Below are 144179 nucleotides of genomic sequence, written 5' to 3'. Positions count from 1 at the left end.
CACTGGACTGTTCACAAACATCAAGGGGGTTAAATCAATTAACACAGCACAAATGTACTTACCCCTCGGCTTCGGTTATTGCAATACCCGAATCAAAGACCCAAAGAACCTAAGAACCAAAGAACCAAAGAACCTTGTGGGAGCGACCCACCAATACTTAACTAAGATGTCTTCTTACACCAACAGAGGCCCGTCTATCGTCTCGCCTTACCATACATCACCAAAAAGAGGGCCATGGCAGGGCGGCAGTCAGGGCAGCAGTCGTCAGTAGCCGTCAGGAAGGAGTAACCATGCTGCAAAAGACCTTCGGACCACTTTTGACATACAGGGTCGCTTGACGTGGTTCGCGATTCCTCCAGAATTTTCTTGCGGGGTTCCTCACGACCTTCAGGCAGAACCACTACCTCTGAAACCGCCCCACGTTGGGCGCCAGTTGAAGAACCAGAACCTTATGGGTCTGGCGGTGCAGGGTACGCCTTAATCTCTTGGGTTCTCCTGCTTCAGCTAACAGAGACACGGGTACACTCTGTCGGCGTAAAAGATCAGATTTTATTAGCTGCAGCTAGTACAGTTGTCCTAGAAGTAAACACGGTATGTTCTCAGGAGACTGCCACTTCACTCCGTGGCGCACAATCTTATATAGTATATAGATAGCATATAGATTAACCAAAAACACACCCAATACATACATGAAGAACCAATAACAAGGGGTTAAAAACAAAACGTAGCCAATAGAAAGAGTTAAAAAATAAAGTATCGAGTAACCCGAAGAAGCTTCTCCTTCAACTATGTTTGTCACCCCTCCTTACGGGTTAATTTATTAACGTGTCTGTAACTGACTTGCAGGTGGTAAGATACATTTGTGTGTTTTGGAGGACAGTTGTGAAACGGGAGAATACGAGCAGAGAACAGCGAAGGCCAGTAGATAAGATAAAGTCAGAAGAGAATAGTGTGAACCAACAGATAGTTGAGACAGGGATTAGGAAAACCAGACAGGGATTAGTGTACTCGGCCAGTCCCTAACACCAGCTTTGTAAACAGAGGCAGAAGGCTATTTTGACACGATACTGCAGGAAAAGGTAGAAAAGACTTCGTTCGTCATGCTGCCTGAGTGAGGGCAACAAAAAATGGCGGCGGATTACAAAATGGCGGGTTAATACGATCGAGATCGAAAATCGAATTTCCTCACTTCCCTCCGCAGATCGTACCACCTGGCTTGGCATTCATTCCTGGTCCTTTTGATGGGTGCAACAGCATTCACCCTATCGATGATCCTCTGCCACAGGCGTGATTTTTCGGCTATGCTGGTCTGTCTGACCAATGTTCCAAAGAGCTGTGGCTCGACTCTGATGACTTCGTTGACAAGGATGTCCAGCTCCTCCCTTGTGAACTTTGGATTCTTGTGTGTGGGCATGGTGTGGGGTGAGGGTGTGGATGGTTGTGGGTGTGTGGGTGTGAATGTGAAGGTGTGTGTGGGAATGTGAAGAGGGGGTATGTGTGAAGGAGTTTGTGTGAAGGTGTATATGTTAAGGTGTATGGGTGCAGTTGTTGGGGTGTGCTCTGTAGCTGCAGTGAGTCTGTTGCAAAGGCTCATGGTTTGTGTGTGTGGGCCTTTTTATTGGTCCATTTGTGGGTGTGCCTGAGTTTGAAATTTTGGTGGGTGTGTTATAAGAGGTGGTTGTGAGTTTGGGCCTCTGTTTGCCTGTTTGGATGTGCCAGGACAGTCATTTTGATGTTTTTTCTACTGTAGTCGTGTTTTGTGGTTTTGTGCGAGTCGAATTGACCCTGCTTGTGCTGTTTTACAGTGTCCTGGTTCAGTACGAGTCGTTTTCGCATATGTAAGGTGCGTACATACGCGATGTTGTTGTACCGTGCTCGCATACGCAATGTTGTTGTAAGGTCCGTACATACGCGATGCTGGGGGACTGGGCTGGGGTACGGTGCGTCCAAGTACGGGGCTGGGGTACGGTGCTGGGGTATGGTGCGTACGAGTACGGGGCTTGGGTACGGTGCGTACGAGTACGGGGCTTGGGTACGGTGCGTCCAAGTACGGGGCTGGGGTATGGTGCTGGGGTACGGTGCGTACGAGTACGGGGCTGGGGTACGGTGCGTCCAAGTACGGGGCTGGGGTACGGTGCTGGGGTACGGTCGTACAAGTACGGGGCTGGGGTACGGTGCTGGGGTATGGTGCGTACGAGTACGGGGCTTGGGTACGGTGCATACGAGTACGGGGCTGTGGTACGGTGCGTCCAAGTACGGGGCTGGGGTACGGTGCTGGGGTACGGTGCATCCAAGTATGGGGCTGGGGTATGGTGCTGGGGTACGGTGCGTCCAAGTATGGGGCTGGGGTACGGTGCTGGGATACGGTGGGTCCAAGTACGGGGCTGGGATACGGTGCTGACATGGGGTGGTACGGTGCTGACATACGGGAGGTACGGTGCTGACATACGGGGCTGGGGTACGGTGCGTCCAAGTACGGGGCTGGGGTACGGTGCTGGGGTATGGTGCGTACGAGTACGGAGCTTGGGTACGGTGCGTACGAGTACGGGGCTGTGGTACGGTGCGTCCAAGTACGGGGCTGGGGTACGGTGCTGGGGTACGGTGCATCCAAGTATGGGGCTGGGGTATGGTGCTGGGGTACGGTGCGTCCAAGTATGGGGCTGGGGTACGGTGCTGGGGTACGGTGCGTCCAAGTACGGGGCTGGGATACGGTGCGGACATGGGGGGGGTACGGTGCTGACATACGGGAGGTACGGTGCTGACATAAGGGGGTACGTGCGGACATACGCGGGGCGGTGGGGGGGCTGTACGACTCGTATCCCGGGCATTGTTTCCTCCACACAACCATGGCCATCATCAGGAACTCACGAAGGATAGATTACATATTTTTCATTCTTCATTCTAATAAGCAAATTAAACCTAAAAAGACTTGTGATGCCTTCTCTGCAAAGCAGTAAAATGCGCACTAGGAAAAACAAATACACATATGATTATCGTTGTTATTTTATAATACTCCACTGTAGATGCTCTGTAGAATGCTTTGGCTTACATTTTCTTTACATTAAGTACTCAATTTTCAAACAGTTAGTGAAAAAGAAACCCAAGGTTTTCGGCTGTTATTTTCTGCATTAATCGTGTGTATTTGCGGCCTACACTAATTTTCCCCGGCACCTGCTTGCGCAGTTTTCATCTTTACCCCTTTTTAGGTCGAGGGACCGTCAGGTCTGCCGAAGGCAGCACCGGAAGTCCGGAGATCTTATGTTTCTTAGAGTGGCTATTTAGCCCGCCTCTCTTTTTGGCTCTCCTCCATTGGCTGGCTTCCTAAACGGAGGCCAGCCATTGGAGGAGAGAGCCGTCCCTCCAAATAGGCTCCGTCTTTTTCAGATTCGGGGGCTTGTTCCGTGCTGTTCTTTCCACTTTTTAGCCACGCCCTTTTTAGAACAGCAGGAACACGCCCTCGAAGCCGGAAAAGTTTTGAAGCTTCCATCCGCCATCTTTTAGCTATCGTCTGGCCGTGAGGATCTTCTTGCTGTTGTGAGTGTAAATTAAAAGGAGTAGTGCTTTTTATCGGGGCAGAATGTGGTGGGTTCTAAGTAAGGCATTCTATTTATGCGTGCACCAAGAAAGGGTCAGCCGCAAGTTGTTACAGCTCTTATGCAGAGTGCCGGAGCTAGCAGTGCAGCATTCACTGACTATCTTTCGGCAGCGTGCGCCTCTTCGGTCTCCCCCTGCCCCCAAGGTGCTGCATTACCCTCCTAACTTCTTCTCTTTTGTCTTTTGCCACCTATCTAACGCTCATTGCAAGGCACCGAAGACATGTGCGCCGACATGACAACCCTCCCTATTCCGGCGGAAGGCTACCGCTTTCACGGCTAGACTCCACCAAGCCAGGCTTCCATGAGGAGGGGAGGAAGCCGCCTGTGCCCCCCCCCCCTTCCTCCCTTCGAGCTGCGAAGATTTCTTCTGGAATCCTGGCCCAGTATATTATGGTGACATGTGTCTGCACATGAATAACTGGGGATGCTATTAACTATTGACCCATACTGCACAGAAATTGTGGGTTTCGTCATTATTTTCTTTAAAGGAAACTTCACCGTTGTGAATGCTGCAGAAAACAATAGCCTTTAAATGGGTCAACTTGTGTAAATCAAGCGGGAGCATAACTCACCCGCCCGTACCATTAGGCCTGTAAAGTTGCCTCTCTGTCGCCCCGCCCACCGCCTTATTATGCGGTAACGATATTATGAAAACGTCCTAACACTCCTGCCGTTTCGCTGTACCCTACGTGCGCAACAACAGCCTTAGTAAAATAAAGGCGCATCCCACCGTCTTTTGCCGCCATTCTGGCACACTGGCGTATAATTCTACCATAGGCGCAGCCCCCACCATCTTTTATGCGGTAACGGTAGTATGAAAAGGCACCGACATTCTCGCCGCTCTCCCCAGCCCTACGTGCGCAACCCTGCCTAGGTAAATTAAAGGCGCATTCTGCTGCCTTTGCCGCCATTCTCGCCACTAGCCTATCATTCAACTACCGCAATACCTTCCCTATGAACTCGGCTGCCCCTGCTTCCCGCCAAATTCGCAGTCACAATAGTTTGAGAGAAACTATAGCTCCTACCCCTACAATTACCTCGTCAATCCCAATAAATGTAAAGATTAAAATGTTCCTCCACCGTCACAATTATAAAACCATGATCAGGCTGATTTTGTGCAAACCGCAAGAAAATTTAACATAGCAGGGTCATATCTGCAGTCACTCCCGCCACCCAACTGGGTCCAGCCTCTGCCAGCCCATGCATTCCAGTCTTTACCGCCCGGACCACGGCCATTATCCCGGCCACAAAACCCTTCGAAAAAACCCCACCGAACCTGTCCCCAGCACGCGATGCACAACCTCCACTGTACCCGCCGCTACATGTGGACTGCTGATGACAACCTCCTAACTTCCCCCCTGCTGCACCATCCATGAACAACTCCCGTGCCTCTCTCTAACCTTGCCGTCCCACTCCGGCTTTAATGCGCCTCCTTGCGCTCCCCTTCTCCTCCCGCTCCAAAGTCGGCGGCTCTTAGCCCCCCATTTCCCCCCAGAGCCCATTACTCCTGATACCAACTAAATGACGCCAACCCCTAACTTTGGGCTCCGCGCCCCTGCGGTGCCCGGCCTTGCCACCCGCCAACCAATGTGAGGTAACGCCCACTGGAGCCCGGGCATTACCCATACTGCCCACCCCTCCCTCCCCCAAATTCCTCCTCCTGGACGCCCTCCGTCTGCCCCCAGAACCCACAAACCAAGAGCGCCATGCCTGCCCCCTTTCCACCTTCTTTCGTAAGTGAAGGCGCCCAATCCCCCGAGAGCCCTGCAGGGATCGAGAGCCATGTCCACCCCCCGCCCTCTTTCATCGGCGAAGGCACTCCGGTCCCCCGTCCCCCGAGTCTCCTGCCGGGACCCTTGAGAGGCCTCAGCAGGGCAAAGCTACACCGCTGTTCTGCCGCATAATTGGGCAGAGCCCAACCACCGCCTCAATCGTCCTGAATGCGCCCTGGCACTGTCAGCCTCTGTAACCGCTTTCCTCTCCCATATTAGTGCAGAAACTCCTCTAAATATCTTGTAACATCCTTAATACCCTCCATAATTCATCTTCATAAATCCCCGGTCGAGCGTGGGGTATTAACTTGGGGAGGGGCCTGCATAGTTTGCTCACACACTCCCTGTCCACCCGCACGCCCATCCACGCATATTGTCCCCCCCATAGGACGGTGACCAGCAGTTCTGCATCCCTGTGCCAACAACCCCCCCAGGGTCGGAGACACAGCCCACTCCACGCAGCCCCGCCTCCCCCGCCTCTATCTCTCCTTGCGCATCCTCCCCCCTGCCTCGCCTCTGGTGTCCCAGCTCCAACGCAACAAACAGCCGCTGGGGCACAAAAACACCCCCCACCCCGCCTCCGTCACTCTCTCTCCCTAACTCTCTCTCTCTCTCTCACTACCTCACTATCTCTCACTATACTACACACTCTCTCTCACTAACTCTCTACCTCACTCTCTAACTCACTACTCAACTCTCTCTTTCTCACAGCAACTCAATATCACTACCACAGTAACTATCTCTCACTCTAACACACTACTTAAAAACTTCACTCTTTCTCTATCTCACTACCTCACTCTCTATCACTACATCACTATCTATTTCTATCTCACTCTCACTACCTCACTATATCACAACACACTCTCTCAAAACTTCACTACATCACTCTCTCACTACCTCACAACTTCACTCTCTCTTTCTAACTCACTAATTCACTCTCTCTATCTCACTACCTCACTCTCTCTCTCAAATACACTAAGTCACTTACACTCACTCTTTCACTACCTCACTCTATCTCACTACTTCACTACATCACTCTCTGTTTCTATCTTAATACCTCACAACATCCCTCACTACCTCACTCTCTCTTTCACTACCTCAATCTTTCTCTATCTCACTACCTCACAACATCACTCACTGTTTCTATCTCACTACGTCAGAAAATACCTCTCACTCACTAACTCACTCTTTCACTACCTCACTCTCTATCTACCTCACTCTCTCTCACTACATAACTCTCTATACATCACTACTCCCCTCTATCTATATCACTACCTCACTATCTCACTACTTCTCTCTCTAAAAAGATCACTACCTCACTCTCTCACTACCTCACACTCTATATCACAACTTCACTCTCTCTCTAACTCACTACATCACTCACTCTCTATTTCTCTACCTCACTCTTTCTATCTCACTAACTCACTTTCACTGTCTCTTCACTACCTCTCTATCTCACTGCATCACAACACCACTCTGCTTACATCTCACTACCTCACAACATCCCTCTCCCTCACTACATCACTGTTTCACTACCTCACTCTCTCTCACTACATAACTCTCTCTACCTCACTACTCCACTCTATCTCACTACCTCACTATCTCACAGCTTCTCTCTCTCAAAACATCACTACCTCACTCTCTAGCTCACAACCTCACAACTTCACTCTCTCTCACTCACTACCTCAATCACTCTCTATCTCACTAACTCACTCTTTCTATCTCACTAACTCACTTTCACTCTCTCTTTCACTACCTCTCTCTCTATCTCACTACATCACAACATCACTCTATGCTTATATATCACTACCTCACAACATCCCTCTCCCTCACTACATCACTGTTTCACTACCTCACTCTCTCTCACTACATAACTCTCTCTACCTCACTACTCCACTCTATCTCACTACCTCACTATCTCACAGCTTCTCTCTCTCAAAACATCACTACCTCACTCTCTAGCTCACAACCTCACAACTTCACTCTCTCTCACTCACTACCTCAATCACTCTCTATCTCACTACCTCACTCTTTCTATCTCACTAACTCACTTTCACTCTCTCTTTCACTACCTCTCTCTCTATCTCACTACATCACAACATCACTCTATGCTTATATATCACTACCTCACAACATCCCTCTCCCTCACTACCTCACTCTTTCACTACCTCACTCTCTCTATCTCACTACCTCACTCTCTAGCTACCTCACTCTCTATCTCATTACCTCACTCTCTATCTACCTCACTCTCTCTCACTACCTCACTCTCTATTTCAATACCTCACTCTTCCTCTCTATCTCACTACCTCACTCTCTCTCTGCTAATGCAATAGGTATTACATATGCAAAAAAGCTAATGCCAATAGAAATGACAATGCCATTTATTTAGGGATACAAAAATGATAAAAAAAATAATGAGCAATACCAATAGCTCTACCTATAATATTGCCGAGACCATTGCATTGTAAATGCTTGTTAGTTTTGCGCTGTTAATTTTCACACTATTTTGTTAATAATTCACACAATGGGAGTTAAATCTGAGCAGGTATTATTTCACGAAAACCCTGCTCCAACAGAACCCTCAACAAAACGATCCAGATCGCGTTGGCGGAGAGTCGCAATTTGGAACAGGCAGTATATCAGTTCTTAAGAGAATATGGGCTCACGCCGCACTGCACCACTGGCATATCCCTGAGCAAGCTGTGTTTTGGCAGGTCTGTGACTGATGCCATCCTGCATCACCCTATGTGGGAGGAAACACCCAACAATCCTAACCAATCAGACTCCCGGAGGGCCCAAACCAATGAAGACGCTTCCGGGAAACGACACGCTGGAGAACACCTTGTCCTAGTGGGTGACCGAGTACTAGTACAAGACCACCATCGTGGAGGGAAGGTCCAACTGCCATTCGAATTAGACCCATGGGTAGCTGTTGAGGTCAAGGGCACAAAAGTAACAGCCCAAAGTGGCCATGAGAGAGAGTGACACAGAATATCTCTCAATTTAAAAACATCCTAAAGGACATCGCCGACGAATTCCAAGTGGCTAGCATGCCAGAAAGTGCTGCTGCAACGAACCCTCAAGGTACCAGCAGTGAATGTGACCTAACGCCGGATCCAGATACCCTCTCAGCGCCTCCAAAGACTCTGAGTCCGGGCCAACAGCTACCAGCTGTTAGAGTTCAGGAGCCAAGAAAGTAGAACAACGGAGAGCGCCCTCTCCAACACACCCAGTTAGGGGCAGCCAAAGATGTTGTGAACTCTGGTCACACCCGAAGCCATCCCAGAAGTATAAAGACTTTGGGGTCCATTAGGATGTAGGGCAGTGGGACCACCGTTGCGCTGGCGGTGCGGAAAAATGCTTTTTTCCACCCAGTAGCAGCTGACATCACGGCCGCTATATTAGTATGGTCAAACATAGGCCAATTTCCGACCGCCGCGGTGCGACGCGCACCGCCATCAAAGTGTGCCTGCCACCGCGGCAGTGGGAGCCAATGGAGACCCTCCACCATGCGGAATGACGTCCGCCCCGCTCCACAAATTAGGATGACTCAAGCAAGCAGACGCACCGCAGCGGAGACACCGCCCAACCAGAGACGGCGGAAACTCGACACCAGAGTCCCGGTCCACACCACCCGGACACGACCACAATGGACCCAGCCCTACACGTCTTTCCGGTGCTGCACCTGCAACATCACCAGGAACTCATGGACCGCCGCGGACGCCGCCGCAGGTACGCAATAACAAACACACAACATGCAACCCACGGCCTGACACAGGGTCCAAATCCACATCAGCAACCCTAGGGGGGACAGGGACACATCCACAAGGGCACCCACACATCACCCACCTGCCACAAAGTCAGCCCGCTGCATCTTGGACACACAGTTACCGCCACCATGCAGCAATGTACCGGTCACGTCACCGCAGCGGCGAACACAAGCAAATACATGCGCACAATGCAGAAGGCAGTGCCAGGCATGGGCAGGGCACAAAGACTACAGGGACACACCCACTCCCACCACACACTAGCACACCCCATGAAGGCACATGCCATGCCCCCCCCCCTGTGCACCCCATGCACAACAACAATCCAGGGCAATACATACCCTGCACCACACAACAAACAATCATGGAGACACACAATGCAGGAGTGGCTGCACAGGAACACACAACACGCAGTACAGTAGCACAGGGCCAGGGAAACACACACTACACCATACTCAGGGAAAAAGCAATGAGGACAAGCAACAAATGAACACACACAAGGAATCAACATCCAAATGGACACACAGCCTGCACAGTCACACATACATATCACAGACTGCCACACACATACACACCCCACATGCCAACAGCAATGGAGCACAACAAATAGGGAAACCAAAGTGGGCTGCACACAAATGGAAGGCCATGGAGACACACAACAAGCATGTGTACATTACATCAACACAAAGAACAGAGCACAACACCCTCACACCATCAAAGCACACATGGCTTGCACAGTCAGTGAAATCAAACCACAGATAGCTCAGTGCAACCACACAGGGAGACAGAAAGGCAAACCATGTATAGGCACAAGGATGAAAGGATTAAAGGAAGGCCCTGAAGTCAAACTGGGAACACATCCATACAACTACTTCACAAGGGTACACCAGCAGCACTACACACAGGGACCATCTACACACCTCAGGACTGACAAACATCAGTAAGAATCTACACACATACCCCCCTCACACCAGCAGCACACTACACCAGTGCCAAACACACTGAAGGCTGGCAATACTTGACAGGCAATACACACACAAACAACCACACACCCTGGGCTCAGCCACAAACATCACACATACACACAGGGATGCCACCACAAATGTGGAAACAAATACAACAGACAAACACGTAACCCAACTGAAACACACACAGAGCCACAACAACAACAACAGACATGCCCTGTGCAGCTAAACTGGGGAAAGGCAATGGGACCACAGACACAACAGGAGTGCACAACCTCTTCACTCAGGAACAATGCACAGACAACATACCACAACACACACAAGAAGTGCACCATCACAGAACAACACAGCCACAGCTAACAAACAACAGATGCACTGGCAGAACAATCACATAGCAAACATAGCACAACATCAGGGGATGCACACCAGGCTATCACAAGGCAACATACACACACAGCACTGCATGCACAACAAGCTGTGTGTGCACACCAAGCATACCAGACACACAGACATCAGTGACAGAACAGCAACCCACACAACACCATACAGCACAGCACAAACACAACAGCACACCCAGGAAGTGAAGCAATAACACAAACAACACACATACATCCAACACAACGCCCAATAGATGCACACGTCTGGGACACAAAGGTGGAAACAACTTGACCACAGGACTGGGCAGCACACACAGTTGAACTGCATAGCAGCAACCATGACTGACAAACAACACCAGAACATCACACATGACCCACTGGGGAAATGCACTGAGTGACACATTGGCCCTGGACAAAGAACTGCACCACAAAGCATAGTGGCACAAATGAAGTCATGGGGAGGCACACACACATACAAACCAAGGGGACAGCTCACACCAAAGGGAAGTGTACTTCATGTCAGTAGGGGACATGGCAGGAGTGTACCATACACAAAGAGAGGGAGTGCAGACCCACAATGGGTAGGCATCTGAAGCACAGATAGGGGATGGCATGACAACACACACAACATGCCACACTGGAGGCAAGAAGGCACCATGGGACAGCAAGGCATGAGAAAACACAACCACAATGGCAGTGTGGAGCAGCAGGTCTGCACAGACCACACAAACAGCCACCAGACACATGAATGTGCAACAAAACACAACACTGAATTGCCAGTAACACCCTCTACATACTCACAAGTGACAACAACAACAATTAGGAGTCAGACAGAACTGCAAGGACACACCAACACACTGCACACTGCACAACATATAACTCACACATGGGCATACAACCACATCCACAGGGAGGAACAATCAAAACAACAGGCACACAACACCTGGGTGACACATGTGTGCAATTCACATTGCATGCACACATCAACACTCCCCACACACTCACCCCCTTCTCACTGCACACTACCTGGCCATCCAAGAGCACACATGGAAAGGAAGCCATGGGACTAGGGTGACTGGCCATCACAAAATGACCACACACATACACCACTGGGCACACACATAGGAAGAACACACACATGATGACCCTGGACAGCCTGTGTGCAGAAACCCACCCTGGCTGACAGTACCCCCCCAACCTGACATGTGTACAATAGAGCCAACATGAACTAATCAAGTAAATGACAACTGCAAACCATTTGAAATGTAAACCATTGCCACCACAAGCATCTGGGCCAAGAAGAACTGAAGACCCTGTCACCCCTGAAAAAAAGAGAGCAAGTGAGCCCAAACATTGACCATGTTGAAGTGCCACACAGACCATGTGGCACAGTAAACCATTTACACAAAGCAAACAAACTTTATTCAGTAAGGCCACTGACAACATAGATAACTTGAGCAACTGTCTTTATTCACAAATTGCAGATAGGTACCATGAGAAGAGAATAGTAAGGCACAAAATGCAGAGCATGTCCATGAGACCCTGCACAGGCAAGGGCAAAACAGCACTGAACAGCAAGGCCAGTGGCCAGGGCAGAGTGCAGAGCATGTCCATGAGAAGCTGCACAGGCAAGGGCACAACAGCAGTGAACAACAAGGCCAGTGGCCAGGGCAGAGTGCAGAGCATGTCCATGAGAAGCTGCACAGGGAAGGATCCAACACAGCAGTGAACAACAAGGCCAGTGGCCAGGGCAGAGTGCAGAGCATGTCCATGAGAAGCTGCACATGCAAGGGCAAAACAGCAGTGAACAACAAGGCCAGTGGCCAGGGCAGAGTGCAGAGCATGTCCATGAGAAGCTGCACAGGCAAGGGCACAACAGCAGTGAACAACAAGGCCAGTGGCCAGGGCAGAGTGCAGAGCATGTCCATGAGAAGCCGCACAGGCAAGGGCAAAACAGCAGTGAACCACAAGGCCAGTGGCCAGGGCAGAGTGCAGAGCATGTCCATGAGAAGCTGCACAGGGAAGGGTCCAACACAGCAGTGAACAACAAGGCCAGTGGCCAGGGCAGAGTGCAGAGCATGTCCATGAGAAGCTGCACAGGCAAGGGAACAATAGCAGTGAACAACAAGGCCAGTGGCCAGGGCAGAGTGCAGAGCATGTCCATGAGACGCTGCACAGGCAAGGGCACAACAGCAGTGAACAACAAGGCCAGTGGCCAGGGCAGAGTGCAGAGCATGTCCATGAGAAGCTGCACAGGGAAGGTTCTAACACAGCAGTGAACAACATGGCCAGTGGCCAGGGCAGAGTGTAGAGCATGTCCATGAGAAGCTGCACAGGCAAGGGCAAAACAGCAGTGAACAAGAAGGCCAGTGGCCAGGGCAGAGTGCAGAGCATGCCAATGAGAAGCCGCACAGGCAAGGGCAAAACAGCAGTGAACCACAAGGCCAGTGGCCAGGGCAGAGTGCAGAGCATGTCCATGAGAAGCTGCACAGTCAAGGGCAAAACAGCAGTGAACAACAACGCCAGTTGCCAGGGCAGAGTGCAGAGCGTGCCCATGAGAAGCTGCACAGGCAAGGGCAAAACAGCAGTGAACAACAAGGCCAGTGGCCAGGGCAGAATGCAGTGCATGTCCATGAGAAGCTGCACAGGCAAGGGTCCAACACAGCAGTGAATGGCAAGGCCAGTGGGCATGACAAACTGCAGAATGAGTCCATGAGAAGCTGCACAGGGAATGTGTGTGACTGTACCTTTCCATGCTCAGCATCACAGTCAGGGGGCAACAATGTGCAGTACAGGCCCACCTGTGTGAGACACAGGTGTGTGAGGGTGACTAATACTCTGACTTGGCTGTCAGGCGGACTGGGAGCTGGCTGTGTCTCGGGGACTGTCGGGGCACTTAAAGGGGGATAGAGCGGAACAGCTAAGGTAGAGCTATCAGTGGCTTGGCAAGCTGGAGGACTGTTTGGACCAGGTGGTGTAGTGGCACGTGGAGGTGGAGTCATGCAGATGGGAGTCACGGTGTGGCTGGGAGATTGTGGAGGAGTGCCCTTCCACTTCTTGGGGATCCTAAATGGCTTGCCTGACTTGGGATCAATGGGAATTGGTGTGGGCACTACAGACACACACACCACCACAGCTGCAGCAGGTGCAGGCGCTGGCAGCCCCTCTGGTGATGTGCTGGAACCAGCAGAACGGTTTGCTTCGCCTCTGCCCCCCTTCCCCTGTTTACTAGGTGTTACCCTACAGTGCCCTCCGGCCCCTGCTTCACTGGGTTTGGAATGGGAGTCGAGGTGGTTGGTGATACGGCCTTTGAGCCCTTCCTAGGTGTACCCTTGGCATGCACCATCTCCTTGGTGGGCACAGACATTGTACGATTATCTTTGCACAAAGCTTTAGGGACAGGAGAGTCCTTGGATGGGGATGCCACTGAGGCATGTGTGCCTGAGGTCTGCTGCTTTGCTAATTGTCAAGTGGTGTCACCTGACGGGCTTTTCTCCCTGCGCTCTGGGGTGCCTTTGGTCTTCTGTGGGGATGGTGTTTGCTCACGGGACTGCTTGGGTTGCTGCTGCTGTGTGCTCCGTGTACTGTATCGTGACTTTGATGTATGTGGACCGTGGTCACTATCGTCAGACGTGGCCACTGCCCGGGGGGACGACAAAGGGACTGGAGCTGGACTGTGAGAATGTGCCTGTTGCAGGGCAGACGTCACTGTTGATGAAAAAGCCTGGACTGTCCGGTGCAGGCCACCCACGTCAGAATGTATGCCCTCCATGAAAGCAACCACCTGGGCCAATTTCTTGTCGTGGTCAATGAAGGCATTGAGGAGAGCTGTCTGGCCTACACACAGCTGGCGCAAAAGGTCCACAGACAGCAGGGCGGACAGGGGCAGGGGCAGCGGTGCCAGGGGTGAAGGACACTCTTCCCCTCTTACTGAGGCGGACACGGGCAGCACCAGAGGAAGTGGCTGGGAGGGTGGGCAATGGCCGCTATGTGGTGGAAGTCGATGCAGAGTCCCCGTTCCCTGTGCCCTCCAACATGGATGCATCCCCGCTGGCATCGGATTATGTGGTGCTTTACGTCTCAGGCTGGGACTCCTCCAGCAGACTCCTGTCCCCCTCTGATGCGCTGGTGACATCTGTGTCACTGGGCTCCTGGGCAGCTGTGGTGCTAGTTTCACCCCCACTGGTGTCCGTCTCCTGTCCCTCCGTAACCACAGGTGATGCTGCATGGGAGAGCGAGATGTAGGGTCAGGTCAGTGGCAAAAACAGAACAAACATATGCAAACAATGCATGACAAAAGTAGAGCAAATCTACATGTTGCACACCACCCTGTGCAATCACATTGTGCCAACTCACTACATAGACTCAAACAGAGCATGGAATCTGGAAACTCAGGCATGAGTGAGCCATGTGATGACCACACAGCACAACACCTTGCTTGTGGCTCTGTTCAAACAGACACACAACTAGTTCTGAGCACATCTAGGGACATGATGGGGGCACAGTACTTGTTGCCAATGACAGAACAGGAGTGGACAACACAGACCCAGACTACAACATGACAGTCCACAATGGACATTAGCCCATGCCACCCACCATGTCGTACCTTGGGGACAATAGAATTCTGCACATTGCTGTAAGATGTCTAGCCCTCCCCAATATGGGTGCATGCAATGGACACATTGATGTACGCACAGTCAGATTGGGCACACTGCCATTCCCTCCCATGGGATTCCCAAGACTACAACAATGCAGAAGAAATGTGAAGAGCACAACTCAGAATGTAATGTGAAGGCACAGCATCCAATCAACTTTGCAAGTACAGGTAGGGCAAATGCATGCCACAGGCACCCAGGCCAGCAGCCACTTACATGCCACAGCATCACACTACCAACATCACAGAGGCCAGCGCTGGCACTGGCTCTGTACACATGCAGCCACTCCCATCCAAAGTCAGACTCCCCAAATGCTCACCCCTGGCTTGCCGCTGATGCTCCTTCAAACGTGCATCCATCTCAGGCTGTGTCACCGCCAAGATGCGCCCCATTAGTGGTGTCATGCTGTGCCGTGCCAGACGCCCAGTGTGAGGAAGCAGCCCCAGGGTCATCTCCGCCACATTCTTTGCCAGCCGGCTGATGTCGTCCCATCTCTTGTGGCAGTGGGTGCGCCGTCGGTTTGAGACCCCCAGGGCTCGCACCTTCGCTGCTATGGCCCTCCACACGGCCTTATGCTGGTGTACCTTGAGCTGCAGGCATGGGAGACAAGAGGGAGAAATGATCAGGGATACAGTGCCATGTACCGACATCTATCAGTATGGCAGCAAGATACAAAATCATCACATATCCAACGATAGGTCAATCAGAGACTATAGTACAGCCCACATGGGACCCCTGCATGGGAAAAGCTGATGTTAAAGCATGCAGGTGTGAGGGGGAACACATCCCTGCACATCTCACACACATGCAGGATGCCATCACTGAAACACCCATATAGCCTGCCCACATCTCCAGTCTATTGTTTGCTTGAGCAACACATACAATCACATGTCACCCTGTGTTTGTGGGTGGACTCACTGTATCCAAGACTGCGCAGCCATCAATGTCCCTGTCTTGTGAATATTTGAATGTGTCATGGTGGTAACATGGATGGACATGCGATCACAAATCCAATATGTCAATCACAAGGGCAGTTGTGTGCAAACCACAGTGCTGAGATGGACCATAGCTGGAGTGAAATGTGACAAGACTGATGTCATACTCTGTAAGTTGAGTGAGTTGTCCTTGTCTTTGTAGGCGGGGACAGTGCATGACACTACCCCACACTCACAGGCACATACTGAATCAGTCCACTACATGTGTGGCCCCACTGCCCTACCACACCACTGTTGAAGACTTACCACAACATTTGGGGCACCATATAGCCTTGGGTACTGTGTGAGCACCTCGTCTACCAGCTCCTCGCTCGTGAAGGGACTGGCACGGATCTTCTCTATCCTTGCCATCACTGTGAACGTGAGACAACAGCAGGGGATTTTGGTGGCGGGGGTTCCCAGGCAGCAGTCCCTGGAGGCAGCAGCAGGTGAGGGGTCTCAGGCAGCAGGCTCTGTGAGCAGTGGCAATGTGAGGCTCACTCCCACATATATAGCCCCCTGGGGTCGTTTCAAAGGTGCCAAGCTGCAGCAATTGGTGGTCCAGGTCTGCCTCTTTCAAATGCATCCAATGACCGCCTCCGGGGTGGCGGAGCACGCCTACCGCGATCTTCAAAATTGCATTATATCACCAAAATCATGACTCCCATTGGCTGTAAGGGCATGCTCCATGGCGGTGATACAACGCTGGGGCACGGGATGCGCTACCGCGATGGTGCATCTTTCACATGCATCCAATGACCGCCTCCGCGGTGGCGGAGCACGCCTACCGCGATCTTCAAAATTGCATTATGTCACCACAATCATGGCTCCCATTGGCTGTAAGGGCATGCTCCATAGGGGTGATTCACCGCTGGGGCCCGGGGTGCGCTACCGCGATGGTGCATCTTCCAAATGCATCCAATGTCTGCCTCCGCGGTGGCGGAGCACGCCTACGGCGATCTTCAAAATTGCATCATGCCACCGCTATCGAGCTCCGCATTGGCTCTAGGGCGAGCTCCATGGCGGTGTAACACCACAGGGGCCCGGAGTGCGCTACTGCGATTTTAGTGGCGGAGCATGCCAACCGCCATTTCCACATGTCTCCATGCCTATGACTACCGCACTTGTGTGGATGGGGGTGCTGGTCACACACCGCCGGTGCCAGGCGGTAGCTACCACGATATGGGTGCCATGCATTGACACGAGGCACCGCCATTCTAGCGGCGGAGCATGCCAACCGCCATTTCCGCATGTCTCCATGCCTATGACTACCGCACTTGTGTGAATGGGGGTGCTGGTGACACACCGCCGGCACCAGGCGGTAGCTTCCGCGATATGGGTGTCATACAATGGCGATGGCCATCTGTCAAATATCAACAGTGCACAGTGCCAACATGTTCAATGGCACATCATTGTGCACACAATGCCAATGTTCAATTTACTCCACTGATGGCTACACATGCCATGTTTGTGTGTGTGTAACGTAGATTTGTCTGTACCCACTCACATGTCACTTAAGGATTTGATGTTGGTGTAGGCAGGACAGTGTAGTCCTGGACTGTACAATGTGTACACATATCAATGAGTTGAGGTCCAGTGACAATCACAGCAATGCTCGTCTCGATGAATGTTGATCTATTTAGCATTGCCTCTCATGTCTGCTCATGAACACATTCATCATTCCAGCGCCGACTGTGGTCATTGTGTGGTGGATTTGTGCCAGGTTGTAATGACGCATTAAGGTATGACCGGTACAGCAGCTAGGTATGAGACAGTGGTTTTGATTAGTTACCCATATGCTGGATGCTAGACTCCCAGGCTTGCACATGTGTACTGTGGCCATATCCCTATGTGCATTCACATAGCCAAAGGTGGTGTTTGAGGTACTTGTCTTGTGTAAGTTGACACGTGTGCCCTTTGTGTAGCTGAAGGTGTCCCTCCATGTAAGCTGGTCTGTTAGTCACTATAGATGTCAGTCATTGTTGTTGTGTCATCCAGAACGTGATATGCTGTGTACATCTCATGATGTATTGCATTGATATGTGTCCACTATCATCTCCAATAGGAGGAGGCCAAATTTGACTCGTCACTTGACGGTGCTGTAGGACATGGAGGATGTTGCGATCATACGCAAATGCCGCCTCGACAGAGCCACCCTGAAAACCATTTGTGATCTGTTGGAGCCCCACCTGCAGCCACGCAGGACATATCCAACAGCTTTCACCCCTACTTATAAGGTGATGGCAGCCCTGCATTTTTTTGCCACTGGATCGTTCCAGGAGACTGTGGCCAGCGCTGGTGGGATGTCACAACCGATGTTCAGCATGGTGCTGCGTGATGTACTGTCCGCTATGATGCTATACAAGGACAGATACATCCATTTCCCCAGGGGTGCTGAATTGCCAGCTGTGAAGGGTAACTTCTATCCCCTTGGACACATCCCCAATGTTGTTGGGGCCATTGATTGCACCCATGTCGCTCTTGTGCCACCACAGGCAAGTGAGCACATTTACCGCAATAGCAAGCATTACCACTCCATCAATGTGCAGGTGGTGTGCCTGGCAGATATGACCATCTCGCAGGTGTGTGCCAAATTCCCAGGCTTGGCCCACGACTCCTACATCCTGTGGAACAGCATAGTGCTCCAGCTGATAGCTAATCTTCTTCCAGAACATTCATGGATTGTGGGTGAGTATGCCTAGTCGTGTGGCCTACTGTGTGTGGCCTGCTCCCCTGAGACTCTGCGACGTTGCAATGTCTATTTGTGTTTGTCATACCTAGGTGACTCTGCATATCCCAACCGCCCATGGTTGCTGAGCCCACTGCGGAATCCAAGGTCCCCGGCTGAAGTCTGCTACAATGAGGCCCATGGGAGGACACGTTGTGTGGTGGAGAGTACTTTAGGCCTGCTCAAGTCACGTTTCCGAGGCCTGGACAAGACCGGAGGTGCACTGGCATTCTCGCCCGGGAAGGTGTGTCAGATTGTTGTGGCATGCTGCATGCTCCACAACCTAGCCATTCGAAGGAGATTCCCCTGCTCCTGGATGATGGTGATGACCCAAGGCCCCAGCCTGTAAACCAAGCCGTGTCCAGTGATGAGGACAGTGGAGAGGAGGAAGGTGTTGACCTGCGTGAACAGCTCATCACTCGCTATTTCACTTGGCGGTGGGTGTCAATGTGCAACATACCCACTGTCTGATGATATTGCTGTTGTCGTGAAGGGGCATGTGAGAATTCTAGCATCAGCCTGTTGTAGACTCAGTGGTGGTTGGAAATGTTTCTAGGACAGGTCATTTGGGATCATCACCGGGACGTGTATGTTGACTCTTGGTGGCCATTGTGACATGTGCATGTTGGGTTATCCTGGTGTTAGGGCTTGTGTGATGTCTGTGATGCCACACCCAGACCAGTGACAGTTGTTCTGTTGTGTTTCCCTAGGTGCCTTCGACTTCTCCTTGCCTACATACCCATGGTCCTGGTACATTGTGATCATTTTGAAGACTGTACACCCTGCAATAAAGACGGAGCAGACACAACAACATGTGTGTGAGGATATTTTATTTACTATGGTGAGATGCGACGGGGTGTACATTTCCATTGGGGGGAGCAGTGAGTTGACAGTCATGGTAGATGAGATGGTCGAGTAGTCATCACATTGCTGTGGTGACCCAGTCCAACAGACCGATGCCATTCACAAGGCAGTGTGGGGAAGGACAGTCCAAAGACTCAATGCAGTGGTGGAGAGGGTTGCCATCATGGCTGGCTCTGAGACTGGCGTCTGGCAGGTGCTTGGCCTCCAGATACTCCCAGGGTCCTCTTGGGATGGCCCCTTCGTCGTTTGGCAGGGGGGGCCCTGCTGCAGGGCCAGTGGGGTCTGAGGACTCACCCCTCTCTGTGGGCGCAGGGGAGGATGGTGAACTGTCATTGTGCAGCCCACCAGAGGGAGGCGGAGGTGTTGTCTGGGGCGCATGCCTGTCCCTCAGTACCGCCACTTGCTGGCGCAAGAGGTCCACGATTTGTCCCATGCGGCTGTCGATGGACCTCATCAGCAGGATGAGCTTGTGCAACAGATCGTTCGACCGGCCCGTTCGTCCCTGGGCCTGTTCGTATGCACCCAGGACTCTGGTGATGTGTTCCAGGGAGTGGGTCCCAGGCTCCTGGTGTCCCTGGGTGACCCTGTCCCTCCCACCTGCCCTGCTGCCACGGACCTGTTGCCTCACCACTGTGGGCACCCGCATCCTCTCCCTGCCCTCCTCCATGGGTGGTGTGTGCTGGGCATCCTCTGGGACAGGGAGGGTGTTGCAGGCAGCACTGATGGTGGTGGTGGCGGTGGCCGCACAGGCCGTGACAGCAGGTGTCTGCTGTGGAGTTGTTGTTGCCGCAGATGTGGTGGGGGGGACGCTGGGGTCCTGGGACCTGTTGCTCCCTGGCACACCAGATGGGCCGGCCTCGAGCTCATCGTCCACGGAATCCTGGGAGTCAACATCCGAGAGCCCTTGTACCGGGGGTGGAGACTGGCTCTGCAGGTTGCTGGTGTTGTCCCCGGCAGTGAGTTCTTGGTCACCTGTGGGTCAGATGTGAAATGGTCATTACAGTGCACCCGGCAAGCTTTTTGTTAGCTGTGTGTCATTCACTTTTTGTACACTGCACAATTGACATATCATCACATTGTTGACTGTGTGCAGTACTGTGCTTCCTGACATGATGCAGTGGTACAAGCATTACTTGTCCATGGTGCGAGGTGTCGAGGCATACCATGCGAACCGTGCACAATTGAGGTTTACAGGGACTTGTTGCCATCTAGGGCCTGGCACAACATGTGCTTAATTGTGGACTCATAGTTCATTTGTCTGACCTAGCAGACGTCACATCTGGCCATGGACTGGCCATTGTCATCTCCTGCATCCCTTTGTCCTGTCATCTGCATATCTTGATTTGTGCCACCACACATGCTTTCATATTTTTAGAATGGTCCTTGTTGCACTTGCCCCATGGTGATGCACATGTAACTAGTTGCTGTGCATGAATGTGCCCAGGCTTTCTTCTACTTGTGCATTGGTGTGTCAAACTTTGGTGGTTGTGACAGTTTCCTTAGCTTACCTGTGTGCACACTGTGCTTGACAATGGGGTAGGTATGCATATTTGTGCAATGAGAGGGCTGGTGTTGTCATATAACCATTTAATTTGTGAAAAATGGGTGGGTGCATGTACTGGCTACCTACCTGTAAGTTTGTTTGGTGTACTGCAATGGCTTCCAACTGCTCCTGGGTGGGGTGGGGGAGGGTTCCAACCTGCTGAGGTATGGGACAGGGGGCATGGTGGGAGTAGAGGTGCAGCCCCCCCAGACACCCTCATTGCGAAGATGGCTACCTACCTATGAGTTTATTTGGTGTACTACAATGGCTTCCAGCTGCTCCTGGGTGGGGTGGGAGAGGGCTCCATCCTGCTGAGGTGTGGGACAGAGGGAATGTTGGGAGTTGTAGTGCAGCCCTCCCAGACGCAAACACCCTCCCAAGGAAGATGGCTACCTACCTGTAAGTTTGATGCGGGTTGTGTAATCGCTGACACATGCTTCTGGGTGGGGTGGTGGGAGGGCTCCATCCTGCTCATGTGTAGGACAGGGGGCATGGTGGGAGTAGTGGTGCAGGCCCCCGCCCCAGACATCCTCATTGTGAAGATGGCTACCTACCTGTGAGTTTGTTTGGTGTACTGCAATGGCTTCCAACTGCTCCTGGGTGGGGTGGGGGAGGGCTCCATCCAGCTGAGGTGTGGGACAGAGGGAATGTTGGGAGTAGTAGTGCAGCCCTCCCAGACACAAACACCCTCCCAGGGAAGATGGCTACCTACCTGTAAGTTTGATGCGTGTTGTGTAATGGCTGACACATGCTTCTGGGTGGGGTGATGGGAGGGCTCCATCCTGCTCAGGTGTGGGCCAGGGGGTCTGGTGGTTGTTGTAGTGCTGTCTGCCTGTACACATGCCCCCATGGTTATGTTTTTAGCTATGTTTGGGTGAATGGGAGTGGGTGAATGTTGGATCTGTGAGCCATGTTTTTGTGAGTGTGTGGTGCAGATGGATGGTATGTGTCCTAGGTGGTGTAGCTTTGTAGTTGTGCAAGGCAGTACTTTGCAGAGTGGCAGTAGTCATTTGTTTGTACTTACCAGCCTTCACTCCCCCGGCTACTCCTGTGAGACTCTCTGGATGCAGTATGGCAAGCACCTTCTCCTCCCATTGTGTGAATGGTTTTGGTGGAATGGGAGGGCCACCGCCAGTCCTCTGAGCAAGCTCACGGTTCTTGCTCCTCCTCTCCTTGACCACCCTCTTCAGATCATGCCAACGCTTCATGAGCTCCTTTTTTGATCTTTTGGTGGTCCCTACTGCATTGACCCTTTGGACTATCCTAGCCCACATTTGTGTCCTTGTGGCTAATGGTGTCTGTTGGATCAGGGTACCAAAAAGCTGTGGTTCCACTCTGACTATCTCATCTACCATGACCTTCAACTCACTCTCAGTGAATTTGGGCATTTTCTGTGTGGCCATGGTGTGTGGTGTGCAAAGTGATTGTGGGTGCAGGAGTGTGGTGGTTGTGCTGTGTATGGTGTGTGTTGTGCAGGGGGTTAGTTGTGCTGGTGTGGAGGTGATGGTGGTGCTGTGTGTGGTGTGGCTGGTGATATTGTGTCCTTTGCCTCTCCTGTCAGCTGGGGTATGTGTCCCTTCTCGCCTGAAATTTTGCAAGGGATTGTGGTCAGGGAAGGGGCTGGTTTTATACTCAGCTATGTGGGTGTGTCCAATTGGGGTGTTGCTGACAGGTGTGTTGTCCTGGGATTTGTTTTTTTTCGTTTTGCCATTTGGTTGTGTCATTGGGGTGTGTTTTGTGTATTTGGGAGGCATGTCTAGTTTTCTGTGTGCACTTTTTGGCCTTCTTGTGGGGTTTTGGCTTCGTTCGCCATATTTTTTACGGTTCGTCCACCGCGGTGGCTGTGCTTCAGCTCTTCCACTGGCTCTCCCATTCATCCCATTGTGCGACCGCGGTGGTCGGAGACGGCGGTACGTACCACGGGACCGTCGGGGATATACTAATTTTCGGGGCAGTGTCTCTGCTATACTTGCGGCGGGTTTTTTTTTTCTGCCGCGATTCCAACCGCTGCGGACGGATTTTGGCCATATCCGCCCGCTACGGGCAGTTATTCTTGACCTCGTTCCGCCGGGGTCGCATTTTTTCGGCAGTTAATGCTAATTTGGCCGCCGGTTTTCCCACGGGCAGGCGGGTTGGTTGTGTTCCGCTTCCATGGCGGTCGGGGTGTTTTTACGCCCGCCATCCTAATGGACCTCTTTGTGTCCGGCTGATCCGAGGTGATCGATGAGCCTGCTGCAGTAAACAGGTACCGGAGTATCCTGAGATCAAGTAAGAGTATGCTATAACTATAATGTCAGAACTGGGACTGCCATGCGAACTCTAAGTTTGTTAAGTTGTCAGTTTTCCCTGTTAGGTTTTGTTTTGACATTTCCTGGTAAAGGAGGAATGTAGTGTTGCCAAAGTGTGTAAAAATCCATTGTGTCCAATCACACAGGGGGAGGCAACTGCGACCCCCATGTGCGTGACATAAATGGAGGGGACTGGCGTACGTCAGACAAAAAGGGAACGTGAATAAAAAAGTCTGGGGCTCTGGGCATGGCTCAGTTATCTGGCCACTACCAGACCAATGGCCAGGAGTGATTTATAGTGCACACAGGGGAAGGCCTAATCCCCAACACCACACAGGTCATCCTTAAATCATTTGGAATAAGGACACCTTCTGAAGTCATCAGATACTTGTAACAGGCTAATCGATCACAATGGACACATCTGGTATGCTGAATTCTTCTTTATTCGTACAGCTTCAAAGTACAATGTCTAACTTAGTTTTCTTACTTAACTGAACTGTCTACATCAAAATCCACCTTTTCCTTCTACTTTAGAACATTTCTACCCTGCCATTCTCTATTATGTCACAGTATCTACATCACATTACTACATTTCTCCCCCTCCCCCCTTTTTTTGAGAAAAATAAATAAATGAATTACTAAATAAATATGTATTTACCAATGTTCGATTAATCGATCCGGTTTTCTTCAGATTCTTTATGATTTTCTAGTTGTATTTCCATCTCTTTGTTCATTGGATTGAACCTTTTCTTGTTCCCTGCTTTGTTTGAATTTTTTGAAGAATGCTTTGTTCCTTGTTATCACTCTGTCGTGATCTTTTGCTTTTAACACAGTTCCTTGCACCCTGGATATTCTCATAGGTATAGGATGAAATCTGCTTTGTGACTTTTTACTTGCTGTTGACCTACTAATACCAAATCACCTTTTTGATATTGTTGATTTTGAAAATGTCTTTTATTTTCTGCATAGTATTTCATCTTAACTTTAGCTTCTTTATCTCTTTCACTATCCTCTCGTGATCCTTCGGTGGATCTGCTGGTAATTGTGTAAACGAGTTTGTCTTGCCTGTCCAAACATTAACTCTGACAGACATTTTCCTGTTGATCCATGAGGAGTATTTCTATAGTCTCGTAAAACGTGACATAAAGCTTGATTTATTGATATTTGCGAAAGCTTTGACCTTTGCCCTGCCTTTTTTATAGTGGCCATTAGTCTTTCAACCATTCCATTTGCTCGAGGCCACATTGGAGTTATTCTTCTATGATTTATTCCTAAATAGTCCATAAATCTTTTAAACTCATTACCACTAAATGGTGGTCCATTGTCTGTTTTCAAAATATTAGGTATTCCCCATGTCGAAAAAATGTCATCAAGAACAGGAAGTATTACTGACGTAGATGTTGAAATTACTACTTTCACAATTGGAAATCTAGAATATTCATCTATTATTGCTAAAAGATAGTGTCCTGAATCTAATGGTCCATACAAATCTGCTTCTATATTGGACCACACAGCATTTGTAAATCAGACATATGTAACTCCACGTCTGGTATGCTGAATTCTTCTTTATTCGTACAGCTTCAAAGTACGACGTCTAACTTAGTTTCCTTACTTAACTAAACTGTCTATATCTAAATCCACCTTTTCCTTCTACTTTAGAACCTTTCTACCCTGCCATTCTCTATTAGGTCACAGTATCTACATCACCTTATTGCAATACTCATTATCAAGTCATCCTTATAAGAAGAATTACACCTTCTGAAGTCATCAGATACTCATTTTCAAATTATCCTCAAATCATCAGGCAAAGTTTTTAAGCTTTACTGATGATTTCAAGAGCTTGATAATGTCTGAGGATGTGAAAATGACTTCTAATGTAATTGGATGATCATCGAATGACTAGGATGGCTTCTAAAGTAATTGCTTGACCCGGGTTTGTACTGAGATCTGTGATCGCTTGTCTAAAGGTTGTTGCTTGATACGCCCACCTTTCCTCTCTATACTACTCGGTAGTCTCCTGCTCGGTCCACAGAACTGTAACGCAATTGACGAAATATTAATTGTGTAAAAGTAAGCCATTAAATGTTTAACATAACTGCCACTTTAACAGGAATGGTATCCTTTATATCTGAAAGACATCAATACGTCAAAATACCTAAATTACATATACTTAGAAAACGAAACCCTCTAAAAGTGCTGAAAAGTCTGTTAAACTATAGGGTTTTAATGATGTAGTTTACCCCACAGTAAAGTTAACTCTACTAGACTTATTAAAAATGTAATTTTTCTTCCACTGAGTATAACATTAAAAATGTGGTTCCTCGATGAGATTGTGGTGTGGTCTTCAAAACACAAAGAAGTTCGTATGAGACAAATATAAACCATTTCAATTTCAAAATGGCGGAAGCATGTACTCTGGTATATGCTCAGTTAGATGGGGCTGCCTGTTGAGTCTAGTAGCACTGTACAAGAAGACGCTCCAGCTCCGGAACTTGCCGCACGGCTACGTCACAGGAGGGTCATGCGCGTTCTTTCGCTCCTGCTAGACTGGTGAAGAGACCCCGTATAGAGCTGCCAACGCCCGGCGAAGAAGCGAGCTGTGCAAGTGAGAGGTGAGCGGGGGAACTGCCATTGTGAAGCAGGGGTAAAACGAAAACACACGGGGGTAACGCTGGTACGGCATCGGCGACCTTCGTGTGGATCACGGCTAAAACGAGTCTCTGTGATATGTATTGATTGCGTCCACCGTGGCACGGCGGGAGTGTGAATTTTAGTATGGGGAATTTAGGAATTAAAATAGGCGGGGTCGAGGTTTGTGAGGGGCACAGGGTTTACCCTCACCCAGGTAGTCTAGTAAAAGCAAGCTTTCGGAATAAAAATACCCTTCCGGCCGAGCAGTTTCCGCACCGGCAATACCATCGGCGGAAGGATATTTACGATAAACTGAGCAGCATAACAACCTTGTACGGATGTTACCCCCTTCCACCACCAATCGATCGCACCTAGAGAACCCTTCGCATACCCATCTTTTGTGGCTATTTTCTTAATTACATTTCTCCCCTCCCCCAAACCCCGCCCTTTGGGGACAGATGTAAACAGCAAGCTGTTGAGAACATTTGGCCTAAGTAGAATGAGGCTTGTGCGTATGATCACCCCTGCTGTGTGTTTATCACCTACTCCGACGCACCTTTAGAGATCAGAGGGGCTCCGGTCTGTTTACACCAGAAATTGAATGATGGGCCTGTCTCTGCCGAGGAAAGGTCCATAGCCACTTCCGGGCAGGATATTCTCTCATAACTAATCATGGTGTGTATGAGTTGGTAACCGTTCCCATTCTTCCCCGTTACCACCATGCACCCCCGTTTAATATCCTAATATATTGCTGCGTCCATTTCCTGCTTTAAAAAAAAAAAAAAAAGAATTCTCATGTAGGACTAACCCGGAAATAGTTTCATTTCGGGCTGTGGCTCCTGTCCGGAAACGGTCGGAGGGTTGGAGACTACCACATAAAACCACCTAACTGATTTGAATGGCACTCTTAATCACCGCGTTTACTTTGGAATGGGCAAGCTGAGTTCACTGGGACCCTAGTGTTAACGTAATCGAGTCATGTCGCTGATCACTATAGGCAGGTGGAGAAGCTGCCCTCGCTTTCCAAAATGGTGATCCGTTACCTGAGCGATAAGCCTTTTTGAGAGCCCTACATCCATAATACGTGAACCAATAGGATTTTACAATAATTACCTAGACGCTTAAACTATGTAATTGTCGCATTTGGCTGCATCAGATAGCGGATGTAATAGTATTATCCTCGGTGCATAATTTGCAAGAAAGTGTTAGTTAGGTATGTGAATTCATGCATGTGTAGATGGGGTTAGTACGTGAACTTGAGGAAACTGTCTCATATCCGTATTACAGCTTGGGTCAGAATCCAACAAAAAAGTCTGGCCTTCTGGGGCGGATGCTGTAGTTTCAACCCTAAATAAAGTTGCAGTGCTTTTCCCAATTAGGATCATACATTAATCTCCCAGTTTTCCGTTTTACTGGTTTTACATACCCATTCACGCAGTAAACAACGTGTTTACTGTCTTTATTTTTTAAAGCAGAATAGCGTTTCCTAAAGTTATTTTAAATAAAAAGTGCACACATCTAATAGTTTTAACTATTGTATGTTGTCGTGTGGACCACAAACTATCATTACTTGTTTTGTTATGAAGATTTTTTTTTAAATCGTTTTTAATAACATAATCTAATATCTTCTATTTTATGTAATTGTATTTGTTGACCTCAGTTGATGTCTGAATCAAAGAAAATTATTTTGATTTGATTAAAGCAGAATAGTACAAAAAATTAAGGTTCTTTGAATGCCTCCACATGCTGTCATTCATGAATTTCAGACCAACAGCTGGGCAGATTGACAGCCTGGGGAATTAAATATGGGCCGACAATTTTTTATATAATTCCATCTTTCTACATATATGTGTAGCATATTGCTAATATTTCCATGTGGGTGTTTTGCAGTAGGTGTAGGTTATTTACTTACCATTGCAATCTGCAGGCACTCATACACAGATACAAGAACAGTCTATGAGAGGACCAGATGAGATTTTTGCGACATGATTATGAGACTTTTTAAAGAAATTTAAGGCAACACAGGGCATAATGCAATAAGGATCTAGAAGAGAAAGGGTTAGTCAAGACTTGTAAACACTACTAGATGACTACCAAAAGGCTGAGCTTGGCATTACATGTAAAAGGCTTTTGTCTCACAACATTTATGTGCTCTTTACATCAGAAAATTTCATGTTGGTATATAAATCCTATTGTACGCAGGTGTTATGTTGAGTAGGGTTGCTGAGGTAAGTGGAGCGACAAAAGTAAATTACACATTCATTGTCCGCAGTGCTGTTACTCTGCTTTTTTTAAACTCAATTTACCAGCTGTATTATATGGCCTGCCCCCTTCAAATGGCCGCAAGATGATTTTCTTAATAGTCCAGAAAGATTTGGGCATTGCACGTTACTCTCCTCACTTAGTTTTTATAATTCAGTCAGTTCAGAAATTTGCATTTGTGCTAGCGGGGTCTGGTGATTGAGAAATGAGGGACTGTGCACAGGAGTCTTTATTGAAGATGATTTTGGAAGGTCTTTCATTAATCGCTGTCCAGTTTAATATTGTTGTACCCGTTTAATTTTTTTTGGATAAAATACATTCTTTTGAATTTTAATACATGATTGTAGGGAAAGAGGATTGTGTTAATATTTTAATACTAATAGTAATTATATAGAAGATGAAGGTCAATAATTTGTCTTCATATTTCAAGAACTTCTATTGGACATTTTATAAGAGTATTTTGTAATAATACATATCTGTCCCACTAGGAGTTTAATGAATTTGCTTTTGTCTTTTTACTTTATATCGTAAAGGACTTTAAAAATATTTATCCAAAATTGTCTCCCTCCCCTAAATATGCAGCGTAATGCTAACACCGGTAGCTTTTTCATATCCTTTGCTTCCGTGTGTTTTTTTTTTTTTTGTCTGGCTGAAATGGCCAAAGAAGCCAGTTAGTAGGGTGCGGAACTATTTGAGTGTGTATGTGCCCTCGACATTGACCAACTATGGGAGAGCCCTGCTCTTTTGTGGCATTAATGCTTGCTAAAGCTGGTTCTTTTTGGTAGTTGACCTTTTCTCAGACTCATACACTGTAGTTCTGTGTAACTGAAGAGATGTATACTTCATAATCGCTCTCTCCCAAATAAGTTGGTTTATTGCTATAGCACACACACTGCTTAGTTGATTGTTTTTACTTGGAGTTGTGTGTTTGTATAAAGAGTGCTTAACATAAGATGTGTATAATGTTGAATTGGACCACCCACCAAGATGCACGTACTAGTCTGGGTGCTAACAGTAAATCTCTCACCTGTCCATCGTGTTGAAGCTAAATATTTTGTTCAATGACTATGAAAATGTTCCATTGACAATGCCTACATTTTGGTTTTTCATTTTTTAGGTATTTGTGTTAGCATATTGGTCTCTTCATCATCTTACAATTCTCCAGCTGTTAACCCCTCTGTTTTGGTGGAACATCTTTTTCTTTCCAGTGTCACACTTTGCAGCCGCTATCCCAGTGTTGACCACAGTTTTTCTGCCTAGAATCTGCTTAAGGGCCTTCATTAATTAATCCTTGGAGTCATGCTTAAGTTCTAACATCAAAAGCCACCCCACTACCCCAGGGACCCTCTATAACAGTTTCCCCAGAATTTCATATCATCCTTCGATTACCTGAAGGTTTCCGATACTAACTTCAGTTATACACTTCTGGCACCTGAGATTCTGGCTTCACTTTATTTTCCAATGTCTTTGTGTTTTAGTGTATACGATGTAAGCATTTAAACTGAATCAGGTGGATTCACAAAGAAAATGTTGCTATATTTGCCTCAGGCCAATCGGAATCACCTTATCCACCCATGGCAGTTTCCTATTGTTTCTGGGCTTTGTGTGTGAAGAGGTTTGGTGCATGCACTGTCATGATCCTATATATCCTGGGTATTGCCTTGTTTTACAGTTGACAATGGTTCATGCGACTGCTGCGCTACATTCTTGATGAGGCTCAATTTCCTTCCTGTAGTGCTTCAAGCCAGACTGTTCTGGTAAATTGGTTTCTGTGGACTTTAAATTTCTTGTAGATGTCTGCAGGTCGCTTCTTATACCTGTGATGTCTCATGTTTTTTAAAATTAAGATTACATCCCATCTCTCAAACTGCAAGTGTGCTGCCTCTTTCTGTACACTCTTCTTTCACAGACGTTTATTCTTAATACCCTGTGATTCAATCCCGATGCTTTTTGTGTAGCCCTCCAAGTTAGAAAATCACCTAATAGCTGGCGAACATTCCCCTTGTGTCCATACCCCTATATAACAACTGTAGCAGAGACAGTCCTTGTCGCCACCCTTTCTAGCCTTGATCAGGGATCCAAATATGACTTGTGTAACCAACCATTTCTTACCATCTGTTGTGAGTCTCTATACAGAGACCAAACATCTGTCGTCCACAATCCTCGCCACATTGACTGGTGCATAATCGTGCACTTAAGCATGCTTGGTGGTTTTGTACCACATCGCAGCTGTTTCTTTTGGGTATTTTGTAGGTTAAGTTCTGGAGGCATAGAAAAAATTGTCGGTGAACGTATTCTTTTTAATGTAGTCGTAATTTATCGATTCGGGAGGCTTTCCAATGTTTTGTATCTTTCTCAAGTGTGTCTCAGTCAATTAAAATTTCCCACATTGCGACCACTTCTCTTTGCCACTTACATCCCATGCTACTTAAACTTGGACCATTCCTGGTTTCGCGATGTCTGTTAGCTGACTGCTTCCTCCTCTCTGGAATTGATAGCTAAGCAACTTGCACCATTTTACCTCAGGTAGAAGAATCTGACACAGCGGTCAAGTATGTTGTTGATGCTACGTCTTGCCCCAAATCGGGCTTAAAGTGCATTTTATTTTTATATGGAGTTATATCTTCCTCCCCCAACGGCTGCCAATATCTTGTGACTAAGGGTTGACATCTTATCCATTCAGTTGTGGTTCTGCCATCAGATAAAATAAATTGGACAACAAGAACTAGTTCTGTTAGGTACTCTGCTTTAGGAATTAGCCTCCGCTTTACCTCATTCACCCTGTCATGCTATTTGACCCTGTGTGAATGTCCAAATATACTGCATGGGTTTTGGTCCTGTATTAATCCCAAAATCCAGAACGCATATACTCACTCCAGGGTGTCTAATTCCTTCTCTGGCCCCATATCATAAGCACCAGTAGGCCTTTAATTTAACCTGACATAATTGCTGAAATGTTGAGTAGACTTTTAAGATTGTCTTGTGGACCTATTCAGCTTGATGCTCACTATGATCTGAATGAACTTGTCTCCCTAGTGTCATCATAAATATATTAGCTAGTAATCTGGCAGGAGCCATTCCAACCTCACTGATTAGAGAAATTGGCAAACAGGTGGTAGATTGGCCTGTGAGCGTTGCTGCCATATCTCTGATGTTGCGGTCTCTTAGGCCTGTGGTGGGACTGCCCTTGCCGCCTTACTCTTTCAACAGGTTGGTTATATATTTCATGGTCTCTTTGTTCTTGTTAAATTCTTGTGTTCTTACCCGGCCAGCAATGTTTTGGATCCTTCATAGTTCTGTCCTGGATACCTTTCTCGCGCTCCTTATGACATGCTGTCTTTTGGTGTGGTGATCTTCCAGTGTTGTGATAGCAGTTTTTAGGTCTCACCTACGCAGCACGCAGGGGCTGCATAGGAGTCCTTTAGCCGTCGTACAGCTCTGTTTGGAAGCACATACTCCTGCGTGCCAAAAGAACGAGTATGTGCTTCCAAAAAGAGCAGACTGCTCTCCCAAGCGCGCGCGTGTCTCTCTCCTCGCCCACACGTTTTTACTCGCGCTTCTTGTTGCTTACTTTTCATTTCAGTTCGGTTTCCCTTTCTTGCGCGCGCCTCTCCTCGCCCACACGTTTTTTCTCACGCTTCTTGTTGCTTACTTTTCATTTCAGTTCGGTTTCTCTTTTTTTGCTATTGTTTCTCCTTGCCATTCTTTTCCACTTTCTGCATTTCCTGCTTTTTTTTCTCTAGCCAGTTTCCTTTTGTCTTGCTTTTTTTTCTCTAGCCAGTTTCCTTTTGTTCTGCATTATGTAGCTCCTTTTTTCTCTCAATAGGTATTGTTTGTGTGTTTTCTTCCATTCAAGGTCCCTTCTCTAGCGCTGTCCATTTCCTGCAGTTGCTTTTAATTTCTTACTTTCCCTTTGCTCTTTGTCTGCCTTAATTTGCCATTGTCGTCCTTCCACCTTTCTTCGAAGCGTCCTTTCTATGTCCACGTCAAAGAATAATTTTCCTCACCTTCTCATTACTACCCTTTTCTGTTTGCCTCTTGCCACACGACCGCTGCAATGCAAGGAAGACAGACTGACCCATTTAATGGCAGGTCCAACGAGGCCAGACAGCATGCACGAGCCACAGAGTAACATGGCAAATGTGCCCCATACCAATGAGAGAGCTGGGATCGACCACATACTGGAATTGGAGACCAAAGGGCTTCTATTTCACAATTAGTACTTTGGTGGACCCTGAGAGGATGTAACTAGCCCACCCTCTCCCAAGTGATACTTGATGCGTGGATCGTTCATGTATTGAAGTCGATGCTAATACATTTGTTTCTATTTAAGGTCGTTCAGTAATGTGAAAAGGTGATGTGAAAAAGGGTGCTTAAAGTACTCTGCAAGTTTAATATATTGTAAGAGTGTGAAAATCATCAAAACTCGCATTCCTTCTGTTTTGGGCATTTGTTGAGTAGCTTAACAAAAGTGCCCCCCCATGTTACATTATATTAATGTATGTAATATTTGTCAGAGCTGATTTTGGTTCCAATCTGGCCCTGCCTGTCCCCCTTAAATTCTGAGTCCCCTCTTTCTGCTATCCCCTGGATTCTAGTGGAGAAAATAATCAGTTTTTAGCGCCTCTGCATTGGCCAATAGCAAATCTGGGGAAAAGACCCACTCATCAGCAGTCCTGCTTTTCTAGTGGCAAGCTCCTGAGCTTTTGAAATCTGCCTTTTACTCTTCGGAACGTTTAACCCGTTCACCAAGGTTATCATTTGTTCTGCTGCTTTATGGCCATGCTCTGGAACACAATGCCCTCCTTTCTGTGTAACCAATCTAACCAGTCCATTTTCCATACTATCGTCAATAGTTTTTGAGATATTAAGCTTACAAAAAGGTGTTGTTGGGCCATTACCTCTACGTCCCTCGTCCTTGACCCAGTCATTACTAATGGGGTATTCCACCTGACCGGAAACAAAACGGGAAACGCTTTTAGACTCCACCCACCCTCCTGCCAGGGGCTATAAGTACATAGCCAATAGAAAGCACTTCCTGTTTTGTTTCCTGTCGGTGGACCTGACTGGGGATGCTGGGGTAGGTGCTGGGCACTTACCTGCTACTTGCTTGTCCTGTTCTCTCCTTTGCTGGGCTCTGGGGGTGCTTCTGGACCGACGTGGGAGCTGCTGGCGTCTGGACGCCTGGATTCCGACCGTGCCTGGTTTCCTGTGCTGCTGGGCTGAGCAGGTCTCTTTGGTCCGTGTCGTGGCTGCGGGTCTCTTTGGTGCTGGTGAGTCTTCCTCCCCGGGGGTGTGTTCCCTCCAGCGGATGCTTGTCTCACTGCTTCCAGCTGCCTGTCTCCTGCCATCCCGGGGGGTGATACGGACAAAGACCTTGGGCAGCGTTGGTGGTAAAATGGATGGCAGCGCGAAACCATGACAGAAATGACAAAGTTATGGGAGTCATTACTACGCACCCAGCATCGGGAACGTGCATTTAAAAAAGGAGCACTGTTTTCTGCCTGCTGCTGCTCACTGGTTTGGTACGGCTTCCTGGGGTCCCGTTTCCGGCTCTGCTATGTGCTGTCCTCCCCGAGCGGCCCTCTGTGGCGATGAGCTCCTGGGTTGTGCTCCGGCCTTTGATTCTAGTGCGCGCCATGTACCCTGCCCTGGCTGCTGCCTGCTTTGTGCACGTTTTCCTCTGCCGCTGTTGGTCCCCGTGGCATGGCGCTGGGGCTCCTACCGGTTCACTCTCGCTCGGGGTGGGGCCTCGGCTCTTCCTGCGGATTGTAGCCTACGGCGGCCGAGATTTGCGGTGGTTTGTGCCTCTGGCTGGCCACGCCCCCTTGTCAGTGCCGGCATTGGTTTCAGCTGTTCCAGCATACCGGTTTCTTTTGGTGTATGCTGTTTCTGGTTTCTGGGCTTAAATTAGAGGGGGATTCGTGCTTCTTTCAGTTTTTCAGGTCTTCTGACTTGCTGTGCTGTTTTTTTCTTGTGGTTAGGCTGGATATGGGGAAACATCAGTGTAAGCGCCGCCATGTGTCTCCTGTCTCTTCCTCCTCTTTCCATGCGGACAGTGGGCATTCTGCGCCTCCTGGGAAGCAGTCGCGGTTGGATGACGGCCGGTTGAAGCGCCTGATTTTAGAGACTTTGTCTGACTTGCGGTCCTCCAGGAAGTCGGCTGGTGGTCGTCCCTGTGGGGGTCTTGACCTCTATTCGGACATCTCTAGCTCGGACTCCTCTGATGGTTCCTCCTTGTGTGCGGCTCTAGCTCGGACTCCTCTGATGGTTCCTCCTTGAGTGCGGTGGACTTGAAAGGCAAATATAATTCAAAGGACTTGTTGCCAGACATCCTCTCTCATGTCAGGGTGAACATGGGTTTTCCTGAGGAGGTGGTGACCAGTACTTTGCAGGATTCTGTCTTGCCTCAGTTTCGGAAGCCTGCTTCCACGTCTCTGCCTATCCATCCCTTTGTAATGGACGCCCTGTTGAAGGAGTGGAAGGACCCGATCATATCATGTTGCCTCGCTTTATGTCCAAGCTCTATCCTTTGCAGGACATGGAGAATACGATTACTGAATCTGTGCATGTTGATTCTATTGTGGCCAGTTTGGTGGGTCGTCCTTCTATGGCTGACAATATCCTTCGTGATGGGGTGGATAAGAAGATTGACTCTGCTCTGAAGAAGTCGTATGCTGGGTCCCACCTTGCTCTCCGTTTTGGTATCTATGGGGCATTTGTCGCTCAGTCCTTGTTGGCCTACTTTAAGACCTTGTTTTCCACAATGTAGGAGGGTGGCAGGTGTCCGGACCTGCTGGATTCCTTGCAGCGTCAGGCGGAGTTCCTTTCGGATATTGCATTTGACTCTGTGCGTGCTTCTGCCTTGTCCGGTGGTTCCTCTGTTGCTGCTTGTCGAAGTTTGTTGCTGAAGGGCTGGAATACGGATGCTGCACAGAAGTCCATTGCCTTGCGGTTACCTTTCACTGAGCCCCGTCTATTTGGGGACGCTCTTGAGGAGAAGCTTCACAAGGTATTCAAGGAGCGTAAGCATTCTTTGTCCTTCCGACATCATCCTCATCGTAAGGAGTCATCTTTCTCTAATGCCAGGTCTTTCCGCCAGCCATCGCGGTTTCAGAAATTCTCCTTTCGTGGCCAGAGAGGGGCTGGTAAGGGTTTCCGCCACCGTTTCCAGAAGAAGCCCCCTCAGGATGCTGGACAGGGTCCTCAGCGTTCCTGACTATGCCGCTCCCCTGGGACTTCCCGCTGGTGTTCCGCCCGTGGTTGGTGGGAGGCTGCGGTTGTTCCTGCCTTCTTGGCATCTGACAACTTCCGACCAGTGGGTTCTGGATGTCATATCTCGGGGGGTATCAGATAGTTTCTTTCCTCTCCTCCGCCTTGGTACGGCTCGTCGTTAGTCTGTTGGACGGCGTTCACTCCCTGTTCCTGAAGAAGGCTATTGTTCCAGTTCCCCGGGTGGAATGGGGTCTGGGGTATTATTCGATCGTCTTTCTGGGTCTGAAGATCACAGGGGGGTTTCGGATTGTGGTCAACCTCCGGCCTTTGAACAGGTTTGTCCGGAAGATCCCATTCAAGATGGAGACCCTGCAGCGTGTGATCCCTTTGATTCAGGACGGTTGGGTGATGTCTCACGCTGGATCTCGAAGACGCTTATATTCATGTGCCAGTGGCTCTGGAGGATCAGCGGTTTCTGCGGTTTTGCTTGGCCGGTCGGCATTGGCAGTTCTGTGTCCTTCCGTTTGGTCTCCGGTTCGCTCCCAGGGTGTTCACCAAGGTGGTGGCTCCCCTGGTGGCGCATCTTCACCTCCTGGGAGTGTTTGTATATCCATACCTGGACGATTGGCTTCTCCAGGCACCTTCACCCGTGATGATGTCTCAGCACCTGTCTTTGACCATTGTTGCGCTCGAGCGTCCTGGTTTTCTCCTGAACCTTCCGAAGTGCCACCTTCTTCCTGCCACCTGGAGTTACTTCATTGGGGCGGACTTCGACTCTGTTTTGGCCAGGGTGTTTCTTCCTGTTTCCAGGATTCTGCTCCTTCAGTCCCTGTTGAGGGTGTTGTTGTCTCGGGCTTCGGCTCCCCTGCTTCAGTGGCTTGAGGATATGAAAAAACAAAACAAAGAACTGGGGGTCTAGTCAAATCCTGCTGAATGAGCGGGAATGCAAAAATAGAGGGCTAATAAGTCCCACAGAACAGAGAAGAGAGTAAAAGAACAGAAACAAGAGGAAGAAAAAGAAAGACAACCAGATGCAATCTAGAAGGACCTTAGAGCGGAATTATTGGATACCCATCAATTGTCTGTGTGATCAATCTTATCATCTGGTTATCCAATCCAAAATGAGATGCTTCTCTTGATCATAGAGAACATCTAAATGGGAGTGATTTCACTCGTGGATGGTCCAAGGTTGTCAGAGGATTGGAATGGGAAAACCAACCATAATAGGATGATAGGACAATTGAAAGGAGTGCAGTGCTAACAAAAGACAGTGAAGTGGTGTATTAAAATAGAATTGCGAGAAAACACTACCAATTTAATACGTGTCTCACATTCTAAATAAAACAACAGTGCAGAAAAGCAGTGTTAAACAAATAACTGCTGTGTAAAAAGGTCCAGTGGCTTGAGGTGCAGGATCATATGGCTGCTACTGTTTTTCACGGTTCCGTGGGCCAGGTTCCATCTTCGCCCGTTACTGTGGCATCTTCACCGTTGGGTTCCTTTCCTGGTTCTGGACTTCACAGTGTTGGTGCCGGTGTCTCTGGAGATTGTCCGCTCTCCAGTGATGGCTGGATTCTTCTAATCTCTCCAAGGGAATGTGGATGCACCCTCCTCCTCCGGTGGTGTTGACAACGGATGCCAGTGCGTCGGGTTGGGGGGCCACCCTGGGTCAATGGTCTGTCCAGGCTCGTTGGCTGCGGATGGAGTCCTGACGGTCCTCCAACTGGAAGGAACGGTCTGCTGTGGCCCGTGCTCTTCGTTACTTCCAGGATCGTCTGCTGGAGTGCAATGTCCTGGTGCGGACCGACAAAACGGTCACTGTGGCTTATATCAGTCACCAGGGCAGCACTCGCAGTCCTTCCTTGAATCTGGTGGCCTGTGCGATTGTAGGTTGGACGGAGCATCATCTTCTGGCCATCTCTGCTCAGCATATCCGGGGTGTGGTCTATGTGGTGGCGGATGCCTTGAGTCGTAGGTTTTCATCCTCTCTGACCCTGTGCCTCTCCCCCAGGATTTTCCGGTTGCTCTGTTGGAGGTTCGGGTCTCCCCGGCTGGACTTGTTTGCCTCCAGGACCAATGCTCTGCTTCCCCTCTTTTGTTCCCGGACTCTGGAGTTGGGGGCTTGGGGGGTGGAGGCGTTGTCTCTCCCGTGGCCCCCTTGGTTGCTATACGCCTTCCCTCCTTTTCCTCTGATTCCGGTCTTCTTGCTGAAGGTTCAGCGGGTGGGGGCCCAGGTGGTGTCTGTCTTACCTCATTGGCCTCGGAGGTCCTGGTTCCCGTCGTTGCTGGGTCTGGCGATGGGTTCTCCTTGGATTCTGCCTCGCTACCCGTCTCCCCTGAGGTCGGCCTCTCCCTCCCTCCTTGTTCCTCTCTCCCTGGCGGTCTGGAGGTTGAACGGCTGTCTCTTGGTGTCCGAGGTTTGCCTGACCACCTCATCACGGTGATGCAGGCCTCGCGAAGGAAGTCCACTTTGTCTTCCTACTCTAAGCATTGGGCTTCCTTCTCCTCCTGGTGCTCTTAGCGGGTTTTGTCTCCTGCCCTATCGCTTCTATCCTTCAGTTTTTTCTGGATGGGTTTCAGAGGAACTATGCCTTGTCTACTCTGAAGGGTCAGTGGGCTGCTGTTCGAGCTTTCCGGGATCCGGCTTCACTACTGTCTTCGGATGGGTTATTGGTTTCTCGGTTGTTCCGGAGTTTCTCTCTCTCTCTTCTCCTTCTCCTGTTCCTCCTTGGGATCTTTCTTTGGTCCTGGGTGCTCTGCAGTCTTCTCCTTTTGAACCATTGGATTCTGTTGACCTTAAGTTCCTTTCCTTTATGGTGGCTTTTCTGGTTGCTGTTACTTCTGCTCGGAGGCTGGGTGAGCTGACTGCCTTGCGATGCTCTTCTCCCTTTTTGCGTTTCTTGGATGGCGCTGTGGTCCTTTCCTTGGATCCTGGGTTTGTTCCCAAGAGTCGTTCTCGTTTTCATTCTTCTCAGGAGTTAATTCTTCCTTTCCTTCTCCTTCCTTGACTGCTGAGCTGTTGCTTCACTCTCTCGATGTGAAGCGCGCTTTGTCTATTCATGTTGACCGCTCTGCGTTATTTAGTTCTTCCGACTCTCTCTTTGTGACCTTTTGGTCTGGCTGGTCGTGGTAAGGCTGCTTCTCGTCTTACTCTGGGTCGCTGGATTAAGGCTGTTATTTCTCTTGTTTGCCTTGCCATTCTGTGCTTCAGGCCCGTTCCACAAGGGGTGTCTCTGCCTCCTAGGCTACTTTTCATGGTGTTTCCCACGATGAGATCTGTCGGGCTGGGACTTGGGCTTCTGATTCTACTTTTGTTAAGCATTTCTGTTTGAATTGTGCTCTGTCTGACAGGACCAATTTTGGTTGTGGTGTGTTGCGTGCTGTGGGGTGTATTTCCCCCCCCCCCCCCCCCCCCCTGATCTGTTGGGTTTATTAAAGCTTTTTCACTTGCTGCACTCCACTTTTGTGTTAGGTCCTTGTTCTGTGTATGGTGTTCAAAAGGCCTTCTGGTTTGGTGCTTTGGTATGCCTTATTAGTAATGACTGGGTCGAGGACGAGGGACGTGGAGGTAATGCTATGATTACTTACCGGTAATCCCATTACTCTTAGTCCTACTCGTCCTCGACCCATTCATGCTTACCACCCACCCTCCCTGTTCAGGCCTTTGTTGCTTGGTATGTCAGGAAGTGCTTTCTATTGGCTATGTACTGGCAGGAGGGTGGGGGAAGTCTAAAAGCGTTTCCTGTCAGGTGGAATACCTCATTAGTAATGACTGGGTCGAGGACGAGTAGGAATAAGAGTAATGGGGATTACCGGTAAGTAATCGTAGCAACATCGAAGAGTTAAAAATGTACACATTTTGAAAGCTCCAAAAACATTTTATAGGTTGAGCCTGCAGGCAGTGCACGTTTAGTGCCGCTGTGGTGACGATCTCTTGTGTTTTTTGGTTTTTTTCACTCTACTAAAAAGGGGCTTTTTTTAGCCCACCCATTACTTACTATTTGTTGCCATCATAATCACTCTTTGCTGCCTTCCAACGCGACAGCACTTGTGACACGCCATTTACTGCTCTTTGTGTGAAGTATGGACCAAATACAGATTTAATAAACTCTATTAGTATCCTTCTGTTTCTCGTGTTGTGATTGAGGTACTATTTCTTCTTATTTGTTAGGACACGTTTATTAGTGTGAACCCGACCACTGCCTCCCTGTGAGCATCTCAATCACCCCCTGCTACTCTTTCCTTCCTTCCTTACCACTTACACCAAACCCCTTTTCTATTATTGTTATCCACGCTCTTGTTTATTTTTGCATTTTTATATAAGTGGTACGCAGCCCGAGTTCAGACTGTTAAAACAAAAATGTTCAGTTGTGGTTTCTCGGATATTGTGCAAATCTTGTCATGGTGGAGGGCAGTTTTCAGTGGAGGCTCTTGAATAGGGTAGATCTGCTAATGACCGACACCGATTACTGATCTATTTTCTCAGATTTCATGCAGAACTTGACTTAACATGTCAAGTGTGCCATATTTAATGCAGATTCGTCAAACATTGATGCAGGTTTGGCAGTGCCACTGTAATGATTAGACAGGGCCAAATTATGCGGCAGAGGAGGGGAAACTGTCGCACAACTTGTGATATTACTTTATTATTTCTTCTTTAGTTTTTACGCTTGTTTGCACTGTCATGGCATTGGTTGCACCACATTAGTATCAATCAGAGATTTGTTAAGCGCAACTTCCCGCCCGTGAGTGTCTCAAGGCGCCGGAAGGGGTGGGGGGTGCGCGCAGCTCCTTGGTGCTTACGGTCTTCCGTCGAGAGGCCAAGTAGGTCCTGATGTCTTCCAGGGCCCACCAGAGTTTGTCCAGTTGCCGGACGCTCGTGGTGATTCAGCAAACAGCCAGGTCTTGAGGTCCTTCAGGAACTTGGAGAGAGATGGTATCTGGTGGAGGTGGTGATGGGGGTGTTCCATGCCTTAGCTACGAGGAGGGAAAAGGAGCGACCTCCTGTTCTGGTCTACTTGATGCACGGCACCGTCGTGAGGGAAAGCTGGGCTGAGCGGAGGGGTCTTTAGGGTGTTCCTTTAACATCCAAATATTGTGATAAGAAACAAGTGAACATTCAATCTTTGCAAAGGGCCTTCCGCTGCGCTGCAAAACGCTATTGAGTTTTTTAATAACTTTTGAACTGTTTGAGCTGTGAATTATTTTTGGTTAAAATCTGATTATGCTGCAGATTTTAAGTTGTGGCAACTCTACAATTATACAAAAAACACAGCCGTGCAATCGCATAATTTCAATGGCCCTGGTTATTTGCTATTTAAAACACATTGAATCCCACCCTTTCTAACTTTAACTTTGTCATAGGTCAAACCCTCTACCTGAAAACCATTCTAGTTGTGGAGTTAAGGGCTGTGTCTATACCCAAATTATGCTGTACACAGCCAGACACAGAGTGTAACTGCTTTGGGTGGGATAGGGCTAGGTGGACAAAGGCCATACACAGCTAGTTTGAGTGTTGAGAAACCTTTGTTAAAGAACCTAGATCATTAAGTCCTGCAAATACCAAAATAATGAACAATTGAAATTTCCTTTAACAGTTGACAGTGTTCTGGTTTATATTTTCACACTAGAAACCAATGAGTTTTGCCTCTTATGGGTTGTAACATAAACATAACTTGCTGCCTGCCCATTGCCCTGCACATGACATCTCAAATAATATCAGCGGTGACATCACAGACCAATCCACTCACCACTGGCTACGTAAAAGATTTCCCCAGACTTTGTTGCAAGAAGTCACCTACATATCTATGCAGATATGCGCAGCACTCCACCTCGAGTCCCCACTCTCCCTCCAAATCAGCAAAGTCTGTCCTTTACCAGAACATTGCTCTTTCCAATAGAAATTCCAAAATAGAGCTTTAGCTCAACTGGCAATCTGCACTTTATGGATGTCACCAGGCAAAGGAGCAAACATGTTGGGCCATGTTTATAAAGAAAACCTAGGACATTAGCACAGTGTCATGTCTCTGGATTGGGCCAAAAAACACCTTAGACTATTATATGGAAATCTATAAAGATACCGACCCGTTTTGCAAATAAGGAGAGGAGTCCAGGGGAATTAGAGTTAAAAAGGGGCTGCCAACCTTTGGGTCATTCCTATCTATATGGTAAAGGGAGACGTGACCAGTATCGAAGAGATGCAATAGAGGGTCACTCATAGGAATTACCTTTTTTTGGGAACCATCCAATTTGTACCATATTGTGTCACATTATACCAATTGAGCGCCCCAGACCAAATACCCGAGATATCCAACATAAAAGAATACTCTCAGTTTTCCAAAGTTATCTAAGTAGCTAAGTTTAAATTGAACGCTCCAATCACGGAAAAAGGAAAAGGACGAGGATTAAATCCCTCCTGATAGACAAGGTCACAGAACCTGTTTGTTTTCCTAACTTATTTTATAACGAGCTTAAGTCTACATGGGTACGTGTCTTCATCTTTTCTCCCAGTTTATTTTGGCGCAGCTGTGTGTACTCTTATTTGTGGCTTCGATTAGTCTAATCGTCACAGAAGGAAAGTCTGATATTTTCATTTAAATGGTTTTCAGTGAAAATATACGTCAATGAATTAACATGGATCCAATTGGAATAATGATGTCTTTTTTGAGCATTACTTAGTCTCGTCAACCCATAATAGTATTATCAAGTGTTCATAGACCTTTTTGTGCATTTTGCTTAAAAGGCCCTGTGTATCTTGCTGTTTATTAGCTAATTTGTCCTGGGAAAATCTTAGAATTTTAGTTTCTCCGCTGAGTTAAGAACACTCCTGCCATGCTAGCCAATATAGGCCAGTTGGTGTTGATAAAGTTTTATAGTTTTATCATTTGAATAGATAAATGCACCCTGAAACCCTTCTTCTAACTTACACCTTCCCATGGAGGATTTTCCTTTATTTTCCCTTTCCTCTTAAGGTATAGACTTTTAAATGTGACACGCAAGTTCTTGCAGCCTTCAAGTTGGTTATTGTGAGAGAATCTCTGTTCTGCTAAACGATTGTGAAACCTTTATTGCCCGCATTCTGCAGTTTTATCTACAGCACCTGGTTATCTACTCGTGTGTTAGACAGTTGATCAGCCAGAACTGATGAAAGATTGCTTGCATAAAAAGAAAAGTACACTGTTTGGGCCCTCTTGTAATTTGGATGATTTTTTCCTTTATTCCATTTATTAATGTCTTCATCGCATGAGTGGAGTCCGAGAAAATTCAACATAATCACAATAAAAAGAAATCAATTCTTTCTTGAGCAGGCGTTGAAAAAGCCTCTGGTCTTTCTTTATGAATGTTGAACTGTTTTCTTCCAACAGTGCTTGTTTGCTTTTGGCGCATGCAGTAACTCCAAAATAGCAAGAGTACATGAAGCATCCCGATGCATTGACAGCTATCTTGGAATGGACTCAGATATAGAAGGGTCAATAGGAGGTGGCCACCACTGTATGCCTCATGACACTGACACTTTTTTAAAGCATTTTTAATGTGAGGGCTGAGACATGGCAGGGAAAGGGGTGGGGGGAGTAGGGGCAGGCCTAAAGTAATGATATATCGGCACGCTAGTGATGGGTTCGTAGGAGGGGAGCGAGAAGCAAAGTGAGAAATGTTGGCACTTGCAGAAACAATGTGCTCTCTTGATGAGCTAGTTTGAGTCATCGCACTTGTGTTTCTTGAGTGCATGGACATATACCGTGTGCAAGTAACAAGTGGAAAACCTTTTCAGAGCAGAAGAAAACAAACAATTTTAGGTAAAGGCTGTACAAAAACATTTTTTTAATGTATGCTAGACATCGCTTAACAAATTAACTCGGACAGCAATCTTAGCTGCTAGATAATCAAGATGTACTCCGCCCCCCCCCCCCCCCAACAATACCATCTATCCAGAATACAAATAGTTCTGAATACTCGGGTAGCTCTCTGCTTAGCTATAGGTGCTGTACATCAATATCTCCTTCTCGCTATCCTCCATAGTCTACCCTTTGAGAGCTAATTGTTTTGTCTTTCTGCTAGGCCTGCCTGCAGTATCTTGTAGGAAGTTCCTACTGAATTCTTATGCTTTCTCATTTCTACATCCACGGCCCTGTAATCATTCTGCATTTCCACCCGTCAGTACTTGTTTGATTGCCCCTTTCCTTAGAAGGGTGCTGTACTTTGTTCCTGGTCACTTAACCTTCCAAATAATACCAGAAACCCATTTATTGTTGGATTTTACATTCAAGTGCCTCTTGTATCATCTAAACCTAGTGCCAAGTACTGCATATTTTCCATGCACTGCGTTCATGTCCTGTACTTTATTGTACCGTGTGAATTTGATCTTCGTAAGGAAAATTTCACACTAGACCCAGCTAATTACTACTACGCTTTTCTTTGCGGGCAGTATGGTAAATTCTTAAATCTACAGCGACCTTTTGAATTCTAGCCTGCAGATTACGGTAGCAGCAGCTGCAAACATTCAGTAGAAGAAGCCAGATGGGAAAACACAAGCGGGGAGAGCTGACTTGCTAGCATCGTCTACTGCAGGAAACGTATTCTGTCCCTTATAAAAACAAAAATAAATCGGTCAGGAATCTTACCTGTGTAATCTTTGCCCATGAAAGGCATGTGCTTCTTTGTGGATTAATGTGGCTGAGTGTCTCGCTTTTCAAACCCATCTGCCTCATGTTGTGAGACCAGTTAATTTGCATTCTGTGATGGGGTTTGTTTCTCTAAAACCTCTCCTGTGTGCTACCTCTTTCCTGGCTTCTGCTTAAGTCAACTTTTCTGTGATGTACTTGAGATGCATATTTTTTCCAAAGTAGGACAAAAGGTTCTGTCTCGTCCAAACAAAATGTGTTAGACAGAAGATCATCGCAAGCAAAAACCTATATACGCCTTTAAATTCATTTCTATACTTTCGCCTCAGGGGGGCATGCAGAGCTGATTTGCCCACATTCCCACATGTACCTCCCTCACTGAAAACGCTGGTTAGGCCTATTGATTCTAAATTGCCCATTCAATTGATATCCCTTTTATTAAGCTCCATACATGAAGAGGCCCCGGTTACCTTCCCACCGACAGGCTCAAATGGTTTGAAGAACTAGACAAGAGATCATTAAAGAAGTTTGGTACTTTTGCTGCACTCAAACTAGCATGCTTTCCCCTCGGTAGAGTAGCAGACACCGTATTATCCACTTTAAGTTCCTACACAGAGTGTATTATTCCCACAATAGCTTGTGGTAGTGCGAGCATAGAATGTTTGAATTTTAACTGCCAGATGTTGGTTTCCGAAAGGCTGGCTTTCTTCATCTGGCCTAGTCCTGTGGTGGGGTTAAGCTGTACTGGAGAAGATTTATGAAAACTCTTTCCAAGATACTAGACCTTATGGTGCCGCTGGACCCCAAAATAGTTTCGATGGGATGGGTGAATGATATTCCTAATTCTGTCAGAAAATTCACAGCATTGGCACTTCCGTTAGCCAAACGACAAGTGGTCTCACTAGGGTATGGTCAGAGCGCCTTGCTGCAAGCAGTGGACGCAGGCCCTCATCTACTGTAATGAGCACCTCAAGTTATATGCTGAAAGTTGCTTCCTATCTCTTGCCCCAGGGATATCTGAGTCCCCTGAATACATACCTGCTACATTTGATATCTAAAAGGACACTGCATAGTGCAATAGCCTATTATATGCACATAGTTGAGGTGTGGCGCCGCGGCCAGGGCGACTGACTCCGGAATCTGGGGATCACGGTTCGATCCCAGGTGGCAGAATAGCCCAGCACCATGTGAGACTGGGCAATAGGTTGCTTATTCTTCCCAACGGCCCCCAGCGCCTAGAGACCCTTACAGGTGATTGCTCGCGCTTTACAAATGTGGATGATTATTATTATGATAGTTGGGCCAAAGACTCGGACGTCAGTGCCATTATCTACAAATGATACGTAAAGGCTAGGAGAAAAATTTATTGTTGAAGTACTCTGTTGTCTGTCTGTCCTCGCTTAGCGATATAATATGGTTCCAATGTTGTACATGAAGAGTAAACTAAGGTTGGGAAGCTGCTGTCAACAAATCCTGTGAAGTGTATGCTTTTTATCGCAAATACAGCGTTCCGTTCCAGGTCTATGTTGTAACTGTTAGTGTTAGTAGAAAAGTTATGGGTCAATTATGGGTTATGCGTGTTTTAACATACATATTACGCCAAATGCCTTCTGTTTCTGGTGGGCATCATCATGGCTTTTTCAAATTGAACTAGTCTTCCATAGTAGTAATGTTTCTGTAAAACATAGCTGTGCCCTTAAGAAGGAAGCACAGTGGGTTTGCCTGGATGACTCCTAATCAACACTGTTTGGATAGTACTGAAGCTTCCATGCTTGAGTCCCCCCTCCATGCTCTCGTATGGAGTCCACTATTTTAGCAACCTTTCCACAGGGAAAAATTGCATCTCTTTCACAAGCCAGGATTCTAATCCTGAGGAAATTAAGTGCTGGGATATCCATCAGTGAAAACATTCAGTATATACATGTATTGGTATTTCAGTAGCATAACCCTAGGTATAGAGCAGTGGAGCACTGAACCTGGGTGGAAGCCCCCAGGAACGATTTACTGAGGCAGATTTGTTGATGGTGGTCCTTTCTCATATAGAATTATTGTTCTCGGGCTAGGGGAGTCGCCAGAGGGTTGGAGTAGTTATGATGACAATGATGTTCTAGATCCTGGAAGTCGAGCTGGAGGCAGCCTTTTTGGGTCTCGGCTAGCGAAGGCTGCGCTTGCACAGTCTCGCTCGCGAGATTTAATGTTTTTCAGAAGTGGGGCTTGAACCCGCCCCTCTTCTCCATTGGCTGGCCTCTTAAATGCTGGTCAGCCATTGTAGAAGAGCTTTTTCGCTCCAAACGAGCTCCGTCTTTTTTGGATTCGGGGGCGTGTTTTTTCACTTCTTTCTCATTTTTTACTCCCTGCCCCTTTTACGTGTGGTGGGTGTGTATTTCTTTAATTTTTTTTTTTTTTTCGGAACGGAGCGGGACGTGGGTTCGCCTCTTCCTTGCTCCAAGGCTGATCTCGGCGTTTCCTGGCGCTCGAGGACGCGCGGCAGATACGTAACCGGACTCTATCTTTTCCTTCTTACTTGGAGAAGAAAAATACAGTGTCCGCATCTGGTCTTCCGCTGCCCCCCCCCACTTTTTCCCTTCCTGCTCACCCCTCTCCAGCAGTGTTTTGTACAGCGCCTTCGACGCAGACAGGGCCGGCTTTTAGTGCCTGTGGCGCCCTGTGCGACAATGCTTCAGCTGCCCCCCTCCCTCTCTTTCTGTCTAGCAGTTCTTCTCTTACCGAAAACCTTGACTTCAAGATGGGGTTCTCACTCTCTTTCCTCTACTTTCTTTTATTTGCTCCCCTGTGAAATGGATCCAAAAAAGAAAATCATTTTTGCTGGAAATGTCGTATTGGGTGGCGTAAGGCTGGGTGGCGCCCTACGAAGCCTGCTAACGTGATCCGCGGTTCGCTGGTAAGGGGCATTGTTTCATCGGTAAACATAGGTAGGTTTTACGCATGCGCAGAGCGCCAGCGATTGTGGCTCCAGGTTCTTCCGAATACGTCCTTCTCTACGCCCAGCACGGGCGGAGATACTGTCATGACGTAGGGTCATGCCGCGTGGCTCGCGCCAGTCCAAGTTCACCTCCTGCTCCAGTCCAATCCACAGTAGAGTCCCGGGTCTCTGAGGCGCGGAGGCTGCTCATTGTCAGGAAACAGCTGGGGCAGCAGTGGATACCGCACCAGCAGGCAGGTGAGTGCGGGGCTTCTGTCAGGAAGGAGCCTGATGGGTGCCGGTGTGTCCAGGGTGCACTTGTGTCCTTTGTGGGCTCCCCACGGAGGGTCCCGCAGAGGTAGCCTGAAACACCAGATACCTCTCGGCTCCCCCCCAGCCTAGTGAACTACTTTACCTGGGCTGAGGGCCCCTGCCTTGATCACCTGGGGGAGGCACCGGCTCAAGAAGGCTGGGATTTGTTTGGACTGACCCCGTGAATAGACTGATCCCAGGGGGGCTAGCAAAGACAACAGGCCGGCTGCTTATCCACGACCCTGCCCTTTCAGTGACTCCAGAGAGGGACTTCACCCAGCTGGCCTTTCTTATCAAGTGACTCTCAGAGATGGGCCATGAACTACACCTGCCTGGCCCTCCCAAGTAAGTGACTCTCACAGAGGGACTTCACTCTGCTGGGCCTCCTTATCAAGTGACTCCCAGAGACGTACTTCACCGAGCTGGGCCTCCCAAGAAAGTGACGCGCACAGAGGGGCTTCACCTACCTGGGCTTTTGTTTTCTTGGCTTTGTTTTCCCTGGGCTTGCAACTAGTGCACCAATCTTGGAGGTACTGCAAAGTGTGGATTGGAAAACAAAATGTGTACTGCGGCTCTGCGTCCAGGGATGTGGTCTTTTTACCATACTAACGTTTTGTAAGGATATCAGCAATGGATATTGAAATGGGACCATTCAAGGCCACTTTCAGGCAAAAGCACTCACTGATTTCTGAATAGTCAGTGTAAAAGTGTTACGGTAACAATGTTGTTCCTGCTTGAATTTCACATGATTCACGGGCGGCAGAGAAGTAACAGGACTCTGCCTTTCCTTCTTACTTACAGAAGAAAAATACAGTGTCCGCTTCTGCTCTGCCGCTTCAGCTGCCCCCCCTCCCCTCTTTCGTTCTTCCCTCTTTCTGTCTAGCAGTTCTTCTCTTACTGAAAACCTTGACTTCAAGATGGGGTTCTCACTCTTTCCTCTACCTTTTTATTTGCTCCCCTGTGAAATGGATCCAAAAAAGAAAATTATTTTTGCTGGAAATGTCGTATTTTAATTCTAAGGTGCAGCATCTGGAATAAAAGGTTAAAAATATGAAATATAACTCTGTAAAAAGACAGTGGTAGCAAACTGGCCAGATTGATTTTATTCACACCCAAACACATTAGCGCCACTTTTACAGAGTTTGCCAGTGAAGCGCTATTTTTTTTTCCTTGTCTTTGTTTTCCCGGGGCTTGCAACTAGTGCACCAATCCTGGAGGTACTGCAAAGTGTGGATTGGAAAACAAAATGTGTACTGCGGCTATGCGTCCAGGGATGTGGTCTTTTTACCATACTGCTAACGTTTTGTAAGGATATCAGCAATGGACATTGAAAAGGGACCATTCAACGCCCCTTTCAGGCAAAAACACTCACTATTTCTGAATAGTGAGTGTAAAAGCGTTAAGGTAACAATGTTGTTCCTGCTTGCATTTCACATGGTTTGCTAAATTCTGCATTCCCCTATGAGTGTTTGCTTTTTCCAGGATGATGTTACTTTTTTCTGTAGGCCGCATATTGCTCTTGTCTATTGCGTCATTTAAAGTGAGCCTCATCCAGGTGTTCTAGCCGGCAGCAATTGGGTTGTAGTTGAAGGCAGTGTGAGTTTTTCTCAGTGGGACAGTATGGTGTTCAGGTGGGGGAGATGATGTGGCACTATGGCCAGAGCTGCTGAATTTGGAACTGGGGAAGCAGGTTCAGCCTTAATAACCAGTCCACCAGACGACTCTCCTTAGAGAGCACAATCCCATGCTAGACCTTAGAAGGCTGCGCAAGACCTTAGAAGCGCTGGTGTCTTAGCACCAGCAGGTGGACCCTAGCACTGGGACGTCTGGGTTAACCTTCAAGGTTTGTCCACCACAATCCATACTAAAGTTCACCTCCAGTCTTGCTAGCAGGCCTATGAAGCAGCACAGCCAAGAACAACAGTGACTCTGTCACTGAGGTCACAGGACCCTTGAGCAGGGCCAGCTCTAGGGCAGTGCAACCGGTGTTACCGGGGGCTGACTTTGGGTGGAGACATTATGTTTGCAAGTAAATTAATGTTTTAAAAGTGCTTGCTGCCTCCTTCCTGGCCTCCAGCAATTTTCGGCAACAATAAAAATGTCATGATGACTCTGGTGTTTAATGTTCTTCCTAGAGAGAGATCGGAGTTTTGTCTAGTGGAAGTTTTGACTCCTGGAAAGGTAGCACATGGGGTTAATGTGCCTGCAGCAAAGAACATGTACCATGCAGATCACAAAGTGCACGTAATGTAAATAGGTCAGTGGGCTACTGTGTGTGTGTAGGTGGCTCTGTGGGTGGCTCTATTTGTGTGTGGGTTGCTCTGTGGGTGGCTCGCTCTGTGGGTGGCTCTGTGTGTGGGCGGCTTTGTGTGTGTGTGGCTCTGTGGGTGCAAATGCAATAGGTCTCGCATTTGAGAGTGATTAAGCTATTGACATTGTAAATAACAATGCCGTTTCTTTATATGTTTTTAACCCCTTCGATGCTGCGCAGATTCCGCCGCTGTGCTGGCGGAATCTTGCGCGGGCGGGGTCATGACGGAATGGTTCCGTCATGAGCACAGCTCAACCGTGGGTCATGACGGAACCATTCCGTCATGAGCACCGAAGGGGTTAAAAACAAAAACATAAACAAAAATAATGTCATGAGCAATGCCAATAGCTCAAACTTTAACAATGCCGAGACCATTGCATAATGCTTGTTTGTTTTACGTTTCAAGATTCACAACATTATATTCGGAAGTGAGAAGTGGGTGCTGTTTTTGGTGGCCTTGTATTTAAAGCATCTAATTTTAAAGCCAACTGCAACTTTAGAAAGGGGATGGAAGGGCAATTTAGTTCCTTCAAGATTGGAGGGAATCTGTTGCCCGTTTTATTACCTTGATTACATTATTTGGGATTGCTTCCCACCATGTTGTACATTGCTAAGCTCAAAAGCGGAGTTCTGAATGAAGCCTTTCCCATTCCTTCAAAATGGAAGTTTGAGGAATGCATACCTCGCCTGGATAACATTTGTGTTTCTCTTCTGCCTTCGCATTGAAAAGGGTAAGAGTCAAGTACATTTAAATTCTCTAGAAATTAATTACTACTGCCTCGTAACTAATGTCCAAGCGTTTACTGTTATTGCAGTATTTTTGGGACTAGGCAAAGTACGAGTTTTTTTAAGTGCAGGTCATCCAGAAAAGTTCTTTTAACTCGGCAGAGATAGCACACAGACGCCAAGCAGAGAGTGCTTTGAGGGTATCTGGCATGCACCCTGAAATCCAACAGTGAGTAGAGGAACTTCCTGAAGTTAACATTAGACACTCGGCGAGAACCTGAGATTCGCTCTTATCACATGCTAGGTAGGGGTGGGCGGAATTTGCGAAAGTGACTTTTGCAAATTATCGTGAAAATTTTAAAAATCTCCGCAAACAAGCGGAAATATCTCGAAGATGCGGAAGTTTTTTTCCTGCCTGTTCGGGGTATTTTCTGCGTGGTCGCGGCTCGCCAACTTACCCATGCGGTTGCTCGCGGGCTCGGCCATCTTGTTTTCACTCTTCTCGCGGTGCATGATCGCGCGACCAATGACATTACTGCGGGCGCGAACTGTCGCGAGACAGCGCAAATGGCTACCAGCAATCCAACATCTCGTGGAGAACGCGACCGGATCGGGAAAACTTGTCGGCGAACGCGGGGATTCAGGTAAGGCGATCGTGCGAGAATGTATTATTTTACAGCGCGAGCAAGAAACAAATTATCGCCTAGCTGCGGAATGTGGAAATTTTGACATTTTCGCGCTCTCCGCGGAACGCAAAAATGTCAAATTATCGCAATTTCCGCGAGCAGAACGGAAATTTAGCCCAGGCCTAATGCTAGGTCTTTGTCTACCCACCAAGGGGGAGAAATACCTTTTACTACTGACATGAATAGTGAAAGGTTTACTTCTAGATATGAGCACTGAAAGGCTCTGTGAAATGGTGTAGTATTCAGTTTCAGTCCACCCAAAACTTTACCTTCCAAAGTCTAACTTAATTTGTGCAGTATTACCTAGTGTTGCAATGCATAGATGTACTTTGTTTTTAAATACTGCATTAGGACAACCTTTTCCACAATTGTCATGACAATTTGATGCATTCTTTTTCTGGAGAGGTCGAATGCCGCACATCTGTGTTCACAAGTTACCAACACTTCAAACATCATTCACCCAGTATTCACATTGCAACATTAACCCTTTTGCTGCCTTTATGACTTCAGAATGCCCTAAAATATGTAGAAATAATTCAAATCATTGAGAGTGGAAGAGTTATCCAGGGGGTAGTTAAGGCATCTCTAGGGACAGCAGTTACCTCCACATGGTAAATAGGTGCGTATCCTTGATTTGAGTGCCTGACTTCATGTAAAATGAGTTGTTTTCATTTTTGCTTGGCCCTGCTATCTCACGTTTTTTTGCATGTGTGCAGAGGCCTCTGTCTGTGCATGGTAGGGTGACTTCCAAAACCTTACTCTGCTACTTGGAGGGGTGCACCATTTGTGTCCTCATGAACAACATGACTCTAAGGCCTTTATTTCTGGGGTTGTCTGATAAACAGTAGTGGTACAGTACCACGTTTTTATGAGTCATTAGTATACCCAAAGGAGAGTGGTCTACTTAACTCTCTAATGTGAGGTTCTGCTTTTATACGAACCCCAGACCCTTGCACTGACTTCGTCTGTGTTGAGGATGTGTCATACATTTGTGATATTAAGACACTGTATGATGAGAGTCGGAGTACTGAGACCAGTAAAATGCATTATGGATTGCCTCTGGATTAGCATGGCACAATATTGAGAGGATACAGCCCTCTGACGTGAGGGAGGATGGACAGTGGGCAATGAGGTCCTTGTTAGCATAGGTCTGCAGCTTGATTCTTCCAGAGCACTACCAGTGTTAGATGACACGGGTGAGTGATGGAAGGCCACATGTTCGATTGAGGAAGTGTCTTAAGCAGGGCTTCCGTTGTATTTGCCTCGGAGTACTGCTTCACAGACTGATGGTAACTGGGTGCAGAGATTTCTTGTTTTGGATATTCCTGCTTGAAATCCGCATCATTGCCACCTGCTGTGAGGGCTATTACTTTGCATACATTCAGTGTTGACTGTGAAATAGCCTGAAAACACATTTGAAAGAAACAGAATGTATTAAGCATTCTCCTTGTCCAAAAAAATGTGCACCTACTCTTGCAAACCCCTTGTGGTTCAGATCGCCCCATAGTTTAAAATTCATGGTTCTACATCTTTTCACCAAATTGTATTATGGACTCAGTCCATAATGGGTCAGTCTGTTTTTTAGTGTGCACCTGTTTTTTAGTGTGCACCTAGTTGCAAACGTGTAATGCGCCAGTGGGAACAAATGAATCTGGTACAACAGTACAATTGCCCAGGTCCAATCAACACGTGGCCAGTATTTTTAGCTTGCCTCTACTCCCATACTCCTTTTTATTTATTTATTTATTTTTTATTAAAGGGCCGTTCTGTAGTAAACTTCATTAGCCACAGTATTCAAGGATCTATTCAGAGCTAAACCTATGGATCTCATGAGAAACCTACAGTGTGTCTGTATGTAGTATTGGCGGTTGGGGTGGTTACTTTAGATGGGCTTCCATCATTGACTGATTAAAGATCGAGGAAGCTCTTCACATTAAGAGTTACAGGGATTTTAAACCTTGCAGGAGGTTAAGATGCCTTAGTGCTGATGAACCTTTGGTTCTAACATAGAAATTGAAGGGGATCGGTCCAACAGGAGAATCCCAAGGTGCAATGCTGTTAGTGAAGAAGGGATACTTACAGGGATGGTGATGTGGAGAGCCACTGTTGTCTTGTGAGAGTACCTATTAACATGTTTTGTATTGCTAGGCATTATTAAAATAGCATTGGTGGGATCAGTAGGTTTTAAAGGATGTCGAGTACATGTGCCAGATCATGACTACAGATGTTCGGGGAAGATAAACACTCAACGAGCACTTTTATCTGTCTGTGCTGGGAAGACTGGTACTTTTTCAGAGGTCTTTGAGAGTGATGGTAGGACCGGTATTGCTCAGTAGTTGAATAAATGGTTGGATTTTAAGATCATGACTTTTTTGAGAAGTGTGTGCCCTGATGTGATGACATTGATTCAGTCTTGAGCTGAAGTTATGGGATCATAATGAAATCCGATAGCATTGTCAGGAACGGAGTTCCAGGTTCCATAGGACTTTGATTTGGACTGGAACGATGATGGAATGGTGGATGTATGAGCTTATGTTTTTTCAGTATGGCTGAGTTTGTTGTGGTTTGGTTGTGGGTGTAAAGTATGCTGAATGTCCAGCCCTGCCTTGTATTCTCTGCATATTTTCAAAGCAAAGACTAAACAATATATGTGGTTTTGGGTGGTGGTTCAGGGTGCAAGTGGGTCTTAAGAAGGTTAGTCTGAAATTCTTTGTGGGTTCTTGAGGAAGGTTTTAATTTTGTATGTGAAGCAGTGCGTGCGGTGTATATTGCTTTCTTTCCTATTCTTTAACTGTGTGTGTTTGGAATGTTCCTGGACCCCACAGTAACACCACTAAGAGCGTGGTGGCAGTATTGTTCAGAAAAACTGTTCTTGAGTTACTTAGACGGGATAGCTTATAAAAAGAGTAAATATGGTAGACTCTGGTTGAATTAAACAAATAAGGATACAACCAAATCTGTTTGACTTGAAATTTGTTTATCCAGAAAAGGCTCTTTTGGCTTCAAGGTGTTCCATTATAGAATACATCGGGACTACACCGCCACAAATCTCCTTGAGTAACTTCTGCATTATTTTTCACACTTTAATTAATTGGAGGTACTGTGCCTTTGTATTAATTCTGACATACTTAACAGTGGATTGCAGGAAATGCAGCCATACCATATCACAAGGTAGAGGTTCAGGGTTTCTTCGGGGAGAGACTGTACGGGCATTTCGAGGTTACATTAGAGCAAATTGTCATATTAACTGGGGAAATGCATACATCGCTACAAAATAATGGTACTGAATTGTAGGTGGCTTATCTCTAGGCGTAACAGACTCCTGTATTCCCAATCGCCCGCATTCAACGACCCAAGATCAAAATAAGCATCATCACACAACCACCGCCGCAGCTTTTCCCCCGTTGTCTATCATTTTTCCTACCCAGCCTTTTTTTTTCTTTCATCCTCATCCCATCCTGTTCACACCCAACAAGCTCCTGTTGCTCCCTATCTTCTTTTTCTCACACCCCAATATTGTCACCTACCCCACCCACTCATCGGTTACCGAGATGCAATATGTTTTCTATTCGTTTTCCCCCTCAACTTTATGGTGAGTCGCTTGTTTAAGGGTAAACTTGATGCATGCGTTGTCAAAGAAGCAGATTACGCTGTGTTATATTGGAAGTAGTCTATGTGGGAATAAGATGCAAAGAACCTGACGGTATTAAGAGGGGTCTAGTTTTGTGATTTGATTATCTAGAATAAGATCGTTAACCAGATTAAAATTGCCTTGCAACTTTGACCATTGTTTGGGGACGATTGATGGTTATGTATCACCAATATTCCAGTATTTGGGGAAATTTGTAATTTCTTGTACTAGTACCATAAAGACTGGTGTCCATTAGCCAATATAATTACTTCATTAAATGAATGTTTGCTTTTTTGCCTTTTACAAATATTGGATTTGTTTCTTAAATGTGATTTGTTATATCTGAAACTGCTGACAAAAACATACTTTTTTTGGATCTATTTTCTGTGTATTCGTGAAGTACTTTTACATCTCCATCAAGTCCACCACAAGTGTCCTTTTATTCCTTTTCAGTGGGTGATTGAGCCCTTTGACATAGAAGGACCGCATCTGGATGCTACGCATGTTGGACTGGGGTAATTTGATTGTGTTTGACATGGTGTGATACATACGTGTTGTTTTCTGTGTTATGTATTTCAAGTATATTTGAACCTGGAGTTGTGTTTTTTGCAATTATACAGAAGACGGTAGTCTCTGGAAGTAGAGAAAAGTGGAAGAAAGGAAAAGAAGGTGCAGGCAGGGAGAGAGTGGAAAAAAATAATCTGAGATGAAAAGAATGACATTATTAGTAACATAAAACTACAGTGGTACATACACCAGTGTAGCCCTCCCCATATCATGAGGGCTATCCCACCACTCGGAGCAGGGGCAAACGCACTGTAGCATCTTCGCTTTGTGCCTGGATGTCCACTTTCCCACTGGGTCACCAACTATATGTACCACCCCATCTTCAGCCAGGAGCTCTCCCAACTAGTACTGTGCATGGGGGGGGTCCCCGAAATCAAGATCTGGGGTGACAAGCCGTGAATCATCCCTCAGTGGCTCCACAGTTAGCGGATTTTCCAGCCAGTTGTTCCACTGCCGCTGCCACCACCTGTACCACCTCCACGATTTTTAGATATTGGGTGACCTGGGTTGCGCCCAGTGTATGGCCAAACGCTGCTTGGCCAGTATCAATCCTAGGAGGCCAAATCTATAGCCTCATTTGGGGGTCAGGAGCACAGCCAGCAGATAATACTCGATCAAAAGGTCTAACTATGCGTGCAAATCCCTGCTCCCAGTACCTCTGCGGTCTACTGCATTCCCTGTCATTTGTAAGTACGCCACCAGAGCCGTCCCGCATCTGGGACAAGCACTCGACGTGACACACTAATTCTATGTAGCCATTGCGGTATTAGGTAGGCACAATGTAGATAACAAAACTGCATAAGATGCACTTAACTGGGCACTTATGACCTGAGTGCAGCCCGTGTCCTTTAGCTCTCCGTAAGCGGTGTAGGTACGTTATATTAAGTTAAAATAGTTTTCTAAAGCACTCTAATACACGGAGGTGTCTTTGCACTGGCTTTAACAGCATGACGAAGGAACGTTGGGCCAAGGAAACTACAGAGTGTTGAATAACCAGGTATTCGCAGGTTTTTCTCAATACTAGTAAGTTGGGTGCCTCCTTGATGTGCAGTGTATTCCAAGCTTTTGTGGCTCTCTGCCACCCTGAGCTACTCGCTTGATCCTAGGGACCACTGCTAATTTGACAGCAGCCGAGTGAGGGGTCCTGCCTGGGGTGTACCATTTGTGACTTGTAGGAAGTCTGGGCTGAGGCCATGGAGAGCTGTGTAAAGAGTGCTTTGAAAGTTGTTCTCTGTCTTATGGGACGCAAAGGCAGTTTTTTTTGTAGTTTTGGAGACAGTGATGTTTTGGAATCTTTATAAGAAGTCTAGCTGCAGCCTTTTGTAGGTTTTGCAGTATGTATTGTTGAGTCGTGAGAAGTAAGCCATTGCAGCAGTCTAACTTTGCCATTACCAGTGATGGGAGTTTTCTGAAGGTGCACTGGAATGTAAGGTAGTATCTTTTTTAGGTCGAGCCTGAGTCAGCACACATGCACTCCTTAGCGAGACTGCTGTAGTGGAGCATGGAAGAGAAGCCCCTCCCACTGTGTCCTTCCTAAATACTCGCGTCTGATTCGTAGAGAGGCTTGTTAGTCTCACCTTGCTACCTCCTTGTCTGTATATGTAACCTCTCAAGGTGACTGGCCGCTTGACTTCGGTTGTTACACGGTGCGTGTTAAGTGTAAGCACTATTTTCTTTGAGTTCCTCTTGCTGCAGGGACAACGTTCTGTACTTTCGTTCTGCATGCAATGCCTGCATTTTCTTTTGAAGCAGCCGCCACAATAGCTGCTGCTTCTTTGAAATGCAATAGGTCTCGAATTTAAATGCGAGATCTATTGCATTGCAAATAATTGTATTATACACCAGGCGAAAAATAAACACCCGCTGTATCCGCGCAGTGATTTGTCAGTGGGCAGATCCTGTCCAGATAAGCACTGCAGACAGATTTATAGCCTGCAGGAGCCGCATGTGATGTGCACCGCAGAGGTTCTCCGCTATCCTCTGATCCGAGACGAAGCTCCGGGTGCATATAAGAGATCATCACAAAAATATCAGTGCAATCACCCTGTGCACAAGCCGGCGAATTGACATGGGTGTGGACGAGCCGTGCTTCTTTGGCTCCTCGCGCCTCACTCGCCGGGGCTGGGGGTCCCTTGCTCGCGTCGTGGACAGCATATGCCTTAAAGTAACGTTTTTTTGTGTGAGCTTGTGCTTTTCCAGGTCACGGTGAAGTGTGATTCCCTGAATAGGTGGATTTGAACCGCTGACGACAGTTATGCGATCGCAGGTTTAATAAAGTCAAACACAAGTGAAATAAGGATATTCCAGCCTTTGGCCGCCTCTGTGCTGCTTAAAGTTCGTTCGAGCCCGTTGAACTGGTTAGTATGTGTCTCTGGGTGTAGTGCATTCCACACTTAAACTGCGTTTAGGCGCTTAGGTTGTAAACTAAATATTTTCTGTATTAACCTAAATAATTGCATTTAATACGACATCTGGTCTGCTCTTCACGCATCATCAAGATTACAGCTTTAGTTAAAAATATCTTACCACCGATGTCTGAATTTTTCTAACCCCCCCCCCCCCTTAGCCTTTCATTCGGGACGCGTCATAGAGCAATTACACAGACCTGACTCTAGTTAATTTCCGCTTTTGATGCTGCAAGTAATTTTGCCACAAATTAACCTCAGATGAGCGATACAGCATCCATGAGCGTCTCCTTGCATCATTGTGGAAGAATATGAGTTTAGCTTGTTTCACTAAAGGTGATTTATTCTGCAAAATAAGGCAGCATTTACGAATGCTCCTCCTTTTATCGGCTCTTAAAAGAAGCATGTGGAGGTATTGGTCGATCTTAGAGTCTTATTTCCAGAGATGCCCGTATGCGAACACTTGTTTACCTGTGTGCTCTGTTCTTCACATGGGTCCCCATTTATCCCACCACTGCCTGTATTTTATTCTCGCCCCTCTCCGCTGGTAAAAAGACCGAATGTGACGTAATCTGAAAGCGGGGCCTTATGACACATAGGCAACGTTGACATATAATATATAGTGTAAGGGGTGTGAACCAAAAGTAGAATGACGCGGTAGAAAGAGGTTTTCCTACAGATTTTCGGCATTTCTTACATCCTGACGTCAGGGTGGTGCTAGATCAGTCTTTGACACTTTCCCGAGTGGGGATGCACCAAGCAGAACCTCGAGAGACCAGTGATCCACAACGCACACCCTGGCTAGAAGCATGAAAAGGCTGTCCTTGTCCAGCCCGTGCTTCTGTGCTGTTTAACAGCAGGCGGACTCTGGTATCAGACCATACCAGGAACATCAGTTCTTTATTAACGTGCACCGTGGTATTAGATGGGAGGGCTGGGGTCTGTATGCTTCCTTCATGGGTTTCAACAATACAAACATGTACGGAGGGCTAGGAGGATAGTAATGTAAGGGGCTATAAGGTGTAGTAGCATGCAGGGTGGCAGTGGCCGTTGTGGGGGGTGACGTCAGCAGAATAGATTGTTGGCATGGAGTAGCTTGGGCATTCGTGATGGCAAGGGAGTGACTTCAGCTGAGTTTCTATTGGTATGGGTTTGCGTCATGAGGAATATTGATAGGGGAGTGGTGTCCACATGACAGGCTGTTGGCGTAGTGCTTGTGGCTGGGTTGCTGGGTGGAGGGGCGGTAGGAGTGTGATTTGAACAGGAGAGACTGTTGACAAAGGATTTATTGTGGGGTTGGTAAGTGGTGATGGTGGTAGTTGAGTGAATTCAGCAGGAGAGACGGTCGGCCTAATGTTTTGTGGGAGATGCAATGGTGAGGTGGACAATAGTAGCAGAAGTGGGTGATAAGGTGGCATGACGGTTGCAGTTAGTGCTTGACAAGACAGGGTGTTTGTTATCAAGAGTTTGGATTTGGAAGGGGTTTATTGACGCAGGTGCTTTAAACTGGAGGCCTTTCATGAGCTATATGGCTGAAAGAGTTGCATCAGCCTAAAAGCAGCGCTATAATGTGCCTATTAGTGCCAGTTTCCCATTTACAGAACAGTAGATGCGGAAGCACCCAGGATAATTTCCTGCATGTCGAAATACTTTTAAGGTCCCAAAGACAAGACCTATTGCATTGCAAATGCTTGTTATTGTCCTGAGAATAAAAAAGGTAGACGAGGTCACTGCGTTCACGTGATCTGTCTAGCCTTGTTTGTCATCAATAAGATCTCCTGGGTTACGGGTCTTCCCAACAGTTGTCGGTAGGGAGTCCATTTCCTGCAGCCAGCCGGCCGGGGTCCAAAAGGAGGTTTGACCTCCAAACAATATAACTTAAGTCTTTGGTGAATTAAGCTTTTGGCAGTTCCTGTCCATTTAAGTATTGACTGCCTGCATGCAGTCACAAAATCTGAACCATGTTACATTGTCGTTATTGGCTAGGGAGACAACGGTTTGGTTGTCATCTGCGTATTAGGTCAGGGAAAAGCCGAAGGTTCCTATTAAGTCAGCCAGTGGGGTGACAAACACATTAACATTGACGGACTGAGCGAGGACCCCTGAGGGACCCCGCAAGAAAGAAAACAAGCATTTGCAATGCAATAGGTCTCGCATTTACGCAAGTTTGAGCTATTGACATTGCAAATGACAATGCCTTTTATTTTTTTAACATAAATAAAAGGCATTGTCATTTACAATGCCAATAGCTTAAACTCGTGTAAATGCAAGACCTATTGCATTGCAAATGCTTGTTATACCATGTCTGGCAGCATAGGCAACAAACAGGACTGTTTCACAAGCGTAACCTTAGAAATATTCACTTTCAAACGTAAGGTCTATTTTGGTTTGTACTATTGCTTCATTTTTAGTTTAAAATGTTGACGTGTTAGCGCTTGAATGCTATTAACAAAAGCATTTAGTGGCATTGTAGGATTCATAAAAACTCTGCTGTATGTTCAAGTAACCTCTTGAGCACATACACGAGCGACAGCTTGCAATCAGTCTCTGTGGGGAGTTTTAAAGACTTCTCCATCAAACCGCTAAGGGTGTCTAGCTGCAAGGAAAGAGCAACACTTTGGTCACTTACGCTTGACATTATAGCACTTCCTGCAAAGAGCCACAGAAAAGGCAACACTACCAACCAGGTACTTCCTCAGTGATGTAGCATGCTACCTGAGGCCACCTATTCAGGAAAACGCTTCAGCGCCCGCCCGTACTGGGGCGTGAGGCGCTATATAAATGCTGCAATAAAATACGATACCATCAGCTCAATTCCAAGTGGAGATAAACACCACCCAGGCGGTGTATGTCATTCAATCCAGGCCCTCAACGCCGCTTTTAAATCCCACGTAACATTTCATTTCTTTTAGAGCCTGTACAGCAGAGTGAACCGATGCTCTAGGACTCAGAGCACAGCTTATCCTGACCCAAAGAGAAATGATACCGGTCAGGGTTACAGTAAGTCATTCGGCCGGGCTGCGGAGAGGAAACCTGCCTGAGCGAACACCAATCCGCGCCGCGTCCGGTCCATGATGAGCCAGGCTGCCAGATGTACAGAAAGGTCCAGCGGTCACCGGGTCCATAATTACAGCCAGATTGATTCGAGTCAACATGGCGTAGAATGCCAAAACCAAATCCGTGCCCTTAGGCTACAGAATTCATACAAAGAGTTAGGTGTATATATCCCATTTTCAGTCTTAAAACACGTAAAATCATGTTTTCAACCCAGAGAACAGCAATTATACAAGAAGGCGGCGAATGGGCCACCAATGACGGGCTCATTGTTGCCTCAACGCTATCTCTGTGTGATGCCCGAGGACATATATTATAATAAATACATTCTACTTTTTAAGGTAACAAAGAGGGTATTTACCAGTGAGGTGGCAGGCGAGTACTTTCTGTTTGCTTGCCTTTTGATGCCAATTTTGAGCAAAGACAGGAACTGCTGAAGCACGGAGTCGTCTTTAAATAGCTTGGCGTGTAATTTGGGTTCAGCCGACAGAGGTCTTGCCAAGGAAAGCTGGTGTCCCGAGGTCTCATGTCCTCTGTGACATTTGAGTAAACAAGAAGGGCTGGGCGAGAAGGGAGGGGGGAATGCCAGCAACAGAGGAGCCCGCGAAAGTGATCGTGATTACGATCGCTACGGAGGAAAGACACATGGCGCTGCGCGCGTGCACGTTCACGTGCACTGTAGCTTTAGGCCACGGCAGCACTTTGAAAAAGCCCAGATATAAAATGTCTCTTCGAGCTTTTGGCTCGCGAGACCTAAAAAGGATGTGAAGCCGATTCGCCCAGTCAGATGGTTACCGATCCAGGAGGAAGGATCTCAGCAGATCCCAGGCTGGGCCAGTAACCCCAATTTTTGCTAGTCTATCCAGCAGCAGTCCGTGATTGACAGTGTCAACGGCTGCCTAGAGGTCAAGCAGGATGAGAACTGCCCCTCCACACTGATCTAGCACCAGCCTGATCACCTCAGGAGCCTTGATCAATGCCGTCTGTTCTGTGGCCCCTGCGGAAACCAAATTGAGTGAAGTTCAAGAGATTGTTGGGTTGAATGTGATCCACGAGTTTCACCAGCAGGTTAGCTGGAAGAGTTAGGCAAAAGAGAGGGCAGTAGCTGTTTGAATCCCTTCGATCCAAAATGGCTTTCTTAAGAAGCCGGAGCACGGAAGCTTGCTTCCAAAATAGTTGGAAATGTTCTGGACTTGAACATAAGATGAAAAACATCTGTACGCATTGAGGCAATGGTCCAGGTCGCTAGATTAGCCACCCTCTGAGGGCAGGGATCCTTTAGAGAACCTGAGGTTGTGGATCTAAGTAATTTGGTAACTTCCTTTAAGAGCCATGGCGAAAACACTAAAGCTTTTCTGCTCTACAAGCGAGGTGGTAGAGGGCCTGTCTATGTAAATGAGAGGGACTGAAGAAGCGAACCCATTATACACCGCTTCCACTTTTGACGAAAAAAGTTGGCCAGGGTGTCACAAATCTTGGCTAGTTGCAGTGAATGTTTTAGTAGTGTTTATGGTCAGTTTGACCCTTTAAAACAATTTTTTAGTAGATTTTTTGGCTTTATCTTTCTGGTGAAATAAGCCTTTTTCTTTGCAATAAGAGACTTGTTTTGGCTTATGTCACATTTACTTCCTCTCTGTAAGCATGACTCCATCTCTTCTCCTGCAACTTTGTTTAAGAGCCCCTTACTCATCTGTTAACCAAGGGACCGAACTGTTTGGACCATTTTAACTGGAGCTAGAAAGCCGGCGACCGTGTCCAACTATAGAGTATATTGAAAGACCGCTGTGTCTAAGTCATCCCAGAGTGTAGGTATTGAGTCAGTAAGGGTTGTAGATAGAAGATCTGGATGGGAATTGTGCCAGGCCAGAGAGGAAGATCGAATTGGTCAGGCTTTGGTAGGGTTAATGGGCGGATTGGCTTATGTGTCAAAAAGGACAGCTTTGTGGTCTGTCCATACTAAAGGTAGAGTTCTAAAATTGCTTAGTGAAGAGTTGTTGGTGAAGATGTCATTTAGTGTGTGTCCTGCTTGGTGTGTTTAACTGGCAACAATTTGAGGGAGGCCCAAACCTGAAAGTCTGAAGAAGATGTACTGTGTCTGTGTCAAGATGTGCATCTCAATGAAAATCTAAATCGCCTAAGACTGTGTAGTTGCTGGACATAATTAGTCCCTCAAGGAGTCTGCTAATCTCCAGGGAGAACACTTGTCTGAGACGAGGTGGCCTGTATATGAGACTGCCTTTAAAGACTTCACAAAGCGGTTAGGGAACGGGGTTGCAACAAACTGCTAAATCCGCTCTGTGTACTATCGCTATACCACCCTCACTTGGGGTGGGGGAACGACACCAAAACTAGCATTTTCTAGACCTGCTCTGGCACCTCCAAGGACTTCACAGTACGGCATCATACAGCCTGCATTCTCGTGCTGGACTCCTTCCACGTACCAGGCACTGGCTGACCACACCCTCAGTCAGCCTCTAGACACCCAGCAGGAAGAGGAACCAGAGTTCAGGTTGCTCCATCCGGAGAGCATCATCAGGGCGAAAGGCACCACAGACTTATCCCCCAGTAATCTCTCCCCGTAGCAGGGTCAACACAGCACAAGGCCCTCCACATCTATAACTTGCTCACAAAAGGCATTGTCCCCCAGTAGTCCTCATGGGCACCTGCCACAGTCAATGGCTGGGGGTGCAGGAGGGGACAGCTCCACCAGATGGACCACCACTGCCAGAGCAGTCTAGGGGACTTAGTCCCCTGTTAGTCACTCAGCCAAATAATCCAGGGGGAGGCGCAAGCGGGAGAAGCCTTGTCTGGCCCAGCTCCACCAAGTTCTCCCTCGTATCACAAGATGGGGGCACAGGTTCCGGTCCACCTCCCTTCACTGTAGTCCAGCCGCTAGGTTGCTCGCAAGCGTCACCCACACCCCTGGAGCAATTTCATGCTCTGTAGTGGGGCCAGCGACCTTAGCATTTGTAGGCCAGTGGCTCCCCTGGGGCTTAGACCACACCTGCAGCTTCTCTTTGGGCCACCATGCCCGGTGTCACCGCCGCACCTCTCTCTCTCCTCGCTTCCCTGCAATGCACACCGTCTGCAGATGAGCATCGATCCCCTCAGTGCTCCAGTCAGTCACCTCGCCCCCTACACACAGGATCCCAGCTTTGGGGCACTCCAGCTCAGCCCGGACTGGTCAGGTGTGGTCTCGGTTCCGGGCCTACACTGGCCAGCCATGAGGCACAGCTTAATCTGCATGGTTCCTCATGGGTGTGGAGTGTGCCCCCCGTTATGTTGTCCGCCGGGGTCCCCACAGCGCTGTCGGCAATTCAGACGGCCCCAGGAGCATCTACTTAACAGGATGTTGCAGGGTTTAGAAAGGGCCAGGACGAGAGCTGCAATAGCTATTTCCTGACTTCCATCTTGCTAGGACACCCCCCCCAAAACTAATATTAACTTTGAACTGTTTTAGCAATATACCCAACACCTTCTTGGCCTTAATTTGGTTCCTCACCCTGTAATGGAGATGTCTAGTGTGCCAAAATAGAATGATAGACATGTGTGCTCAGTTTTGAGATACCTGTAGTTTGCGATCAAATTGTTAAATTGCATGCAAAATATCACAATTGTAGTTTCAAAGAGATTTAGTAGATACAAATCATTTTTTGTAAGTTTCAGTAGGCTTATCCATGGGTTTATCAAGAAGTTCTAAAGATATTTAACTTTGTCTTTAGTATACCTAATGTTCAGACAGCAGGGCAGGAAGTTTTTACTAGTGGTCTGGTAAACACCTTGATAGAACAGGATTGGTAGGTTGCATGAGTTATGAGATGCATTAAGACTTGTAGTTGCTCCCCATTGCATGTTGCTGCTCTGTGTGGTTCTTGCGTAAGGGTGTTGAATGGTTTCAGTACGATGAAAACTGGTACATATCTTAAGATAGTATTTGGTTGTATGTTTGTGGAGCATTCTCTAATGAAAAATGAACATCTGGTGTACATGGGTACATTGCGCTACTCCAACTTAAAGTATTATTTGTTCCAGATGGATGCCGTAATAGTATTGCGCTTGATGCAGATGTCTAGTTTGCTGGCCTTATATGTGAAACGGTGAGGTGGATTTGTCTACTGGACTTTGAAGATTTGTTTCTAGAAAACTAGATAATGGATTGAAAATTCTAAGTATATTCTAAGTAGGTCTTGTCAGATGTTCATGTCTGATTGGATGCAGTAAGATAGAAAACTGTTCAGGTGCATCCAAGGTTTGCGTTTTCCGATGGTGGGTGATTTGCTCGCTTACTAACTATTCGTCTTCACTACTTTTAGTTCTACTTGTCCCAGGTATTACTTCATGAGGTGAATCTCACTATCAGGAACAAGGCAGGAATGCCACACTAAAATCCTACCCATCTTATGCTGTGCACAAGCCTCTTCTTGTCCTATCAAAGGCCTGTAAATATGGGAGGTCGGTGGGGTGTAATGACTGGGACCAGTAGGGCTAAGAATTATGAAGAGGACATGTACCTTACAGGCCCTTACCTCTAGGTCACTTGTCCCATTGTTATGTAATGAGGTATAACAAGGCAGACGTTTGATCTCAAAGAAGTCAAATACCAAATAATGCCACTCCCGCAGTATTTAATGCTTAAAGGTAAGTGGAAAAAAATAACTAAATGAACGCCAAAGAAGGCATTTTCATATTGAGAAACAACACGTACGCTTTTACAGAAGGCAAAATACAAGAACCAAAGTTCTCATCCATGTGAGCAATACCCAAGACCTAATAATGAATGTGTGGTTGGTGGACTAAGATCTAGCTCGCCATAGCACATTCAGAGCAATACCTAAAAACTTGGACGAAGGTGCTATTTCTCTTGTTGCTCGTCCTTGCACTTTCTCTGGGGCTGGCTCTTGTTCTGCATAGACCAACAAGATAGTCTCTTTGATTCAACTGCCCAAGGCTATTTTTCAAACTTTCTTAAACGTTCCCTGCATTACCATAGGTGACGAGCACTGTCTAGTTTACTGAATGAGCTGGATATAGCAAGATAAATGGACAGTGTCTGTTTACCATCCAGACAATGCAACCTTTCATTTTCTGTAGAAGGAGGAAAGTAGATTAGTTTCTGGAAAACATAAGAAGTTCAGTTCGTTTTGAAAAGAAATTACGCCAGAGACTTCAAAATCACACCAGTCTAAAAATATATTAGATGGCTCACCTAATCTATGAGCAGAAATAATTGCAAAGTTAAAAGAACCCAACCTATTAGTTTTTTTTAACAAAGAATCTACTGAATGTAGTGGTTAAAAGGGTATGCTGTGAAGTCTAAAGAACAAGTGGAAGATCCTACCGGGGTTCTTTTGCGTGAGAAATGGCTTAGGAAATAGAAAAGCTCTAAAATAGATGTGCTACCAAGGAATCGTTGTTGAAGGGTAGCCTTAAATTACAAACCACTGAGCTTTGAATGCAGAAAGTATTAGATTGTTTTGCCCTTTCATAGTAACAGCAACCCAGATGAAAGAGGGTAGTCAGCTGAAGGCACAGTGAGACAATCGCCACTTAAGGAAGATCAGTCTCTAGAAAAGGATTTTAAGGTATGCTGTCTCCTTGAACCCTGAATTGCTTCAGCAAGGTAGAACGGCATGCCCTTCGTTAGAATAGTAATCTTTCAACTTTCGAGCTGCCAGACACAACCTGAGATGAAGGATAGATTGTTTCAAAGGAGAAAGAACTAGAGTAAGAATCCAAGGTGAGCAGACAGCTAGAGACTTCAGAAGGTGTTTGCGCGTCAGTAAGGAACCACAACAATTGCATATACCCCCTCCTTCTGAACCATTGCTGAAATGAATGACGACCGACCGAATGCACATGGTTTCCATTGTCATTTGATCAGAAGTGCATTCACTCCCCTTGCACTATTCTCTGAAAAGTGTGAGCAAAATCTGGGAAACAGCGAGTTGCTTTTGGCAGCAGAGACACAGATTAGACTACCAAAGCTCTTGTACACTTTCAGGAAGATCATATTGGAAAGCGACATCTCTTTTAATGTACATAACATTCTCCTCAGCCTATCCGCTTTAACATTGTCCAGGCCCTTGGTGTGAACATTTAATATTGAGAGCAGATGACTTTCCAAACATTTCCCCAGAGCCTCCGCCACTCCGTTCAGGTATCTTGAGTGACTGATACCCTGATAGTTTATGTAGGTAACAGACAGTCACTGTGTTGCCTGATCTCACCAACACATCGCTTTAATCAAGATTCTGTTAACCCCTTCAGCGCGGAGCGGATTTCCGCGCCACGCTGAAGGTTCCGTGCGCGGGCGGGGCCATGACGGAACGGTTCCGTCATGCGCAACCGACGTGCATGACGGAACCGTTCCGTCATGCGCGTCGAAGGGGTTAAAAGTGACACACAGCTCTGAAGACCTCTGTTGGTTCCCTCCAATTCAAAGCCTTCTTTGATTCTGAATTGGCTCCTTTGTCTTGAACTGAAAGCAAATTTGATGTTGCGCTCCATCCTGTGGAACGGCATCTGAATATTTTCTTATTTTATTGGGGAGAGTATGAAGACGCCACCACAAATAAAGTTTGAGTCTTGATATCTTCTGTTAACTGGCAGCATTGACTGAGATTTCTGGAACCAGTTCTCTTAAATATGGCTAAAGATGTGTTAAAAGAAATTCAGCCGTGACCATGGACTACCATGAGTCATTAAGCTTGCTGCCACTTCTGTATTGGAGCTTCTTGGCAAGATAGCAAATCTATTAGATGATTACAAAGATGAGCTGCTGTTCCTCCAGAAGAAATATCATGTCCTGGTTCGTCCTGGAACTTGCCGCAGTAAAGATCATGTTCTTTGATGGGATTAATTGACATTTTGGAACATTACGCTTGCTCCCACTTCGGTGTTGGAGCTTCTTGGAGAGGTAGCAGATTTATTAAATGATTACAAAGACGCGCTGCTGTCTCTCCCCTCCAAAGAAATATCATGTCCTGGACCTTGCCGCAGTAAACGTCATGTTCTTTGATGGGATTAATTGACATTTTGGAGCGTTGTGGAGAAACCCGTGCTTTCTCAGATCTGACCTTTTGACCTCCAGCAACTGAAGATGTATGAACCAAACAATCTCCAAGGTATGGAAACAATTAATTCTCTGTAGATAGACAACCATAGGGCATGCCACCTTTGTATTTCTGTCTGCTTTGAGACATTCACAATAGAGTACACACCTTGACCTTTTCCTCATTTGGTCTTTTCCTCATTTGGTAAAGGAAATATTGCAGCTTTGGCACACAAGGTTTCCTAACTTAAAGCTTTCCTGTTTAACTGATTTCTTTGGGTAAGGCATAGGTATGAACCCAGGATCCTGTGGTGTAGAAATTACCTATATCCTGTGCCTTAGGCTGACAGTGAAAGTCTAATCCTCCCATTCTGGTAGGAATTGTTGGATCCTTCCACCCATCCATAGAGTCCAGAACAAGGATCCTTTGTCTCAGCATCTGTCTTTAGCTTTTTCTGATTCTTTCCACAAAAGTGTCTGTTTTGAAATTTTTGAATTTATTTTCTGAATTTTGGTACCACATTCAAGGGTGTCTGAAAAAAGAATCTTGAATTCTATTAGAACTGGTTGACTTAGGTTGATGTTTCTTGAAAGAAAAGGTATGTTTCTATTCCTTAAACGTTTTGTGAAATTTCTCTTCCAGCTCAGAATCAAAGAGATGAACTCCTTAAAGAGATACTGAGGGTGTCTTTTTTTTTCTGCGTTCATAGTGGAATCTTTATAGTAAGTTCCTCTGAGCAGCTACAGCAGCTCCATAAGACAAAGCTGAGGTTCAGACCCCATCAAAAGGAAAGTTGGAGAGGAATTCCTCTTGATGTTTAATCCCCCCCCAAACACATCTGTAAGTTGTAACTCTCTTGAACTGCCTAAAAAGGGACTTTAAAATCAGAACTCATTGATTGAGCATTATACGCCCCATAGATTCCTGCTCAAAGGGCAGAGAACCAGAATGATTTCTTTTACACTATATCCACCTTTTCTTGTGAATCCATAAGGATGAAATCCTTAGTCATGGAAGACATGCCAGCGAGACTAGCCACCACAGAGTCAACCTGAATCGCATCGGGCAATTGGTTTTGATTTTCCCCCAAAAGATAAAAACTCTGCTATACTACTGGGAACACTTGCTCTCTGGATCTCTCATAATGATGTCCATTGCAAACTGTTGGATGGGCAAACCCCAGTTGGGAACTTTCTTAGTGTATTAATAAGGCTTCTCTGAAGTGCTTGGAGTATCTACAGGAGGAAACCCCATATTCTCAAAGAGTATGTGCAACTCATTAATCCTCAGTCAGTGCTTAGTCCTCAAACATGCATACACAGAGTGCCCAAAAATGCAGTTGCGTGAAAACTGTGCATGCACTGAGTTAGCATTTATCAGACATGCGGATGTGCGAAGGAAGCACCCCTGATGAATCTTCTGCATCTGGCATACGCTGGCCCTCAATGAAACAATACTGTTAGTAGTTACCGCCTGGCTAAAGACCCCAATCAAGGAATGAAAAAGGTGTGCTGTTCCAGTCTGGGTACAGCAGCTAGTAGGATGGACCGCCATCAAGTTCTATCCTACTCTTACCACATAGAATTAGAAATCACGTCCAACATCTTCCAAGGGTGGTTGCTTCCACAATAGCCTGCCCCCGCCCCCCAACGGTATCCCTTCTCTGAAAAAGGCAGGGAAGAGTGCTCAAAACTACGGTGGAGGCCAAAGGCGGTCAGTGACCTCCGCATCCATCCCTTGTTCCTGTCCATGGAGACGGGAAACAAATCTGGAAGAAGCTTGAAATCCTATTTCCTTATATGGTGCCTAGCTGACTGTAGGCGCAATGTTTTTACTGCAGTGTTCCTGCTTTGTTTCGTGTCTTTTGAGGTGGGTTTCTCCTCTTGAAAAGCCAGTAAAACCACATTGAAAATTATTTTTTCATAGTTGAGGCCATATTTCCCAAAGCGTTTATTATTCTTGGGCAGTTTCCATGGCGAAGTCCTGGGTGAATGTGATTTTATGACTTCTTTAGGTAAAGGTGATGTTCTTTTAGCACTGTTCTGTAACGTTGTGTATAGGAATCTTAATGGATCATTATTCTTCGCTTCTTGCTTAATTTTATTGGATGTGTTAGGACATGGTATGCTCTTTCGAACTAGAAGCCCTTTGGCCTAATTTGGTTAATGGCAGAAGAGATCCAATTTCCAGAAATCTAATTTTTGATATCAAAATACTATTACATGAAGTTAGAACTCTAATTCTTCTGCTGCTAACCAGTGGCCTTTCCTACTTGCCTAATCTTTTGTAAAAACATTCTTTTTCTATTATAAATTCAATAAAAACATAGAAAGACAACAGTTGCCTTCCCGCGTATTCATGATAGTGACCTATGAGCCTGGAAGAGCCTAATACCTGTCTCAAAAATAATTTCTATTCAAACAGGTAGAAAAGATGGCATTGACCCACCTGTAATCAGTTGAAACATGGTTGTTTAGGCTCCAGTCCATGTGACCTTATATCCAAGTGTTGTATCCAGAAGGCTTTCAGCAATCAGTATTTTGGCCTCTGGTTATCCTTATCTAATTGCCATCTCTTCAGTCTTTCATGTGGTTGATGACTATACCCTGGATAATGATCTTCTGACAGAATGGGACAGTTGTTAAAAGTTCCTGAAGTGGTTCATTCACTTGGTAATATTCCTAAATTATTATGTCTCCATCCCTACTACATCTTCCTTGACACGTACACGATTGGTTAAGTTCTGCCACGATGTCTGGTAGATCATCCAGATTTGTTCTTGCTGTAAAATGATTAGGCTTCTTAATGGGATATTTATTTACAACCCCACCTATAAAAAGTTTAGTATCCATTTTTTACTATCATTTCTGGCTCATGATTAAATTTGCGGAACCTATAAATATACTTAAGATCAGTAGTGCATTTGTTATTTGTCTGTTATGGATGGAAATGCTATTCTTGCTATTCCTCCCGCTCTTCATTGGCTTAGTTAAATCTATTCTGCGTACAACAGCACAGCCTGTCATGGTGCGAGATACTTGGCCACCGTGCCCCAACCCTGGTTTACTCTTCTTGTTGGCACAGAATCTTGGATTTTTCTTTTAAAGCACTTCAATTCAAATAACGATCCTACCTTCTCAATAAATTCCTGGGGGGCTTTGCTTCATAAGAAACCAGTTAATACTCCTTTTGGAAATATCTTTTGATGAAGTAAACGTCAGACTAAAGAGTTCTGCTGAGCTACCAAACTTTTACACTCTTGTTGGGGAATTGCTAGGAAAGCCTCAAGCCAGTCTCTTAAAGGGCAATTTTTAGCAGTAGTAGTAATTCAGCCCTTTCAACTTGCATATCCAACTCCCATGGACATTTCTGCTACCTCATTGGTAAGGTCTTCATTGCGTACATTTTTTAAATGGGGGCAGCTTTTGCTTTTTTAAAAATTTTTTTTACATCACTCCTAGGCGCCAATAAAATTAAAAGGTGGCCTGATGTTGTACAAAGATTGGCGAAGGTAGGATTCTGTATGAAGAATGGAGAAATGGAACTTAGCAAAATTGAAAGATATATTAACCATCTTGCTAATGAGTGTTCAGTTACTGGCCTTGTTTGAAGCTGCAGTGCTTTCCAGTGTACACTGTCATAATCAAACTTGGTTTTTATGTTGTGGTTTCCTATGTAAAATCTTATGCTTCGAACTTTTTCTTGCAGGTTACCATCTGATAAATATTGCTGAAAGTGGATACTAGCAGATTAAAGCCATGCAGACTATTAAATGTGTAGTCGTCGGGGATGGAGCTGTCGGTAAAACATGCTTGTTAATTTCTTATACAACAAATAAATTTCCATCAGAGTATGTGCCTACGGTGAGTTTAATGTTTACTTCCTCTTTCCACTTCAAATTTGTAAGACTACTTCAGCAGGCTAGATACATTTCGTGTTTTGACCAGCCAAATGTAAGTCAACAGTAGTGTTTATTTAGTCCGTTTCCCATTGTACACCATTTATTTGAATTCATTTGAAGTATTGCATAATTTGGTAAAAATGTGTTTTTGTTTTTTGTGTATTCATTTTTTCAATCCGTTGACTCCACATACACACATTCTACTTCATGCTAATAACTGTCTGTAACTGTCTTACTCACAAAAATTAATACTGAATGCATTTGCAGGAAAGGGTGATGGTGGGGCCAATCAAAATCTCCTATGATACGTTTATGGATAAAAAGCTGTAGTGCGCAATGTGGAATGATGCAGACACAGGTCACAGTAATTGCTACTAAAAGCCTTCATCTCATTTGTCAAACAAAAATACATTTCAACCAAGCAATTTCCAAAGTCTGTCAAAAAGGGCCACTGAGGGTGAAAGGAAGAGTCTGTAATTGTATCTGCATGATGTAGCCATAAATGTTCAGAAGGGAATTGGAGCATTTCTTCTGACTGGTGCATTAACTGTATAGTCCTGGTAGCGCAAGTTGAGGCAAAAGCAATCTCCCCGTGCCTAACAAAAAAAAAAAAAAAAGAATGTGTATCATCATGTAACGTAACTGGTGCTATGTAAGCGCTCTGATTGGATTCGGGTCAAGTTCGCGCTATATAAAACTGGGGAAAAAAAAAATGTCAGTTCATTCATTTGTAAAACAATTCTGTTGAGGCTGTACCCACTAAAATAGGTGCATAAGGTGGGCTATCTCCAGCACACTTTGGCATAATTTTGTTACTTGTTCCTAGTTATGCATTGCTGCAGTCTTTATTAAATTGATTAACTAACTGCTTACAAAAATCCTGTAAACAATTGGGGCCCTTTGTCCAACTAAACTGAAAAAGTGAACTGTGTCTACGTGCTGTTGGTTGCATTACTCTCTTGAACACAGACATCTCATAGTATCGAGGGTTTTGGAAACCTATTTCTTTTATAAAAGTTAGCTGGCAATTTGGCATGTTTCTCCCTTTTCGTTTTTAAAATAGATTGTCATCAAAATATTATGGTTTATTTATCAATATTTTCATGCAGTACTGCCGAGGCATACAGTTAAGGTTAATTAAAAATTGGCAGGTGAAAAGGGTTTAGGGCTTTAGTGTTGGCTGTACGATCTGTTGGAGAATTGGACACAATCTAGTATGTCCATACCCTATAAATCACAGGTTAGCAGAATAGCACCACCTTTTAATCCGAGGATGCAGTTGAAGGTAGATTAGTCCTTGTACACTACATTAAATGGTTAAAGCTTTCTTACATTTTTTTAATCAAAACTCTTTGCTGGACCTTGGACAATTTAAAAGCAGACCAACTCTATATATAGTCCACGCCCCATGATAAATCCACTACTTGAAACTGTCAAGTAGCACGCAACTTTGTTACGATTTTGCATGTAACCACAGTATTCTTGCAGCTAAGTCTCTACAGACTCCGTCATTTGTCCTATATTGGAATGTTCTTAGCCAAGCATTCCACACAGGGTTAGATACAGGCTCCTATAGCAGCGTTGCAGCATACAAAAACAATGTCAGCTACATGCATTCATATTGTTTTATTGTTGTGTATTTTAAAGCTTTTCTAAGCATTATCCTTAGTAAGGCTGCATCATGTGCAGCACCACCTTTACTGAATGTGCAGCGATACCTTTTTATTAAATCTGAAATATGGAATTTGAATATGGATTTGAATGTCGCTGCCTCTACTAGAAAATATGTACATTTTGTTATCGTATTTCCTTTGTATACTGGTGAACATCATGGTACTTAATGACTTAGATTAAAGAAATAGTACAATGCCAATAAATAATCATGGCATGACAGGATATTTCTAATTCTGGATATTTGTTGAAGGTAAGGGACTTTTTTATTTTAAGTACTTGAACTATTGAATTGTTTTGCAGAACTTTGAATGGCTAGTTTGAATACCATGAATGCTTTATCAACATTACCGTCATTTACCGGTTTCTGTATTTCAGGTATTTGACAACTATGCTGTAACAGTTATGATTGGTGGTGAGCCATACACCTTAGGCTTGTTTGATACTGCAGGTGAGGAAAATATTTTTTAACTTTATTCATAATCGCACTAAACAAAATATTTTAACTTTGAAACCTGATATGTAGCTCTTAAGGTGTGTATGCGGTACCCCTTCAATGTTATATAAATAATAGAATGGAAAAAAGGTTAATACCCTATTAACCCTAGATAAGTGATTCTGAAAAACAGAAATGGAGGATGTTCTGTGGTTGATTTTAGTATTTTAATTCAAAAAGTATGAAGCTTTCCATACTCTGATTTCTTTACAAGTTCACTAATTGATGCCTGAATTGTTTTACGCTGCTCATTTTGAATTAGGTTTATTTTTCTTACTTTAATGTATAAATTATACTTGGAGCCATTTTGACTAGGATGGGTACTTGTGTAATATTGACTTGTTCATTATTGGTCTTTTTCCTTGATGTGTGGCTTGTTTGAGATTTGCAACATTGCCTCTTTTGGTTCAACTTTCAGTAGCAGCTTTGAATACACCATACATAATAGTGGCAGAAGAGATCGAAGCTAACAAAAATGACAGTTACCCCAGTAAACCTCTGGTAAAAATCAAATGTCCAATTAGAAGTCTGGCCATTTCTAGACCTGAATACAAAAGTCCAGTACGGCATTGCTGCAACAAATTGATTTTCAAGAGTGTTTTAAATGGTCTCAAAAGACTTGCAAGGGATTCATTTTATTATCAGGGTTATTATTGAGGTTCTATAGTACCAGCACTACAATACATTATCTTGCAATTTGGCCTTAAATCATCTTCCTGCACTTAGTCAACAAACATAGTGTAATATTTCATGAGAATGAACATTTTACTCTTTAAAATTAGCTCATTTCAAAGTTTAAAGAACATTAATCCCCAAAAGAGGCTGAGGGCTGGTCAAAGCGTTTTGATTTTCCACGCTCTTCTAGATTTTCCTAAGATACACAAGTTAGTAGAACTAGGATTTCTGCAGTAATTGACTGTCCTCTTCCCCAGTCTGTCAGTAGTCCCAGAATCGTGAGTCGCGTAATAAAAAAATTGTGAAGATTTCCATAATTATATTATTCCTTATTCATGAGCACAAAACGAAGCTTGGAAGCAATTACCCAGCTGAGTCTGAAGTAGTTTTCTTCTTCACACTGAATGTGTATGAAAAAAGTGTGTGCATATGTATATATGTATGTGTGTGTGTGTATATATATCTGCACCAATCCCGCTCCAAACCAAAGAAGCCGGCGCCTACACCAAGGATAATAAAACACCAAAGTGTATTGTGCAAAGAAGCCCTGACACGTTTCGATGGATACTCTCCATTTCTGAATGTTTACATTGTTACAGGTTATCCTAAAATTGTAGCATTGCAATTGCTGCAGGGAATGCAGGGGTCATATGTCGATCACAGACCCCCATGATGATTGTCTTTGGTGCCTGTCGTCGGCTCATGATTTCGAGGGACGATTTTCGTGATGTTGCATGAATCCAAAGGCCCTCAAGGAGAGGGAGGCTAAGTTGTTCATGGCCGGGGCAAAGAAGAAGAGGGACCAGATGGAAGTTTAAGTCGCCGACTCTGTACATGTCTAAGTCGTCGAGGAAGCACAAGAAAAAGAGGCATCATGGGTCTAGGCATTGCTCGTTCAAGCATACGTTTTTGATGTTGGGTCTCCGGTACTTCGGCGTCACAGAACGGATGAAGTATCATACTCTCCTTCTCCTCAGGTGACTCCGCCACACTCTCCGGCTCTGAGAGGTTCTCTGACGCCCAGGGAAGCATCGCCTTCGATCTCTCTGCCTCCAGCTCCAGTGTCACCGGTGCCGCAGCTGGAGCCAGTCTTACAGTCTCCTGGAGCAATTCTTGAGCAGGCTGTACCGGATCCGTACCCTCCCTTTTCTGCTCCAGGCACGGCTCTTTCGCAGTTCTTAAGTGTCATGTTTACCAGGTCTGCTAACTCTAATGGTGTGCCTTTTGGCCCCATGGGACAGCTGTCTTTCAACTTGGGCTTGACACCACATTATGCTTAGGCACCTTTTATGCTGTTCATGCCAATGACCCCAGGAAGTTGGCCTCTCGCGACACAGAGGTACTCAACGGCGGTGCAATCCCTGGAGGGCAGAATGGGGTTTTCTCCGGCGCCATCTTGGCTTTGCCCGGCACCTTCAGCTGTCCCTGTGGAGCCTCCATTGACGCCGGCGCTGCGTCTGGCACCGCCGAAGATGAGATCCAGAAGGGAGGGAGGGAGTTTTTGCAGTGCCATACAGACCAATGTCTGCACCAGTCATGTTCTATTAAGTATTGCTTATTTTTTTTCTCAATGTGAGACCTTTATTTGAACTATTTGAACTCTGCAGCATTCTCCCTCACTCAAATTAACCATTTGGACTTATTGTACCACAAATAATTCAAAATCTCTCGTTGATTCTGATCATCAGTTTGCATAAATTATCGATTTCCTACATAGGAAAACTACAGCAGGGAACACTACCTTACACGCCAGTCGTGCACATCCCCACCACACCATTAAGAGTATACCCCTAGGTGAGCTAACGCGCCTAAAACGCATCTGCAGCACAGCAGAGGACTATGAAGTCTGTAAACAAGAGGCGTTAATAAGATTCCGAACCAGGGGTTACAAAGAAGCAATACATAATGAGGCAATTTCAAAAGTGGATTTAAAATTTAGGGCAGCACTCCTATCCATCAACAACCGTCTGGCAGTTAATGATAACGCGCACAACACTCCCAGACTCATCACTGCGTACAACAGACAGGAAAGACAAATCAGATCTATTGTCAAGCGTAATTGCACATAGGAAGGGACCTTCCATGAAAACTCAGATCGTTAAACCTTTTCCTGAACTAGCTGCTGCCAAACAATGGTTACAACCAAAGCAGGGGTTCATTAAATGCTCCTCCTGCAGAGCATGCAAGTTCGGAGTAAATACTGATACATACTCTACCCCCTTTAGTCCAAACATGGTCAGAATTCAGGGTAGGTTTAACTGCAAAACAGAATTTGCGGTTTATGTTCTGACCTGCACCTGCGGCCTCAGATATGTGGGTAGTACCAAGCTGCAGGTCAGAATTTTGCAACACTTACGTGGCATAGTTAATAATGATTCTTCTTACCCCGTGGCTAGGCACTTTAAGTCGGTTCATAACTATGATCCGAGTTGTTTAAAATACTTTGTAGTGGCAAGTGTACCTAAACCGCGTCGTGGGGGAAACAGAGAAAAAAGTCTGAGACAACTGGAATCCAGAATGATTTTAGAACTAGACAGTAAAACCCCCAATGGCCTAAATAACACAGATGAAATGTATCACTTTTTGTAAAGTATATGATATACATCCGGTTGACAAATTCTTTTACTTTCCCTCTCTGAGCAATTTTTGTATTTTGTCTTTTTGTAGAGGTGACTGCGGTTCTTCTTCTTTTTATATAAAAAACGTCAGAAGTTTTTTTTTTTTTAGGTTTTAGCCCTGATTTTAACTTTGTTAGATTAGGGTTTTAACCTTCCTTTACCTAGATGTTTTTAACCGCCTATTTATTTATACATTTTATTGCACTAGCACTTTATGGGGATCCATTTAAGGATCAGGGATTTAGCACTTATACTCGGGTATGATACACTGTGAAAGATTGTCTTTTACTATTTTTTAATGCTTTCTGGGAAAGTACAGCATTTAAGCTGCTATTAGATACCATTTCGGCATAAGAGGCTTGTTTGCACAATATGGTAAAAACTTCTGACCAAATGAATGTTGCAATTATTTATCATGAATTCTTGCTTGGCTAATTTGCACATTTTTTATTCTATTTATTAGTATATTTATATGCTTTTAGAATGCATTTAATTGGCATTGTTTGGTTACAGTATTTAGTTAACATGACTATCTATATGCATTTAAGCAGCAATTAGGAACAAAGTGTTGTGAAAACAGACTTACCTGAGCATTAGCTTTCTGTAATGTTTCTTCTATGTTCATGCACCACGTGGTGTCAACACTCCATTCACTGTAATGCATTTAAAAATGGTGACGTATGTGTTCCAATCTGACTTGTGAGCAAGGGCTTCTGAAGCCCGAAACGCGTCATGTTCGAGGTTCAGACAAATAAAACTCCATATGACCTCATTTCGCTGGGTTCGCGTCTCTGTTCGCCATTTGCGTGGAACTGCGGAGAAATTATAGTGTATGTGTGTGTGTGTATATATATATATATATATATATATATATATATATTAAATCATAGTCTTCTTTTTATCTTTAACTCAAAAAACATCTTCAATTTCATAACATCTTTGTTGCTCCTTTTTTATCTTTCTTCAAACTGAACAAATAATGTCCTTCTGTGTGAAAGACACAGCCTTCTTGCATTCAAAATGATGACTGAACATTTTTACTTCATGTTTATGAAATCAGTTCATGATTCTTGGCTTGATAGGTCTGTCTGGTTTGTTCAGCCAAAGGATGTCAGCTTGCACCGTCCGGGGATCACTCCAGGGTTTGGGAGGGGCCCCACACGGGACACACAGGCATCCACTCACAGGACAGGGACATTAGGCCACAGTATGATCTGTAAGAGAAACCAGCATCACTTTTCTTGCAAAAACATTTTTCAAAAAGCACATGTTTCCTTTTCTCTGTTTTGAGTTTGAAGGCACAATATTATCATTTCTGTCTGCACGGTTCTCTGCTGGCCCTGGGGAATTATCTGAGAATTCTATCCACGCTATATCCTCTGAATTCTTGGTATTAGGATGAAAATCTTCTTTTCCCTGCACAGTAAGAAGGGCTGGGGCAGTCTCCTGACTATTTTTCCACTCACTGCTGTATACGTGCTCCCTTTATCAATTGGCAGAAGCCCAAGGCAATCCATCTGCTCTGGTAATTTTCTTCAACTCGCCCCTAACCTTCTGTGGGATTGGTCTGGCTTGTGCATACTGACACATAGAAATCCTAGTTCTAGGTAAATTTTAGGGGGATATGCATCACTTCATTCTCTGCCCTCCTGTTTGTATGGTCTTTCTCTCCTAGGTGCTTGCATTTAGTCATGCACACCAAATCTTAATCGTGTGTCACCACCTCGGTATCCAAGGTTTTAGCCTTTTCATCTGAAAGGGAATTAAAGGTTCGGTCTAGTGAATGTACAGGACCATGGGCATGCATAGTGGCTGCGCTTTGCAGTACTATCTGCCACTTCACTGGGGAATCCTGTGTGTCAAACACCACACCTGGGACCTGCACCAACTGTTCATGCAAAACTGCAGTTTCTGTCTGTATATGCCACTTAACAACATTTGCTTCTTCCCACTGCATTCGAGAAAATTCAAAGACCAAAGTCTCAGTATGTTGTATTGTCATCTGCCCGGTGTCAAAATGTTCTCCAGCATTTGAAAATGTTTCAGTCCACCACTTTACAAGCATACTCCTCTTTCCCTGTTCTACACAATCATTAAAAATAGCCCACTTTCCTGAACTGGCACACACATGATACACTGTCTCCTTTCTGAATTGACCACATGTTTGAAACATACTGCACAGTCTGTTGTGCAGATTCAAAAGGACATTGCTGCATTTCTTTTTTCAAAATAGCGTCTTTCCACGTAGATTCTTCATTCACTGACATGTCTGATTTATACCTGCAACCAATGATCGCTAATTCTAACAGACTGGTCTGTTTATCTTCCTGCACATTCACATTTTCTCGGTTCAAATTAATTTCTGGCTGAGCAACGTCCTCAAAAGAATTAAGACCTCTTGTGAAACCTGCAGATTAACTGGCAACATCTCTAAGTTCACATTTTTCTGGCAATCTGAACAGCCGGTCAAAATGAACGGCTTCGGAGCTTGGTACATGTTTAACTCTTTTTTTCAAAGACTTGTTTTCAAACTGAGCGTCCGCCAGCTCTCGTCTCAGCTAACTACATTCTTTTTCCAAACGTTCAAATTTTTGATACAAGGCATTCAAAAGGACACCACTATTTCTGTCGTGAAATACAAGGTTGTTTTCCCTCTTTAAGAGAGGCAATCTCCCTCTCAAATAACTCAGTTGGCATCTGGGACTCTGCAACTGAAAACATAGGCATTTCAAGTTTAACTTTGTTTTATTGGCTTTTGCAGCAAAAGGAATACAAACAATCCTGTAAGGGACATAGATACTGGTCATGCATCACCACTCAAAACATAGGCATTTTAGAGAGCATTTTCCCCTTTTAATTTTCTTTTCGAATCCTGGCAAGTGACGCCAAATGTCTTGCTTCTGCCTATCGGATAATACAGAATCTTCTACACGGTAGCTCAAACCCACTAGGCGAAGCAGGATACATAAACACAACACAAACGCCTTTAGAAAGGGTTTTATTTTACAAAATGCAAGGACTCTCTCTCTCTTTTAGAGTAAGGCTTGGGGTTTCATTTTACACAATGCTCTCTAACAAAAAGGCTTTCCCAGAAACCAAATGCACAACATTCAAATATATGTAGAGATGTATACGTTTATATGCAAGCAATAATCTAAATGCATGAATAATACTGATTAATAAACAAGGAGCAAATAATATGAGATAAGACTCAAGCAAATATACTGGGACGTCCTGCAAGAGATCCGAATGTTATATATACATCAAATGATTACTTTGGATGTGCACCTCAACACCGCACATCACAAAGAAAATGCCTCAAATGATCAAAGCCACTGGCCAAACATCACAAAGGCAATCAAAACTCAATACTTCACCTGGTGCAAACACTGTATCTCAGCCCACTCCTGACTGGGGAAGTTAAACATCGGTGGTTAAGAGCCTCATCAACCAGAGTTCCACGCTCAGAAGTAGACGTGTCAGTCCCCGTTCGGATTCCAAACTCCCGGTTTCTAAGTCAACAACCCTCAGCTTTATAATCTCAAAGCAAACTAGAAGGTTCGGGAGAGACCTTCCCCCGCACCAGAGGAATCTTACCAGAACTGGCCAGCTTCCAAGCAAGCATTCCCATGGCAGGAAGGAGTTCCCACGTCCCCTTTTCCAAATCTCGCATGTTCCAGCCTTTATCTTGACGAAGCTCACAAAGCCATCCGGGTACATTAAACAATCTCTCACAAAAACAATCCTTGAACGTGATTAACCCAACAACTTGCAAGCGCTGCTGTGCTCGCAGAAAAAGCTGAAGTAAGGTAGAGTCAGAATTCGGGATGAGATAAGGCCATGTCAAAGCCAATAGTAAGAACTTCATAATTCTCATCCATGTACAACACAATGCTCAATTGTACACAACTGCTTATAGATTCACATACTTCATCTCTCAATGTCCTATAGCATCATCTCTCAATGTACAACACCGAGCACATGTTATTCACTGCCCACAACACTGCACTTCGAGACCAAAAAGTACATTCCACACCTCTCTCTCACGCTTTCAAATGCACATCCCACACCTTCTGTTCTTGGCAAGGCTGTACTACTCCGTGACAGCTCCCACTGAAAGACCGCAAGATTACAGGAAAGAAACTTTTAAGAGAAACAAGAATATGCAGGACCGTCGTACATTCAAGCTAGGGTAAAATAACACTAAAGTCAGTTAAAATAATGGTCATCACAGGGTGTCAGACCACAAGAGTGTCTCTAGCACTACAGCATGTTTTGCAAGAAATGTTCAGTGACTTAAATTTTCCTGAACTCAACTGTTTGACCTATGGCAGAAGACAGAAAAAACCCAGACTCTGTGCCTCGGTAATCAAAACCGAGGCCATTGGCAGTGTCCTGTTGATCAGTAACATTTCTTTCTACTTTTCTGCCAATTCATCTTAATTTCTGCAGTGCTGAACACATTTAGAACATGTCTGCAGAAGGATCACCTGATTCATCCACGCACATTTACGTTGTTCATTTTGGGGGGGGATTGAAATATCTAATGAAATTCTCTGCACGTTGCCAGCAGAGAGCCCAAAAATATATAAAGAAAATAAGCTTTGGTTAGTAGGTCTGACATTGGCAAATGTGCATTGTTTTAACGCATTTTTACATTTTTTTTTTTGTATGCTTGCACAATTTTTGTCAAAAACGACCAGGTACACCAAACCCCGGCTTAGAAGTGTCTTCCATTTCACGTAGCAGTGCACAAATGATCCGGCACGATGCAGTGTCTCGCAGTACTAGATTCCCAATGGATAAAGTGGGTTGACTTCTTGCCCCATGAGTTGGGTTGAAGCAAAATGTGAATGATGGTTGAACAAGACTAGAGAATAAAAGGGGGCAGGCTGAAGTTCCCTCCCTCTATGTATGCTTTTTAAATAAGATTTATGTGGGTAACATGAGGCTAATGAGACTCTCTAAGCGCAGCCTAAAATGGGTAATTTCAACAGATGTAACCTCTCCTTAGAAGTGCTCCAGGATTCCAAGGGAGCCGGAACTAATCTGTATTTGTGACCTCAAAGAAAATGTAGAACATGGATTACAGCCAAGTAACCTTTCGATTCTGATAATGTCAACCTCTTTTACGTTAATGTCCACATATTTTAAGTAAAATATCAGCCTTTTCATTGCATTTCTAGCTATTCTATTTCAAGAGGGTGTTTTAGCAGAAATGGAAGAGAACATGTTGTGCAAGTTAAGCAGTGGCTGCTGAGATCTGTGAGTGATGTGTTGGTCAATGGTTAGAATTCTGGAAATATCGTATCCGCCTTTCATCTCTTCTGAGTTCAATAAGGTGAACACTGGTTGCAATTCGGTAATAACTATAAAATACTGTTTGTAACTATTCTATTTAACTGGAGATTTCAGTTTGAATTTATCTTGTTCGAAAACCTGATTAATATTGTTTATGCAGATGATTCATGTGGATCCTTGAAGCATTAACAACAAAGCAGAGAGTAAGCAAGCTAAGGTATCATTTGTTGAAATACTTGCTTAATTTACAGGTAAAAGCTGCCAGTTAGCAATTCCTGTCTGATAATTTCTCCCCATGCACATGCTAGTCAACTAAGCTTGATGCTGTGCTTTTCACATTCGTGTCCCTGGCTGTGTCTTCTACTTACAAGACTTTTCATACTGATTCGAGAATTTAGAATGCTCGTTTGCCCCAAGTTTTGTACTTAGGTGATGCAAGCTCTAAATCCACTTCATTTATTGCAAATCATGTTTGCTGCCCAAGAGAATGAAGCTGGTCTCAAAGTTGGGGAAAAAAAAGTTGAAATGTGATTTTGTGCTGAACAACTAACCCCACAAATCTTTTGCATTCAGTCTGCTCAAGCCCCAGGCTGTGTGAGAGGCTCAGTTCTCCTGGTGTTAAACTTGGAAGAAAGGCTCACCACCTAATGCCTCTACCTGGCTGACAAACGCTTCGTATAGCAGTGAAACAGCAGAGGTATATACTAAGCTGCAACTGATCAGATGCTGACCCCGTGATATATTTGGAAGTTTCAGGACCTACCTGGTCGGGAAGCAGGTACCCATGAATAACCAAGATGTATAATACAGACAGAAGGAAGGGCACCTATCAGACCTCATGCTGTACCCGAAAGTCTGATATAAATTGTGAAGCAAACACAAGGAGATGGTGGACGAAGCACTGAAACATTTCAGACACTCACCCCAGGTCAAAGATCAGGGTTTAATCCATCATTGTTCTGTAGCTCACTTCGCCACCCCAGTTCAGACACAGCCATATGCAAATCAGTCTTTTTTTTTTTTAAATTCTTTTTATTGGCATTTTCAGTAACAAACTTACAACAATGCTCCACACTGCTGCGTACATATTTCAAGCAATGACGACACGTCTCCCAACCAACAAGGCACAAAGTACGGAATGTCAAGGACATCAACTCAGTGTTACATGTCATTCTCCGCTGTACCCAACCGACCATCAGTCACCTCCTCCCACCCGTGTCTCCCCACCCCGACAGCCGCCAACACGCCACACTGGCAGCAGCAAGTACTGACCTCACCCTCCCGTACTAGGGGATAACATCGAGCTACAGCGTTTGTAGCGGAGTGAGCTCCAGCCAGTGTATGAAGGGTCCCCATATATCCCTAGGCCTTGATCGCATCGGCATAAGCTCCCAGTACAGGGCCAACTGGGTCTGGCAATAGACAACGCTTTTAACCCATACCTTAATGTTAGGTGACGTAGCAACTCCCCAATGCATAGCAACTTGTCGTTTGGCCAGTAATAATAGCATCGCTGGCAGCTTACGGTGTTTGGGCTCAACCATGTGTAAAATCCCCAGCAGCGCAACCTGGGTTGTGCATGGGATCAGTAGGTCTGTGATAGCACATATTATCTCCACTACCCTTGTCCAGAACAGCGCCACTGCAGGACAGCCCCACGCCATGTGTACAAAGGTGGCCCTCGGGGCATGACAGCGCCAGCATTCATCGGTGTCCCTTAAACCCATGCGGTGCAGCCGGCTCGGTGTGCGATAAGTCATGTGTATGTATTTGAAGTGTATCAGGCGTAGCCTGTAGTTGGGGGACAGAATCTCAAGTAGCTTACAGCACAAATCCCAGTGTATATCAGAAATGTCCGCGTCCAATTCCGCCGCCCACAGGCCCCGCGCCGCCGGAAGCATCACGGGGTGGTTAGTCTGCATTCGCACATACAATCGGGAGACCAGCTTGCGGCCAGATTCCACAGATAACACATTTTCCAAAGCAAGCAGATCCGGCGGTGGCGCCGGGAACGTGGGGAACAGCCTCCTGCTTGAGTGGCGGAGCTGGTAATAAAGAAGCGTGTCCAGTAGCGTCGGAGCCTCCGATCCACACATCTGCTCCGGCGGAAGGAAGGTGTCACCTGGAAACAGATCGCCCCCAGTGTTGAGGCCCAGCTCCGCGGCCCGCTCCCCGGTCCGCATAGTCCGCAGCGGCGGCCACATCGGGTTCCCGTGCAGGGCCACAGAGCGGGTATAAAGAAGATCTAATCCGGCCCTACGTCTCAGCCCATTCCAGGCCCACCTGAGTGCGTGCACCGGGTCGATTTCCGTGCTCCTCCGGACGTGTGGCGTGTAGAGTGCAACAGTCAGCGGCAGCGGAGCCGCCCTATCAGTCTCGATCGCCACATGCGGTTGAAACGGTGTGGGGTGCGCCCAGTAGTGCAGGAACTGCGCCTGGGCACAGTAGGCATATAATGAGAAGTCTGGTGCAGCCAGGCCTCCCTGTCTTTGTGGGAGAGTGAGGGTCTCCCAGGACACCCGCGGCTGTTTACCCCCCCCAGGCCAGCTCCACCATCAGTGAGCGCAGCCTTCGCAAGAAATGTGTAGTCAGGGGCAGCGGGATATTCACGAATAAATAGAGGAGTTTAGGCAGGATCACCATTTTAGCCACAGCAATCCTGCCAGCCAGCGAAAGGGGCAAATGCTTCCAACGGCCAACCCTCTCTTCAATCCAACCCGTCACACGCCCATAATTTTCTGCCCATATCTGCTGCATGTCTGTGCTTATCCAAATCCCCAGGTATCGTACCGGCCCAGTTGCCCATTTCAGCGGGCAGTCCGGGGTAAAGCGGGGAGTCCCGGTAGTCAGGGGCAGAATGACTGACTTCTCCCAATTTATATTTACCCCCGACAACCGTCCATATTCCAGCAGTTCTCGTGTCAGAGGGGAGAGGTTAACCTGAGGATCAGAGACATACAGCGTAACATCATCTGCATATAACGATATGGTTAGCGCCCTTGACGAGAAGCCAATGCCCCTGGCCGCATGATGTTGTCGAATGCGGGCAGCCAGAGGTTCTGTGGCGATGGCAAAAAGCAGAGGCGACAGGGGGCAACCCTGTCTCGTGCCTCTCCGAATGGCAAATGGCGCAGACACTAGCCCTTTTACCCTTACCCTTGCAGTAATGTCGGTATAAAGCCGTCTAATGTATCTGATAAAGGCCTCACTCACCCCCATGCGCTGCAGCAGAGGAAACAGGAACCCCCACTCCAGGGAGTCGAACGCTTTGGTGGCGTCCAGCAGCACCGCCGCAGCCTTAACATGTGGGGCCAATTAGTGCAGTACACCGAAGAGGGTGCGGAGGTTGTGGGACGTCGATCGGCCCGGTATAAAGCCCGACTGATCCGGGCGGATCATCGGGGGCAACACCGGCTGTAGCCGAGTTGCGCGCATTTTCGCAAAGATCTTAGCGTCAGTGTTGATTAATAACGGCCTGTAGGAGTCGCATTGCTGGGCATCCTTGTCCGGTTTCAGGAGGGTAATGAAGACAGCCTCCCTCATGGAGTCTGGGAGTATACCTGACTCGCCCACCTCTGCATATACTGCCAACAGCCGAGGGGCCAGGAGGTCTGCGTATTCCTTGTAAAACTGCGCCGGGAGGCCGTCCGGTCCCGGCGCTTTACCGGCTGCTAATGACCCAATATGCAAATCAGTCTTGACCCTATTTCTCATGGGAATAGTCTGTCCAGCCCGTACTGCCAAGCCAGGTCTCCTTGCCTTTGCTTTGTTCGCCTTAAGTTGGCAGGGTATGCCCAGACATGGGTCCCTTACTCACTTTGCCACTGGCTTCAAGCTAGCTTGGCTGATGAGGGCTGTTACCCCGAAACCGGTCCCAGGATGCTTGTTTCTGGTCTAGGGAAGAACGGGCTTGGCAGTTCGGACTGGGCTGTTCCCATAAGAGAAGTTCATAAAGCTCACATTGGCTCAGGTTTTGAATGCATCCTGCTTCCTTTTGGCCTTACCAGCGGGTGTTCAATGTGATGGTGGTGGTTGCAAATCATCTGCGCAGATCAGGGTTGCCAGTCTTCCCCCTATCTCAACGACTGTCTGCTGAAGGTGGCTCACCACAGGCTGTTTCCTCCCACCTCCAGACTACGGAGGACCTCCTGCATTCGCTGGGTTTCACTATCAACGTGCCAAATTCGCACATGACTCCCTATCAGACTCTCCCTTTCATTGGAGCGGTTTCAGATACAGTGCTGTTTCAGGCTTATCCTCCCAAGCGGCAATTCCGGGATATGGAGGCTTTGTTACCGATGTTTCAGCCCGTATCTTGGATTTCAGTGGGAATGACTCTGAGGCTGCTGGGCATCATGGCCTCCTGCATGTGACACATGCTAGATGGTGTATTCAGCCTCTGCAGCGGGACCTCAAATTCCAGTGGGTGCAGCAACATGGGAATCTCTCTGACATGGTCCAGATCTTGGAGGGAACTGCAAAAGACCTGCAGTGATGGCTAACGAACCGTAATTGGGGTCAGAAACAGAACTCTCTCCCTTCCTCAACCAGATCTCACAGTATTGACAGATGCATCACTCCTGGGATGGGCCGACAGTCTGGGAGAGGTGGAGCTCAGAGGACCCTGCTCTCCGGCGGAATCTGGACTCCACCTGAGTCGCATATGAAAGGCACCTCTGCAGATGTGTGTATTAGATGCTGCTGTGCCAGATAATAAAGCAGGCCTAGAAATATTGCTTGAATCGTGGAGCGTAAATCTCTTGAATTGAAAAGGATAAATGACCCACAATCCTGGCCAACAGTCTCAATGATACAGTCCATCTTCACAAGGCTAATCTCCATTTATTTTCTTGACATTCCGTATTTTTGGAGAGGGAGGTTGTAACTGAGCTTGAACTGAATCTACCCATAAACGTAAGGGTTCTACAGGGTCAACACTGACTTTAGGACATTGATTATAAAACCCAACTCAAGCAGCAACTGGATCGCCAAGGAGAGATGTAACTTCACTGTGGCTTGATCTTGCACCAAGATAATTGTTATCCAAGTAAATTATGAGGTGTACATCTCTGACCCTAAGGGTTTCAGCGACTGGCTTCATCACCTTGGTGAAACGCCAAGGAGCTGATGGGTGATAGACGGAATGGAAAGACTTAGTACTCGAACCACTGAGTTTTTTTCTTTTCATCTGAAACTGGAGGAACCTCCAGTCAGGTGCAAAAATTGGTATAGCCAAATAAACTTCTTTAATGTCTAGCCAGACCGTCCAATTTCCCTGTTGGGAGTAAATGTTGCTGAAAATGAAACCCTTCCATCGTGAAATGCCTTTATAGTATCCAGGCTTTAAACTCTTAAGTTTAGCATCAATCTTGCTCCACCCCTTATTTCTGTATCAGAAAGACATTACTGTAAAAACCTATGGGGTGACTGTCTCACAAATCGCTTTATGCGTAACAGACTCTGAACTTTTTAGTGCATAATATTCTATGGTTCAAATCTGTTTTATTATTATTTCTTCCCACAACAAACAGAAGGTAACGAGAGCTCAAACGGCTGCCAGCTGGCAGTAAAATGTACTTGCAGGCTATACAAAGCCTAAGTATACAGTTAAGCAAGCCATGTATATAGAGTAAAAGAACGTAAACCCCCACCCTGTCCCATCCATCCTCCTTTCAACCCTGCATTAGGCTCTGAACATCTTAAATTTCCATACCCCCATGTTGTTCCGGGGCAGGAGGTACTGCATCCTCTGGCAACTGTAATAGGCGTAAGAATCTTGGACATGTAAGCTCGCGAAACTCCTGTGCTAGCAGGGACAAAAATGGGAGCCAAGCTTCTCGGAAATCAGCCCCCTTCCCAGCAAGCATGAGGATTATTTTTTCCATCCCCAGAATGTGCCATAAACGGGACAGCCATGTGTGTGTGTGTGTGTGTTAGCTGGGTTCCCCAATGCGCAAGATGTTCTTTATAGCAGTTCCCTGCACTAACCCCATCAGTCAGGCTCCTCCTGGATTTCAGTGGGTACGTCAGTTGGTCTGGTACCCCCAACAGAATGTGAGCTAGAAATCCGAGTAGTTGAGTCTCTAGATGTTTGTCGATGTCGTCCAGAACTTGGACCCAGTAGTTGCTGATCAGGGGGCAGTCCCACAGCAGGTGTATTAATGTGCCTATCTCACTGCAGCCTCTCGAGCAGTCTGAGCTAGGGGATGGGTTAATCTTGTGTACTCTCTCTGGAGTATAGTACCAATAGGTAATCACTTTTGTGAGTTTCTGTCAGGGCTATGTTACTGGCCGTGTGGTGAGCTCTATAACCCACACCTTCCCACTCTTTGTTGCTAAGGGGTCTCCCTAAGTCTCTTTACCATCTACCCCTACCCGCATTATGTGCATGTGTGTTGCACTTATTCAGCATTTTGTTTAAATCCAAGACTATTCCTTTGAGGATTTTGACAAAAGCCATTTTTCATAGACCGTGAGGTGTTGACTGGCTGCGATTCTATTATGTGGTTGCAGTATCCAGTGCCTGAGTTGTAGGTACCAAAGGCGCTCTGTTTCTGGAATGCCAATGTAAGCCTTGATCTGCGGAAATGAGCGTGCCACTTCAACATAAAAAAGTGGCCTATAGAACAACACTGGGATTGGCTCCACGCCATAAAGCTGGTCTCCCCCATACCTGGCCCAAAGTCTGGATTATCTAGCAATGGGTTTAGTGGTGCCGGGAAGGTAGTAAGATTGTGTTTAGTGTTAGTCTGGTCCCATATCGACATTGTTGTCCGCGTGATGTCTGAGACATAAAGGCTCCGAGGTCTATGGGCTTTCTTTAAAAAGGGAATTTTCATTAGTGATGTTCCTGCCACAGCTCTGTCTTGAAACAGCCAATGTATCCCTGATTCTGTTCGGTTCCATTCCACTAAATGTCGCAGTATGTCGGCGGGGGGAAAGCGCCCCAAAAGATATCAGAGCTATTAGCAGATACAGCATGGCGCAGTTTATCATATATCGTCATCACGAGGAAAGAGAGGGAGGAGGGAGATCAGATACCTCAAATACAGGCAGGCAGCGCGTGGACATAAAAACCATGATATTGTATGGCAATGACATCAAACAAGTAGAATATAATTAACTCTGTACAATTAGCTCAAGGAGATTAGGAATAAAAGATTGAGGGGAGGGATGGGAAAAGGAAGGAAGGGATGGGGTGAAGGGGAATTTAGGAGGGTTCACTGCTTCTCCCGTCAATACCAGCTCATCCTTAGTGGATTTCCATCTTAACAGTTAATATTAAATGTCACTTAGTACACATCTTCGACATATACACAATAGTGTGTTACAGATATCAATATTATGGACCGTGTGAATGCACCTCATCGAGTATGATCAATAGGTTTGTTGTGCCAACCCCTGATAATAGTACACAAGGGTCTCAACTGGGAATTTAACCGGCTAATTTGCCAAACCCAAGAATATTTCGCGCTGGGGGCCCCTGAGCAGTTTTAGGCTTGTGTTGCAAATGCCCCAAGCCGGTCTCATCGCTCCGTGTACAGAACTCGGAGCCATGACCCCGCTTTTGTGGTCCCACGCAAGTCAATATAGAAAGAATGTTGCGATCACAACCTAGTAGCAGACGCAGAGCTTTGCTGCTCCAATCTTCCACTTAATTTTGCCACAATGACTCAGAGCAGCAGTCCCAACAAAGTGTGAATCCCGAAGCTTGTGGTCCACCTTTGTGACTGAATGAAAGGAAAAAATGCCTAGTAAAAGCCGACAGCACTGTTGGTGGCAGGAGTAATCATCCTCCTCCGAAGAGCACTCCTAGTTTTGAGCTTGGAGCAGTATGAAAGCAAGATAAAAACCGCTAAAAAACCAACCCCCCCCCCCCCCCCACCCCTAGGATTTTGCGGTCTGAATTGGCCAGTTTGGGTCAAAAAGCAAAATTTGCGTTCCCAAATCACAAAATTTGCTGTATTTTTGCAGCAGTCGGAACATATACTTATCATAAAAACACTGTCTGGTCTTTGTTCTGCCACTGCTGGAGACCTGGAAGTCAGTCTGTAACCTGACTGAGTCCAGCAGCACCACGCCTTGGAGTAGGAGGTTCTCTGATCCTTGCATCTGAGGTTGTAGAGGAGCAGATGAAGATGGCGTTGGAGCTGGGGAACTAGGTTTAAATCCTGGGGTCGGTGCAGCATCCTGTGATTCTGGGCAAATAACATCACCAGTGCGTGGGGGAAAAAGTTACCCTGTGCAATTTAACTGGTGCTCATGTAAACACCTTCAGTAGTGTCTAGCTCGCGCTATGTGAAGCTGCAATCTAAGAGTCCAAGGGCAGCAGGACCCACAAAACAATTGGCAGTGTTATGGGCATAGGCACAGAAGGAGTGCCCTGTACCTTTTCAGGGCACTGACCGACAGAGGAACTTAACATCTCTGCTGCCAGCTAGCCTATTGCTCACCTTCCGTTCATTGACTCAGCACACCGCGCCAATAAAAATAGGATCAGCCTCATTTTTTGTTTTCTGAATGACATGTTTTGGAAGCATTCAGACTGCAATGAGCTATTGATATGGGGTTGCACATTGAATGTGCCAAGAAAAACATAGTTTGTATAACTACCCTAAGAGCCCACGAATATAAATATGCATACTTTCTTTGTATTGGAAAGTATCCTTTCTTCTGGATCTGATATTTCCAATTAAAGTTTTCTGAAAAATTTCCATACAACTAATTTCATTACAGAGAAGAGGTGCATTTAGGCAGTTCACACAACAATCTGAGCAGTATGTAGCGTTTCTATAGCTTAATCAAAATATTTGGATGTTCAAGCTTCAAATCTAGTGTTGTCATGGATGCTTATATTTCTACAATGTTCAGTTGTGTTTGTGTTTCTTTTCAAGTGTCCTCAATCAACTTTATGTGCCATTGAAGACAGCGTCACTCACTAAAACTGAGCATTTGGTATATACTGATAGTCAAATCTTTGTTTGGCGGTTTTGTGAAATATTTTTGCCTCTGTCGAATCACCAGCATACAAATGGCCATCAGCTTCACATTTTGAATTTGTATGTCAAAGATTTAAGGATTGAGTATATTTTAAAATAAGGCAGGGTGTTATATGTGGAGTTTGTTTTGGGTATTGGAGCTTCACAATTTAGTCTCCCTATCAACCTTTGAGTTGAAAGTTCTTTTATCTGAAGCTATTTATCTTCACGTTGTTGCACATATTTGTTCACTCTCTGAATATAGTCATAGGGTAACATTAAGAAATTGTCAGGATTAAATATAACACTGTCCTAATTCAGTTATGCAATTGTTTTTTTAGGGCAAGAAGATTATGACAGATTAAGACCTTTAAGCTACCCACAGACTGATGTGTTTTTAGTCTGTTTCTCTGTGGTCTCGCCATCTTCTTTCGAAAATGTCAAAGAGAAGGTAAATATTATACTTCATATGCACTTAAAGCACTGCCATTGCGTGAATATGTCCTTATAATTGACTAGTTGTTTTCAATCTATGACTTTTAGTGGGTGCCAGAAATTACCCATCATTGTCCAAAGACTCCATTCCTGCTTGTTGGAACCCAGATTGATCTACGAGATGACCCTTCAACATGTGAGAAACTTGCCAAAAATAAACAGAAACCTATCACTCCCGAGACTGCTGAGAAGCTTGCTCGGGACTTGAAGGCAGTGAAGTATGTTGAGTGCTCTGCACTTACGCAGGTGAGTGTTTCTATGGGCGCAGTGCCTTGAGTATTTACATTTCTTTTTTTTAATTATTTATTCGGTTTCTTTCATATCTTAAGCAGCTGTGGAGCATATCTCGGTATATAATTGGACAGGCCGTTAATAGTTTTGGTGGAAAGTAGATCTTTCATCTGCATTGACTATTTCTTTTACTTTGAATTCTAGCATTCTGTGAACAAAAAATATGGAGATGTATTGGCTCAACTTAAAATGTATTCAGTGGTAGAGTGTGAAAGGATGGTCACTGGCATAGGATGCTAACCACTCTGTGCTCTGCCTATCCTATAATGTAGATTTCTGCAGACCCCTTTTTTTTACCCATTCATGTTTGTGGAACTCTTTGGTGTCCACCTATAAAGTTTACCAGCTACCAATCTGTATATTTTTGTTTCCTGTTTGTTAAATTGCATTTGGGTCATCAACAATTCATTTGTAAGAGTTCTTGGATTTTTACTCTATCTCTAGCATTTGAGTCCTCTTGTACTGTTTGAGCTGTACTGTGACTTTCCTTGGCACGGCTTTTTATGTGATTCATGAAAAAAACTCTAGGATTGTGCGGAAGATTTATTACAAAATTAACTTAGGAAATTGATCATGCATATCACTTGGTAGTGTAAAACCAAGGCCCAAATTCTTGCAATTCGACCGTTTTATATTTACCAGCTACTCTGCCTCAGTATTGCTTGGCTTTTCTATTTAGGCTCATGAAACAAACCAACCGAGAGATATTAGATATTTTGGAGGTCAGTAGGATTGCGTTCTGGACTTGTTTCGATCAAATAGATTGTACATATGATGGTTGTGCCCCAGACTTTTTCAGTGATGAGGTAGACTGTCTTTAGTCTAAGTGCTGCCACAAGTGTGGTTGCATTTATTTGACTGTGATTAATGTGGTTGCAGTCACTCTACATAGAGAGGTTGTGAGTTTTAACTCTGCACTCTGTGTGTGTGTGTGTGTGTGTGTGTGTGTGTATATATGGGTATTTTATAGTTATAGTATTTAAAGACTCATTCATCTTACAAACTGTGCTTTTTCTTTCTTTAGGGTCTCTATCATATATCCATTCTTAACAGTGAGGCAGAAACTGCAGAGCCTCAATCTCTCTGGCTCAAAAGGATATATGGAATCGAGATATCATTCCATACATAAATATCTCTTCCAGTTCACTTCTACTTAAAACCCCCCCCCCCCTCCCCCATAAGAAAAATCCACATGCATGTATTAAGTCAACCTTAGATTATGGAAATTTTCTACTTCAGCATACTTGCCTAAATACTGCAGCGCCTGTGCTACAAAAAGGTGGTACCTTTAACTATCCATAACTACCATCTGCCTCTAAACATTTAGAGGATTTAATATATAGTTTGTGCTGCTTTTGTAAATTGAGGAAAGCAAACTTTCAGTGTTTACTTCATAGCAGATTTCATCGATTGACAAAAGCTATTTGATGGCAACCAAAGTCTACAGACTTGAAAGATGTACCTTTCCTCGATGCATAGGAATGGTCTGTTTTCTGTTGCAGAATTGCTTGTTTCAGTTTTAATTGTTAAGTTGCTTAGAACCTTTCCTTCTTACATTAGTTACAATACTTGGTGTGGCTGGTTTTGGGAAACAATGTGCAAGCCTCTTGGTATTAACCTGAATTTGTATTAAGTGTGTAGAAGTGCACTGTTCTGCCAGACAACGAACATAGTGCCTTAAGGATCCCAAGTCAGTAATTGTTTCATTAAATTAACAGGGCGTGTTTTTAAGCAAAGTAATTCCTTACTTTTGGTCTTTAAAGTATTGGTCCTTGTTGACTTCCAAAATTTGGTTTGACGCTTCTGTATTCCTAGACCCAATTGTCCTTTAGTGAATGGCATCACAATACATAGTCTAAAATGAAGGGGAAGACCATGCTTCACTCGGGTGTATGTGTTCTTCCACTTGTAGAATTGGGAGAACTTTTACAACGTATGTGATTTTCTCAGCAAGTTATATTAAGAAAAGAAGAATTGTTACCTCTATGTAAAGGTACAGAGATAGTGGTGCCAAGAGATCAAGCCCCCCATTAATGAGCTGTAACTAAGAGTTTAGTGCTAAAATTCACAGAAAAACTGTGCACTTTTTACCTACACAAGACTTTCTACCTTCTAAAACGAGGAAGCTGCTCAGTTCATGGAGCCACAATGTAGTTAGTTAGCAGTATTTTAAATGGTAATTGAAGTATAGCATGTATACTAACAATCTGTGTCCACTTCAAATGAAGTTTTATCCCATGAGGAAGAATGTGGGTACTAACCCTTCCCCCCTCCTCTTTTACCACGTTCCCCTACTCCAACCTCTCCACCTTTGCATCATTTACTGACCACACCAACTAACTCTCACCATCACCAGACGATGATGGAGATTGGGGGGGGGGGGGGGCAATATTTTACCAATAGACCCCTGGAAGGATTATCACACAGATTCACCTACAGATAACAACCCAGATCTTTACTCTTCAAAGCCTTCCCCTCCTGACGACAATGTAGGATATCTAGAATTACTTGCTAGATCTGCAGACTATTATGGGGGTACAGTTACACAAGGAATCTTTAGAGGAAGATGTCCTATTTGAAACACTCAGTACCACACATAGACCTAGTCACACTCTACCTATGCTTAAAGGCATGATGAGACATGCCGACGACATCTTTAAAGATCCAGTGCGGGTTCTCATTCTCACCCCCCGTATTGATAAATATAAATCTGCTCCCTCAGATCCAGTCTTTATTAAAGGACAGTTACCACTAGACTCTTTGGTGGTTGAGACCCATTCTAGATCTCAGAGAACTAAACCTCTATGTACTGTCAGAGCATTTCCACATGGTAATACTTCAACAAGTGTTCCCGCTTCTACAGCCGGGCGATTTTATGTCCACTCTAGACTTAAAAGATGCAAATTTCCACATTCCAATTCATCCCACTCATCGCAAATGCCTCATATTCATCATAGCAGGTCATCATTACCAATTCAGGGTACTACCGTTTGGAGTCACCACTGCTCCCAGGGTATTTACCAAATTTCTGGCAGTAGTCGCGGCACATCTGAGAAGACCACAGATCCTTGTCTTCCCATACCTGGACGACTGGCTCATCAAAGCCAGTACTTACCAAATGTGTCTCCAACACACTCAAACCAAAATTCACTTACTTAACCAACTAGTGTTTACAGTGAATGTGTTGAAGTCTTATCTACAGCCTTCCAACACACAAACTTATCTAGGAGCCATGATAGACTCTCACAAAGCTCTAGCCTCTCCCAGTACAGCCAGGATTCACAGTATTCAGTCCCTTCTCACACAATTTCAGCCCAACCAATCATTGCCAGCAAGAGTCGTCATGAAACTGCTAGGCATGATAGCGTCTTGCATTATAATTGTTCCCCAGTGAAGACTTCACATGCGTCCCCTTCAAGAATGCTTAGCAAGTCAGTGGGACCAGTCGCAGGGTCAGTTAACCGATCTAGTGTTGGTGGATGGCCTCACCCATCCATCGCTCTCTGCCGTGGTGCCACCCACAAAATGTATCCAAACGGCTGCCCTTTCTCGACCCTGCTCCACAAACATTGCTAACAGCAGACTTATCGCTCACTTGTTGGGGCGCTCACCTACAGCCACACAATCCAAGGATTATGGACTCAATCACCCAGAGCTATTAGCAGTGTTTCTAGCGCTCCAAGCCTTTCAAACTCCCCTTATAGGCAAAACTGTCTTAGTCCGCACAGACAACATGACAGCTATGTACTACATATGGAAACGGGGGGGGGGGGGACACTCTCTCCAACTGTCACACTTAGCACAAGCCATTTGAAATGGGCCATACATCACAAAATTGATCTCCTTTCAGTAGTAAACAATCAAATTGCAGACCTTCTCAGCAGACAGAGACAGCAAATCCACGAGTGGGAACTTCATCCCCAAATTCTTCTTCCCTACTTTCAAGAATGGGGATTTCCTCACATAGACCTGTTTGCCACAGCTCAAAATGCCCAATCGGGCATCCAAATCCCAAGGAACTCAACCTGGCGATTTGGCTTCTGAAGTCATAGAGTTTGGTTATTTACAATTACCACCAGACCGTATGAATATCCTAAAGGAGGCTAGAAGACCTACTGCTAGGACACTAGGACATGTTATGCAGCAAAGTGGAAACATTTTGTTATATATTGTAACAATATCAATCCCCTTGATGCTTCAGTACAAAACATCATGTTATCTCTTACACTTGCAACAATCTGTATTAGTTTATACGTCCATTTGATTGCATTTAGCAGCAGTAGCTGCATACTTACAAAACAGACAACACCTATCTCTATTCAGAGTACCAGTGATTAAAGCCTTTATGGAAGAACTAAAAAGAGTAATACCACAAAGAGCTCCACTTGCACCAGTATGCAACTTAAACATAGTCCTTACAAGGCTAATGGGACCTCCTTTTGAACCAATGCGCAAGTGTCAACTACAATTTCTCTCATGGAAGGTTGCTTTTCTTATTGCAATCACTTCCTTAAGGAGAGTTGGTGAACTCCAGGCACTAACTATACAAAAGCCTTGCTTTCAACTTCACAAAGACAAGGTGGTTGTTCAAACCAGTCCCAAATTTCTTCCAAAAGTGGTTTCTGCTTTTCACATCAATCAATCAGTTGAGTTACCCGTGTTCTTTCCTCAACCTGATTCTGTAGCAGAACGAGCGCTACACACACTTAATGTTAGAAGAGCTCTACTATATAATGTAGGAAGAACAAAAGATTTTCGTAAGACAAAGCAGCTCTTTGTTGCTTTTTCTCCACCACACAAATGCAATCCTATTTCTAAATCCGGTATTGCAAGATGGATTGTTAAATGTATCCAAACATGTTACATAATAGCAAAAATAACATTGCCAATACCCTCTAGAGCGCATTCTACCCGCAAAATAGGGGCTGCTATGACCTTCTTAGGTAATATGCCCTTAACTGACATCTATAAGGCAGCACCATAGTCTACACCGCACACATTTACCAAACACTATTGGGTAGATGTGTTAGCGAGGAAACCAGCTAATGTAGGCCAGGCAGTACTTAAAACACTTTTTCAAACAGCTACAGGTTAGCCCCCGCTTTGGGAGTATACTCCTGTATAGTCTAGGCAAAGCATGTGATCTACAGCTCACATGCCTCGAACTGAAAATGTTTCTTACCCAGTAAGCATCTGTTCTTGGCATGTAGAGCTGTAGATTGACATGCGCCCACCCGGCTCCCCCGGTACTTATACCTGTTGCAGTTCTTTCTTATTTTACATACATGGACATCTCCGTTCTACCTTTACTAACTCCATTCTCGTCCTCTGCGGGTAAAACAATCTAACAATGGAGTCGATGCCCATGTGCACTATCACCGAAAGGAGGAGTCACCTACCTCGTGACTGAAAAGACTGCTTCGAAGAAAAATAACTTGCAAACATCCGGGCTCAACACTAGATAGCAGGAGTATGCAACATAGTGGTATCCAACCAGATCGTCTGTGTTGCCACTGATTCCTCCATCCTAGGAGCTCACAGATGCTGTCACAATTTAGCTCTGTGCTGTTAATCGTGGATCCTACTCATCCTGCAGCTCCACACCAAAATCTTCAAACTCCCAATTTCACTGAAACTTTGTTCGGTTCTCATGCTAGTGATAGTCCTGCATGAAGACAGAACTCGACACTCTTCTAGCGGTCGGACTGTAGAAAAGGAGAAAGTATAGGAGACATTTCTATAGGCCCTACGACTGCCGATATTTTCAGCAGCGACTTCAAACCTCTCATTGGCCTCAGGGACAACACCAGACTCTGAGAAATCCACAACCCTGTCTTTAATCAGGAGGAAGAGGATGTCCACGCCCCTTCAGTGAAAGCCACTAAACCAAACAAAAGTGGCAAGCAATAAGTGTCTTCTTCCTCCGTTACCAAATCTGGTATAAATAACATCTTACCAGTAAAAGTGAATGAATATAACCAGCGGCAAATGGGTTCTGAATATTGTAAAAAATAAATAGTCTCTGATTCAAGTATCCTTCACCAACAATACCATCAAAGCAATCCTTCCTGTTCCATCAGGAAGAAGTGTCCATCCTGTTTCAAAAACCTATGATGGAAAAGGTCCCAACTCCTTTCAAAGCAATGGGAATTTATTGCTGTTACTTTCACGTGAAGAAGAAAGGACCAAAAATGAGCTCATTTTTTGGGATGTGAAAATAAGCGTCTTGCAGGTCTATAGAGCATTGTCAGTCCCCGTTATGGAGTTGAGCGTAGATTTGATGGACAGACACCTGACGAAGGCAAAAATAAAGTGGGTCACAAAGCAAAGGTCTTTGTTGGCTGCCCATCAAATCTACCCTCAACTCCATAACGGGGACTGACAATGCTCTAGAGACCTGCAAGACGCTTATTTTCACATCCCGGTAGCCATAGCCAAGACACATTGGAAATTCCAGAGGTTCAGAGTAGGAAGAGATGGCTACCAATATAGAGTTCTTCCTTTTGCACTCAAATCTGTGCTTCTGTATCATTTCCAAATGCGTGGCGGTCGTGCTGCTCAACATTGGGGGAAAAAGAGAATATTCATTTGTCCACACCTAGACGACTGGCTCATTGAGGTGTCTTCTTACTAACCAGCGTGCCAACATTATCGAATTACTGTCGTAATTCTCAGTGGACTAGGTCTGCATATAAATAGCAAGAAATCCATCTATGTGTCAGACATCCCAACTCCACCATAGTGTTGAATGCCGCCTCCTCTCTGGTACTCACATGGGCAGCTTTCAGATGCACAGCATGTGCATCTGAAAGCATGGTCTGTGAAGGAACAGTCTTACTATATCAACCTACTGGAGTTGAGAGCAATGCACCTAGCTCTGATGGCTTCCCTAGCATCCTTCAAGATTAACTTCCTCCTTGATTGAACAGACAAGCCATCGTTTATGCATTATCTGAACAAGCAGGGTGGACTGAGATCCAGAGCTCTGTTCCTGGAGGCACAAACAATCTGGAAACGATTAATCGCCAGGAACCTATGATCATAGTTGTCCACCTACCAAGCATCCAGAATGTTCACGCAAACTCTTCCAGCAGAACAATTAAGGAGAATCATGCATAGGTATTAAACACCACCATCCATCAAGACCTCTATTGCTATTGGGGTTTCCCATAAATAGATCTGTTCACAGCCAGAGGAAACTAGCAATGCCCCACTTGGCCTCAAGACTTAAGACCAACCAGGCCTGTTGGGGAATGCCATATGGGTCAACGGGTCAGGTAAATTTCTTTACAACATCAACTTTTTGAAAGGGGCGTCAGTATTTATTTTGTTGTGAACAATCAATTATTGTATTCCATAAGAACCAAGTTCATAGGCAAGTTTACTGTGTAGAAATGCTCTGTTTATATTCCACAAACCTTTTCAAAGACGTCAAAACCAAGAACTCCTATCATATAAATACATCAGCCATAAGTACATCAGCCTACGCGTTTCATCCACAATTTGACATCATCGGGGCTGGAAATAAGGGAAAATACACAAATTATTGTAGACCTCAATAAGTCATTCAAATCCCAATATATACACTACAAGCAACATATTCATGTTGTCACTACCTCTTGACTTTTGCAATCAATCAATGCCCTTCAATACCTGCCTATATACAATCTTATGCAAATCATTGGGCCCAAGAAGTTAATATGTAAACAAACATATTTCATGTGTGTCACCATTTTTTCATGTGCCATCAGATTCCTTATAGTTACTACCCTTCATGGATTCCTCTTTAGTTTATATATAAATTAACCTATCTCAATCCTCAACCCTTACTATCCCAACCACCAGTTCACAAAGCCTTCAAGATATTAGCAACATCTTGGACATACTTAAAAATTAATTCTCTTTCAGTTATCTCCTTTAAGTCCTTCTCCAATACGTCACCTCCTCCCATTAACCGTGATACTACTTTTCTACATGGCAGAAATAGAAATGCACCCTATTTTAATACCAACAAATATTGGACTTTCCCCTTTACCTTCTATTTAACATCATATTTTTTTTTAAAGTCCCATGATTCCCAAAGCATAATGCCCGTTTTAGTCCAAGCCTGCTTATATCAGCCCCACTCTGAGTATGCTGGTCCCAGAAATTTAAAGTTCATAAACCTCCCTTCTAACGTCTGAGACCTCATAACCACATCTTAGACCTACCTCAAAATGTAACTTTCTTTTGGTTATCTCCTTTCAGTCCTTCTTTAACTTGTCACCTTCTTCCTCCAATGGGGAAAATTAATTTCTAAAAACAATTGAAATGCACCTTATTTTAGTGCCAATTAATCCTAGACGTTCCTCTTAACCTTCCATTCAACAACATATTTAAATCATGGCCCCAGTTTACCAAAAATTAATGCTCGTTTTAGTTTAAGCATGCTGATGTCAGCACCACCCTATGTGTGTGAGTCCCGTAAACTTTAAGTTCATTAACCTTCCCATCTCAAATCTAAGACTTTGTTGTAAGCAAAAACTCATTCTTTTTAAGAACCATTACAACAACCATCGTAAAACCCGCAGTCTGGAGTCTCCACCCCTTACAAATATGCAGGCAAAACCACCCTTCCTTCTGTTGTATTCTTACCTAACTGACTGAGCGTTTCCAACTCCTACGTTACTGCCCAGGCTGGCCCGATAATTTCCCGCCGTGGAGCTTCACCAGTATGTAGCCCCAGGACCAAACAGACGATACAATTTCTATCCTACTCTTTAACATGCCTGAAACGCGGTTCCCTCTTGGGTCCTCACTGTTTAAGCCAATCACATGAATTTCCGAAATCCTATGTCTCCAGGAATATCCTGAGTGGCCATGCGTACTAAACGTAAAGATAACTTCCTGGTTCGCCTGGCTCTGGGCGTGGTTACCTTCACCGCTACCTCCTCTCACCCGTAGCTAAAGTCGCCACGTATAAATAAACGGAAGTCAATTGTGCTATCACAGCTCAATTCGCCCACCCCACTCTGTTACGTGAAGATCATTATTATTATTATTATTATTAGAAATTTTTATAGAGCGCGTAGTCACCCTGAGGTATCCCAGCGCTAAGGATCCCTACACCTGTGGGGTCGGGGGTGAGAAAAAAAGGGGGGGGGGGACAGCAATTTTAAACAGATGTGGTTAAAAAAAAAAAAAAATTAAGGGAACAAGTGTGTTTTGAGTCGTTTCCTGAATCGCAGGTAGTTAGGTTCTTTCCTCAGGTCTCGGGGGAGAGCGTTCCATAGGCGAGCTGTGTGGATCGAGAAGCGCCTTCCACCCGTGCGGGTTTTCTTGAATCTCGGCAAGATGATGAGGGACTCCTTGTCCGATCGGAGGGATCTAGGGGCTTTATACGGTTGTATAAATTTCCTCAGAATGGGGGGGCCCTGATTCTGCAGTAGTCTATGGGCCAGGCTTAAGGCTTTGAATATTACTCGTTCCCTTATCATAAGTGAACAATACACAATGCGTTGCCGCAATCATGACCGCATCCTTCATTGATCCTAAGTCAATTTCTTTACACCTTTCCCCCTATTCTCCTACTGCCAGCAGTGATTACCGAGCTGTCCCACTTGAAGGCCAGAACGATTCTCATTGCTCTGGAGTATCCCTGTCAGTGGTGGTTCACAGATCTCCTTCATGTCTCGGAGCGTCCACAGAGCAGGCTTATGAGTTGGCAGGACCTTCTTTACAAGTTCAGAGACCAGTTTCAACACCCCGACCTTCAATCTTTGGGTTTAGCAGCTTGGCTCCTGACCTACAAAATGGTCACCTGAACCTTCCTCAGGAGTTTATAGATGTTTTGAGAAAAACCAGAAAATCTACAAGAATGTCCTGTAATTTTAAATGGAGAAGATTCTTCATGTGGTGTGCCCAAAACAATTTTACTCTTCTCACTTGGCAACAAGTGGCAATTCTTGAAGCAGTCACGGTCTATTGAAAATGCAGTTCACAAATGACTTTTTTTTTTTTTTGTTTATTGCTTTAGTTCAGGATTTTCGGGGGGGGGGGGGGGGGCATTAAGAAAATGTATCCTAGTGAGACCTTCCTATCCATAGAAGTTGAATATTGTCCTTTCTTGCCTTATGGGTCCTCCCTTTGAGCCTATACTTAAGGCCTTCCTTCAACACCTATCCTGGAAGTTTCCTTCTTGGTTGCTGCCTGGCAGGTAGTAAGCAAAATACATGCTCTGTTCCCACAAACCCGTGTATTCCTCATCTTTTGAATATATCCCATGCACAGCATTCCACTGAAACCTCTCTCCATAGCTCTCACACGTCGATGAGAGCGTCCTAATACCACAGCTCCGCACACGACCGCGCATGACGTGATCTGAGCCATTAGAAGACCTCGTCCGCTTGCTGACATTAGTTCCCCTTTTTTGATGATGCGTAACGGTGCTTCCAGGCTCTCCATTTTGTGGTAGATTTCTTCTATAGGTACAACTTTGTTGCTGGAGAAGATGTCTCCACCGAGGAAGTAGAGCTTTAAACCATGTACGGAATGCGGCTGTCAGATGTTCAATGACCCGCATGAAAGCAGTCTCTGGTGTTTGTCGTCGTACCATGACTTTAAAGCCTGTTAATCATGTTGCCAGATGAATCCAAAGACTTTAGGAAAAGGAGGCAAAGCTGTTCATGGCGAAGGCTAAGAGGTTGAGATATCCGAAGAGAGGTCGTCTGATATCTCAACCTCGTTCGGTGTCGCCATCTCCCCACACTTCCAGGTCGTCCAAAAGAAAATAAGAAGCAGCAGGGGGGCATCATGGGTCTCTATGTAGTTCTTCGTTCTTCTACAGGTGGTTCGCCGAGGTCGGTGCCAACGGATCCGAAGCCTCGTGAAGATAGAGAGAACTTACCACAGAGTCCATTTCCATGGATGTCTCCGGCTTTGTCCCTGGCTCCGAGGCCGATGACTCAGACGGAACGGCCTCTACCGAAGCCAGATTTGGATCCAGGGGTCCCTCTGCCACATCTGGTGGCCTCGTCCAGGAACCAGAGCATCTGGCGGTCCTGGCTCATGGATCTGACCCTTTCTGAATGCTACGTTTAGCATTTTTACGAGGGCTGCGACACAAGCTGGTGCGCTTGCGGGGCTCATGGTCCCACTATTGTATTGTCTTGGGGGATTTCCGTCCCGTTTTCAACGAGCATCCTTTATTCCTTTTATGCCCATGAATCCGGTGCCCTGGCCGGCGCAGAGACAGCCAACGACGTTGCCTCTACAGGAAGGGCGTGATCCTCAATGCCGCACAAACCCTCTCCGACACTATCTGGATCCAAACTGACGTCTTGTCGCCCATAGTCGACTTCTCCGCTTCTACTGCCTTTCTGCTCAATCTTAGGCTCCAGTTACGAAGTCGCCAGCGCCGCCAAAGATCAGATCTCACAGGGAAGCACAGGGATTGTTGTAGGAAGAAAGAACATAGGAACTGGGTCAGGGATGGTATTCCTGGCACTTTCTGATTCCCAAAGAGGACTATCATTTGCAGCCAATCCTCAAACTCAGGATTTTGAACTTGTTACACAGGAAAAGTTCAAAATGCTGACCCTAGCACAGGTTCTTCCTGCGTGGGAGAAGGAAGACTGGATGGTTTTGATGGATTTGCCAGATGTGTATTTTCACATCCCCTTTCTAAAATCGCATTGGGAGTGTCTCCTTTTTAGGTCTCGGCTAAGCCAGCGCATGCGCTGGTCGGACGAGACATTTAGTGAGAGGAGGCTTTAGAAATGCGACCACAAGCTTTTTGCTTGTGGCCTAAGGCTTGCTGTCACACGCGCCGCCGCCTTCTGGCTTTCCTCTTCATGGCTCATTAAGTGCATTGCTCGCGGGCAGCGCACGATCACTTTCAGTTTCGCGGCGTGTCACTTTCACGGCCGTGCGGCTAATGCTACCTCTGCTCTTTTTCGAAGATAATCTGCCGGAGTTTGAATTGCTTGTTGGAAAATGCCTTTACTGTTTGTGTAATGTCCTATTTATCCTATGCCTCCATGCTACGTATGTCATTGTCCTTGTTTCCTAAAAATCTTTAAAAAGACTGAAGTTCTGGGCCGTTCAATTGGCGGGATGTAAGCACTCCAAACCACCATTTGACACCCCTTTTTCCGTGACGTCGACTTAAAATATTGAAAATAAAAAATTCTATCTAGCAATAACAATCCTTTTTGCATCAGAAGATCTATTTGGTGCTATCGGAGGTAAACGGTACAACGGTGCATTCACACTGTTAAGAGTATCTTCAGTTACGACATTTGCATCGTTTAGATGAGTCTGGCATGCAGTCACCATCCAAATGATCTAGACTTCAAATAGTGTGGGGTCAACAGTGAGTCGCTCCTATTAAGATCTAATGCTAAGGCATAAGATGTCGAGGCGACATCTCTCAAAAGAGCAGTGGCAGAAAGACACTACCTTATTTGTCTTTTGTTCCTTTCTTTTACGTGATGACTCTTCCCCAAAAAAATGTTAGCAACAGGATTTGGGTTCTCAGGCACATACCTCAAATATTCCAAAAAGCCTTAATTCTTGCCACTTCTGATGACACGAACCTCAATAAGCACATCACCAAACAAAGACAGACTGCATGGTAATGTTTCAGTACTGAAGTGAAAACATTCTTCCCACTAGCAACCTACAGAAATGCTTTTCCAGTCCTTGTACTTTTGGAGCTAGATGATGGCAGTGCCTTGTTTGGGTGGGGGTGGGGTCCGAGGGGAATGGGAGTGTTGGTTTGTGCACATTTGCCTTTCAACTTCCTCATTTAGTGGAATAGAAAGGCCATAATGCTGGCGTTTGTAGACCGTAAATGTGTTTTTTCCTGAGGTGAAGTGGTGTTTACATTGGACTTCGCGTCAGGGCCCCTTTCGCCGTTCTTGTTTCTTCCCCTGCAGTGAGACAGCGGGTTATCCCCGCCCCCGTGCCTCCACAGTCAGAAGGTTAGGACAAGCAGCAGAGAGGAATTCTGTCATCAGACCCTTGGACTTGTTTGGCCAGTAACAGTGTCACGGATCGGGGCACTGTCGCTGAATGTGGGGGCCACACCCTAACCGCTGACCTTTTAACTGGGTACTTCCTTTCCACCCCTTTAAAGCCCCCTCCAACTCTTCTACTTTGTTGGGAATCCTGTTGCCAAAGGAATTATGTGTGAATATATTTGATAGCTCAAATGCCTCTGCTGTGCCAGTTTGTGAACAGTTGTATTTGTGGAACAGACCTGCGTTTGTTGGCACAATCTCTTAGTCTGGGGCACTGGAATTATGCAGCAGTGGACGACCATAATATGCGGCATGGGCGATTAAATTATGCAGCATTATGTACACGTTTTGTGATAGTATTACTTAATTTTGTCATTTTCACACATGGTAACTGCCTGGGAAAATATATCACCTTATTAGTAATGATTTAACACTCAAATACAGCAATAAGTAACTGAAACATGACAAGTCGACCTTTGCGACGGGCCTTTCTGTGTGGAGGAGCACTGCTGCCACGTTTTTATCCGTAACCTTTTTTAGCTGCTAGGTTTGTAGTAACTTTGTTGAGCAGATGATGGATTATGCGGCAAATCGGCAATTACGAGGGGAAACGTTGCAACTGCAAAATCTCATAATACCAGCAGCCCTGGTCATATTGCATCACGTTGGGAGGCCCAGATGCAGTCTTATGGAGTGGACGTGGAAGAGTGCAGACTACTTGGTTGCAGTTCTTCCTGCTCTCTGGTACTCAGCCGCCGGAGAAGGTATCCCTGAAGTGTAAAACTTCAGCCATCTACACTTCTTTATAACCCTTTATCCCAAATGTTAAATTGCCCTGCTATTCCCACTGTTTCCCACCCAGGGAAGTCGTGTGCGGCGTTTCTGGAAATTCGGCACTCCAGGTAATCTCGAGGTGAATCAGTTGCACCAACCACAATGCCTTCAAAGGAGCAAGCTATTACCTCCTAAAAACGTTTTCATCAACTTTACCTGTAATTAACGATGGAAACCATTAGAGTTGCGATTGTCATAACATGCAATATTGCATGTTTCTATTAGAGATGATGAAGTCTATGTGAAATACAAAAGCCGCAACGTAAGGAGCAAGTTTGGAAGTTTGCAAAGACATTTTCCTCCATAACTCCGCATGCCTGAACGTCTGTCTTCTCTTCATGTGACGTGTGTGACTGGTGTAAGCTAGTTTTACAATCTTGAGTTCAGGAATTATAAAATAGGCACATTTTGTTGGCATGTGATTTCATGTTTTTTTTTTTATATAAACCTCTCCCTACGTGTGTGTTGACATTTGTTACATATACAGTGTGTGGCATGCATATATAGTGATAGGTTAGAGTATAATTATAGGTTGGTACAAAGCTAGTGCGGGTGAAATTCCACTACTGGTCTGTGCAATTCTTAGTCAGTGGCGAATGACATGTCGGTGGCGAATGATGATTTGCTATTGAAGAGTTAACATTTCAGCTTCTTTCTGAATTGAAGTATTTCAGGAGCAGACCTAATTTCTGGAGAGTTGATGTCTGAATTCCTAGCCTGGTGTTCTCAGAAGGCTTGTCTTTTGGGTTCTTCTTTAAAAACGTGAACAAAAACTTGCATGGGATGAGGCAAATTCACAGGTGTTGGGATGTGACCTCTTGCAGAGTTACTGGACTTTCAAGTAGTTTTCTTCAGGTGCTTTTGATCTCCTTATCCTCCCTCTTTGCATTTGTTGTTTTGATTACTCTGGTATCAGTTGATCTAAGACTTCACTTGTAGCTATATCATTTCCTCCAGACTTTTAAGAGCTGCAGTATAAAAAGCTTTACATTACATAGACTTCACTCCTTGCACAGTACAGGGTTGGCGGACCACAATTCTGAACTGTATTACTAATGAATAATTCCGTTTTACAGTTGCAATAATTGGTAATCTTAGTTTTTCAGACCGGCTCTATTTGCATGTTGCTATCATAAAGGCATTATTCTGATAACTGATTCATTTCTAAAGGCCCGTCTCATAGTCCATTCACAGAATCATAAAATCGTTTTCCATACCCTCAAACTTTTAATGAGTTGATTTCCAAAGGATACACCAAGCCAACATTGCTCTCAGGTCGGACTAACATCTGCCTCTTTTGAACACACTCCGGGATCGGTTTGGCTTCTGTTTGCATTTGCATGGGACTCCATGACCCACCACTGGGAAATATCATTGACTTGTAGTATGAAGGAGGGAACCAATTAATATATGTACTGCTTTAAATCCCTGGCCAATTCTAAAACAGAGCCGTACCCAGCTAAGCAGGCTATAAACCTAACCAGCATTGGCCTAGCCAATAGGTCTCGCCTTTGGAACCTTATAAGTATTTAGTTATGCAGCACAATATCCTTTGTGCAACAACATCAACTGTTGCATGGATAAACACTTATAAGGTCCCAAAGGCGAGACCTATTGGCTATCTCAGCATTATCAGTTTGCAGTCCTTCCATTCGACCTTACTTCTGCACCTCGGGTCTTCAACAAGGGGGATGGCAGTGGTGGCACCACATCTCAGAAGGTCAGGGATTCCAGTATTCCTGTATCTAGATGATTGGCTGCTCAAACCAAAGTCTCCAGAGATGGTGTTGCACCATTTGCAGTTGACAGCACAACTGGTCAGCTTGGCATTTTCAATAAATGTACCCAAATCTCACTTGGAGCCCTCTCAGTCCAACCTGTTCATAGGGGCAGTACTAGTCGTGCCTTCCTGCCTGCTCAGAGGATTCAGGACATTCAGGCTATGATTCCCCTGTTTCAGAATAGAGCTTTTGTTCCAGTGTCAGAGGTCTTGTGCCTGTTCGGTCGGTAAGCTTCCTGCATTCTGTTGGTCAACCATGTACACTGTCCTATGAGGGCGCTAAAGTGGTGCCTCTGCAGGCAGTGGTTTCAACACAATAGATATCTTGAGGAGTTGGGCAGGATCTCCGTAGACACTGCAGCGGATCTACAATGGTGCGGCGTATGTGGCAACCTGTCTCAAGGGAAGCAGTTTCATCCTCCTCTAGTGGCGACAGTGATAATGGATACCTCAATTCTAGGGTGGGGAACTCATCTGGGAGATTTGGAGGTAAAACGTCTTTGGTCTCCAGTCTTCTGGAATTGCGGGCGATACGTTTACCTCTCAAGGCCTTCCTCTCTTCCCTTGGTGGTCAGTCAGTTCCAGTCTTAACAGATAATACTAGAGTGATATGGCATATCAACAAACCGGGAGGAGCAGGGTTGTATCTTCTCTGCTGAGAATCTTTGCGGCTTTGGTCCTGGGTTCAGGACCGTCAGATTTGCATAATAACAAAATCAATTGGCTGGAGGTCTGAATGGAAGTGTGAACAGTCTGTTGGCAGTATTCAGCCGATCACGAGTGGCGTGTCCACCTGGAAGAGGTACAGTACATTTTTGGGATGTGGGGGATTCCTCAGTTGTCCACTCATGAGTTCATACACTGCCCTTAGTTCTGCAGCCTCCAGTTTCTGATGAAGGGACAATTGGGGGGACGCGCTTCAGTTTGGGGCTTTCAGCTTCCTTACAACCCACCCCGATCCCCCATACCCTTGATTCCTCTGTTTTGAGGAAGATTTGCCAAGACCTGGTTCAAGTCATATTATTAGCCCCGGATTGGCCACAATGGCTGATGCGTGGTGTTACCCCGAAACCGGTCCCAGGATGCTTGTTTCCGGTCCAGGGAAGACCTGGCTTGGCAGTTCGGGTTGGACTGTTGCCATGAGGAACAAGGTCAAAGCTGACTTTCATATAGCTGGGTCTGACTTGTGGTGGCGAAGTGAGCTAAAGAACAATGATGGATTTAACCCAGATATAATGATGACTGGGTGCGAGTGTCTAAAGTTTCAGCGCTCTGTCCATCGTTTCCTTGTGTTTGCTTTGTTCTTCCTCTCAGGGCAGACTTCCTCAATCCTCCACCTCCAGAGCCTGCTCCTTCATGCCTGGAGATTGAACAGGGTAACTAGAGTTTTTTCTCTTCCACCTGATCTGGTAAACATTATTTTATCGGCCACAATACACTCCACCAAGATGGTCTTTGCTGGCAGGTGGGTGAAATTCGTTAAATGGTGTGGAGAAAAGTCAGTTGACCCTTTGAAAACCCATTTACCAGATGTTTTAAGTATTGTGCTATCCTTGGTGCAGCAAGGTTGCACTTTTGCAACTGTTAAAGGGTATCTATCTGACTTACCGGCATTTCTTTGTTTGCCAGTCAGCCTAGTTATGAGATTTATTAAGGGTCTCACTAATGAGTTTCCTTCCACTCAGTTTATAATGCCTTGCATTTCTTATCCTTTTGAAACCTTGCATAGTTGCCTGTTGTGGCTTGATAAATTCAAAACTATATGTTCGAGGCATATGAGCTGCAGATTACACACTTTGCATAGATCGCCATCTGGTGTTGGGCCCGGATGTTTGCAGTTTGTTTTTCCTCTTGGAAAGTCTTTGGAAGTCACGAGGTCGGTGACTCCTCCTTTGGTTCGTATTGCGCATGGGCTTCGGCTCCATCCTCAGATTGTTTTTTTCCGCCATCGGGCTCGGATGTTATACTTCGCGCTCCGGTTCCGAACTTTTCAAGTTCAACGATCGCCGCAAAATCCTCGCTCATCGGTATTCTTCGGATCCAGATCTCCTCAATCACCTTCTCTTCAACACTTCTTCTATTCCAGTCGTCGACGGCGGCCTTCGGGCCTATCCCAGCTCCGGCCTCGGTGGATGGAAAGAACTCGATTCAAGAAGTGTCCTCGATGTGGGTCCAAATTCCCCCACACCGATCTTCATGAGGTGTGCAACCTCTGCCTCTCCCCTGAACACGAGGCTCGAGACTCCCGCCTGCAAGTCTTTTAGATCGAAAAAGACTATTCGAGATCGAAGGGCCAGACGCAACATGGCGCACGCCTCAACCTCTGCTCCAGTCGACATCTTTGGGGACGACGCCGAAGCTCAGGCGCAGCAGCACACCGATGAAGAAGACCTCGTCAGTGCTTCCGAAATCGACGACTCGGATGTGGAGGACATCACCCTGACGCAGAGGGCTGTGAGTACCATACCCCCTCCCGCGCCCACTCCCAAAAAGGCTCCGGTCACGCCTTCGGGTCTAGGCAAGACCAAAGACACTGCTTCAAACACCCCACCTTCGGGCCCGGTGAAGAAGCCACATCGGGCTCGAGCCAGCCTGCCAGCGGTGCCGAAAAACACACTTCGGCACCGAAAAAGAAATCGGCCTCTATCTCGACACCGAGCTCCGCACCGAAGCCCTCTGGGTCGAAACCAGGCATTTCGGTGCCGACCAAACCACATAAGGCCTTCGGCACCGAGACTCCCGCGCCGAAGTCCACCTCGGCGCCGACTAAAAAAATCTGAGGTTCCTAAGAAGCACAGCACGGACGAGCCTAAAAAGTCATCGGCCCCGAAACCTTCGACGCCAACGGAACAACCATTGTCACAGGAACTGTTTACGCCGGATCCCTTGCAAAAGACACTTACCAAGGATCCAAAAACTGGACATTTAACTCTCTCTTCTAAAAAGAGACACTTGGACAAACCGGCTCCGCCTCCACCTCCAAAGAGGAAGGACTCTGCTACCTCCCCTTTCAGAATTCCTTCCCCACCTCCTCCACCCTCTCCACCTCTGCCCCCTCCACCTTCTCCACCCCCACCTCATCGCTCCCCGTCTCCAGACGGTGATGATCAGGGGAACCCATATTTTCCAGGGGATGTGCCACAAGACCCCACCCCTACAGGATCCCCAGATCCTTGGTACGATTATAATAATCCAGACATTCCAGATGTCCCACAAGATGACCTTTACCCATCCAGGCCATCACCACCAGAAGACTCCTTAGGTTTCCATCACCTACTTCAGAGGGCGGCACATTATCACGGGGTAGAGCTACACACTGACCCGGTAGAGGAGGATTTCCTCCTCGACACCTTTGATACTGCACATAGGTCTACAGCTATACTACCTATGCTCAAGGGGGTAATAAAACATGCACCAGAGGTTTTTAAAGACCCAGTTAGGGCTAGGGTCATTAACCCACGTATAGAGAAGAAGTATAAAGCTGCCCCCACAGATCCTGCCTATAGTAAAGGGCTGGCGCCACTGGATTCCCTAGTGGTTTCCACTGCACGGAAAAGGTCAAACTCCCAGGCGTCAGGAGAAGCACCACCGTCTGACAAGGAGTCAAAGCTACTAGACGCGTCAGGAAAGCGCACTGCGTCACAGGCAGCCAATATATGGCGTATCGCCAACACTCAAGCGTTATTGGCCAGATATGACAGAGCGCATTATGATGAGTTAGAGACCATCATGCACCATCTTCAAGAAAAATACAGAAATAGGGCCAATGAATTAATTCAAGAGGGTAAAACCATAACCAACACCTCTATAAGATGTGCCCTAGACGCAGCAGACACAGCCTCCAGGGCCATTAACACCAGTGTCCTCCTCCGCCGTCATGCTTGGATCAGAATCTCAGGCTTTAAGCCTGAGGTACAGGCCTCCATTCTAAACCATCCCTTTGACCAAGAACATCTATTCGGTCCAAAGGTGGATGAGGCCCTGGAGAAAATGAAGGACACAGATACGGCGAAATCTATGGGAGCCCTGCAGTCACATCCTCCTAGACGCTCCTCCTTTCGGGGTACCGCTAGAGGATACTCCTCAGATAGCGCGTCCACTTCCTACAAATCCCCTGCTCAATCCACCTTCACAAGGGGTTATCAAAGAGGCGGATATAGGGGCAATAACAATAAAGGCAGAGGCAAAACAAATTCCGCCCGCTCTGCCACACCGCCTACCCAATGACTTCCCCCTGCTCCCTCCAGACCATCCCACTCCGGTCGGGGCAGGCTAAAAAATTTCCTTCACGTCTGGGAGACCATCACCTCAGACAGATGGGTGACCCAAATTATTTGTTCAGGGTACTGTCTAGAATTAACATCTAACCCCCCCCCCCCCCCCCCCAAACATTCCTCCCAGACAATGCCCAATGTCACAAGAACATTCCACGTTACTAAAGCAGGAGGTAACCTCCCTCCTACAAAAACATGCCATTGAACAAGTCCCCGCCAATCAGCAAAATTTAGGGGTCTACTCCCTGTGTTTTCTGATACCAAAAAGAGACGAGACTCTACGACCTATTTTAGATCTCAGGCCTCTAAACACTTACATACATTCGGACCATTTTCACATGGTAACCCTTCAACAGGTTCTTCCGCTCCTCTCCTAGAACGATTTTCTCACCACACTGGACTTGAAAGACGCATACTTTCACATTCCGGTACACCATGCTCACAGAAAGTACCTCAGATTTGTAGTGGACGGGCAACACTACCAGTTCAAGGTGCTCCCGTTCGGGGTCACAACAGCACCAAGGGTATTCACCAAGTGCCTAGCGGTAGTGGCGGCACACCTCAGAAGACAGCACATTCACGTCTTCCCATATTTGGACGACTGGCTAATAAAAGCCACGTCCTACAACCAATGTGTACACCACACCACCACTACAATCCAACTACTTCACCAGCTAGGTTTCACGGTGAACCACCAAAGTCCCAGCTGATACCATCCCACACAAAGCAATACCTCGGTGCCACCATAGACACCTCAAAAGCCATAGCCTATCCCAATTCTGCCAGGATTGCAAGCATCCAGGCTTTGCGTCAAAGATTCATACCTCAACACTCTCTCCCAGCAAGAGTGTCTATGCAACTAATAGGGATGATGGCCTCTTGCATTTTCATAGTACCTCATGCAAGACTCCAGATGCGTCCACTCCAGGAGTGCTTAGCACGCCAGTGGAACCAGGCCCAGGGGCAACTGACGGATCTGGTGTTGGTAGACGGTCGCACCCATCGCTCTCTGCAGTGGTGGAACACCACAAATCTTTCCAGAGGTCGACCGTTCCTGGACCCGGTTCCACAAATAATCCTAACAGACTCATCGCTCTCCGGCTGGGGAGCTCATCTGTTACACCTCACAGTGCAGGGCACATGGACGCTGCAACAAAAGTTACTCCACATCAACCATCTGGAGTTACTGGCAATCTTTCTAGCCTTAAAATCCTTTCAGACGCAGATTTCAGGCAAGGCAGTCCTGATTCGCACAGACAGCATGACTGCCATGTACTACATTCAAAAACAGGGGGGCACACACTCTCCACAGCTCTCTCAACTAGCACAGAGCATATGGAGATGGGCAATCCCACACAAAATCTTTCTCCTAGGCCAACATGTCCCAGGAGTCCAAAACACCATGGCAGATCTGGTCAGCAGACAGACGCAGCAGATCCACGAGTGGGAACTTCACCCACAGGTTCTTCACCCGTTCTTTCAGATGTGGGGGCATCCTCAGATAGACCTCTTCGCCACCCACGAAAACAAGAAATGCCCAAGCTTCGCCGCTAGATACCCACACCCATTGTCCAAAGACAATGCGATATGGATGAACTGGTCAGGCAAATTTGCGTACGCCTTTCCACCTCTCCCACTAATTCCATTAGTGGTGCGAAAGCTACAACCGCACTCCCTCACGCTCATCCTAGTAGCTCCAACATGGGCCAGACAACCGTGGTACACCACGCTGCTGCAACTCTCGGTAGTGCCACACCAAAAGTTACACCTCTCACCATGCCTCCTAACCCAGAACCATGGAGAGATCAGGCACCCGGACCCAGCTCAGCTCAACCTTGCGATCTGGCTCCTGAGATCCTAGAATTCGGATACCTTAAACTTCCCCCTGACTGCATGAACATTATCAGAGAAGCTAGACGCCCTACTACTAGGGCCTGCTACGCTGCAAAGTGGAAAAGATTTGTTGTTTACTGCCATAACAACACAATCAACCCTCTAGATGTATCTATACAGCACATCATATGTTACTTGCTCCATCTACAAAGGTGTAACCTATCATATACATTCATTCGGTTACACCTCGCAGCAATTGCTGCTTACCTATAGAACAGACAGCACCTATCACTTTTCAGGGTGCCTGCCATTAAGGCCTTCATGGAAGGCCTCAAACGAATAATTCCACCCAGAGTACCACCCTCACCTGTGTGGAACTTAAATATAATTCTCAAAAGGCTAATGGGACCGCCTTTCGAACCTTTGCATAAATGTGCAATTTCTCACATGGAAAACAGCTTTTCTTGTGGCCATCACCTCCCTTAGAAGGGTCAGTGAGATACAAGCACTCACTATACAAGAACCTTATCTCCAAATGCACCAGAACAGGGTTGTCCTCCGTACCAACCCAAAATTCCTATCCAAAGTCATTTCCCCCTTCCATCTAAACCAATCGGTAGAATTACCGTTTTTTTTCTCGCAACCTCAAACTGTTGCAGAAAGGGCTCTACACACACTAGATGTTAAAAGGGCCTTACTTTACTATATCCAGAGAACACAACCTTTCAGAAAGACCAAACAACTGTTTGTCTCTTTCTCTCCACCACATAAAGGCAACCCCATCTCTAAATCAGGGATAGCTAGGTGGATTGTAAAATGCATACAGATTTGCTACCACAAGGCAAAACTAACGCTATCTGTTCCCCCTAAAGCCCACTCTACAAGGAAGATAGGGGCTTCTATGGCTTTTCTAGGGAACATCCCATTGGATTATATCTGCAAAGCAGCAACATGGTCAACACCGCACACTTTCACAAAACATTACTATGTTGATGTGCAAACCAAGCAACAAGCTAGTGTGGGCCAGGCTGTACTAAAAACACTATTCCAAACCACTGCAACGGATACCGGTAGTCGCCGCTAGGGTTGGATACTGCTATATAGTCTATGCAAAGTGTGTAATCTGCAGCTCATATGCTTCGAACGGAATCTGCTACTTACCAGTATGCATCTGTTCTTGGCATGTAGAGCTGCAGGTCTACACACGCCCACCCGCCTCCCCGGCTACCTGTATCCGTTCCAGTCTATCTTATTTAGATACAACACACATGGGTTTCTTCACTATTATTACTACGCTCCATCTTTCCCTGCTGGCGAAAGACAATCTGAGGATGGAGCCGAAGCCCATGCGCAATACGAACCAAAGGAGGAGTCACCGACCCCGTGACTTCCAAAGACTTTCCAAGAGGAAAAACAAACTGCAAACATCCGGGCCCAACACCAGATGGCGATCTATGCAAAGTGTGTAGATCTGCAGCTCTACATGCCAAAAACAGATGCATACTGGTAAGTAGCATATTCATTTTAGTTTTAAGCCTCCCTTCACATCTTTCCATGCAGATGAGTCGTTGCTTAGGACCAGAGCTGCTTTCCTGCCAAAGTTAGTCACTCCAATCCACTTGGTACAATCCATTACCTTGCCTGCTTTCTACCCTCCCCCACATCCATCAAAGGAGGAGGAGAGAACGCTATCCAGGTGGCTAATCCTGTGCATCAAGATTTGCTACGCCATGGCTAAGAATGATCCACATGAAGGTATTGGAGCTCATTCTGCCAGAGCTAAATTTTCAAATTCTGCTTTGGCTAGAGGTCTCTGTGATTGACATCTGCAAAGTGGCAACTTGGGCCTCCCTCCTCACTTTTGCAAAGCATTATTGCTTGGATTCGGAAGTGAGGAGGGACTGCCATTTTGCTCGTTACAGGATTTTTTGGTGCAGGCAGGCACCCTCCAAATGCGGGGACTGTTGGGGGATTCTATGCAAAACGTGATGAATCCACAGGCAGATGTATCCATCAGAAGAACAAGTTACTTACATTCAGTAACTTTTTCTGGCGGGTACAGTACCTGCCTGTGGAATCCTCACTGATCCACGCACCTCCTTGTTGCCTGTCTGCTTATACCGAAATAAAGTTTATATGTGTATATGTATGTTCTTATGAGATTTTCTATATAACTCATAAGGATGCTATTGACTTGGCAATCCAATTGCATGTGGTTATTTTTTAATATTAAGTACTGTATACCACATATGCTTGTTGGAAATGCTGGTAGACCCGTTCACCTCGAAGGCACGGAAAAATGGGTGGAAACTGGCGTCACGCGGAGCCGTGGTATTATGCCGTTGTCAACTTGGGAGAGCTATGGAGAAAGGTTTCTGTGGAATGTTGCGCATAGAGTGTATTGAAAAGGTGAGGAATTCACTGGCAGATACGGTATCCATCAGAAAAAGCGTTGCCGAAGGTGAGTAACTTGTTCTTCATTCAAATAGGGTAGTGATGACGACCCATCCAAAATTCCTCCCTAAAGTGGTGCCTGGTTTTTATGTCAGACTATCTAATTGCCTACTTCTTTTTCAGAACATCACACCTGCAGACAGATTGCTCCATACTCTCAATGTTAGGAGGGTGTTAACATTTTATCTGGATAAGACTAATCCTTTGAGAAAGTCGAAACCGCTATTTGTAAACTATGGAAATCTCTATGGATTGATTCCTGCATTATCCTGTTACCAGAAAGCCAGCAAAGCCTTAACTGGGAGATCTAAAGTAAGTGGTAAAGTAGCTACTGCTGCATTACTTGGAAGCATTCCAATCTGAGATCTGCAAAGTTGCAGCTTAAAGATTTGTTCACATCTTTACAATACACTATTGCCTTGATTCGGATGCGAGGCAGATGCTCATGTCGGTAATGTGTCTCTAAGAAATCAACTTGCTTAAATATAATACCTCATTAATCTCTCCCCATTTTGGGATTGTTAGGGGATGAGCTAGCTAATCTATTCAGTGCTTCTGATTATCAATGGAAATCCCCTGAGAGAAGGAATGATTTATTACCTGTAATCCTAGTTCTCTCTCAAAGGAAGCACCATTGAAATCATAAGCATCCCGCTCTCCACCTGAGAGAGAGGACAACGTACGATGAACTCTATCAATAGACTAGCTAAACTGCCGCCTTAGGAGCATGATGGAACACTGGAGGCCAGGGAGCCCCTAAATGCACAGTATTTTGTTCTCATGGTTTTCAGTGTTGCAGCCTTTACAGTTGCATTGCCCTGTTCTTCCTTATCATTCACTTTAAAAGAAAGTAAAACGAGTTAGTGAAGGTAGTTTTAAAAGGTAATTTTTGCTTATTTTTAGTGACTTTTAAAGATTGAAGTAGTGCTTGAAGTTGACAGCCTCCTCTTCGGTGTCATCCCAGCCCTTGAAGGCAAGCAAGTAAACATGTCCTCAACGTATAATGGGGACATAGTTTCTCACTGGATCTTATCTGATGTCTCTTCAGCCAGGAAATCTTTTTCTTCGGCGAAGTTGATTTTCTTTCTCTCGAAGTACGTTTGGACAGGGTCCTGCAGGGATGCAATGTCTTGGTGTCATGTAAATCTGGCAAACAGAGGATACAGATCCTGTGCGAGCCTTCTAGTGCCATTTTTCTGCCACATTCTGGGCATTTCGCAAAAAGGATGATATTTTGCACAAAAAAAAGATATATTTCCTGTTGGGGAAAATATCAGAAAATACACTTCAACCCTAAAGTATGTTGAGTGAACCAATTTTGAAATGTTTTTTGTGAGAACATCTAATTGAAAAAGCTTTAAAAAAGCAGAGCTCTGTTACAGTGTTAAGTCAGCCGCAGCAGTTAATAATTACAGGCTAAACTGCCACCTGCAGGGCATGAAAGGACAATGGCGGTCAGAGAGCCTTTAAAGGAACAGCATTCTATTCTTATTGTTTTCAGTGCTGCATTCTGCACAGTTACATTGCCCTATCCTTCTTGATCATTAACTTTAAAAGAAAGTAAAAAGAGTTTAAGGATGTTTCAAAAAGTAACTTTTACTTATTTTTAGTGAGCTTTAGAGGCTGGAGGCCTTTACTTTCTCTTAAACTAAATTAATGGCATTGGCAGTATAGCCTGTTTTAAATCTGCAAATGTTTCATTTTTTTGTTACATGTACCGCTCAGCCTTGTCGAAATAGAGCAAAGATACTGTAAAAATGTGACTGAAAGACCTGCCATGGGGTCGCCGCACATAGGCGGGACTATTCTGTGCTTATGATTTCAATGGATATTCCCCTGAGAGAGAATTATGATTACAGGTAAGAACCCATTATCCTGTAACTAACTGTTCATAGCATGTAGTTTTGTAGATTCACTTGCACTTCCCGTCTTCAGAACTGCGCAGCTCTGTTTGCAGATCTTGTCTTTACTAATGAATTCCCCTTTCACAAAGTACATGTGCACTATACTACGTTCACTCGTCACTCCATTATACTCTTGCGTGCTGTCAGATAAACATAACATTGAGTCTGTGCCTGCGCATTGCCAACAAACAGTGGAGTCGCAGTGCATCCTGTTACTCAAGACTTTCTTCAAAGAAAAACTACTTGCAAGGGTTCAGTTCTAACAGGTGGCAGGAGTATACAGGGCATGTGAATGTACAGCACTAAACACTACAAACCCATTCGTACACGGTAAGTAATGGTTTTCTTTATTTTTGCCCCTCGACAGTATATGTAATGCTGTGGTCTCCCTTGTGTACTTCTCTCCCCCTTCCTGCTAAGTGTTGCTCTCTTGTCTGTCTGCTTATATCCTCCGCACTGCTATAGTTTCTTTTTGATTAAGCACTCCACAAGGGCATGTGTTTTGAGGCTGTTTCCCATGTGTGCTACTCTAAAGCCTGCTGCGCCATATTGCACTCTCGTTTTGTGTGCCTCTCCTCTCCCACCCTGTGCTCTGTGTTGCTGTCTTGCCCATGAGGTATGGTGATGATACTTTACATTTGTGCTGCTTACCCTGCTGCCCTGTGTGTGCTGCTGTTACCCGCACCCTGCTCCTCCGTTAGTCCCCACGCACCCAAAGGCCTTTTGTTTAATGCAAAATACAAATACGCCATTTAACACTGTATTCTAGCTCAAAATGTATCCTTGCATCAATTTTTGACACGTGTATTTCACCCTGTGTAAAAGTGTAAAGCAATGAAAGCTCTGCCAACAGCTGCTCTCATTCTGTTGAGGAGGTATGACTGATCCCTTTCTGGGTCTCCCAACGATTTTCAGAACATGTATCTAAAGACGTACACGTGTTAAAGGAAAAAAGTCCTAAATAAGGGGGTGGGGGGTAGTATGCTGGTCCTTAGTCATTAATGCTGAAGACTACTTTTCAGACCTGACCGCTCATAGCTACTTCCATGATTTGACTGCAAAACAAAGTTCTTGGCTTAAGTTAAATGGCCTGAATAATGAAGCCCAGCAGCATAACCTGAATCTTCCATTCTCGGGTAATACTTAATTTGGATCTCATGAAAAAGGCGAGCTGCACACATGAAGTCTGAGATTGAGATGCAGATAGCAGTGAATCTGGTGAAAATTGAATATAAGAAAACCGTGGTACAAATCCTTCCACAGGCATTATTATCCAGAATGGTTAATCACTTCAAAATGAGCAGCAAAGACAGCCTTAGTATTAGCTGAAGTATAGAAATTGTGTCCCTCAACCGTCAGCAACTGCCTGAAATCGCCAGCAAAACTCCCCAATTCCCTCTGCTACATTAGTTACTTTGATGGAGGGAAGCATCTCGCACCATCTGCAAGAATGGGGAAAAATAACATGAGACTGATGGGCGCTGAATTCTGTGCAAGATGGATGATCGCGGAGGTTCAAACCTCCTCTGCATTCCTCTGAGAATTTCCTTCCGAAATCAGTCATCATTTCCTACACGAAGTTAGCACTCTATGGGGAAAAAACATGGAGTAAAGGAGGTCTCTTATCACCAGAAAGAAATAGGAATCTATTCTCATTACTTTCTATTTCGAAAGAAAGGATCCTGGTAAGAGTTCAGAAGTATTCCCTTTATTAGAAACATCTATCTTTCAAATCTGTTTTCGTAGTAGCTACAAGGTCACCTCGCCTACTCAGTGAGATTCAGGCCCTGTGCAGACATGAACCTTAAATCGTGTACCTGAAGAACACGGTGAGGATGAAAACCGTTCTCTCCCAAAGTGGTGTCAGACTTTCAAATTTATTCAGACTATTTCATTAGAAGCTTTTTTTTCTAAATGTGTCCTCTCCAGGGGAGAGATCTTAGTACTTTTGGTTGTAAAGTGTTTCTAATTCTGCATAGTCAAAACTAAAGATTGTAGACAGTCTGGACTTTTGTTCCTGATTTAAGGGCCTACTAAAACAGAATTGGCCACTACAAAATAATTTCTTTCCAGGTGGATAATAGCCCATTTTTACTACGTTACCAAATAGCAAAGAAAACCTTTCCTGGCTGACAAAGCTCGCTCTCCTAGGGGCAAAGCTTTTATAATGGGTCTTCTGATAAATGTCCCTTTTCAGAAATATATTAAAACTGCCACTTGATGATCTTTACACACATACATTGCAGTATTGTCTTGAATCTGACTAGAGGGCTGACGACCAGGTAAGTGAAGGTTCCTCTGGGTACCTGTTAGGGTAGATTGCATGAGTTTTCCTTCAGTTTTATTATGTAGAATGAGCCTGCTTTTCTATTCACTATTTAGGACTTAATTACGATACTGTGGAAGAGACAAATGTTTATATCATCCTAGTTCAGCTACTGGTAAATCCTCGCTCAAAAAGTATTTCTCCCTTCTGCCCAGAAGAATGAAAGTTTTATCTGTAAAATTAAACTCCTCAAACTGTCACTGACAGGGCATGGAGGGGTGAGATTCTTTAAATGGACAGTTTTGTTTTTCCTGCCTGTTTTGTTTTCTTTTTCTGCAACCTTTCTTTTTCTGTTACGGTGCAATAAAGTTTATCTAAATCTTAATTTTGTCTTTTCTACTGAAAATCTTTGTACCTCTGTATGTTTCTTTTTTATGGAGAGACTTTCTTGGGTTATTACGCAAGCAATAATGAGGTGAAGGGGTTTTCTGGCATTCCCACACCATACACAAGTGTTGCTTTGGGAGGACTGGCAAGGGCCTCCATTTTCGGTAGAATTAACCCACAGTACAGGGGTTGGTTTATTCAACCATGCAGAAGCTGTGAAGGATGAACATAATGCCTACCGTAAAAAAAGAAAATACTGCATGGTCCACTTAATGCTGTTAAATTTGAGTTTAACGGTGGGAGCAGGGGTCTGTTGAGTGATGTTGCTTGCTTACTGATTGACAGTCGGGTCAGAAGCAACATAAAGGTAAAGGGTTCATAGAAGTCCTACAAAGCATGAGGTAAGCTTGAGCATTATTAGTTTCAAGGAACATTAGTCGAATGCAGAGGTCTCCTTTGTTGGCTGCAACATGTAACCGATGTAGGTCTGAGCAAGAGAGGTGGCGTGCATATGCTGTGTGCTCATATAAGCACTTGTACATGGTGGATAATATCTTTATGTAAATGGTATGCCCCTGGAACACATGAGCACAATATTGTTTTCCAGGGAGGGAAGAATGTATGCATCTCAACTAGGTGGTCTAGTGCCATACGTCTTCAGCTGGGGTGGCAAAGCTACACAGTTTGCGAAGTACAGGTCTTGCCACTGGGGAGATGGGGACTGCACAGCTACCCACTGGCAGTAGTAAACAGTAAATGTCAAAGTAAACCTGTTTGGACAGTATCCAAAACACTTGGTGCAGTATTTATATATCAGTTTAGTTACAATTGAGTGGAATTCAGAAGTATACTGACCCCTTCAGAATGTTTTGGATTTTTTCTTTTTAAGCGATGTATTGAAGCTTTCAACAGCTTTCTCATACTACTGTCCGATGAGCCATGCACTGCAACAGTTATACTGTGTACAGTAAAGAAACAGGATATTGGGAGAATGCTAGGGCTGTTTGGACTTTTTATATCAAAATGTTAGTCTTAAAGGGAAATTAAAATGTGTTGTAGTACTCTATATTAATTATACCATCCATTGTCTATCAGATTATCATACTGCTAACATTAGTAATGCGACGTCCTTGTACTACTATGGTACATAAACTGAAAAGCTCTCTTCACAAAGGAGTTAGAAGAACGTTATTTATAGCGATATGCTTGAAATTATTGCACCTAAAAAATGAGGATTTCCTTGTGAGAATAAACTTACTTTCACATGCTTGTCTATGGATTCTGTGGTGAAAACTGGGCAAAGGACTGCTTTCAAGTGTGGAGATGATTACAGGCAATGGTTCAAATCTGCGGCACAACAACTTCTGAAGTATCTGAGCTCTCCTTGGTTCTTTAAATGTTCTTTGCCACAATTCATTTCTTTATGTTAAACCTAGTTTGTTAACTGTTCTGGTTGTGTGTTTGTCAAAAATGTAGTTAAAAGCTATAATAACTAATATGGATGCTCCTAAGCTATTGTGACGTGCTAAGTACTGGGATTCCGCTATCGGTATTGCCATAGTCTATTGTGAATCAAGATCTGAATTTATTTAGCATTTGAGAAATTCACAAGTGTCAAGTTCGATATATTACAATTCCGAACAGTAGCCTTCTTGCTCTTATATCCGCTAAAAAGCTTTGCTCACTAACTAATTTCTGCTTCTTTGCACGTGTCTTTGTCTTTCTAAAACTTGTAACCCTTCTATCATCAGTAGTTACATTCATATGGATTTTCAGATATCCGTGTATTCGATATCTAAATTAAGTTTTGCCCTTTAGTAAAGCTGCCATGTTTGTGGAGATGTCTGTCTTATTTCTGTCTACTTTGTCCTGCTTGCTCTTTATATCTGCTTAATCTCTCTAACCCTCTAACATGGCTGCTGTTTTCTTTCCTTCCCCCTGTCTTGTAGAGAGGTCTGAAGAATGTGTTTGATGAGGCTATCCTAGCTGCCCTCGAGCCTCCGGAAACTCAGCCAAAACGGAAATGCTGTATATTCTAAAATGTCTTTCCTCTCCTCTTCATGCTGCTTCCTCTGGCCTCTTGCTGTAGAAATTCAGTTTAGAGATAAAACAACAAATAAAATATTCATATTGTAAAACATCTCCGTCTTTCCTTAAAATGTGACTAATTCGTTACTAGCGGTCTGCTTGAAAGCAGGTGACATTTTGTTGATACCTGACGTGAAACCAACAAGGATTTCTGCTCTTTTGTATTTTTTTGGACTATTGTCTCTTGAAGTTGGATGTTTACACTCCTGGCACACCAGTGAAACATCCCGAAATATCGTACCAGAAAACTTGAAGGAATCACCATAATTCGTGCTACTAAAGCTTTTTGTCAAATGTGCAAAACGAACAAATGGCTGTTTTAATGAGCCAATATTGTAATGTAATGCAAAGGAATTACTTGATCACTGCAGATGGTTATACTGTGGCTGGAACCTATGTTGACGTTGTTTTACCTGCCTGTGTTATGCCAGGTAGGGAAGGCTGCCATTGTTACGGTGTGCCAATGTGTAACAGAACTTGCTTAATGGATTAAACTTTAGTGTTGTGTACTATTGTGCAATTATTGTATGCCTTATTTGTTGACCTCTTTAGTGGTACTTCATGAAAAAGTTCTCAGGGTAACCGGTGGTGCTGTCTCAGTGTGGATTTTAAGTCCAGATTGAGTGATTAACTGTCAAATTGTCCAGTTCATGAGAATTTTTATATGTGAGGTTGGAGATGGATATCCTAATTTGATATGAAAGTGCCAATCATTAGGCTCAAATTGTATTAACTAAACTGATGTAGTAATCTTGGATAGCTTGCTGTCAAGTGTTTGCTTGCAGTGCTAAAAACGTCGGACTGAAAGGATTTTGTTTTTATGCAGCACCTCTCTAAATTTTATGTTGGAAAGTAATGATGAAGAAAATTTTAAATCTATTTTTTATAGTGATGCAACGAAGTCCCTCCAAAAATCAGACTATTAAACTAGGCAGCATAGCAGCAAATTGGAGGATAGATCGGCACTTGGATTTAATGTTTTAAGCAATACATAAATACTGTTGCAATGATCTGTTCATGGCCGCTTTGGAATGTTACACACAGAGGGATGCTTCACAGCTGTTTAGGATTTGTATCTGCCGTTAATGTTTTTATTTTGTGATACCAACCTAGATGCAACATCCCATTTCTTTCTTTACCCCTTTTCAGAAAGGTCTCAAGAATGTATTTGACGAGGCGATATTGGCTGCCTTGGAGCCCCCGGAGCCGAAGAAGAAGCGCAAGTGTGTGCTGCTATGAACATTCTTCCACAGTCCATGCCCCTCCCCCTCTGCAAAGCTGGTGTTGGCGTCATATTAAAAGCAATGTTTAAGGCAAACTAAAGATTAAAACTTAAAAGAATATTACATTTGTTTTTGCAATAATGGCATTGGCCTGCACCCAAATCCACACAGTATAATGGTTTGACAAGAGAACATGCTGATGTTCATCTTTTAGGACCCCTCATTTGACCTTATTTTTTTTTTTTTAAATGATGTATCCGATAACTCGGATCAATGCTAGTTTTATTTTTGTTTACTTTTTTTTTTGTTTTTGTTACGCGTCGGGTATGTTTGATTTTCACACACAACCCTTCCCATCGCCTACTAATTAACAAACTAATGATAGACTGTTTTATAAACTGTATCCCTTCTGCCACACTGCGAGGACTTCATTGTTAAATTTGCACATCCAGTGGACAGATCAGGCAGCATATTACAGTTGCGTAACCTTATTGTTTCCTAAACGTCTAGCACTCCTTTGGGAACAAATGCACACAGCCCTTTCAGAGTAATTTGTATCATTTTCTTTAGGGTTTGTTGCCTCGTGTAGTACTCAATGGTGCAGGTCTGGTATCTACCCTTAATCTTTGTACGGCAAGAACATATTGGAGATGTAGTACCCCTCACCCATTTCCCTTTTCCCATTTGATCGCCAATTAGCTAGTGAACTGGAACATGCATTCATTAGGAGTCTTGGGGCTTTTGTCCTTTACACATTGAAATTCTAGGTCCTTTTAACATTCATGCTGAAATACGAAACTAAAATCACTTTTTTTCGGTACACCAGACTTATTTTATTGTACAAATAGATTAATACTTGCCAATCACTGCTACACACAACAAAGGTGTAAAGCAAATGCACTTCTGACTATATTAGAGCAGGTAAGCATTGCTGGTGATTAAATATACCACAGAATGATTTCCCAATCCACAATGGTGGTGGTGGTGGGAAGGTGAGCGATAAGTAGGAAGTTTCCTTTTGAGGAATGGATTCATATTGAGGCTAGCACTGAAGGGACCAGTCAGATGAATCGTAACTGCAGGCAAGGTAATCCGTGCAGTGTAAGAACCTTTGGATGTAATTTAGGATGATTTAAGATCATATAAAGGCTCTTACGTTAGACTCCAGTGTTAACATGGATTTTACTAAAACCTTTTTGGTTTGCTATTCCAAATTTTTGTTTTTAATATTTTGTGGAACATTCTTTATTGTTCCTAATTCTTTGAACCATCGCTGTGTTTCATGTCTCAATTCTTTGTATATGCATTCTTTTCAGATGTATTAAACATAAAATATCATTATAAGTCCGCCTAATGTTTATTATTTTTGCTCTGTATTTTGTGCCCTACTTCTACTCCTACTGTTCTACATCACTAATGCCTACATCAGACCATAATGCACAGTTGCGGATTTCTTTGTTTCACACTTATTTAATGTACAAATACATGTATGTCCTGTATGTATTAGGCACCTCTCCATAATGACATCTTCATTAATATTCACAGACAATGAAAATTCCCTCCTGGGTGAAAGTTATTTTTAAAGCAAAACTAAACGTGAATTAAAATGCCTATACAAAGGCAGCATTTCTTTCTGTTTGTATATGCCATTACCATGAAATGTTTATATATGGGGAAAAAAGCCTAGAAATATAAAATTGGTTTGAAGTTATATAGAACAGCACTGCTGTCAAAGTTCTTTCTACCCACAAATCCACTGTGCAGTACTTTGACAGTTGGTCTCTGAGCAAGTTTTTATGATTTTTGTGGCATGCCTGAACACTGGTGTCTTAATTTCTTGCTTTTTTGTTTTTTTCCTGAAAGCAGTTTTTCTTTCACTTTGCGTTTTGGATCATTTACTTGGTATGAATAGATGTTTCTCTTTAGCAGGTTTTAGGATTTACTTTTTTTCCCCTCCTATTTTCTGTTCAAGTGCAGTTAGTAGTGTGCAACTTGTCTGTTGGAGATTACAAGCTGTACAATGTCCTGCTGTCTAATGGGAGACCTGGAATAGCAGTCACATATTTTCCTTTGTGAACACATTTTTATTACATATAGATTATTAATTTTGCTAATTTGTTGATTAGAAATGCTTTACATAAGATTTAGTGGTGGTACTGGAAACAACTAGGGTGTGGTGGTTACCGTTCAATTTAAGAATGTTTTTTAAATATGGATGGTACAGGTAATTTGTACTGTGCACAGCTGCTTCAAAAGAAGCATCCTGGCCGGTAGTGGAAGAGAAAAATCTATAGTCCAGTCCTAGCGAAGGGGCCACTAAAGCAAAACTTAATTAGAAGGAAAGCCTCTTTTTAAAGATAAACTCAGAGCAGGCTAAGTATAAGCTACTGGCTAGGGAATTCAAAAGTCCTGAAGTGAGGGGAAAAAAAATCTGCCACCTTTTCAGGCTTTCCAGACTTTTGGTAGCCTGAGATTGTTCAATCTGAATTGTGGATAAGGTTAGAGTCTTTATATCTTAAATAGATTGGTCCTTTCAGGGCTACATCTGTTTAAGCAAAAGTAAGCTCCTTGAATTGAATACGTTTAACCACAGGCATCCAGTGTAGGCATTTTCAAATGGGAGAGAGATTGACTGCCAAAATAAACATTTTATATCCATCTTAATGCTGCATTCTGAACAATCTGCAGCTGCTGAATAAAATATGCTGGAAGACCGCAACACAAACTATGTTTCATCTAAATAGTTCATCTAAATGTTACAATGGCGTAAATAATAGTTTTCCTTGTGTGCTCTGGTACTAAATGCAACATTCTTGAAAGATTAAATTTAGCAAAGCACAAAGAGGAAATGTGTTGGAAATTGGGTTACCAATATTATTCCCAAATCTGCAGCAATGGAAGCAGGGGAAACACCATTTGCTTGTATCGGACAGAAAGTTTGACCCCAAAAAAGGAATTTCAGTTTTATCTGAATTCAATTTGAAGCAGAGTGGAGTTCATTCACCAAGCTACTTCTCGTAGACATTTCTTAAAAGTTGTCACAGCATTGTCCTTGTTTTAATGAAAAGACCGAGGAAGGTGAGTGTTATCATTGTAGGATATTACTTGTAGGCCCCCAAAATTCCAAAGTTCATTTTACGTGGCCAGTGGTTCCAAACATATGTAAAGTAAGGTAGGGCTCAAAGCTGAGCACTGGGGTACCCCATAACAAAAGTGGGTTGGCAGGAAGAGAAACTGCCTGAGATCTGTCCTTAAGTAATTATTTTAATCCAGCCCTGGGCCTGTCTTTGGATGCCAATCTTTTTGACCCTATCCAGAGGGAGCAGATGAGAAACCATATCAAAGGTCCCTGATAAATCAAGTAAGACTACCAAAGCCCCGAAACCCTTGTCTAAATTTCCTTTAATAAATTCCTTTACTTCAACAAGGCAGATTCAGTGCTATAGCCCAGTCAGAAGCCGGCTTGAGAATCCTGTAACAGATTATTAATTTACAAGAAATTAGTCATCTGTTTATTAACCAGGATCTCAGATGCTGCAGGCAGGAGCAAAATAGGAATCAAATTAATTAATATTGTAGGATCAGCCTTTGGCTTCTTCAAAAAGGCAAGCAGGAGTGCTTCTTTCCGGCATCAGGGAAAATCAGTTTCCAAGGAATTATTCAAAGTTTTATTTAGTACTGGAAAATCTGTTTCGAAGAAATTATTCAAAATTTTATTTAGCACTGGATTAACAAAGGAGAGAGCACCATTCAAAATATGGGGAGAGCATGGTTCACCACGTGAACCTGATTTGCATTTGGCTAGTTCCTTGTCTAATTCTTCTGATGTAATGGAATCAAAAGTAAATACTTTAGATCTAGTATCTTACTTTGAATATATGGTTTAACTTTTCACGTAAACTAATTATCTAAATTATCACATAATTTAGCTGATGGAATTATTTTTTTTCCTCTAGCCTCCAGAAATGAGAAAATGTTACAAAGTTTAGAACGACATGTGAGGTGTTTAGACACTGATGCAAATTGAGATAAAAATATTCTCTTTGGATCTGGATTTACAAAATTCTCTAAAGGCTAATTTATATTTGTTTTTGCATCATTACTACAGGATTTTCGCCATGGTCTCTCCAGCATTTTACAACCATGTTTTTCCTCTTTCAAAGAGGTCGAAAACCCAAGGGGCTGTTGGTTTAGACATTCTTAGTATGATTTTTAGGGAAACAGTGTGATTCAAGGCATCAGCTAGTTATTGAAATTAGCCATGTCAATATCAGAGGAACCCATTACAGTTAGTAGAGTAGATTGCAAGCTATCTGAAAGAAAAAGTTTGTGCCAAGCTATCGACAATGATTGTTTTCTTTTGGTTCCTGGGTCACCTTAAAATTAAAAAGACAAAGGCACCAGGAAATGATCGGACCAAAGAATTGTAACCATCGGAAAAATGTGAAAATTGGGAAGGTTGGAAGAGATGAGATCTAAAGTGTGACCTGCCTTTTGTGTAGGGCTTGCAACCAGTTGTTGGAGGTTAATACGACCTAATGCGACTTTGAATTGATTAGCGGTATTACAATTGGTATCATCCATATGCAAGTTAAAATCCGGTAAAATTGTGAAATTAGCATAATGGAGGGATAAATGAGCTACAAGCTGTTGCAAATAATCGGTATGGTTGTTTGGAGGTCTATAATTAATGCACCCGAAAAGGACGAAGGAGCCAATTCAATAGTAAAAATGAATCCCTCAATCTTCCAGATTTGTCATTTTAGTCGATGTGCATATACATTTTGCGCGATAGATCACAGCAATTACACTACTGGTTTTGCCTTCATGATTCACACTGAATTAAAAAAAAAACAAGGGGGTTTTTCTAACAGAGTCAGGAGTTCTTTTCAGCCAGGTTTAGGTAAGAAGCATAAAATCCCAAGCAAGTTATGTATAATCTAGTGCTTGCTTTGTCATTTCTCTAAATTGAGCAAAAACAGATACATCTAAGTAGAAGTTTAAAACTTTTAAGACCTATATAAATGCATGAAGTGTATGTTATGGTGGCACAGAGTGATTGGCATAGTGGTCACTTGTGTGTTCAAAGTTGTAAGAGAGGACATTTCATTTCTTACATGAAATCTTCGGTATTGTGTACTGCTTAAAGAGGGCCTTGAAAGTGAAAGGACTGGAATTTAGAGACCGCACAAGGTGGCTTGGAAGCAGTTAGTATATTGTAAACATAAGTCTGTTCCCTGTTAGATAATATTGGGATAGGATGTCGGGTGTTTGGGGGAGCGGTCATTCACTGCTTTCAACATAATTTTCTGTACATGAGTCTCTTAAGCTGAGATCCAGCCAGTTTGGTGGTAATAGAATGTGATGGGAGAATGCTTTGAGGGACACCCACAGAAAGTGAAATGATTGACTGAGAGGACAGTCCTAGAGGTAGGAGTTAGATAATTTTTGAGGACTGCTGTGAGGCATAGTGATTTGAGGGAGGATAGATGAGTAGTTTGACCTATGCTGTCAAAGATAGCAGATGGATCGGGAATTGAGGAGCAAAGAAGGAAGATTGTGATCTGCATTGGTGATCTTCTTGGAGGTTTATGAAAGTGCAGTTTGTATTGAATGACGGGCACGGAAACCTAGACTGTAGGAATTCAAACCTATAAAACATGTGCGAGACGGTTTAAGAGAAGTCATTCCAGTATTTTGAAGATTAACTTATTTGTGGCACCGATTGATAAGAACTAAGGAAGGATCAGCAGTAGGTTTATTTAGAAGTAGAATCGCAGCCTGTTTGGCGCCTAGTAGGTAGGTGCCAAATGTAAGGGAATCTATTGGTGTAGATGTCAAATAAGAGCTCTGGAGGTGAGACCGTGAAGTCTGCTCGTGCTACCTGAAGAGACTTAGGTGGAGCCCAAAAATGGTGGAGGCTTTTAGTTTTAAGTTCACTCGAAATGCAACGTTAGTGCCTGAGTGATGTGGGGGTGTCTAAGATGATGTAAGTGGAGTTGCGAGTTTTGTGGTAAGGGTTTCTTTTATATAGGTTGTTTTTACAGGTATGTTGAAAATGACTGGCTGGTTACAAGCGCAAGATTGGTGAGCGATGTAGAAAGAGTAGATTCTCCAGTATTGAATCACTTTGTTTATGAATATTCATGAATAGTTACTGGTTAAGTTGTATGGCCCATTCTACTGTACTTTATTAGAATTTGAATAACATTTGTTTTGCAGCGTGAATCTTTCTGGATTCACTATGCTGTGCATTATTCCGCGATCTTGTGGTTGGGTCCGGATTCGTAGTCTTTTCTTTGTTTTTTCTTTTTTTTTTTTTTTTGTAGCCCAGGTGGGCGGCGACGACCACCATTTGGTGCACCTTCCGTGACGTCGTCGTGCTTCCTGCGGAAGTCCCACCTTTGGGGCGCCATCTTCGGATTCTTTTTTCCGCCGTTGGGTCTGGATCGTCATCGAGAAGCTCCAGAGTTACAACCGAAGGAAGAAGAAAGAAAAGCGAGTTTCGTCGACAAATACATCGGAGATATCACAGGAAAGGAAGATATTTCATCAGGAGCGCGAAGAAAGGAGGTTCAGTGCCCTTTTTCTTCGACAACCTTGGAGAATGCGCACTCAGAGGCCCTGAGCGCAATGGACAAGACGCCATTCAAGTTCTGCCCAAACTGCCACCACAAGTTCGCGCAGAAGGACCAGCATCCGGTCTGCAACCTCTGCCTACCGGTCGAACACCAGAGTAAGGACTGCAACGCCTGCTCAGCCTTCGCGCCGAAGACGCTCAGGGTGAGAGATCGGCAGAGAAGAGCCAACGCCAGCATGGATGGCAAGGGTAAGGCCCCGTCGCTCTACGATCTGGGCCTCTCCTCGGACGACGAGGACAACGTCGCCGGGACAGCCGAAAACTTCACGGTCGTAGAGACCGACAAGAAAAAAGAAGACTAGGTAAGAGAATCGTCGAGCGAAAAACAGAAAGTACCTCAAACACGAGGGTGACTCGAGAAAATCTGAGTCTAAGTCCACGAAGGGAGCCCCGGCGCCGAAAACTTAGACGACCAAAGGGGGAACCATGGACAAGAGGCCGAGCGGATCCTTAGAGAAGGACTCCCTGGTGCCGAAAGACGCCGAAAAGCAAGGGTCGTCGAAGACAACCCAGGGAACGGCCCGATCGACGCTGAAAGAACGGTCGACGTCGACGCAAGTTTCGACGAAAAGACCCGCTGTCGACGCCGAAAGCATCTCCGAGATGGAGAAAAAGAAGAGGCGGCTCGAGGCCGAAATGGATAACATCCTTCAAAGGAAGAAGGAGTTTGACGCCAAGATGAAGGAATTCAAGATTCCAACGGTTTCATCGGCGGACGTCGTCGAGGTCGAGGATGAATTCGACACCGAGGGACTGATGAGGGATCTCGAAGAGGAAGACGAGACCTATTATGACGAGGAAGCCGAGGAAGAAGACCAACAGTCGGTCTACGGCTCGGCACCATCTACCAGCCAAGAGATCGAATGGCAGGATCTCGACACCGAAAACCCGGAGGAGTCCGTGGACACATACCCTTCGAGGCCTTCGCCACCCGACGACATCGGGGTGTACAATATGGTGGTCAGGAGCGCAGCGACAGCCTTCGGCGTCAAACTCGACGAAGAGAAGCCGAAAGCCGATTTTCTCCTCGAGACCCTGCTCCCCATCCAGACGAGGAGCCAGTTCCTCCCCATGCTACAAAGCGTGATGAATCAGGGGAGAGAAGCCTTCAAGGAACCAGCGACCTGCCGGTCGATCACGCCCAGGACTGAGAAGAAGTATAAACACTCTTCCCTGGGCCCCCCTTACATCAAAGGTAGCGTGACCGCCGACTCCATCATAGCTTCCACGGCCAGGAGAAGGGCCAACGTACCAGCAACCTCGGGCCCACCACCTGATAAAGAGAGCAGGAGGATAGACCTCACAGGAAGAAAGGTCGAGAGGAACGCTGCTATGCACTGGCGCATGGCGAATTCCAATGCTCTCCTCAATAGACACCAGTACCAGCACTGGGACGAGATGGGGGAGCTAGTAAAGCACCTCCCCGAAGAATACCGCCAGAGAGCATCACACCTAGTAGATGAAGGCAAAAACATCGCCAACTCCTGCATAAAGATGGCGTTGGACGGGGCAGAGACTTCAGCAAGACTCATGGCCATAGGGGTCACCGAGAGAAGGCATGCATGGTTAAGAATCTCGGGATTCAAACCGGAGGTGCAGAACAACATCCTTAGCACCCCCTTCAACGGAGAGACACTGTTCGGAGCAACAGTTGACGAGAAGCTCACCCAGCTGAAAAAAGAAAACGAAACGGCGAGGTCCATGGGGGCCCTACAGCTGAGGGGAATGAGGCGAGGCAACCCCTCAAGGAGACCCTACGGTAGCGGAGGAAACCAGCAGGGGCCGTCGCACCAGACGTTCCAGCAGGGTCAGCAGGGTGAAGGTCACGGACAGGGTCAACAGAAGCAAAACTGGCAGTACCAGCCCCGGGGCCAGTCCTTTCGCGGGAGAGTGAACGGACGTGGCCAGAGAAGGAGAGGGGGGGGGGGAACAGCCCTCATCAAAGTGACTCCGCACGCAGGAGGACGCCTACCCTCGACATGCCCCCAGGGGTGAGGCGCGAAACAGTAACATCGAGGGGGAGAGAAGGATCAAAAGCCTACGAGCATACAACACCAGTAGGCGGAAGGCTGAGGTTCTACCTTAACGAGTAGCAGCGTATAACCACAGACAAGTGGATACTGAACATCATGCAGTACGGATACTGCGTAGATTTGGAAAGGAAACCGCCAAACAGGAAGCCAAAGGGAAGGCAAAGATCGGCTCAAGAACTGACCCTACTCAGAGAAGAAACACGGAAGCTTCTAGAAAAGAGAGCCATAGAGCCAGTGCCGTTCAGAGAACGCAACAAAGGGGTCTACTCAAACTACTTCGTGGTCCCGAAGGTAGACGGGAGCCTCTGACCCATCCTGGACCTGCGATACCTAAACAAGTTCATCAGAACGCAAAGGTTCAAGATGACTTCGCTGCAGGAGGTACTGCCCCAAATAAGACACAGACTTCATGGTCACCGTGGACCTCAAGGATGCCTACCTGCACATCCCAATAAACAGAAGGCACAAGGGACTTCGAAGGTTCAACATCGACCAGGAACACTACCAGTTCACAACCCTGGCATTCGGATTAAAATCGGCGCCAAGGGTTTTTACAAAATGCCTGTCGGCGGTCGCGGCCCACCTAGGAAGGCAGGGGATACACGTCTACCCCTACTTAGACGACTGGCTGGTCAAGGCAAACTCACGCGAAAAGTGCGAGAGGCACGCAAAACGCGTAACAGACACTCTCACGAACCTGGGGTTCTCGATTCACTGGGGGAAGTCGTCGATGGAACCGGAGCAGGTGAAGACTTTCCTGGGGGCAAAAATCAACTCCCTGAACAGTACAGTGGTGCCCAGCGACAGGAGGACAGATGCCCTACTGAAGGAGACGCGGCTCTACCAGAAGGGGCGAGCTCTGACAGTGAGGTCAGTGAGCAAGATGATGGGGATGATGGCGTCGTGTATCCAGCTGGTGCCGAATGTACGCCTGCACATGAGACCATTCCAGGAATGGCTACAACAGCAATGGTCACAAGCAAACGGAAGTTGGGAGGATCTAGTGGTTGTTACGCACGCAGTGCAGGAGGAGATAACTTGGTGGAACAGAGACAACATGACAGCAGGGAGAAGCCTGACACCACCAAACCCAACGATGACCATTACCACGGACGCATCGCAAAAGGGATGGGGAGCGCACATGGACAACCTCAGAGTGAGGGGTCTGTGGGCTCCAGCAGATGCGGTTCGCCATATCAATTACCTCGAGTTGAAGACAATCCTGCTAGCCCTGAAGGCATTCCAGAGGCACCTGTACAACCAGAGGGTGTTGGTTCAAACAGACAACACCACGGCAATGTTCTACATCAACAAACAGGGGGGGACACAGTCGTTCCCTCTCTCCTCTCTGGCTCAGGAGATTTGGAGATGGGCCATACCTCTCAGGATAGATCTACTAGCAATTCACCTACCGGGGAAGGACAATGTGGAGGCAGACTGGCTAAGCAGGCAGACCTCGGCATCGCACGAGTGGGAGCTCAATGGCCAGGAAACGAAGAAGCTTTTCCGGAGATGGGGAACTCCCACAATAGACCTATTTGCAACACGCCAAAATGCAAAATGCCAAAGCTTCGCGTCCAGGCAACCAGATCAGCAATCCCAGGGGAATGCCCTATGGATAAGCTGGTCGAGGACATTTGCCTACGCCTTTCCACCGATACCCCTGTTGCACAGAGTGCTCGACAAGTGCAGAACCAGCAACATGACTGATCCTAGTGGCTCCGCAGTGGGCGAGGCAGACATGGTTCTCACAAATTCAAGAAATGGCGCAAGGCAATCCGTACAGGTTCGAGAGGAGAAAAGACCTGCTCTCAATGCAAAACGGGGAGGTCCTGCACCCAGAGCCAGAGACCCTCAACCTGGCAGCATGGCTCCTGAAGACCTAGAGTTCGCACACCTAAGGTTGCCTCAGAGCACTATGCGAGTGCTACGGGAGGCAAGGAAACCAACTACACGAAAATGCTACAGCGCAAAATGGAAGAGATTCACGGTGTGGTGCAGGAAAAAAGGCCTGCAAAACAGAATGACAAGAGACTCAACTGTGCTGAGGTACCTCACACACCTTCTAAAAAGTAACCTCTGCTCGAGCTCCCTAAGGGTACACCTAGCGGCGATCGTTGCCTACACCAGAGGTGAAAAGGGTGGAAGCTTCTTCACCTCGCAGGTGGTGAAGAGATTCATGGAGGGAGCCAAAAGAATGGCCCCTCCGAAAAGGTTGCCGCCGCCAGCATGGAATCTAAACGTGGTTCTGACGGAGCTCATGAAGGCGCCGTTTGAACCCATTCACAAGGCCACTCTGCAAATGTTGATGATGAAAACGGCCTTTCTAGTGGCCATAACCTCACTACGCAGGGTGAGCGAGCTTCAAGCGCTAACGCTACAGGAACCCTACATTCAGATTCACAAAGACAGGGTAGTCCTGAGGACGGACCCACACTTCATGCCCAAGGTGGTGTCGGCGTTCCACATGAATCAGAGTATCCAGATACCAAGTTTCTTCCAAAACCCGACTACAAACGCAGAAAAGGTCCTGCACACCCTCGATGCCAGAAGAGCGGTGATGCACTACATTGAGAACCAAGGAACTCAGGAAGTCGAAGCAGCTGTTTGTGTCCTTTGCTACTAGCTTCATGGGTAGGCCAGTGACTAAGGGCACCATCGCTAGGTGGATTGCCCTCACTATTCAATTCTGTCACAAACAGGCTGGACTGGAGCTAGCGGAGGGGCCACAGGCTCACTCCACAAGGAAGAAGGGGGCCACCGTTGCCTTCCTGGCGAACACGCCCATCCAGGACATTTGTCTCGCGGCAACTTGGGCATCTGTGCACACGTTCACGAAACACTACTGCGTGGACATTCAGATGAATAAGGAGGCACAGGTCGGACAGAGGGTGGTTCAACACATTTTCAACGACCAACGCTCATCTTCCACCCAGCCACCACAAAATTAGGAAAACCGCTACAAAGTCTATGCACAGCATAGTGAATCCAGAAAGATTCACGCTGCAAAACGAAAAGTTTCTTACCTGTCGGTGTAGTTTTGCAGCTTAAAGATCTTTCTGGATTCACTAGCGAACCCACCCACCTCCGCCAGGAAGATGAGGCTGGAGGAAGAGGGGGTGAAATGGAAAAGATCAAAGAAATGAAAACGTACAGAAAATGGACGAAGGATTAAGCAATCGCCTAGGGTTAAAAAAAAAGAAAAGGGGAAAAAAGAACCCGAAGATGGCGCCCCAAAGGTGGGACTTCCGCAGGAAGCACAACGACGTCACGGAAGGTGCACCAAATGGTGGTCGTCGTCGCCGCCCACCTGGGCTACAAAAAAAGAAAAAACAAAGAAAAGACTACGAATCCGGACCCAACAACAAGATCGCGGAATAATGCACAGCATAGTGAATCCAGAAAGATCTTCAAGCTGCAAAACTACACCGACAGGTAAGAAACTTTTCGTTTAGTAGCACATTTATTCAGTAAAAAGCAACCATATATAAGCTGATTAGGTGAATGCGCTCTGTACTCCACTACCCATAGAATACATCATATTTCATGTTTCCATCTCACTCAGCGTGAGAATAAAGTGTCTTGAGAGCACTGCTCTACTATTGCTCCCTTGTAAATGGTGACATTAATTATTTAACTCCTGGCGCATCCCTGAGTGAGTGGACTCAAAGCTGACAAAATCTACATGCTTAGCAGCAAGAAGCATTCATCATTCCTAGGGTTTGATCAGTTGAAATTTCTAGGATACTTCAATCTTGCATGGAAACTTTAGGGCCGGGGAAGAGAGCGCTCGTAATACAACATTGTTGCAGTGGTTCAGATCTGATGGAGTTGCCATGTTCTCCCATCTGTCTCACAGGGGCTCATGGCTGCTATTTAACCTGATCCATTACTCTAACTGAAGCTTCTCATTCTACATGCAAGTACTTGAACTAGACATGCTTGACATATGCTTTTATTGTTGCCGGAAGATTATGCTGTAAAGCGCCACGCCAGCATAAGGGTTTTTGTATGCTGCCTGCTTGGTCAATCAGTCATGGACTTGTAAAGCGCAGCTACTCACCTGTGAGGGTCTCAAGGCACGGGGGGCTTAGTTGAGTACTGGGGTCATCCGAAGAGCCAGGTCTTGAGGTCCTTCCGGAACAGGAGCAGTGTAGGTACTTGATGGTGGGGAAGGTTGTTCCAGACCTTGGCTGCAAGGTAGGAGAAGGACTTTCCTCCCGTTCTGGTCTTGTAGATGCGTGGGGTGGTGGCCAGAGAGCTCAGCTGATGGGTGTCTCTTGGGTGCGTAGAAGGAGAGGCAGTTGTTTAGGTATGCTGATCGTTTAGGTATGCTCGTCCGATGTTGTGGAGAGCCTTGCATGCATGAGTGAGGCGCTTAAAGGGTATTCTTTTGAAGGGGAGCCAGTGGAGATCGCGGAGGTGTTGGGCGATGTGGTTGTGACAAGGGATGTCTAGGATCAGTCTGTGGCGGTCTGGAGTTTGCGGGTGGTGTCTTGTTGATTCAGGCATAATGGGCGTTGCCGTAGTACAGTCTGCTCCTGAGGAGGGCCTGTGTGACAGTTTTCTGGATTCGGGTGGGATCAGTCTGTACGTTTTTAGGTCGAGGACCGTCCGGTCTGCCGAAGGCAGAACCGGAAGTCGGAGATTTAATGTTTTGGAGAAGAGGGGCTTGAACCCGCCCCTCTTCTCCCCTCTTCTCCATTGGCTGGCCTCTTGAATGCTGGCCAGCCATTGGAGAAGAGGCTTGTCACTCCGAACAGGCCCCGTCCTTTTCGGATTCGGGGGCGTGTTTTTTCTTTACTTTTCTAATTATCACCTCCAGCCAATAGCAAGAGGAGAACACGCCCCCGAATCCGAAAGCGCCGCTGCCTTTCTCTGAGCCATTTCTGCTTCGCCTCGGAGAAAGGCGGCGGTGTGCTTGTTGTTTGTCTGATGGTGAATGAAGGTTTGATTGCATAGACTTACTTTCACTTGTTAATTATAGTAGGCGGCAGAGGGTGGCAGGCAGCTGGGGCGGGCAGCTGGCTGTGAGGGATTAAACCGGCTTTGGCTCGGCTGGCAGCGGGGCACCCTGTGTGGATTTGGAGCGCATTTCACAGCGTGCCTCTCGCCCGAGGGCTTAGAAAAAGGTCACTGCTCGATTCCGGAGACGTCCACCGACAGAGGGATAGGTGAGACCCCATGCAGGACAGACAAATGGAGCCTTTACCGGCGGCTTTACGAATGCCCTCCGCTCCGAAGCCAAAGGCCGCGCTCAATCCCTTGCGAGGGCTCGGCGCATAATGAGGAGCAGGATCCAGGCAGCCACGCCCCCCTTTCTACGTCTGAGAAATGTAAGGTAACACAGAGGGCCGCTCAGAAAGGTGGAATGGGAGATCTGAAGTGCCCGATGAAAACAGCGCCTCTTCGATTGTATAGCGCAGATCCGGGCAGCATTGTATTTATTACACCCGAGTGCAATTTTAAACGTGTTTGTGCCCGAGTCGTCCGGCTCCCCTGAGCACCGTGGCTTTGACAGCAGCGCATGACTTGTGAAGTCGTTTTTCCAACAGGAGGCTGAACCCAAACGCGTTAAACAGTTGAAACACCACCAAGTACCCCACTCCTCGCACCTTTAGATGTTCCACGCGTGTTCCACGCGTATTCAACGAATATACCGCGATGCAGGCGTGCAACACCCATTGGACTCGGAAGGCTTCAGACCCCCCCCCCCTTCTGTCGTGTGTGCCAGCCCGGGATGAGACCGCTTCCCGGGCAGACACACAGCCGCACCCGAGCACTTCACAGGTCTTTAAAAGACCATTTGCATGTTAATGAGCCCTCGCTGTCATTTCACCCCATCTACGACCCCTTGCAGCTCCATTCTGCCTGTTGCTCACCCCTTCTAAGAGCCCCTGCAGCTCCACTCTGCCTATTGCTTAAAGTTTCAGCACCCCCCCCCCCCCCGGAATTTTTTCTTGGCCCCTCCCCCGAAATTTGGCTCTAGTTGCGCCTCTGCCACGATGTGCATGAAGTTCTTTAGGAAGCTAGAAGTAATTCCATTTATATTGCGCTATTTTGAGGAGGCGTCTAAGCGCTTTTCCACGAGTAGCAGAGCATGTAACACAAGTACAGTTTGTTCATTAGCGATTTTTGTGGCAAGTCCTGAATGTAAACAAGGGCATGGGTACAACAAGTGCAGAAAGCTCCTTATCCACTGACTAGTGCTTACCGTAAGTTATGGTACTTATCTTACATAAGTTACCGTGCTACTGAAATGTTCACTACAAGGAAAAACAAACAAAAATAGGTTCTTTCACGGCAGGCTGTTTACTCATCAGGCCAAAGGTTTCTGTCCAAATGTTGTCCAGTAATGCAGGACGCATGGCGGCCCTCACATTGAAAACAAACTCACTTCTCAATGGGCCTTTTCATCAGGGCTGTGTGAAAAGGACTCAGCAAAGACATTTGCTGCCCTTTTACGTCATATTTTGTGACCTCACGTACAAATCAGGGCTGGCAAATTTTAGAAAGCTAGGCTACACCGGGAATACTGGTAAAAAAATATAATGCACAGTTGAGATGTCAGAAAGGTTTTGAAATCTGTCTCCTATATGGGGAATAACTTGCATTGCTGTCATCATTAGGTGTCACGTCAGAAAGCACTGCCGGGGTATTATTTCTCAATTTAAATGTGCATTATATCATCACACATTGTTATTTATATTTTAGAGGCATGGTGAACTGAAAATAAATGTTATTTAGTTTCATTTTGTTACATATTTTCATAGCAACAGGTTTGTTTTAATCGGAACTCATAATAGAAGGCAACACCAGTGGGTTTTAAAATATTGTAGTGACTGCATCCCCCACACATTCATGTACGTCATTTAGAGCAAAGTATCCAGAAGGGGTTCAAACAGCATTTGCATCCATTTCAGAACTTTCACTTATTGGAGCAGGAATGTGCATAGATCTCACTGCTGTGTTTTGGCAGCACATGCCACCAGGCCCTAAGTGATGGTAACTGCACATACAAGACGTTGTATCAGTGGTAATCCTGCGCCCAAAGTGGACAGAAAGCGTGTTTGCAAAACCTATCCCATTATTAGCGCACACGTGTTGATGAGGTGTAAAAGCATCAATGTGTTAAGAGCCAGGGTCTCACCACGCAGGTCTAAGGTACCAAACACTCATTTATTCCCACTGAGACTGGACACATCAAACTCTTTGACTGAATCCCTTGCTCGGCCTGATTCATCTCACAAAGGCCCGTAAAAACTTCATCCGTGCGCTCGAACACCGGAGCCTAAGCGAAACCGTAACTAAAATTCCCTAAGAGAGACCCACCCAACAAAAACAAACAAAAATAATGTCATGAGCAATGCCAATAGCTCTAACTTTAACAATGCCGAGACCGTTGCATTGTAAATGCTTGTTGAGTATGCGAAGGGTATTGAAGCAGACTGAAGATACAGCGTTGATCTGGTGGTTCATTGTGAGGGATGAGTCGAGTAATATGCTGAGTTTTCCTGCGTGGTCCGTCTGGGTGGTTTGGGGGTTCTGAGGGTGGGGAGCCACCAGGAGTTGTCCCATGCGGAGGCGATGGAGCCAAGGATAAGGACTTCTGTTTTCTCCGAGTTGTTTCAGGCAGCTCTTCCACCATCCAGCTGGCTATGGCTTCAATCCCTTCTTGGAAGTTGTACGTGGTGATGTTCCGTTATTTGGTGAGGGAGAGGATGAGATTGGCGTCGTCCTCATATGAGACGTTGTTGAGCCCGTGGCTTTTAACAATGGTTGCGAGGGGGGCATGTATATGTAGAGAGGGTGGAGTTGAGGGAGGATCCCTGGTGCACTCCACATCTGGTCTCTTAGTTCCGAGAGGTAGGGCGGGAGTCTGACTCGCTGAGCTTGGCCGTCTTGGAATAGTTTGAACAAATAGTGTGGTGCATTGCAGTGCCATCTTCAAACGGCCTAGTTAACAATATAGTCAGCAATCCAGTGTGTCAATAATTATTTTTAGTTGTTCAACCTCTCCTTGTACAAATGCTCCACAAAGTTAGACCCTTGGTGTCAAACGTGTGTGAAAACTTAATCATAACTCACTACAACCTTGTACATCATTTCGATAAACATCTTGGAATGTTACCCTTCACATGCAAGTAAAAGCAGTGCAACATTTATCCAACTGCTGTTAATATAGCTGAGTAGATGAAACTACAGACTTGCGGCATTGTTTTGCCGTGTTTTTTTCACAACTTGGTCTAGACAGAGTATGTAAAATTATAAAAGCCTTTGATTTCAGTCTCTCTCTCACACACAGACACAATCACTCGTTCACTGATATAGCTCCAATCATGTTGTTGATAACTAATACACAGAACTATTCTTTTTACCATCTACTTTTTTTTTTAATGGGGGAAAAGTGCTGTGCAAGAACCCTCCCCCCAAATTAGCTACAACAGAAGGTTTACTGTTCTAAAATTAGCATCTTCTGAGCTTTCAGGAACAAGCAGAAAAGTAAATAATGCATTTTTCGAAGCGGTATTAGAGTTTTCATGTGTTTTTGGGGTTTCTACCTGCTGCAGCTATTGGTGGAAACTGGTTTGAATCCTACGGGGGAACCCGGAAAGTTACACATATCTGAAATGTGCATATTTCAGCATAGGGTCATTTGTGTATGCATGTAGCTCATGGTAATAAATATAATAATAATAATCTTTCGAGAATTAAAAGTTGGACAAAAAGCGTGACACTTTTATCTGCAATATTTCACCATGATGGTTGATTTACAAATGTAATATACAGTTAATTCAGTCGAGTCTATCTGGTTGTAGGAATATATATTGTATGTTGGCTGTCAAAAAGCAATATCCAGAGCCAGCATCTGAGCTGCAGCTTGTGTATCGCCATTCCATTAATTTGTTGGGTAAAATCAGAAAAATGAAAAGGGATATGAAGGAAACCTATGCTTTTTTAATTTGTATTCTAGAAACGGAGTTTAGGAATAGTGGTTATTTGTACTACTCCTGATTTGGGATTATCCATATCAATGTTTTTCAGAGGGCATTTTCGAAAATGTTCTTTACTCCCGTATTGGAGCTTTCATGGATTCACATGCCTGAATCATTCCCAGTCATCGAGACGGGAGTCTCCGGTACATTGAAAAAGCATTGTCTAGTAGTATAACAAACTGAAAAAAAGCCTAGGCCCATTTTCCTTTGCAACCCATAACCTTCGTTATGTAAAAAAGGACTAAACTTGTCTCTGAACCAATCAGAGCCTCTCACCCTCTAGAACCTTCTGCCCCTCAGATTTTCTACCGCACGTTGTGCTAGGGAGTCTCCTTTGAGCTCCGCTCAAATTCTACAGTTCGGTTCTAGATTGAAGAATTTATTCAACTGGTTTTTCATCATCAACTTCTGGAGAATGGCTGACAAGGAGAAGAAGGGTTTATTTAGAGCCTGCGCCACCTGTTCAAAGAAAAGGTTATATACAGACGACCCTCATAAGGATTGTACATGCTGCCTTTACCCACACAGGCAAAGGAATATAAGGCATGTCTAGGCTTTCCTGTTTTCAGTTTCTATTTTTGGCAAATTCTGGTGGGGTTTTTCCAGTGATTTCAATACCTTAAAAAAACAGTGATTATCAGTGGTTGCAAATGTTCGCACCATAAAAAACAGAAACAGTGTTTTTCCGGTGTTTATGGGCCGTTTCTGCACTGATAGAGCATGGTATATAGTCATTGAACGTACAGTGTATATGAGGGCTCTGAGAAAGTGGCTCTGTATATACTGTTCCCTAATAGGTACAGGGTGTACAGAGTCCACAGTCCCCCAGGGGCTGATAGAGGTTAAAGTTAGGTATGACCTTACTCTCTAAAGTGGTAGCTTGGTCGAGCAGTAAGGCAGTACCAGAGGACAGTGTAAAGCATTTGTTGTACACACTCAGTCAGCCAATGGTCTCACACACTCAATAACTGAACTCTAGGCCAATGGTTTATATATATATATATATAAAATATATGCTTGTTTTATTTTTAGAACCACAAAGGGAATAAAAATATACTTTCTCAGAATGAGAGGTTGAATATAAATACTTTTGCAATAAGCAATGGATTTTTGTAAATATTCAGTTGGTTGCAATAAACAATCCTATTTCCTAAACATAACAATGCATTGAGCTCAATGGTAAATTCAGGTTATTTGTAATAAATTACTTTTCAGATTACTTTTGGAATTCCAGGTCTGGTTCCTAGATCCAGCCCTGGGACAATATTCAGAATCAAGTGGTGAAAGTCGACTTAATTACTGTACTGATTTTTAAATAATATTTAGCTATTTCAAAAGTTGACAGAAAATATTTCAAAGAAAACATTCAATGGATCTCTATGGCAAGAAATTCAAGTTGCAGGTAGAGTACTTTATCGTTACTTTTGTAATCCAGGTCTGTGTACCTAGACTCAGCACTGGGGTCTTTATCAGAAACAGGTAAGTAATTACGTTTGCAGAAATTGTACGATTTTAAAAGAATATTTCAAGATTGCAGAGATCAACACTTACAAGAAATTTCACAGAAAAGCAGTCAATGGTTTCCTATGGAAGCAAAAGGAGTTACAGGTAAGTGTAGTTGTGGGTACTTTTCAGAGTCAGTGCTGGGCACCAAGATCCAGCACTGGGAGTTCACCTAAGAGCAGGTGAGTAAATTTGTTTTTGGTACTCGGCTGATTTTTGGTGAATATTTTGAGTTTTGAAAAGTTCTCACTTAGAAGAATTTCCAAGAAAAAGCCAGCCAATGTTACCCTATGAGAAAAATGAAGATCGCGGTTTAAGGGTAAGTTCTCGACTGGCAGAGTTGAAGTTCTGGGCATAGACTCGGGGGTCTCCCAGTGTCAGGTAGGTACAGTTAGTTCACCCTCAGCGGTTTCAGGACGGCCGGGTGCAGAGAGAGTTAGGCCCAATGTTATCCTATGAGGGATAGGGGGGCGTTGGTTGGTGGCTGCTGTCTGGCAAGCCACGTGGCTGTGGGAGCTGGGCTCCTGGTCACTTACTCAGGGCAAGTGGGGAAGTAGGTTAGAGTGCCACTCGGGCGGCTGGCTGCAGGGTGCTTTTGAGCCGTCGGGCGCT

At 45.4% G+C, this 144179-nt stretch overlaps 1 protein-coding gene across 4 annotated transcripts; it reads left to right on the top strand.

The window, feature by feature from the left end:
• Nucleotides 1-25978: 25978 nt before the first annotated feature.
• Nucleotides 25979-125739, top strand: LOC146867930 (cell division control protein 42 homolog). Of its 4 annotated transcripts, none has more exons than XM_085608657.1 (7): nt 25979-26141; nt 55301-55362; nt 71634-71788; nt 73876-73948; nt 91907-92016; nt 92109-92306; nt 123034-123692. In XM_085608657.1, the coding sequence occupies exons 3-7, from the start codon at nt 71684-71686 to the stop codon at nt 123121-123123; spliced, it is 576 nt and encodes a 191-aa protein (XP_085464783.1). In that variant the 5' UTR covers nt 25979-26141; nt 55301-55362; nt 71634-71683; the 3' UTR covers nt 123124-123692. The 4 variants fall into 4 exon arrangements, with proteins under 4 accessions (XP_085464783.1, XP_085464781.1, XP_085464784.1 ...); XM_085608654.1 differs by lacking the exon at nt 123034-123692 and adding an exon at nt 124322-125739 and having other exon boundaries at nt 26022-26141; XM_085608655.1 differs by lacking the exons at nt 55301-55362; nt 123034-123692 and adding an exon at nt 124322-125739 and having other exon boundaries at nt 26006-26141.
• The last annotated feature ends 18440 nt before the right edge of the window (nt 125740-144179 follow it).

The sequence above is a fragment of the Triturus cristatus genome, chromosome 1_2 (genome assembly GCF_964204655.1).
Source record: "Triturus cristatus chromosome 1_2, aTriCri1.1, whole genome shotgun sequence".
In the NCBI taxonomy this organism is placed as follows: Eukaryota; Metazoa; Chordata; class Amphibia; order Caudata; family Salamandridae; genus Triturus; species Triturus cristatus.
This window is presented reverse-complemented; position numbering and strand designations above follow the sequence as displayed.

Bases quoted from the DNA above. Each gene is read 5' to 3' on its own strand.
- LOC146867930 (XM_085608655.1), top strand. From the start codon at position 71,684: ATGCAGACTATTAAATGTGTAGTCGTCGGGGATGGAGCTGTCGGTAAA. The intron at 73,949-91,906 runs GTGAGGAAAATA...TTGTTTTTTTAG, and splicing joins AGGCTTGTTTGATACTGCAG to GGCAAGAAGATTATGACAGA. The intron at 92,017-92,108 runs GTAAATATTATA...TATGACTTTTAG, and splicing joins TCGAAAATGTCAAAGAGAAG to TGGGTGCCAGAAATTACCCA.